Genomic DNA, 143553 nt, shown 5'->3' with positions numbered 1-143553 from the left:
AGAGAGAGAGAGAGAGAGAGAGAGGAGAGAGAGAGAGAGAGAGAGAGAGAGAGAGAGAGAGAGAGAATGGTGGGACTGGAAGTTACAGAAGAAAGAGAGAGAATAAGAAGAGGTAGGGCGAGTGTACATATGTCTGTGTGTGTGTGTGGGAGGGGGTTGTGGAAGTGTGTGTACAGTATGTGTGTGCAGTGTTAATTCAAGTGTTCATTTAACTCTGACAGTGTGAAAGTGTGTGTGCGTGCGTGCGTGCGTGCGTGCGTGCGTGCGTGCGTGCGGTTGCGTGCGTTGCGTGCGTGCGTGACATGTACATTTGTGTCTTTGCTACTTTATTGTGCGCTGGTGGGTCTGCTCTGGTGAGCGGTGACTGTGAGGCCCTACTAGGAGCTGAGGCAGGGGGGCTGGATTAGCGCCGTGTGCCAGGGCTGGGGGGCAGGATTAGCGGCGCCGGCCTGCCGCCTGATGCCGCTGCGCCAACACTAATGGCATTATTAATAGGCAGCTAAAAAATTCATTAAAAAATCCATTAAAAATAAATGTGTTTTACATAAGACTTTGCCCCAGGTAGAGAGAGGAGAAGGAGGGAGAGGAGGAGACAAGGGGAGCGTAGAGAGGAGAGGAGAGGAGAGGAGAGGAGAGGAGAGGAGAGGAGAGGAGAGAGAGGAGAGGAGAGGAGAGGAAAAGGTTGTTGATTGTTGCGGGTGAACAGAATACCACAGATCAATCAACAGAGGAAGGGACTAAGGGAGGGTGAAACACTTTCTCTGTACTAGGGTGCCATTTGTAAACAAAAACAGAGGGGGAGACATTTTCTCAACCACTTAAGCCCTATATACAGACAATAGCTAAAATAGCTAATCTACAAGCTCAAACACATCACGATGTGGCGCTTTGTGAGCTTGTAGATCTATTTTAGCTATTTGCAATTCATCTATAAATGCATGAAATCCGTGTGTGTGTGTGTGTGTGTGTGTGTGTGTGTGTGTGTGTGTGTGTGTGTGTGTGTGTGTGTGTGTGTGTGTGTGTGTGTGTGTGTGTGTGTGTGTGTGTGTTGTGTGTGTGTTGTGTGTGTGTGTGTGTGTGTGTGTGTGTGTGTGTGTGTGTGCGCTGCGCGTGTGTGTGTGTGTGTGTGTGTGCGCGCTGCGGTGAGTGTGTGTGCGTGAGTGCATTCGACAAAATCAACTGTAGATTTAGTCGACTAAAGTCTTATGATATTTAGTCTAAAACTAGACTAAAACTACAACTTTTCAGATGACTAAAATATGACTAAAATTAAATTGTATTCAAAAGACTATGACTAAACTAAATCAAAATTTGCTGTCAAAATTAACACTGCTCTGGATAGAAAGTAATATCTAATAACACAAATCATTCATTCATCAAATCAGTCATCATTCAAAAGATCAGGGTGTCAATTACACAATGAACGATTTGAGTAGTCAAGTCAACCAGTGTTGCCATGTCTGCTTATTATATGCAACATTAGGCTTTATTTTTCTGTAAAGTCGCTTGTAAATATTGGTAGTTGCGGGTTGCGTTTTTTTTGGGCTTGTTTCTAAAGTGTAGTTGCTTATTTGGGCTTGCTTCGCTTCCTAATGTTGCTTAAACCAGTGGTTCCCAATTATTTTCATGTCAAGGACCCCCAGATTACTATGTACTTGTCTACGGACCTCCGTCTGAAAATATTTTGTGCCAGGGACCCCCATACAAGATTTGAGTTGTTAAAATGTTTCAAAAATATTCACAATATAGCAGATCTACAACCTCACAACGTGTCGCGATGCGACGCGTAGGTAGCTTGTAGATGTAAAGTGGTCAAACTTAGCCTAGTCGCTTCTTTTGGGCTTGTTTTCATAGACCTGGCCGCTTGGTTCTCATGCAAAATCTGGCAACAGCAGTTGACCCAAAGTGCTTTCCAGTCGAGGCAGAATGATTAAACTTTGCGTACGTTCGACAATGTATAAATCAAGATAATAGGAAGTGAATAGAATCAACAACAGATTTGAAAGCAGTAAGAGGACATTCAAAATACTGTAAGTGAACCACTTGAACCCCACCATCCATATTCTGGGGGGAAAATTTGCCTAACATTATAGTGAGCTTGCATAATGGTTATTTTTTTGGCAAAGAGAGGGACAAAGGCGGCCCAAGTAGGCCTACAGAGCCAACTCAGGTCCGTTTTTACTAAGTCTAGAGGGTTTTAAGTGGTTAAGGAGTGGACTTGACAAACAAAAACCATGGGGCAACATCAGACGTGACTAAAAGCAAGAGAAAAAAGGTGGGTCTTTAAATCTGATTTAAAATAATGGTGGGACGTCGATGGTGGGGACAGGATTTAATGTGGGAAAGGGAGACTATTCCATGAGCCTGGAGGTGGCAACAGAAAAAGTGAATGAAGTCATGAGGGAAGGTAGGGCAACACATCAATATTAAGACAAAAATGTTGCCCGAAACAATATTCACATAACTGTTGAAAATTATATACAGTTAGATTTGTGCTATTGTACTGCAATTCAGTGCAGTGTGTAGTCTATAGTCATTGTACAATATAAGCACAATGTGTACATATAATGTGTAGCAAATGTTTCTGATGGATCAGGATTGGTTCCCAGAGCAGTTTATAATTAAAGAAATCATTGGCTCATTGTTAATATGAAGACTGTCATGCCTACTAACAGTTTGCCATGTAATGGGATCAATTTAAGGTAGAGATGCAAAGCATGCACGTACGCCTTTGTACTGGTGCAGCAAAATTACGTACGCTTAAGTACTCTAAAACAAACCAGATTAAGCAATCAACAAAGGATACATCATGGTGGATGCATTTGATTCTGATTGATGGCATAGACTGCAGTCACTGATGCACTGAGGTGTTTTAGTCACTACACTATAATATAATTTAACCCACCCCCCCCCCCCCGCCCCCCCCCCCATTGTAATTCTGTACAATCTGCAAATTGTAAATCTGCTATTTTCATTGCAAGACACAATGTGCAATCATGTATAAATCAGGCTTCAGAGTTTTTTTTACTGTGTATATGTAGTATCATTGATGGGTATTGGGTAACTTATTTGACAGTTGAACTGGGCAATAGCACCAAGACTGGGCATTATACTGTAGCATGTAAAAAGAAGATGAATGCAGCTAATTGAAACGTAGCGTGGTTACAATGAAAATAAGTGTTGAGCAAACAACAATTACCAGTTTGGCATGAGTGTTTGGAAAAAATGTTCCAAGCACACTTGACTAAATTAGATTCTGTACCATGGAAGTTAAATTGATTAGCCTTTTCAAATGAATCAAAATGGTTGGGGATTATACACACTTCACTTAGTGTCTATAGGTTGTGAATCCATTTACCATCAGAGAGAGAGAGAGAGAGAGAGAGATAGAGAGAGAGAGAGAGAGAGAGAGAGAGAGAGAGAGAGAGAGAGAGGAGGATGGGTTAAGAGTGAGGGCATTATGCGTTGTAATCTGCCCTGGGGACATTTAACCAAATCAGATTAACAGCAATAGCTGCCTCTACCCTTAAAAATATCACACACACACACACACACACACACACACACACACACACACACACACACAAAGCTGTGTAACCGTAAAGTTACACAACCTCATAAAGTGTCCACACAGGGCTGCCGTATAGCCTGAGGTGTAGGAGTCAGATGGGACTCTGGTAATTGTTAGCATACTAACTCAATGACATCTATCAACTCTCCCTCTCTCTCACACACACACACACACACACACACACACACACACACACACACACACACACACACACACACACACACACACACACACACACACACACACACACACACACACACACACACACACACACACACACCACACATAGGCAAACATACAAATGTATACTCGCCAATAATGGAATTTGAATGAACAGCCGATATGAAATGGATTTCATAGTCATCACATTCATACATTCCTTTCCAATCTCTGTCCTCTCAAACCATCCCGCTCAGAGAAACACCGCCGTGATACTTATCAGGAAGCGTCATGCATTCACAAATCATATCAATGGATGTAACAGTGCCTGTCATTTAAATGACATACATCAGCTGAAACCCTTGTCTTTGTAGGCAGGTCTACTGTAGGCTGTGTCTTGTTTTATCAGTTTTGCTGACAGTGTCAGCCATTGGTAAAAAAAAAAAAAGCCATATACTATTATTATACAGAGATGACTACCGTACTTCCATGTACTCATTAAACAATTAATGAAACTCTACATATAACAACTTAAGCTAGTAGCACACTGCAAAATAAGTCTTTTTTTTTTCTGCTTGCCAAAACCGGACAAGTTCTCATGGGGACGGAGTTGTGCTTAACGTTATAGACTTCGGCCACTGCATACAGTGCTGGAACCGTGATTTTGCCATCTGGATGTGATTTGCGGAAATAAAACAAGATCAATCTTGAGTACCTTGAACTTCTGATCAATCACTGATGATGTATCATGAGATGTGTGTGTAAAAGTAACGATAAAACAGATGTATGAATATGAAGAGCTGGAGTATCCACAGGGTGTGGCATGGTGAGATGGAGCAGTTGTTCTCAAAGTTTTTCATGTCAAGGTAGGACCCCTTAATTACTATGTATGGGGCGGATCCCCATCTGAAAATGATTTGTGCCAGGGACTCCCCATACAGCTTTTTTTAATAGCCTATAGATCTGCTATTTTCAAATAGGCAATGTATATGTTACAGGGTGAATGGAGAACCAGGTAGATTGAAGAAGGCGCGTTCGTTTTTACCACCCACCCAGCAATTCTGTAGAAGCAACACTAGAGGGAGCCACAAGCCAGGCTTGTGCACAAACATATATGGCTGCGACCACACACACACAGTCACACACACACACACACACACACACAAGCGCACGCACACAGCGCACGCGCTCATGCTTTTTTTGGTTTATTGAAAGCAGGACTGTTAAGATACTTTTATTGTGTTCTGGCTTTTGTTTTTACTTTCTCCCTGACACACACACACACACACACACACACACACACACACACACACACACACACACACACACACACACACACACACACACACACACACACACACACACACACACACACACACACACACACACACCACACACACACACACACACACAGTGATCCATGAAAAGAACTATTCTGTCCCTATCGGTTTACAACTCAAACGGCGCTGAGTCGACTAGTAGAGCATCGGGCCGGTCAGCGCGGGCACTCGCGCCTGGAGGCGCGAGGGCGCGCTTCCTCGGCCTCAAGCTCCACTAAGTCGGCGCGCCTCCGTCGTGGACAAGCGTGTGCGTGTGCACGCGTGTTCAGCGTTCCCCTAGCGTAGCTTGCTGGTTGCTATGTGGGGGGGGGAACAACAAAAGACAGGTCCGCGTCGGAACATCAAAGCCCCGCCTCTCCGCGTTTTCCTTCTCTCTCCTCCTCGCGAGGAGGAGCTCCTCCTCGCGAAATAAAACCGTCCTCCTTCCCCGAGGAGAAGGAGGACGGTTTATTTCGCGAGGAGCTCCTCCTCGCGAGCCTCACGTAATAAACCCCCGCCTCGCAGCGTCGCGTCCTCCTTCTCCTCCTCCTCCTCGCGAGCCTCGCTAATAAACCCTATCTCGAAAAGCCCCGCCTCGCCCGAAGCCCCGTGCCTAAAAACAAGCGCTCTGTCTTCAATCTACCTGGTTCTCCATTCACCCTGTGACATATATATACAGTACGTAGGGTTAAACTGGTTAAAGTCATTTTTTATGCTATATTAACTAATTTAGCTGGGGACCCCCTTGGGGAACCCCCCCCAAGGACCCCTGGGTGTCCCCGGAGCCCACTTTGAGAACCACTGAGATAGAGAGATAAACACCTCTCCTCATATACACACAGATGAGCCAGGCTTTACAGGTGTGTCTCCTCTGACAACCGTGGAACACAGGACAAAATCAGACACCAACACATAGGACTACTGTCCCCCAGGGTTGTCACAGTATTATTCTGCAGTGATGTTTGGCTCGTTAGAAAAGCATGGAGGTGCAAGAAACAAACAAGGGCAAGGGAGTGCTTTTGTTAGTTTTCTCCACAATTACATACATTTTGTTTTTTCTGATCTTGCTGAACTTTGTTTCCACAAGCTGCAGCCTTCACTCTACAGACCCATAGGGTTGCACAGGCAAGGTTCAATGCACATTTATTCATTAACTTATTTTAAATTTCTCCCCAGGAGAGGTTGCGAAGTTGCGGCTACCACATGCCTCCCTGAATGTGTGTGTTAGGCCTACTGTACGAGTGTGAGGCAGAGTTGACCCATGATGAGTTCAGCCCAGTTGAATGCTGATTAAAATGTTGAAGATGCAACTGACAGGCAGGCCACACCAACATCTCTTGTTCTACGTCTCTCCATTCTTGAGATATGATGCTAATGTTGACTTTTACCATGACTGTGACCTTGACCTTTTGACCGCTTTCGACCCAAATGTTAATGATCTCTTCAGGGTAACCTACTGATCATTTATGCCAAGTCTCATTAAATCCCGGCCGTCTGTTCTCGAGTTATTTTGCTCAGACTCTCGTTCAGACACTCAGACAGAGGAGCGAAATCTGCCACGCACTACATGAGGGCAGGGTTAAAAACTACCAATAAAAGCAGCTGAAGCGTCACTACGTATAACAGATTAGGAATGGAATATGTTAAGAGAGTGATATGAAAGAGTCAAAATAGTGGGAATAGTTGGTTTAGAGTGAAAATCCAAGTTGTTTTTGCTTTTAACACCTATTCGTTGTCAATTTTGATGAGGAGAGAAAAGAAAGCTCGATGGGATAGGAGTTGTAAGAGTGAGAGAAAGTGATAGTTCAGAGAGGAAGACGAAGTCGAGCGGGGTAAGAGGGCTGAGGAGGGCGAGGAAAGCAAGTGCAGGGTAGAGCGGCCCCCGCTGCGTGCTGGAAGAGACAGCAGTAAGTCAGCAACATTCATACTCAAAGCAAACATCAAACATCATCGAGACACTTTGATCTCGCCGGCGCCACAGGAAGCCTGCATCTTTGGAAAATCCTCCAAATGTAAATTAATTTACTACTGAACGAGCCCCTGTGGCGGTGGCGTGCGCACCCGAACAACACACCCAGACATCTGAGGGTTTAAACCCCCCCCCCCCCCCCCCCCCACACACACACACACACACACACACAAATTCCGCTTCTCAGCAGCCCTTAGAGAGTTCTGCCTGATTTATACGTGGTTGCGCCCCTGTGTCGTGTGCCAAAAATAGCCGATTTATAAGCTCACAGCGTGCTGCAGCGTGATGCGTTGTGAGCCTGTAGGTCGGATATTTTCAGTGCTCGGCACTGGCGTGTGGCTAAGTATAGATCATCCTTTCACTGTTGCTGAGTGAGTCTTCAATTCAAGACCCCTAATATGCATGACCGAATCACACAGTCTTCCCCAGCAGATTACTGAAGGTGACAGGAATCTATTTGTGTAAAGCACCCAGGATTCCCATTACCAGCGTCAAAGAAGAGATTGTTTTAAAACAGAGGCACCTATTATAGCTTGCCAACACATTTCCCTAATGGTCAGCAAATCTTGTGACAATAGAAACGTTTTCCATTTAGGAAGCAAGGGTTTGTACTTGGGTTCAAAGCTGCTGACTTCTAAAGAATAAAATATATGCATATTTATCATAAAATGACAGATGAATGTATTTTTTACTCATATTTATATTTTCCCCGGTTAGAATGAATGAGCAACCTGGCTTTTTAAGCAACAACGCCCTGCATGTAGATTCAAGATTTTTATTGTTACATCGCAACAGTATACACAAGCAACAGTTTTACTGCTTTGGTTTTGGCTCCTCAACATTGTAGCAGCAATAACAACAACAACAAAGAAATGATAATTTAAAAATTGCAAACTAACCCTAACCCTAACCCTAACCCTAAGCCATAAACATTTCTCACAAAGTTCACTGGCAATTTTATTTTATAGTTTGTAAACATGCGTAAAAACCTAAACCTTAAAGAAAGAAAATGGTTAACCCTAATTGGGAATCCTTCCCCTTCTTTTAAAAGCTCTAGGAAAGGTGAAACAGCCAAAAATAACTTAGGGCAAAGATTTAGAATTTAGATTAAAGACTTTGATAAGATAATTAAAGAGTAACAGGATCCCAAAAATACTTTCTTTCAAAAACAAGATGGCGAGAGCAAAAATTCCTTGCTCTGCCTTTTTCTGAAAGGATGCCCTTTCTAAAAGGCTTAGCACTTGAATAAATAAAAGTGTGTGTATAAATGGTAAATTTAGATAGCGGCTTTACTTTCACACACCAAGAGGAAACCATGGTTTTAGGGGTTCAGTGTCGTGTTCAAGGACACCTCGACAGTAACTCTGGGGGAGCCCGGGATCGAGCCTTGGGACCTTCCGGCTCCCAAGCGGCCGCTCTACCTCCTGAGCCACTGTGTGTGTGTGTGTGTGTGTGTGTGTGTGTGTGTGTGTGTGTGTGTGTGTGTGTGTATTTGTGCATACACGCATGCATGCATGTACATGTACACAGTGTGTATATGTTTGTATGCGCTGTCTTGATATGCAAAGTGTGTGTGTGTGGTTGGGGGGGGGGGGGTGTATGCGTAACAAAAACAAAAGAGAAAGAAATCACCAAACCTTCCAAAGTATCTATCTTACATATTAGGCCCACAAGTCCTTGACTTCGGGAATGTTAGAGTAGCAGAGTACCGTCCGCCTGAAGCCCAGAGGCCTAATATCTGCCTTGGCCACAGGGTGGGGGGCTGGGGGTGTGTAGGGGGATTCCCCTTTGGATAAGCGGTAGATGTTTGGCTTCCCACGTGGGAAACCTGGGTTCGAAGGCCGCCTAAGGAGCACTGAGTAAACATGTGTCCTTTAGGTTGCGGTCAGGTGTGAGGTTATGCTTGGCTGACTGACACGGTTTGCTTTGCCCTGTCAGTGTACAATAGCTGGGCTATGAGCCTCTCTCTCTCTCTTTCTCTCTCCTATACGTCTCCTTCAGAAAACACACACACATAGACACACACACATACGCGTGGAGTGGCCCTCCCGTGTCCCTCAAACCTGCCTGCAGGTCCTATAATCTTTTTACAATGTGTTGAAACAGAGCAATAAATCTGTTAGCTTACAATCTAATTTCCCTGGCCTTTTCCAGAAATCCTCATAAACTTTTGGCGCCCCCATTAACGGCCCTATCGAATCAGAGCGCTTAATCTGCTTCCAGGTGAGGGGTCAGAAAATGAATGCTTTGAGATCCATCACGCTGACGGGAGCAGAGAAAACTGGGCGAGGGAGCGCGCCGGGGAAAAGGGCAGCGTCTCTCCCTCATAGGTCAATAGCAGCCAAGAGAGTCAGTCATTCACTTTTCCCTCACCGCCACTCTCATTTTCCATTTAATATGGACATCCAATTAATGTGAGCATGTCTGGGACGGCACGAAGCCTTGTGAATTATGGGCCATCATCCCCCCAGTTATGGCTCTGGCAGTGAGGAGAGGAGAGGAGAGGAGAGGAGAGGAGAGGAGAGGAGAGGAGAGGAGAGGAGAGGAGAGGAGAGGAGAGTCAGAAGTGTGATGAGTTGACAGGAATGGAAAGCAGGAATAAGAGAAGAGGAAAGGGGAACAGCAATGGGGAGGGAAAGAAAGAAGATTGCAAGAGTGGGGTGAAGACAGGAGGGATGAGGGGGGAGAATGAAGAGAAGCGGAGAGGAGAGGAGAGGAGAGGAGAGGAGAGGAGAGGAGAGGAGAGGAGAGGAGAGGAGAGGAGAGGAGAGGAGAGGAGAGCGATGCATCACAGCCCTTCTGGAATTAGGGCTAATTGATTGGTTGTTGGGGCAATGATGGGCAACTCACAGACTGTCTCTTATTGGCTGCTGGGAGGAAAAAACAGATTAGATTGCACGGCCACAGACACCTGGGCTGTGTGTGTGTGTGTGTGTGTGTGTGTGTGTGTGTGTGTGTGTGTGTGTGTGTGTGTGTGTGTGTGTGTGTGTGTGTGTGTGTGTGTGTGTGTGTGTGTGTGTGTGTGTGTGTGTGTGTGTGTGTGTGTGTTTTCCAAACAGCATTACAGCACGGCCTGTGATATTAAACCAGGACACCAGCACCTTATTGTGGCGGAAACAGGGATTTGTCATTGTACCTCATTATCCAATTAACACCTAGTGGGCCCCAGGGCCAAGCACACACACACACACACACACACACACACACACACACACACACACGCGCGCGTGGGCGGGGGGTCTTCTGAGTGTCTACAGTGTGTGTCAATGTGTATTTTTGAGAAAGAAAATGTTTTAAGAAACTTTGAGCTTTGCTTCAAGCAGTTGCTATGATGTGGAATTTTTGTGGAATTTTCTTTTTTTCACACACACCTGACTTGTAATGCGGAAGCAGACGTTACATTTTTGAAAGCCGGCACTATGAAAGGAGAAGGTACAGGAGTCAAGTGAGGAAACAGAAACAGCGATAGTTTAAAAAAAATTGAATGGAAGTCACAGACTCCATAAATATGAGCCATATGTGGTCATTTCCTGTGTCTGCTCCTTTAACATCACACGAACAGTGTAAGACGAACTGTTGCTGACCTTTCTCTCTCTCTCTCTCTCTCTCTCTCTCTCTCTCTCTCTCTCTCTCTCTCTCTCTCTCTCTCTCTCTCTCTCTCTCTCTCTGCTCTCAAAATGCATACCCATACACACTCATGCACACAAAGAAATGTTGACTTCCATTCATTTAACACTTGATCCAGACCAACAACAGACGCAGCTAAACTCTTCATGCACGCTATGATCTTCTCTCACACAACATACTGTTTCACAACAACCTGGTCAAAGACAAATCTTTTTTTTTAAGATTTATTTTTGGGCTTTTATGCCTTTAATGATAGGACAGTAGGCTGACAAGAAATGGGGAGAGAGATAGGAAGTGACACGCAGCAAAGGCCGTCGGGATCGGGAGTCGAACCCGCGACACGCTGTCAGGCTGAATTACCAGCCTAGGTGCCCAGACGGTTACACCAACCATTGTCGTTGTTCTGTCTCCTGTTTACTTGTCTAATATTGTATCGATATGTCTGTTTTGTATTGATAGTTACAGTATATCACAATGAAAATTAGCTCTTGGCTAATTCTGGCTCATTTACATGCATGTGAAAACTGAGATGTTGATTAATGTGCACTGTCCCTGGTAAATAAAGAAAGAAAGAAAGAAAGAATCATGTTTAATGTTCATCGCTGCCATAACATATCCCTAACTCCTACCTTAACCTTAGGAGGGGCTTGGGATATATTTCAATTAAGCTGGGAGTCCCAAAACCTTTGGGAAAATGTTAGAAAATCTGTCCCAGCAAATATCTCCTGACATACTATAAATTTGGTCCACATAAAGATGAATGTAAACGCACACACACACACACACACACACACACACACACACACACACACACACACACACACACACACACACACACACACACACACACACACACACACACACACAGACACACAGAGAGTGCCCTGTGGCAATGCGAGGCATCTATGTGAGTAAATAAAGTTGACAGCCAACATTATAACAGTTACTAATAACTCTTTGCCAACGTCCATATATTGTGGCGCACTGTACAGTATATGTCTATGGTTGCCAATAACGCAGTGTGTCAGGAGATGACAGTTGTTAATAATGCAGCATGTGTGGCTGTCTGTAATGTTTATGCTCTGGTGATAAATCGCATGCACGGTGAACACACGCGCATGCAGCCACACCACATCACTACAGTACTGGTTCATACTAGCTCACTCTGATCTCGCTTCATAACGCAAAAGATGCATCAATGTTTTACAACATTTTACTTTAAATTATCTTAAGCTATCTTATCTTACCTTGTTTATATATTTTTTGTTATCAATAGTTTTTATTATCATATCAGCAATACAATTATGTTTGAATGGATACATTTTTCAACAAAAACAAGATACAAACACATACACAACTTAAAAACAACACAGAAGGTTAATAAAAATAACAATACAAATAATAATAATAATAAACGCACCCACCCCTCCCCGGACCAACAATGTCACTAAATGCAAGGGCCAAACACCATGCCTACCTGTGCAAGGTCACAACACTGTGTACAACACTTAAACCAAGCCTTTAAGCTTATCTGCAACGTTAGACCACATATCAATGTTCCTCTCACTTGCTCCATGTAACCTCGCCGTTGACAGTTCTAAATAAACAATATCTAAAAACGTTAAAGCTACGAGGTTTCCACCTCGTAGCTACCATTTTTTTTGCTGCTGTTAAGCCAGCAAAGAAGATGCGCTTGTGTGTGCAGTTCAGGTGTAGCCGGGACACATCATTTAAGATAAATACAGATTTACCTTGTTTATCTTGTTGGCATTATGTGGACATTTTTGCCATGTTAATGCTGCGTTGAAATATATATAATATTATGTTTCAAATCTATAACCACTGTGTGTGTGTGTGTGTGTGTGTGTGTGTGTGTGTGTGTGTGTGTGTGTGTGTGTGTGTGTGTGTGTGTGTGTGTGTGTGTGTGTGTGTGTGTGTGTGTGTGTGTGTGTGTGTGTGTGTGTGTGTGTCTCAAAAGTGCACAGGTTTGTTTTGATGTCACATGTATGCCAATATAGCAAACATAGATTCACAAGTGCACGCACACACATAGTACACATGCGCACAACAAAACTATCCCATCAGTCAGCAGCTTGGCACGCAGGGCTCAAAGCAGACGGCTTGAAAACAGAAGATTGGAAACAGAAAGAATGAAAAGAAAACAAACTAATAAAGCGCATATCAAAACATTGCCCATCCCTGTATTCCTCAGATTTGGAAGCGCTCCAAAATAAATGGAGAAAATGTGCATTTCATTAAATGCTAATATCTGAGGGGGCTTCAAGGACTCTCTCCCTCTGATTGTCCGCCTGCGTACGAGCGGATTGCACCGTGAATTTGAAGCCAAATACTGGAGTTATTGCCGGGATGTGAGGAATATCCCAGCACGGAGCCCTCTAAATCCTAAAGTCAGATGTTTTCTTATTAAAATTCTGTGAAACGTTCCGTCCACTTACTCACCATTCTCACAGCCACTAACACTGAGAGAGAGAGGAAAGAGATGGAAGGGAGGGAAGAGAGGGAGAGAGAGAGAAATAGAAGAAAAAAGAAAAGAGGGATAATGAGAGGAAGGAATATAAGAGAGAGGGAGGGGAGAGACGAGATTGAGAGGAGAGACTTCAGATGGACAAATGGAAAGGGAGAAAGAAAGAAAAAGAAAGGGGAAGAGCGCTAAGACAGGAAAGAGAAGGGAAAGGTTAGTAGAAGGGAGGGAAGAGGAAAGTGAGAAGAGAGATACAGTGTACAGAGAAATAGAGAGAAGAGAGACAGGCTGGAGACAGTTGTAATACTCCATGTAGCACAAACACAACATAGTCAATCCTTTAACACCCATAGCTAGTCTGAACTAACATCTTTGATACAGCATATACCAACATATTGTCTGACTAGACAGCTCTCCCCATTGGCCCTAGTCTCAAAGCACGCAAGATGTTTCACAAATATGTCTAACAATGGACCATAACTGCCACACTATAATATATATATAAATATGTGTGAAAACCTCCAGTTTGAGTGATTGTCCCATCTCAGTAGAATGACAGCACATGTTCCTTTATATGGAAAAAAACGTCCATCTGTAAAGTCCATAGGATATAGAAGTATACATGCAAGACATGAAAGTATTCTGGACTAAAAGGCAATGGGATGGGACTAGCGCAGGCTATAACCACCAGTGCCACTGGAGTTTGTGTGTGTGTGTGTGTGTGTGTGTGTGTGTGTGTGTGTGTGTGTGTGTGTGTGTGTGTGTGTGTGTGTGTGTGTGTGTGTGTGTGTGTGTGTGTGTGTGTGTGTGTGTGTGTGTGTGTGTGTGTGTGTGTGTGTGTGTGTTGTCAGGATGCGTCTGCACTCAGTGCACTACATCTAAGTTGTGTTTTTAAAGGCCTAATGTTTCCTGACATCCCACAGTTAAAGTATCATAGAGGCAGAATGATCGCCCCTGGCTAGCGGAGAACAGACTGCCTGGGGCCTTTCGCTCTGGGCAAGAGTGTGTGTGTGTGTGTGTGTGTGTGTGTGTGTGTGTGTGTGTGTGTGTGTGTGTGTGTGTGTGTGTGTGTGTGTGTGTGTGTGTGTGTGTGTGCGTGTGTGCGTGTGCGTGTGTGTGTGTGTGTGCGTACACTCGCTAGCCAGAGTGATGAAGCAGCCTTTAAACATGCAATATTCTTTGTGTCATCAGCTTAAACAGCTAAACAGGGCACTGGAGAGGCGAGGCGAGGAGAGGCGAGGCGAGGAGAGGAGAGGAGAGGAGAGGAGAGGAGAGGAGAGGAGAGGCTTCTCGCTTTAACTTCTCTGCTCATGATATCTGAAAGACAGAATTCTCTTCCTCTCTAACGCTCACCCTTTCATTCTTCATTCCATTTCAGTTGTGTGTGCGCGTGTGTGTGTGTGTGTGTGTGTGTGTGTGTGTGTGTGTGTGTGTGTGTGTGTGTGTGTGTGTGTGTGTGTGTGTGTGTGTGTGTGTGTGTGTGTGTGTGTGTGTGTGTGTGTGTGTGTGAGATCCGCCATTAAGAGCAGAGCCGTGCCATTAAACCCTAGTGCGTTGTTGTTCCTGAGATAATCAAGGGGGGGGGCTGCTGCTCATAATATTTAGCGTTAAATTATTCAAGTGTTAAAGGCTTAGAAGTTTGAGCAAATTGCTGCTTTCTTCCTTTCCGCATGTTTTCAGAAGTGCACTGCATACTTGTAATGACGTGCACCAGGGGGCTTTCCGCACCGACACCCTAACTAGCAAGGTCCTGTGCTGAGGTCTGAACTCTCATTAACTACTCTTCATTCCTCCTAGTATTTAACATGGGGACTGAAGCCCCAACTCCTGTAAACACGCAATTGACACTGGATCTCAGCACACAGATGTTATTTCAACAGTTAGTCACAAGACACCAAATTCATAACAGCTGTAATGTCAATATAGGTAAAAGATATCAGCGGCATTGATTAATGTGTAAATCGTGCTACCTTACAGACATTGGCCAGGTTTCCCAAACGAATTTGAGCTCATGCGCAGCCTAGAAGCTGCGTAAGAGCCTCCACGCACCTGCGCAGTAGCAACCCCGCCACGCACTATCTTCATTAGTAGCAGCTGTGTGTGCTCTACGTGCCATCTAAACTGGCTTCAGGAGGCACCATCGTCGTAGGTGCTCAAGCGCACGGCATTACGTGTGTGCTAAAACTACATTCGCGAGACAGCATAGACGTAAAGACCTCCTGGACGAAGTCTACGTAAAGCCTACGTAAACTACGTAGGGCTGTCCTACGCTACACTGCAGTTTAAACACCCTTTGCGAAAGTGAAATGGATCATAAAAATACCAGAGCCAACTGTCAGATGTCCTGAAGCAGTCCACTCCAAATACAACTTTTGAATAATATATTTATGAATTAAATTACAGCGGTGAGGTGACATCTGCAAGGTAAATAAAACACTAAAGTGTCCCCATTATGCAAGTAAATTAAATATACTTAAAATACCAAAAGTAAAGGAATGCAGAATGTCCCATTTCCCAAATTTAATATGTATTAAAATCTTTTGAAAATAGCAAATCTACAAGCTTGTGAGGCGTTGTGAGCTTGTAGATCTGCTATTTTCAAAAGTTTTTTTAACCGTTCATAAACATGGCAAGCGCAAGAGCTGTCACTTTGTGAGAGGAACTGGGGACTTTAATCATAACGTTTAACTATAAAACTTCGAAATTAAGGAAACATGTTTAGCTCAGCATCATTTATATACCTTTAGTTAACTTGGCATATGCTTAATATTTTTATCAGACGATCGGATCATCCGTGAGAGTACAATTTGTAAACTTCGGGTTCATGCATAGAGCGTTAGTGAACTCTCTGGGTACAGTCACACATGTCCGTAAAGCGTCCGTCAAGTTGCCGTACGGACGCCAGAAGTCCCATCCACTCCCATGTTAAAAAAAAAAAAACGGAACGGTACTTCCGGTTTTAAACTTAACATGGGAGTGGATGGGACTTCCGGCGTCCGTACGGCAACTTGACGGACGCTTTACGGACATGTGTGGCTGTACCCACTAACGCTCTGAACCAGGGCTAGAAGCAGCGGAGCCGCCCGCCCGCCCTGTGTGTGTGTGTGTGTGTGTGTGTGTGTGTGTGTGTGTGTGTGTGTGTGTGTGTGTGTGTGTGTGTGTGTGTGTGTGGTCGGTCGGTCGGTCTTTTCATAGATCTATTTCGCTACGATGGGTGTTACTACCGCCCCAGGGCGCTAGTAACAAACTGCTTCGTAGGACAGCACTGCAGGGCTACGCCTCTCGCAGAAGTAGGAGGAGAGTAGGATACGCCATTCTGTCTCCCAAATGTAGTTTTAGCAGACACGTAACGCCGTGGACGTGGGAACCGATTGCCCGTCGTAGAACCTGCGCAGATGCTCAACACAGCATCTCTACGAATCTCTTTGGGAAACGCGGCCATTGGCTATTATCAGGACAGGGCTGTCTACACATGGCCTGTAAGCTGGCTTGCCGGCGGAGTTGAGGAGGACAGAAAAAAGAGAGGGGGGGAGTGGGCTGGGGGTACAGTAGTGTATAATGGTGTCTAGTGTGAGCCCATACAACAGATGAAGTCATTTCACACTCGTCTGTGAGAGAAATGAGAGGCTGTCGATAGCATCTCCCCTTGCGCCCGCTCTCCGCCAGCCGCGCTTTTGATCTTCCCGAGTGGCGCCGAAATGATCTTCTGTCCGAGTTTTACAGCGAATCAGTGCCGGACAATTCTCTCCCTCTGTCCCCATTTCTTCTGCCTCGCTCTGAAAGCCGCCGAGCCGAGTTCAAAGCCAAAGCCGAGATGAGATGTGCGGCACAGCACAGCACAGGAATTACATTAGCCGGCTGAGAGTCCTATCTGTCGTCGGCCATGCAATACATCAGAAATAAGAGAATATTTTGAGTTGTGTCAATGACCACACTACTGTAAGAATACAACAGCACTTACATAGCGGACATACTAGGACACAGGGAAGGGGGGGGGGGGGGGTGTAAGAATATGCTAATGTAGCCTATAGCCTACAGTCTTATCCATGAACTTAGAGGTTCTCAGAATAACTGCAAATGATGTGACTGTATTCACCTCAACTGTCTGAGGACTACAGATGAAAATGGGTGATGTGCTAAACAGGTTTTCTTTTCTGTTTAACAACTTGCCTATTTTTGGCATGTCATTATAGATGAAAATGTTCAAATAATGTTCAAGAACTTACAAAATAACTATGCGCTGTGAGCTTGTATTTTCGCCGTGCGACACCAGCGATAAAATAGGGCTTAATTGGTTATGTTCAAATTTAATTGCCCATTTAAAAAAAAAAACAATCACAAGCTTGTCTGTGGTGTGCTGGTTAGTTAGAGATCCACATGCTAGCTAGCCGAGGATTGAATCCCACCAGCACCTCCCCTATCTATGCTGTCTCCCTCTCAGCTTTCCTAAATTAAAAAAAGTGTTGCATGAGGTGAGGAGCATTTGGTGCCAAGTTATACACGTACAAGTGTATCTGACAAGTATTGGACAGCTTGTAAACTTACTAGTCCTTTCTTAGATCGTGTATGCAACTTGGAATTGCTCAGCTTGTGTGCTTCCTTTGTCTGTGTCGCTGTTTCACACACACACACACACACACACACACACACACACACACACACACACACACACACACACACACACACACACACACACACACACACACACACACACACACACACACACACACACACACACACACACACACACGTATCCTCTCTTTTCATGTTAAGCAAAGCAACATGCAGGGAGGCAGAGTGGAGCCATGAATCATGACCGTTATCATTAGGTTAAGCGCCAACGACCCCCAAAGGCACCAAGTCTCTGTGGAGAACGACCCTCTAAATGAGCCTGATTATTATTATTGTCCTCCAAATGAGAGTGATTAGTATTGATGTCTAAATGAGCGTTGGGGTTATTACTGCTCTGATTATTATTCTTATTATTATTGTGGCAGCGTTATGAGGAGGCCGCCTCGCTTGTCTACGCTTCATTCACTTTTAATTCCACAGGCAGGCTGCCTCCTCCGCAGACAGGCATCCACACATGGTTACTCTGACATGCACACGGGCACGTACCACTGTCGCCTCATCTTGCAAGAGAAACAACCGGCCAGGTTACAAAAACAATCCCAAAAGTAGCTACTAGGCCACATGAGCACAAACACAGACGGCTATTTGAAAATAGCCGATCTACAAGCTCAGAGCTTGTAAATCTGCAATAAATAAAAAAACTATCTTGGAAAAATGTGTTATATTTTCAGATGGGGGTCTGGGGGCCCTTGACATTAAATGATTCAGAATGACCGGTTTACACAACATTACACAGCAAGCCCAAATAAGCAACAACACTTTAGAAACTTGCCGAAAAAAACACACGTACACAATGCACACAATGCACGCACACACACACACACACACACACACACACACACACACACACACACACACACACACACACACACACACACACACACACACACACACACACACACACACACACACACACACACACACACACACACACACACACACACACACACACACACACACACACATATTGACACAGTATGCGCAATCAAATATGCACGTGCACCCTCACACATAAATCAACTACAACACAAACACACAATACCACCTACAGACTCAAGCGCAAAAAAATTGCACATACACTCACTGGTGTGTCTGCACGGATACTCACAAATTCCCGCACAAATACAGACGCACAGGGACACATATATATTGCTTTACACCCATCTAACTCAAGGAATGGAGCGAGCCAACGTGTGCTGCACATGGAGACAAGTCCTCCTGTTGCCGCGGAGAGAATAAATAAATGATCGTTACATCTGTCCAGATAACACATCTGAGGACCTGAATGAAAAGCCAGCCTGCATACGTTAATTCAGCTAACATAATCAACCTGATGGGCCTGTCATGCTGCCATGTTGTTCCTACAGCTTATCACAGCTGCTAATCATTGAACAAACAGAGCTGTTTTACTTGGTTCCTGGCTCTGTGCATGAGTGTGTTCATGTGTGTGCATGCGTGTGCGTGCATATGTGTGTGTTATGTCTACTGTATGTGCTTATGTGTCAGTCTGCATCGATGTCTGTCCACTAATACGCGCGTGTGCATGCATGTGTATGTGTGTGTGTGTCACAATGGCTGTCAGATCAGTTCGCTGATTGGCCAATATGACAGGCATCAAAGATCGCCTTGGGAGGGGAAAGGAGGGGGCGGTCTGCCCAGTTGTCAATCATTGCCAGACGTGAGGCCAGCTCAGCCAACAAAACGTCACTCGGGCCCACACACACACACACACACACACACACACACACACACACATACACACACATACACACACATACACACACATACACACACATACACACACACATACACACACACATACACACACACATACACACACACATACACACACACACACACACACACACACACACACACACACACACACACACACACACACACGCACGCACGCACACACACACACACACACGCATGCACACACACGCACACACACACACACACACACAGAGTATACTGTACATATAGAGTATACTTATATACCCCAGACATGGCTACACACACACACACACACACGCACATAAACACATACCTGTACAAATAATGTACATCCACAAAATATATGAAACTGCAAACACACACAAAAACTCAAATACATATACTGTACACATTCCACATGGATGTACAGTCCATAAAAACACACAATATACGCACAAACAAAATCCACCTTCACACACATCTCAGATGGACTGAAACAGAAACACTCACAAACACACACGCACACGCACACGCACGCACACACACACACACACACACACACACACACACACACACACACACACACACACACACACACACACACACACACACACACACACACACACACACACACACACACACAGTCGTCAGTCTTTGCAGAGACAGGCATTCAGTTTGACAGAGTAATTATGACGTGCTGCTCTGGGGGGGCCCTGGGCTGAAAGGTGAGATTTATCGATCCCACGCAGGAGGAAATTTATCAATGTCCACCGCTCTGCGCTGACATGAACCCAATCCACTTAGAGCGCCATGTTCAAAGGGGCTCAAGACTCCTTCCCAAAACGCCACTCTTTCTGAGGCAGGGCCAGAGAGAGAGGGAGAGAGAGAGGTGGGCAGGCAGGCAGCCACGGTCAGGGGGTTGGAGAGGTACAGTTAATAGGCTGGTATGTACTGTGTGAGCCTTGTCTGCTGGTCAACCAGGGACAAACATGATGTATGGTCTCTGTTGTTAGCACAGAGTCAGAATCCAGAGTGTTCATTTAACATGACAAAGTTATCGTCAAGGGTAAATTTTTACGCTTTCAGAGTCAAATTAAAGGTGGGGTAAGTGATATTCCTTTGTTAAAATAAGTGTTAAATAATTATATATTCTGATAGTAATCATTGCTATAGATTGTGTTTGTTCAGTAACAGGGCTCTCTGTGTCTCTCCAGCTCTTTAATAAACCGAAAGAGAACTCACACAGGATACAGGATATACACAAGTGAAATTGGAAGTGATGACACAAAGAAATGAGCAGACAAAATTGGAACTGGAACAATATAAAATTTAAGCTGGTAAATGGGTACTCACTCCTGATTGGTTGAACATTTGCAACCCATGTGAAAATGTATTTTCTGTTTATTAAAGAGCTGGAAAGACGGGGGTGGGGGGCTGTTCTTGAACCAACACTCTATAGCAATGAGTACTATCAGAATATAGTGCTTTAACCTGTTAACAAAACCTTTTGTTTTGACCAAAGAATATCATTTACGATTTATTAAAACTCTCAGATTTTGCTGTTAATTGCAGGTCTTATACGATGCCCAATGTTTCCCTGTGGAATTCAATGGATACAGCAATGGTCCTCAGTGCTCATTGATTGATTGATGAACGAAACAATATCATTCATCTACATACTGTACATAAACAGAATGATATCATTCATCTACTGTACAGTAAGACACTTTGGATCTTTTCAAGTGGTTGCAGAAACAGAAGTTATTTATTTCTCAGTGATAATAATCTCTAATAACCCTCAACCATTCTTTGACACAATTACTTTACCTCCCAAAAAACTACTTTTTGTGGTTATGATTATGATCTAAATAAATGGCTTTAACATCTATGTCTTTTATTAAATTTTATGGAGTCTCAGTTTTATAAGGCAACCCCTTTATACTGTACATATGAAAGACCCCCGGTGCACTTTCTACACAATGAAACAATTAGGCACAAATAAGAGCAACCAAACTTAAGGATCTCGGTGTAAAATTCCGGTTTCCATAGTTAGACGCACTTTCTTTTATACAGCTTTTGTAAAACCTACCCAGTAAAATCTGGGGTGTTCATTTCACTTGAAATATAACAATGGAGCCATAAGGGTCATCTAGTGCAGTGGTTCTCAAAGTGGGGGTCCTGGGACCCCCAGGGATCCTTGAGGTGGTTCCAGAGGGTCCCCAGCAAACTATGTTAATCAAATTTAAATATTTTAACCCTATATATATTGGCTATTTGAAAATAGCTGATCTTCAAGCTTACAATGTGTCGCAATGCGACGCATTGTGAGCTTATAGATAGGCTATTTTAGGCTATTTTCAAACAAAATTTAAAACAAAATAGGCTATTTTCAAACAAATCTTGAAAAAAACTAAATCTTTTCAGTTGGGGACCCACTGCCAAACATATATTAAGTTGGGGATCCTTGACATGAATTAGTTTGAGAACCACTGATCTAGTGTATATATGCCTTCTAGAGAAGTGCTGTAAATAAGTGTACAATATTTCACCCATTCAGTCAATTTCACAGAAAGAGCAAGTTGCCATATTAAATGAATAATTTCCCTGAAAACTGGCAACCATTGCAAAGATCCTCTGCAGTCTTCTATAAGTACTGTGGTGGAAAGATCTTATTTGATTGTTGCACAAGAGAACATAAAGTAGCATATTTTTTAAACACAATCTGTGTCTCTCAAACAGTTTAACAGACATTGCCTCATGGCAGCCAACAAAACAATAAGAATGTATTGAGCGTTCGCCACCCAGAATCTCTGGGGAGCGTAACAACGTGCTGCCGTTTTACACTTAGCAAGACCTCTACAAACAATCTGCCTCTGACTTGCTGCCAGTTCACTTTAAACACAATCAATTTCAGGAGATGGATTTTCTTCAAAGTTCAAAGATTGGAAATCATTTCTTGTCAAAAGGCTATTACCTGAAATCTTTAAAGAATAGATTGAGCATAAAGGTTATGTTTTTTATGTGAACTACAGTTTCAGAGTTAAACTGTGAATTTAATGAATTACAAGTTGTTTGATCCCAACCACAATCTGTAAGGGTTGATTTATACTTGGTTTGCGCACCGTGTCACACACCAAAAATAGCCAATCTACAAGCGCACAATGTGTCGCAGCACGATGTGTTTCATATGTCTCCCCACAGCCTGGGGAATGGATCATGGCAACCTCCAAGTCAGGAAATTCAACTGTTTTCTCGCTTGTTACAATATGTTTTGCAAACAGCTCGTGTCAAAATATTTAGAATAGTTTCAGACGTGTCGTGCACTATGGTTGGAGTCAGTAGCGTTTATCTTTGATTGGCAGATCAATGCGCGGGAATGTGACTAACCGCACGCTGTGGGTGATGGCAGCTTGGGATGTGTGGGTTTTCATATCAAAACATAACTGTCAGATCAATCTACTAGGAGCCACACTTTTCTATCCTCTAATGAATAGACTTATGTAAAATCATAGAGGGATAGACTATACAGTCAAAACACAGCCTGGGCATTTTTCTGTCACAAATTGTGCAGTAATAGGTATTATATTTGCATGTTTCTTTAGAATAGTCGATATCATTAGAATCATCATTAAAGCACTGTAGTCAGCAGTTCCATGTTAGCTCCTTGTGCCCCTTAGTTGAACGCCAATTTGCCCCATGTGTATAGTCCCTGTCACTGCCGACCTCTACTGTTGCTCTGTGGAGGGTGTGTAGTCAGGCATGTCTCCTATGATAATGTAGTCACCAGTTGCTTTTCACCTGACAGTGAGGAGTTTCACCGGGAGGCCGTAACGCATCTGGAGGAACACATTATCCCTCCCAATTCTGCTCCCTGCTGAACAGGTGCCTGGACCAACCTGTAGGAGTCTCTAATGCATAGACAGAGAACGCCCTCCTCTGCCAGCTTGCCACCCAAAAACAAGGCCAATTGCATGTTTTGCAGTGCCTGGCTCAGCCGACAATCGAACACCCAATTTAAGGGCAACCTGAGGACAATATTGCCACTTCTTCTTTCTATTGGTGGCACCTGCAAGCAGCTATTAAATTAATACTAATTAATTTAATTTCATCATTACAGAAAATAACTGTTAAATAAATTGCTATGTTCCGAGTTTTAACACTAATGCAAGAATGCAATGATTTTTTTGCATTTGGTTTGTAGGTCTTAGGACAAAGAACCTTTGTCACATCAATTCTGTGGTTTTCATCATTTTTCCGAGTCAAACTATAATAAATGGTACACAGATAATGTGTGTGCGAGAACTATATGAATTTTAAGCTTCAGGGGTTCATCCCCTCCACCAAGCACAAAGGAGTAGTGCTATGTAACATGTTACTATCCATTCCATTCATCTTCAAGACCACCACACGACACCAGGACCCGTGGACATCTGCCTCCACCCCGAGGCTGTGTCCACACCTTCATTTTTCTCAGACAATGAGTAGAATCATTTCCCCTCACCATGGACCTCTCAATCATTATTGACCTGGCATTATTGATCAGGTACATGCCTGGTAAATTAAAACCTATTAGTCCTCTACTCTTTGCCTTGTTTTGAGACCTCTGAAGATTGGAAACTATGCAATCTGCAATGCGACATTTCCGACTAGTCGCACATGTCGCTGGACATTCCGTTGTCCTGTCTGTTGAACTGGGGATTTATTTGGCTAATGCAGATGAAAGCGCAGACAAACCGATCCCCTTTCACAGCCTGTACGTCTGAGGTGCTGCCACTGAATCAACATTAGTTCAAGAGAGCGAAGGTTCCAGGTGAGATCTACAACGCCGAAGTTAGAAGCACCAACAGCTGCTTCACTTCATTTTTTTTTCTCTCGCTGTTTGCCCTAGGCCTATCCTACTAAAGAGAAGTAATTTGGCTTATCTTATCCCAGAGACCTAGCAGCTGCTTTTTTTATTCTTTTTTTGTGAGGTCTTTTTTCTCATTTAGTCCAACAAAGATTGTCCTCATAGATTGACCTTCTCCGTGCCTGCAGGCCGTTGCCCTCATGCCAGTAACTAGATAACACACTCTATCAGAGATTTGAGAAAATCATTGGGAAAGCAGTGGGGCTGATAGTGGCATCAATCGTACCCTGACACCAGCCTGGGTCAACCATTTATCTCCCCACACCGCCTCTGGTCACAACGGCGGCCATCTTGCACTGCTACATCCTTCTTTAATAACCTTGGCCACGTCTCTTTGCAGTGTGAGAGGATAAAGCCTGATGTATACTTCGTTGTGCACCGGTGTCACGCACTGAAAATAACCGATCTACAAGCTCACAACACGTCACGTCGCTGGAAGATCGGCTATTTTCGGAGCGTGACACCATCATACGACGGAGTATAAAGATAAAGCGCCACAGCACTTCTCATCTAGTGCACGCTATAATTGGGATAGGTGCATGGTTATACGGTGTTCTCTGTGTGTGTGTTTTAAATTGACAAAGATTCTGAATCACAAATCTGTCTTGCACTCCCTCGCTCATCTAATGAATGTACACATTCACATACAGACAATTACCCCCCTACACATACATACACACACTCACACACTCACACACACACATACATACACAATAGCTCTTGTCTAACGAGAGGTCCAAAGCTCATGAACTAGTTAGCGTGAGGCTTAATGTGACTCCGGTGTCATTAATTCCCCATGGTGTCTACTTAAATGCTTCTATATTGGCGGCGGGGAAAGACTCCCGAAGGCCTCATAGCACTGGGATCATTGTTTTTCACTTACCAACAATGAACTTATGATCAGAGTGCGCTCTAAGGCTTCCAGCGAATGCCCCGTAGGATCATTACAAACCTACTGCGTGTCTGTGTGCGTGGAGCGGGAGTGTTATGAATGTGTGTGTGTGTGTGTGTGTGTGTGTGTGGGGGGGGGGGGGGGGTTATGCACTTGTTCTTTCATGTGCATGCGTGTGCGCGCATACGCGTGTGTGTGTGTGTGTGTGTGTGTGTGTGTGTGTGTGTGTGTGTGTGTGTGTGTGTGTGTGTGTGTGTGTGTGTGTGTGTGTGTGTGTGTGTGTGTGTGTGTCTGTGCGCGTGCAGTGTGTGTGCGCATGTTGAGTGCATGTGCGTTTTAATGTAAGCTTGTGTGTTACAGGCACATGTGCATGCACTCATTTCTCTGTGTGTGTGTGTGTGTGTGTGTTCGTGTGTGCGTGTGTGTGCGTGTGTGTGTGTGTGTGTGTGTGTGTGTGTGTGTGTGTGTGTGTGTGTGTGTGTGTGTGTGTGTGTGTGTGTGTGTGTGTGTGTGTGTGTGTGTGTGTGTGCGCACGTGCGTGCATGTTGTGTGCGTGCATGTTCACGTCTGTGCATGTGTGCCTGTTTCCAATGAGGCCGGCAGAGCATCAGTGTGTCCGGTGCTCATCTCTGTGCTCTGTGGCACCGCTAGTGAGTGGGGAGGTTAAATGGGGCGTCATCAATCTCAATGAAGTGCAATTATTTTCTCACTTATTAATCATCGCAGGCTAATAGCTAGTGGCAACGCTGGGCCCACCATTTGTCAAACTTAGATTTCTGTAATTTTGTTTCCTCCCGTTTCCCTCTAATGTTTGTGTAGACTTTGGCAGATATCTATGAGGACTGCAACACGTCTGTGCCTGCAAGTATCTATCTCTTATATACCTCCATTGCAAAGCCAAGTGCACTTCTTGATCTTTATTTTCTGTATCTGGCACGAGTGAGTGATTCTCTCTATTTCATGGTCTGTGGCAGAGCAGAATGGAATGCCTTGTTTGGAGGCATAGATGCTTTATTGATGGTGAACCACCAAGCGATGTTCATTTAACCCAAACCTTTACTTATTACTCTATCGCTTGTATGCACTGAACTCTGTACTCTAATGCTAAACCAGGCTCTGTGTGTGTGTGTGTGTGTGTGTGTGTGTGTGTGTGTGTGTGTGTGTGTGTGTGTGTGTGTGTGTGTGTGTGTGTGTGTGTGTGTGTGTGTGTGTGTGTGTGTGTGTGTGTGTGTGTGTGTGTGTGTGTTTAAGAAAGACAGAGAGAGAAGTGGAGAGAGAGACGATAGATAGGTAGAGAGACAGAGGCGAGAGAGTATGAGAGTGTGGGAGGGGGGATTCCTTTCATCTGTGGTCAATGAGCGTTTATGGTTCATCTTACATTATAATCTCATGAAATTATCCCATGGCCAGAATGACTTCATCACATGAAAGTATCTATACCGATATCTACAGCTGCGTTTAAGCAGGTTCGCTGACACAATGTAAATGGTCTGCATTTCTTTAACACTTTTATAGAATGTGCATTACATTCACCCATTCACATAGATATTCACTCACCGACGGTGGAAGCTCAGGCAACCATGCACGGCACCGACCTACTCATTGGGAGCATTTAGGGGTTCAGTATCTTGCTGAAGTACACTTGAGCCGGGGATCAAACCGGGAATCTTTCGGTTCCTATAGGTGGCCTCTCTACCACCTGAGCCACTGCCACCCCATAACACCCCATAACAACACAGCACCATATCATATAGGCTATATATTGTATTCTGTCAGGGGGGAGGAGAATTCATTTTGTTTGCTGTACCTATCAGAATGCTGGTGGAGTGCCCACTCACCACTCTGTCAGTGTTGTGCTGCATGGTCCATGTGTGACATCTAGTGGCTGCAAAAAAACATTACATAAAAAGGATTAGAGGCTGTTTGGAATGTATTTGCATGAAGTTAACCTACGGGCACATGCATCTCTGGGGATTATGCTGCCAACCTGCCACTCAGGTTTTTTACACAGTTCACAATCATTTCTCAATAATTCCATGAAATAAATACATAAACAGACAAATTGAGAAATTCAGAAAAACGAATAATTATATAATTTGTATCCTCAGCTGTGATGTATAATTAGGTGAGGGGGTGAGGGAGATTCTGAAGAGGCAAGTTGGCATTCCACAGTGTGGGACCTTTCTTAGATGGGGGGTCTATAGGGGGGGTTCCATATTTTAGTTTGTATTCATGTCATTTTCTTTTGACCTATTCGATGGTATGACTATTGATAGTGGGGACTTGGCAGTCATGCAAGCCAAAATGACTTCAGTAATCTCCCAACTTTATATTAGGGTAAATACTGGGTATATGGGTAACCTACTGGCGACTTTGGCCTCAATGCCCTCAATACCAGCATATCTGACTAAATACCTAAAAGAAAGTGAGCGACAGTTACAGCCACAATACTAGAGGGAGCGACAACAACGATCTGGTACTACCCAACTATAGAACAAACATGGGTAAATTCTCCTTCACCTTCAACGACACGCCACACAAGTGTGGAATGCCCTGACCCCATCTCTTAAAAAATGTGGATCACTGGCTTCCTTTCAAACAGGCCTGAAAATCCACCTTTCAGGAGGCCAAAGGGGGAGGTAAATATCAGTTCTCCCTTAGAAAGGTGATCAAAAGATATTTGGAAAATGGTGTGAAGTAATGTAAACCTACACATGATTTGAACATGATATACAGTTTTGGGCACAAACAATAAGTTGAAGGGTAGATTTAGGTCTGATAAGGATGTTGTAGGCTACCTTGCATGCTAAAATAATATATAGCCTACTTTACATTAGGCAAACTTCAGACCAAATGCTTTATTTTTCTACATTTTGGAAAACAAAAATAGCCAATTTAACATTGAGGTGCCCTGTCCAAAATGTTTAGGTCGGGCCCACGCTTCCTGTATCCAAATAGCCTACTGTAGCCTAAGTGTAGGCTTTATAGACAGATTTTCACGTCAATGAAAGTGAAACTAAACAAGAAATGTGTGGCTAGGTTATTGAAATGGCGCCAAGATAACTAACCTCTTGCACTATCAACCTCCTGTGTCCCAAGTCCTGACTCCTGACCTGACTGAGGACAGGGCTTGGCTGCCGGGGCTTTCTGTCATTTTAATGACAGAGAATATCAAATTGAATTACATATTTTGCATAAATATATAATTATAACCTGTGAGAGCGGTGATAAAAACGTGCCATATCCACCTCGTCTCCTTGACTGTTACTGATTGATACTGCTGTCACAAGTCACATGATGTCACGACTAGCAAACCAGGCTAAAAAAAAACTAACTATCAGAATTAGCACACATGTGAGAAATGGTCTGTAGCCTACACACTTAACCTACATCCCTCATGCGTAACAGTTGTGTGCGTGGCTGCGTGCCGTGCGTAATAGGCCTACCTGCTTATGGTGTGGCTCTGCTTTTTAGGACAGTGGTTCTCAACCTGTGGGTTGAGTACCCAGGGGGGTCCCCATTCCCCACACGATTTTTTTGGGGGGGGGAGGTGCCTTTTTAATACCTAAAAATACAAATAAAAAGAAAGAAATGAAATGAAAAAAGACCATTACTGCATCAACAAACTATACTATAAAAACTACTAAATAAAAACTCTTACTTCAAAAATAATTGAAGTAAGAGGCAAACATTTTGAAAATAGTCACACACACACACACACACACACACACTGTGACACACACACTGTGACACACACACACACACACACACACACACACACACACACACACACACACACACACACACACTGTGTGACACACACACACACACACACACACACACACACACACACACACACACACACACACACACACACACACACACACACACACACACACACACACACACACACACACACACACACACACACACACACACACACACACACACACACACACACACTGTATAAATACCCCGAAAAAGTTAGTGACACCCATGGCCACGAAACTAGAGGGAGCGTAAACAACAATCTGGTACCACCCACCCATAAAACAAACATGGGCAAATTCTCCTTCTATAGCACAGCCACCAAGGAATGGAATAGTCTAACCCCATCCCTCAAAAAATGCAGTTCGCTGGGCTCATTCAAAACAGCCCTAAAAACCCATCTTTCTGGAGGCCGAAAGAGGAGCTAGTACCAGTTTCCCTGTAGACAGACGACCCCCCCCCCTCCTCTTTTTTGTACATATTTTGTATTTCCTCATGCTTTTTTTTGTATATAATTTTTATTTTTCCATGCCCCCCCCCTTTTTTTGTACATATATTTTTTAAATGCTTTTTTTTGTACATAGTGGTATTTTTTCTGTATTATCTGTATTTTCATGTTGATTTTTGAACTGTTTGGTTGCTACTATATATGTCTATGAAATTAACTCAAGGACCCCAACGGAAACAAGTCCGCAAGGACTTTTTTGGCCGGGCCTTTTAGACAAAAGCATTATTAATGTAACTGTGTTGTTTTACATTCTTTTGCCTAATAAAAATTTCAATCAATCAAAAAACACACACACACACACACACACACACACACACACACACACACACACACACACACACACACACACACACACACACACACACACACACACACACACACACACACACTGTTCTCTGGTTTCATGGAGTCTGAGTCTGTAATATCACAGTATTACCACAAGATGGCGTTCTTATTACATAGAATGGCCATTATTAGGCTACCTCTATGCTTTACTGCCATAGAGTTATACTTATGATATAGTTTACTGCAGTCATATGTTGATGTGTCTTCAGTTCACTTTGAAAGTGGTGCTGTATGGCTGTAGCAACTCATTGGACTTGGGTCATAGAAATGGGTTTAAAATGTGTAAACGGGTAATAATGGGCCAATAAGTTGTAAGAAAATCCAATAGTTGTTGCGCCTGTGAATGAATATGGTTATTGAGATGAGTGTTTGAATTTAGGGTTCTAATTTGCTATTCTGGCATCGCACCTACGTAATGGTTTTTGCTAGTAATATCAATAGCCTAAAGTAGTTGTAAATTGTCTCAGAGTAAAAAAAAAAAAAAAAAAAAATCATCAGGATGGGAACTTTATTAAACTGAATGATGATGAATGACGCTTTTGTTCAGGTTACTTTGAGTGAAATGCCCCTTTATAAGGCCATAGTGATACTGTGCTACGCTGTTCCATACATGCTCCGCCCATGTAAACAAAGCTCACAGTCAGTCTCTCCGCCCTGTGTCAGTGTTGCCATGTCCGCTTATTATAAGCGACTTTGGGCTTATTTTTCGGTAGGGTTGCTTGCTGGTGATGCGAGGCTAGTAAATTGGTAGTTGCGGGTTTTGGTCTTGCTTCCTAATGTTGTTTAAACAAGTGTTTCTTAAACATTTTCAAGTCAAGAACCCCCAAATTAAATTACCAACATCTGAAAATATTTTATGCCAGGGACCCCACCCCATACAAGATTTGTGTTGTTAAAAAGTTTTTTTTTTAAAAAAATTTAAATGTTTCAAATTTTCAAGATTTTTTGGAAAATAGCAGATCTACAAGCTCACAACGCATTGCATCGTGACGCGTTGTGAGCATGTAGATAACCTATACTTTTGTGCTTGTTTTCATAGACATGGTTGCTTGTTTCTCTCGCACAATCTGGCAACTCTGGTGTGTGTGCGTGAGACTGAGCAGGAAAGATAACAGAGGAAACAGGGCAGGGTTTTACGGTCTGTGCATGAAATCAATCCCCACTCGGACTCTCTGACATGCATGCACTAGATGTCTGTTTAATTGCACGCTGCCTGGGAGACAGAGGACGATCGGGGCAGAGGTTTGGACTTTTATCGTGATTCTGTTTTTGTGGTGCATGTGTCTCCAGTGACAATAATCTTTCAACGATGGAGGCTGTTGGATTGACAGCGGTCTTGCTCAACTTTGGGAAGTAACGTAACGTTACATGTCTATTCGTTGGAATGCAATCGTTTACTGACTCCTTCAACTGCGTGCTTTCTCTTCAGAACCGCCACTAGCCGAGTCGTTTCTGCAGGATAAACCATACATAGGCTCCAGGCCAGGGACCAGGCTGCAATAATATCCATGCGATTACTCTGTTTGATTGTAACGTCAGCTACTACTCGATTGCAACCGAAACCAGACATGCATCGACGGGGAGTTGCTGCACCGTTCACACCAACGTAGACCTTGTTTACCTGTGTGTTGAAGTGAAGTAGGCGGAGGACAGAGACTGTGCAACATCGTGCACGTTCTGTCACGGATCTACACGGAATCCCCTGCATGGGTAACCATGCCCAGTGCTGGCTTTGGATGCACTGTCTGTCAGAACAACAACCAAACACAACGAGTGTCACTTTAAACTGAAACCATGAGCCAAGACGTTGACGGGATCTCCCTGTCGGTTCCTTCTTTCAGTCCTTGCCTTGATCCGGGGAACAGAAGCTCTGCCGCCGGTTGTGGTTCTGCTGCTCAGGAGAGCTTCAGCTGCAGCGGCGGGGGAGCCGCTGGCATCATCCCGGCGGCCGGGGCGTTCTGGCAGGACTCGGTCATGATCAGCGGGAGCATCAGCCCCAGTGCCATCATAAACTGTCCGGTGGAAGGTGGCGGCCTGCTGATGTCTATGGGGAAGTCTTCTAAAAGCAGGTCGGTCACCGTGGCCTATGTCATCAACAGTGAACACAATCCCAACAATACGAACAATGCGGAGAACATGGCCCTGCAGTGTCTGAAGGATGCATGTGACGCCGTGGGGAGCAAACTGGAGACCGTGCATTTTGGGAAACTGGACTTTGGAGAAACCGTGGTACTTGATCAGTTTTACAATGCAGGTGAGTGATGATGGCTCAGTACAGCTGAGCCTATGGTACAAATGACACACACACACACACACACACACACACACACACACACACACACACGATTATTACAGCTGTAACATAACATGTGAACCGTGACCTGCAGGGTTCAAATGGCAAACATCATCATCAGCCAGTGGTGCAGGGTCAAGGGTCACAACCCTACTGCATTTCTCAAAACATATTGACCTGTAGTTGCTACTTGCTATGGCTACTGTGCAGTGTTGATGCACAGAGATTGCATGACATGGCATGTAGGCATGCGTCTTCCTTTCATGAGTATTTTCCAGCACATACCCACTCAATTTGCCTGAAACTTACTAAGCAACTGAGTCTCAATGGGGGGGTGTTTTATTATGCTCCGCAATTGTGGGGTAATTGTTATATTTTCCCCTACACATACTTTCCCCTTCCATTGTGTGCGTCTGTTTTGAAAAGTGTGCCGAAGCGTCATGGACTGAGATTTAGGCATGAGGCTGGACTTTCCACTGGAATCTGCACAGCAGAGAAATGAACTCGAACCTTTTGACTGAAAGCACTTTCCCCTCTTACCCATATGTGTCTTATTTGGCCCTTAATCCTGCTGGAAATGTTCTGTTGCTGCCTGGTTGACTTCGAAAACTCATTCTGGAAAGTAGAATCTTCAGGGATTATGATCAAACACTGTAAATAGCAGCTGCCTACAAAGTGGCCTGAGCGATCCATCTGTGTATTGATATCTGCCGAAATGAGAACACCAATGCACGTATCGGCATCAGCATGCATTTCAGCAGAATGGCATTGCTTTTGACTATCATAAGTGCCAATCACTATACTTTTTGTCTTTTGTGTAGCATATTCAAAATCACAACAACTCCAGAATATATGGATGTTTCTGCAGTAGTATACCACAAAAAAAAACAAGCAGATCACTTAACAAAACAATGATCATAATCAGACTGAAATTAAATGGTTGAACTCTTGTTCAGCTTGTTGTCATGATGCACATTTCTGAGTTTTGCAAGAAACTGACAAAGGGAAGGTCATAAAATAGACAAACAGTCAACATGTATATGAAAGCCATCGACTGAAATGTTGAACAAACATGCTTTCATTCTCAGCATGGCATATTGTCATGCAATTCATACACACCCACTTTGTTTCCCCCACATCAAACAATGCATTTTGGTATGAGGTCCACAATAAAGTCAGGAACATTACAAATGAAACCAGATGCTTGTTGTGTGTCATAACATTACACTATTGTTTTGGTCAAATCTCTGTTTTGTATCTGCTGTCTTACTATTGAGCTACTGTGGAATTCAAAGCATTTTGCCCCCAGTAATGCGTTAACAACAGCCACTCTATTGTTTTCCTGCACAGGCACACAGAAATGGAGACCAGACAACAAACGTTTCTCTAAACATTAACAATGAGCTGCTTGCCCAGACAGTGTTGTCCTCCTTATTTGGAAAGGTGGAATTGTCAGTACCACATACTTTGAATACCTATGTTTCCTGCCTTATAAAGGGTCACAGAACAGCAGTTGTAAAACATTTGGATATTCGATAGGCTGCCTGATCATACCTTGTTATAAGCCAGTGTAGTAAAGCGCACCAGAGAGACAAATGTCTAAATTCTAAATGTAACAACGCATAAACAACTTTTAGAGGAAATGAAGGTCAGAGGTCATTGTAGATGTGCAGCTGCCAGCGGGGGACTCTACCCCATCAATCTAGAACAAAATGATCTCTATTCTCTTAATGCAACAATACATTTAGATTACTTATCTGAAGCAGCAAAGTATAGTGAAAAATAAAATATGCTTGGTTACACCTGCTGACAAAATAATGCCAATGGTATCCTTGTGTCATCATAGCGTGTGTCATTCATTTCAGCGTGTTGTCTGGTGGTGCGTTCGATCGTAGCTGGCGTACGCAGTTTTTCACCAAAGTTGATCTTCTTGAATCTTTACTGTACTTATGTATAATTGAGCGAGCACGATGAGTTTTTAGTCCTGGTCAACTTAATGTTTGCTTAGCTCTTCTTCAGAGTTGCTCTGATGAGAACATTGAACTGTCTCCAGTTTGGAATAAGGCAGTCCAAATCCACAAGCATTTATTTTTTCTTTTTATATAAGACCTACCTGAGAGAGACATGAGAAGGGAGACACAGGAGAGATTGCTCTGGTGCACAACTGTGAAATCCTGATCGTTGATTTACTGTAACTCAGAGGTGTAATCAGATTTTGCAGTGTGGGTCAATGTCCAGTCTGCAGGATGCATGGAACATGCCCTATACCCCAAATCAGTCACTGATAACATGTTTCATGTTACAGTATGTGCACCGTTGAAAAGTTGTCATTTTCTTTCAAACCAGTCCAACATTATTTTTGAATGTCACCAAACTGTCACCAAATCTTAGAGAAACGGCTTCAAAGTGTATGACGCAAAACAGCTCAGGATGTTTGTGATTAGCAGGCTTGTTTCTTTCTCCTTCTCATCGAGATATGTTGATTTGTCTTTGCCACAAGCTTACAAGCCTATCCATAGTTTTGTCTTCTAAAGCATGTGAGTGCTGTTGACAAATCTTAGCTTGTTGCTTTATTTCTTTCTTTGTCTTTTTTGTTGTTGTTGTTGTTATGCCAATTCCCAGTTTTTCCCCTCACATGTATTCCCTGTCACCCTGCAGTTGGTCATAGACAACCATTGGTCTTCTTCAAATTCACATGAAATCGCCAGCCACTTATTTTCACCTGACTGTGAGGAGTTTCTACCGGGAGGGCGTAACGCATGCAGAGGAACACGTTATTCCTCTCGGTTACGGTTTGTTTTATGTTTTAGTGACATCTGAATAGTAATATTTTTTATATAAAAAATCATATTGGTAGTGGTATCTATGATAGTTGTAGTCTAGATAATATAGTATTAGCCGCTGCACCATTTGCTGAGCCATTTGCCTAACGTGGGAGATGCTGTCAGTCGAAATATCAAGTGGAGATACTAGATTTCTCAGGGACATGGGCGCAGTGTTTCTGCGCTTTACGAGGTCCTTCTGTGCACAGTGTCAACACTGCCGTGTATCAGCTGACAGCATATTGTTTTGAACGGCTGGGGATTCTCCAGTGGAAGATCCCACTCCTTTTCCTGGGAGGCCCCTGCTTTAAGCCCCTATTGGCCGGCCCTCTGCTAAGTTGTTTATCCTTCTTCTTGTTTACTCTGCCCGGCTGGATGCTCATCTGAGGTTAGAGAGCACAGTGTCAGCAGGAATTAGACCACAGGTCACACTCTTTAACTGTGGAAACCTGCCTTTGCAAGAAAGTTAGAGTCAAAAGCATGAAGTATACACACAGCCACACAGAGCAACATTATTTATCGCAGAGAACAGTAGAGACTTCCTTTCCAAACCTGCCTTTATGTTGTTTTTCTTGATAACAATCTTAATCCACATTGTGCTGTAGACGGTACCAAAGACCAACTTTAGGTTACTGACAAAGTAATTAACCTTAATTGAATTCCAGACAAATTGAACTGAAGCATTTTAACAGCAAAGTGAGTTTACTCAAAAAACACGGTGGTCCCCGCCCTCTATAGTAAATACACCTTCATCTACTCATGGCTGCACCCATTGGATGAATCTATTTAGTGTTGCTCAGAATGGCAGCTTTATCAGGTGTTTTATTCCTGGTTCATGGGAGGTCAGTGGTGCCTGGGGGCTGGGCTGTCAGCCAGCATCCACTATCACAGAGATCTGCCCTGCCCTGTGGGAGAGCTGGTGGAGGGTGAAATGATTAGTTCAGCTCAGTGATGGGATGATAGGAGCAGTCACAATCAGTGAATCCCTCTGTCTTCCCCAGAGGTCAATAGATTACCCTCTTGAAGATAGGGCAGACCTACCGTCTACAATGCATTGCACCAGACCAGAATTCAAAGGCTGACAGTCTTTTTCTGTGCCGACAGCATTTATTTTGCTTCCAGGCCAACTGTTTGCGCGAGGCTATCATGTGAAGTAATTGGGCTTAATCTCAAGCATTGTTTACTCTGCAAAGAAAAGAAAAAATCCCTCTTGTTTGCAATCACTCTTGTTTTACAGCAAAACCAAGCAGGAAGTAAATAAAACAGGCAAGTTGGGGCAACTTGCACGACCGTGCTAGTTTCTCCCTGTGCGCTTGTCAGCTCTGGATGAATTCGCATTCTGTTCTCAGCACTTTTCCCCTCTGGGCCATGTCACTGAGGTTTGCGAAATACCTCAGTGTGTGTGAACTGCAACAAAGCCGAACAGGCGTAAAGGGCTGGGCTGCCAGAGACTGGTGCTACTGGGCTGGGCTCATTTCCTGAATGATGGTGTGTTCATGCAGGGATCTAGGTTTTGTCTCTTTCCTGCACATTGAGCTCATGTCTAAAAATAAAGGAGCCTTTAGTCTCACTGCTGGGCAGGGCATCTTAGCCACTGAATAACCATTGTTTTGTGTTTCCCATACCATCCTCTGGGAGGGCGGTGTTGGTATTTCTAGGTTAGAACGCTCGACTGAATGACGTATGTGGTGTCTTTCATTTCCAGGATGATGTTTCTGTAAATAAACTAAACGGGTGCTTAAATCTCCTTAGAGGTTTTGTCTTCACATGCAGCTAAAACTGAGTTGAATTTAACAATGCTCTTTTGACTACTTTTTGGACTGAATTCCCTGAAGCAGAGGGTTATCTGATTTCTCTGAACTGTGAGTAACTCCCATGGCACCACTCTGCCACTGTAGTTTAATAAAATACTTAGGAATAAAAGTTAGTACAGTATTGCATCAAGAGGATTTCTTTGGATCAAGACCCCATAATAACTCATTTTTGTTTACATCTGTGTTCACTAGCTTACCATGCCTACTGTTACAGCAGGTGTGGTTTCATAAAGCAGCAGCAGGTGTGGTTCACGAGCAAATATAAGGGAAACTAAAGCAAGCCATGTTTGAATCCCAATAACTTGTTATACAGCAAGTCAATTCCAACCGACAGGAGTGAAGTATCATTCATGGCACGACTCCAACAGCTGGGTCACCCCGACACACAGCAGCTACGCAGAAAATTCAACAAACTTGGTAGTTCTTGGAAATTTGGCAGCGGATCTGTGTGTTATTCTTTGTACGTTGTCTCTCTCTTTTTCTTTTTTGTTCGGGGGAAAGACTGAACTGTGGGAAACATTGATTTCCCGTGGACATGGGGACATGGGAGACAGTCTTCCAGAGTTTCATTCTATCCACACAGTGCAGGCAGAGCTCCAGGGTAATCCAGTTCATTCTCTCCCTTCTCCCCTGATGATAAGAGGGGGAAAACCACAGCAGCTTCCCGGTGATGACTTCACCTGCATTTATATACTGTTTCACTCCCAGAGTGCAAAGCAAAAAAAATCTCCATGGTTACACCTTACTGTGCATGTCATCGCTATTAAATCATATGTTGCAAGTGTATTTTTAACCTTTAGGTACCAAGGGTAGGTGAGCATAGTTTTTTGATAATGTCCAACCCAGGGCTTGTTTACTTGCTAGTACGCTACACTGTAAAAACCTGTGTTCATTTAACTCTGAGAGAGTGCAAAAAGAAAAACGTAACCAAGTGGGCCTGAAAGGCTCAATTTTGGTTACTTTTGTGTACTCTCTGAGTTAATGAACACTCAGTATATGCAGTGAGTATAGGCTGACATGTTCACATCTGGAAGCCTCAGTGTGTGCAACCAACAGTCTTATCTAAGTTGGCAACCAGTATAAACAATGACGTGAAAGAAGTTATTCGAATAATGTAGTGTAATTACAGATTAGCTGTACAATATGTCATTTTCAAAAATGCAACTTTTGGGCAAGGTCTATTTTCAGAAAACAAAACGTCTCCTCCTCCCCTGCATCAATCTAGATTTGCATATATGTATATTTATGGGGTTTCTGGCTTCGCAAGAAATGCTGCACATTGTCTCAAACGTGTTTTTATACATGAAAAGTGATTGTGTGCGACTGCCAACATTCCCTGACAAGCCACCACCATTAAAATCGTGATGAGTTTATTGTGAACCTCACAGCTTCAGCTTACCTGCTTTAGAGAGAGAGAGAGAGAGATATTTAATAATCCATAGCTCTTCTACTCTGCTGCTTTTGATCCTGCTATAATTATTCTGTTGAATAATCGCCACCCCCCCTTCCTCAGTGGAGTGCATGTGGACGGTGCAAATGAATGAGTGAGATGGATCTATAAAGGCAGGCCAGGATACAGGCGCTCCAATAACATCCCTGGTGGGTTAAGGCAGCTCTCGACTCTGCACACTACCCAGATCCCAACCCCCGTCCCCGAGCCACGGGTGGGCTTGCTTGGGGGACCGTTAAAAGCCAAACAGTGTGAGAGAATATTGAATTTCTCGTTGAGCAGTAGAAGGCAAGAGAATCAATCGAGTTTTGGTCAGCAGCGGCGGTTCAGTAATCACCACATGTTTTTGTCTTGCCACCCCTGTGGAGGTGAGCTTTGACTATGACCCTGTTTAAAGGTGAGTGCCCTGGCTGAGGGCTTGCTCTTCTAGGTCAGTACCTCTGACACAGTGTCAGGACCTTTATGGTAGGATGACTGACTGCCTGGCAGGGTTAAATCTGATTTATACTTACTTACACCAGTGTGTACAAGCAGATCTCCAAGCTCACAGCGCGTCTCAGCAAGATGCATTGTGAGCTTATAGATAGCTATTTCTATTTCTGTGTTATATGTCCCCCTATAATATAGGGAGACAGAGGACTACTGGCTTCATGTAGCCCTCTGTCAACACTAAAGTCAGCAGATCAGCTGACATTTTGGCATTTTGGCATGCTATCAGTCCTCCCTCCAAAAGCATTCTGGCTCTGCACATGTGCTAAGTGCAGTTATGTCTCAGGAGAGATCATTAGCACGGCAAACTTTACAAATGTTTTGACAGGAATATGGAGCAAAAGCCAATATGTCACCTACCTACTGTATTGCTGAACTTAATTTGCTGCCACCTTGTCTAAACTTAAAGGAGCCTTTAGTCTCACTGCTGGGCAGGGAGACATGTTTGGTGCTCTTTTGTGCTACCCAGATTGTCAGTGTTCAGACCTTGTTTGCTGTGTTCCTTGTTTGTGAAGGGCAGAGGTAACAGACAAAGACATTATTTCTAATGTTGTGATCACGTCAGAAGGTTATAGATTATGCATCAACAATTGACATTCACAAACTTGCCAATAGAAGATGTTGCAAGCAATGATGACTCCAATGATCTCCAAATGTTGTTGACATTTCACAAATTGCACCCTGCGTTGCAAAGGGCGACTAAAGCAATCAACCTAAAACGCCTATAACGACATTCCCAAAATATGGACGATGAGTTATTATTATCTGTATCAGTCCGTCCCTGACTGCTGTGTGCTAGAACGAGGTGTGCTAGAATGGCATTTCTAGGCATTTCACACCACCAGCATGAAGAAACTGTTCTCTCTTTCAATTTCATTCTGTTTACTTCTGAGCGATGGGTCACGTGTTGCCTGCCATGTTAAAGATGACTCACAGGTAAGAACATGTCCAGGAGTAACGCTGTGAAGCTCAGCTTGCCTTTGAGCCCTCTCCTTAAGGAACTGGAGAAGGCCCGGAAGCGTTGAGCAAACATTAAAACGCTTCTGCAGCGGTATTTGATGATGACACACTTCATTGCTTAGTCTGAACTCTGAAAATCTTCCTTACCTAAGCCTCTCATGAAAGCAGGAAAATCTTGCACTACTAATGCAGCAGGATAGATGCTGTATGATTTCTTTGACAGCTACAGCACTGCTGTATGCAATATAATGTTATTCACTTAGCTGTTAGACACTGTGAGTATATGGAACCACTGTTCCGTGCGTCGTGCAGTACATACTCTTCCACCCACACGCAACACACAATGCACAGAGAATGTCATGCATCACTTGCGAAAGTGTCGGCTCCCAGAAGCTTTGTTCTGGCTGAGTACTTAGCATTCCCCCGACTCCTCCAGCAGGACAAGAATCTCTTGTGCCTTGGATCATTTTTTTTGACAATGTTTTCCATGTCTGCTCCTCACCTATATACTGGTTTATAGTACACTGGTGTCACATGACAAAAATAGCAGCTCAGTACAAGCTCACAACATGTCGCATCATTAGCCCTGCTGCTATGATAGTAAACATTTTGCTTGGCTCAGACCTGTTCCTACAAGACGTTTCCCCGTGCCATCACCTCATGCCATCATCATCATCATCGGTGCGTTCCTGAAGCGTGACTGCAACCTCTCTGCTAACACAAGTGAGCCCTGTCGCAGGGCCGGGTTGTGTTAACCCTTTGCTTTTCTTAATGGCCTGTTTGCAGTAAGGGCTCCCTCTGATGTAATATTGATGGGGCCACCCAGCCAGCAGTGAAATGAGACAAATGTTTTATTCATCTGCAGCCTGTGCTGTCTAGGAGAAGCGATATTGGCATTGATGTTGGCAACCCACCCCCACAGTGTTCCACCTCAGTGTTGCTCTATATAGCAAGAGAACTGAGTAGGCCGATCAACCCTTTATTCCCTGCACATTTCATATTGTTTACATTTGGAGCGTATATAAAGTGGACTGTACCAACTACTTTCGTTGGTTTGTCATTACGAGGTGCCATGGAGACAACTCGGGGTGTCTCCTCGTCATTTTGCGCAAGTGAAGAACAAACAAGCTGCCAAATGTAAATAACGAAGGTTCACACGTTCAATGTTCTAACCCAGGTTGTGTTAAGCACACATAGATTAGCTAAAACAGCTTAAATAAATACATTTGTGACATAGATACTTTTTCCACTCTGATGAAATATGCCTCATAGATCCTTATATTCTGCTATATGTTTGCATGATGATGCAAGGTCGTCGGAAACATCGGGGGCTTTTGATCTCAGCCGAGTGTGCTCTTCCGAACAGTGATGGAGATACGTCATAGATGGGAATGGGTAGCTCTATAGCAAAGGTCAGTCTAAGCGAGGATTAAGGTGTGACACCAGCTTTCAGCGCAGTGAGCCCACATACGTCAAATAATGTAATCTAGCCTGCACTTGATCAGACGTCATGATGGAATGACTCTGGCCTCTCATGAAGGGAAAATACCCTTCACCCTGCACCACGCCACTGAGGCATGTGGGCTCCACGTCTTGGCTGTAATGAAAGTGTGAGGGTGCGGACACAGACACATAATTACTTGCAATGGGGGTGTGCGGGGGGTTGATGATGAAGATCTCCATGCCCACTAACAGCGACCCACTTCCTGGATGCATTTGAATATTATATACTCATGTTGAGTTGGGAGGGGGTGGCCCCTTGCCTCCTGCGGGGACTGGCCCCTCACATTATGAGCAACAGCAAAGTGCTGCCGTTCGTGACATTTTATCTCCACAATCTTGGCACGCATGCACAACAGCAAGCCTATTGAAATAGAGAGTCTGTTTGGGTTTAGATGATCCCATTGACTCTGGATGTCTGGCTGAACGTTGTGGTGCCCTCAGCCAGTTATACTCTACCACCAAATCTGTCTGAGATGCAGGGGTCTGGAATTAGGGAGAGAGATTTCGCTGCTCGGATCAGAGCCTCTTAAGCGCAATGTAATATGATCTGTTGAAATGGAGAGCAGTAGATATTGGAAAACGGATGAAAAAGCAGGCTGCAGTATTATCTCTTGTGTCTTGCTGGCTTACTGTCATTACTGAAGGCGAACCACAGGGCTGCTGTGTTTGTGCTCTTATCAGCGGCTTGATCCAGCTGCAGAGGAGTGTTTAGGGCCCAACCCTCACAAGTTTATCCCGAGTTTAAGTTGCGGTCTTACATAATGCTCGGCTTATCCTATGGGCAGGGTTTTGGATACAGCATATCCAGATTTGGATACCCATCAAATCCCCCCAAAGATTCCAGGGGATGTCAGATGTCATATTGTTTACATAATGGGTTATGGCACAGTATGCTGTGGTTATGGTCTATGATGCATGTAGATTTTGATACCCCTTAAGATGTCCTCTAAAATGAAGTATTAAGGAAGTGAGTACTAATGTACAGTTAATTACTCAACACGTAACCTAAGCCAGCTTTTATTACAACCAGCCATAGGCATTAACCCATTAAGACCTGAGGCCCATTCTACAAATGCCTTTTAAATCAGTAGTTCTCACACTTTCAAGATTTTTCAAAACGGTTAAAAAATAGCAGATGTACAAGTCCGCAGCGCAGCACGAAGCGACACGCTGTGAGCTTGTATATCTGCTATTTTTTAATAACCAACGCAAAAATTGTAATTACAGTGACACAGATGCTTTCCTGGTTTTAATGGGTTGAAATATAGACACCACATACTGTGTTACCGCTAGTTTGTCAAAGTCCATCCCAGGCTGAGTTACACGGACTGTGTGTTTGGGCACGCATCCAGTTTGTGACCTTTGCCATGCATCATCACCTCTCGCCTCACCCTGTACTTCTTGTCTCTCTCTGTGCTGTACATGATGTGATAGAGCAGGTATCGCATCGTTAACCCATTCAATCCGGGAACGCATCTGTGTCATTTTAGATTTCTTTGGCTGTTAAAAAATAGCAGATCTACAAGCTCATAGCGTGGCTATGAGCTTGTAGATCTGCTATTTTTTTTTAAATCTTGACAATCTGAGCAAATCTTTGAATATATACAGTGTATATTTTAAAGTGATTTTATTTACTCCAATATTTGCTTCTGGGGGTTCCTGGAACTGAATATTTTGAGATGGGGGTCCACTGCCAAATACATAATTTTGGGGGTCCTTGACATGAAAAAGTTGGAGCACCATTGATATAGCGGCCAAACAACTAAAATTATATGCATTTGGCTGCCGACCCCCATCAAAAGATTTATAAAAAATAGCAGATCTACAAGCTTGTAGACGCTATGAGCTTGTATATCTGCTATTTTTGAATAGCCAAAGTATAAAATATGACTAAAATCTAAAATGACACAATGGGTTAATACAGAAGCTCAAGTGAAGTGCCTCTGGCTAGCAGTTGAGCACAGGTCTAGTGGGTTGGAGGCAAACGTAATGACATTTTACACTGTTTCTCACTGCCTCCTCTTCCTCCTCCTCCTTTTTCTTCTTCTTCTTCTTCTAGCCCTGGGTGATGCAGAGTAAACATGCTACTCATGCCTTGTGCTATGTGAATTAGAGACTAATTATATATAATATTTTTAATTCATGAAGTTTTCAGATTTTCTTCTTTTTGTGGTTTGCCAGAATATCTCTCTCTCTGCTAGATCACTGATGATCACAAAGACAAGCAACATTTCATTTACTAGATACCTTTTTCACAGCAGCCATATTGGCATGAAATAGTAGATGTTACCAATGATACTAATTAAGGTTGTGTTCCACTCAGGTCAAACAGAGTCAGAGTGCTGCTGTTGTGCATGTTGGAAAGACTCGGCTACACTAAATGGAACAGAGCCTTAAATAGTATCATTGGTAACACCTGTGTTTACCCTACTATTTAATGTCAACATGGCTCCTGTGAAAAAGGTTTATAGTTGATGCCAACTGAGGAGGATGCAGAGGAGTTTTATATTGTGGTATACAGTATAATGGACTTGGGAAATGACTAATAACTGGCCAATGACTAACTTAATAGAATTTTACAATAAGATTGGTAGCACTTCTTTTCATTTCACCTTTATTCAGGGAACGCCAATTGAGAGCTAGCTCTCTTTTCCAATGACACCCTGATTACAGCAAATATATAACATAAAATTAACAGATACAAATTACAAAAGATAACAAACATTACAGATTTCATAAGGTACAAGTACAACAGATTTCAAAGTAAAGCTGTTTAAAACGAAGAGTGAAATTAAATTATCCAATTTTAAAACAGATTGTTGACAGTTCCACATGTGTGTGTGTGTGTGTGTGTGTGTGGCATAGATACGATATACAATACGATACGATAATACTTTATTGTCAGTTTACACTGAAATTTGTCTTGCGACCCAGCAGCCATGTATGCAACACATAAACAGTACACACATAGTAAAGAAAATAGGTCTTACCCAGATCAGATTTAACAGTGGGAATGTTTAAAACCAAGTAATCTTGTGAACGGGCATGGTGATTACAAACTCTAAATATTAATAAGCTTTTAAGATTATCAGGCTACTTCCACCTGTATGTGCTTGCAGTGTGATACACTTTGATATTGACCTGATCTCCACAGCAGTAAAGCTAACATCCATTCCTCCCGCTTGACCCTCAGACATAGCCGTGGTGGAGATGACCGACGCGTTCCGCCAGCCCTCCCTGTTTTACCACCTGGGTGTGAGGGAGAGCTTCAGCATGGCCAACAACATCATCCTGTACTGCGACAGCAACTCAGACTCCATTCAGTCTCTGCAGGTAAGCCGTTAAAGCCTCCAAACGTTAATCAAACCAACATTTTGCCCATCGCTTTCTGCCCACTGAAATGAATCAAACCCAATGTTCTGGCTGCGGTTGGTGATTAAATTCTGCATTTAGAGGCGATCTGTACGGAACATTAAATTAATGCAGCCCTGATTTGGTGCTTGAAGACACATTAACAGAACATATTGAGGTGTGAGGTGAGTGGAGTGTTTGATGCCTACAGGGAGGCAGGAAAAAATGGTGTTAAAGTGAAAATTGCATTTTAATGAGGTGCAGTGATCAACAAACATTTTCTTTTAGTCAAATTGCACTGTTCTCAAGCACTCTTAGTCTCGTACTGTATGACTCATATGAAAGCGTTTTCTTTCACAGACATTAATTGGCTCATTTATTTAACCACTTTCAACCTGGAGTCCCTTTTTTATGCATGTGAAAATCTTCTCAGGCTCACAACGTGTCACGAATCACGATGCAATGTTTTGTGAGCTTGTAGCTATTTTCACTACTTTTGCGGGACACTGTCATACTACGAATAATAAAAACGGGTTTAGGTGATTAAAGAGGGTGTAAGTGATAGTATCTCAGTATCTCGAGTATCTTAAACTCTTTTAGTCACACTATCGTGGGTCAGAACATTGGCTCGAGTCCGACTATAGCTCGCCGCTATCAACTGCACCATCTCCTCAGGAACACCATTGGTCTGGAGAATGTTCATGAGTTTCCCCCGGTGTATGGTGTCAAAAGCTATTTATAAGTCAATGAAGGTGATCACTGTTGTGCGCTCATGGTGAAAGCCATTCTGTGAGTTTCTCAGCAGAGGGTCTAAAGACGGTTGAGGACCATCTGGTTAGCTGTCTTGGCGACAAGTAAGCTCAAGCTGATGCCCCGGTAGTTGTCCGCGTTGGCGAGGTCCCCTGACTTTGGTACCGGAACAATGATCATTGTATGCCACATCTCGGGTAGTTTGCCAGATGTGCATCGATTGGTTGATGAAGTCCAGCATAGAATATATAGAGCTTTGACCTTTTTATAAAAAACTAAAACGTATCACTTACACCCCCTTTAAGTGAATCTGTCAACGCTTGTGACAACATTGTGAGGTCAGAACCCCAAATGAATCTCAGACCTGTATGTGTTAGTGTGCCTGGGATGCTTCATTGAGTCCTAGAAAGCAGTCCCTCAGTTTAAGAGCTGAGATGAAAAAGGTTTCAAAGTCTCTGCTGCAGGCGTCTTGCAGTAAGAGAACAGGGAGCCTTTTCTTCAAAGTGTTTTGCTTAGTGAGAGGAGCCTCCTGGCGACATGGAAATCCCCCAGGTGGTGACCACACTGGATACGGCTACATACACTGCAAAATCACGAGTTTGAAAAGGGTACATTTTTACATTCTCAAAGTTAAATGAACACTCAGGATTTTACAGTGTACCGTAATGCACAGCCATGCATACAATTATACAGGCATGTGCACAGGAGCAGCGAGTACCAATGCAGATTATATACAGAAAACCTTAAATAAAAATTATTCTTTGCTAATTTGTAATTTTTTTGCAAACTGTAAAAGAAATAACACCTTTGAAAAGTTTGGAAAGACATTAAAGAATTTCACCTATAATGGCATGTCCAAAATAGGGACGCCAGGGTGTATGTGGTTAAAGATGCAATTCTTTGCAGCTATAATGCAAAATGGGCCCCTAACCATGACGCTATCCCCATGCTGTGTGGTGGGATTGTGTGCCTGGGTGGGATGGCTGGCCGTCGGGGAGCTCCCCACCCTGTCTTAATATAAGACCACTTTTCTCCGGTGGTTTCCTCACTTGTGGATCAGCCGGCTGCTACTCAATTATTTAACTGCATGGTGTTTCAATCTTCTTTTTACGGCGTGGCTCTGAAAGATGTAGCCATATATAAGAGGGTCCTGTCTGTGTGTCTGTCAGGAGTCTGGCAAACTGCTGCACCGATCAAAGCCAGCCTTTCTTGTGCCTAATGTAGAATCACACTAAGTTTTATTCACATCATGTTCTACATTTTTTTAAATATTTAACTTAATCACTTTATATCATGGAAGTCAATGGGGCTTGGAATGTCCACATTTGTTTGCTAAATACTTTGAGAGACAAGCCGTCTATAAGGAAGTGAATGTGTGTTGAGGAATTCATTGAAACAACTCAATAAGAAAACAGCCAGAACTCAATAAATGTCCTTTTCACATTATATTTATCTCTCCCAGACAGAGCAACGGACTTGTTTCAACCGAACAGGTCTTCCTCAGCTTTCAAACACTTTTATTGAGTGCTGGCTGTTCTCAGTTTCATGATATTCTTGGGCCGTGCACCTTGAGACTTTTGTCTAATCTGGAGTGTTGCGGGCATTCTGCTTTGCAGTGCTTTCTCTTAAATACATTACTGTAAAGACTAAATTGGGAGAAAAATGGACTAAATAATAATTGACTACTAAGTCTGAGATCCACATGAAGCCGCACTGTTATTGGACCCAGTCAAGTTTCTAATGATGTCCTTTACAGTAATATTATAATCATGGCATTTGCTTTGCATCATCATGCTCTCCAGCGGCTGATTTTGGTGACTCCTATAGTCTTTACTCTAGCGCCACCCTTAAGCCACAATGTCCTATGTCATACAAGCTGTCTCTAAATCTAATTTGGATTACAGTTAACTCATTCACTGCCAGAACTTTTTTTTTTGCGTTTGCCCACTGCCAGAGATTTTTAATTTAAAAAAAAAAGTACTCAGGAGCCGATATACAAAATGTTTAAGTTTTAAGTTAACAAGGAAGTGGATGGGAGTCTAGATCTTCAACAAATCATATCTCCTTGGTCTTTGGGTTAAAAAATAAATAAATAAATAAGAAAAAAAAAAAAATTTAAAAGTCGTTTTAGTCGTTCTTGGCAGAGGGGGCTTAAAGGACAAAAGTCGTTTTAGTCGTTCTAGGCAGGGAATGAGTTAAACTTTCTCGAGTGTATTTATTTTTTAGTGGCCCCATTGTTTTGCTTTAGGTACGCACTCAAGCACCACCCTCAATTCAAAATGTAAACTTTAGATTACACAATTCCATAACTATTAGTAATGTAAATATGCTTAGTTATGTAAAAAAAAAAAAAAACACTTGCCGTACCACATTGGAAACAAGTGTTTCATTATGCTTTTATGTGTTTATCCTGGGTTTAAAGGAGTAGTTCACCCAAAACATTACTTATTTTCTATCAATTACACAGCCCATGAAGCCTTGAATTCATGGAGATGTTTTAGTTTTTTCTCTGCCTGTCATCAAATTATTGGCTTAGGAATGCGACAAAAACAAAATGCAATCGATGAGGCTGCCAAATGAAGTATTATAAATTGCATTATATTATTGTTAGCATTGCAGTACTGGGTAAAATCAAAGGGAAAATGTGAAGTCTTGAAGCCTCTCTAATAGCCTGTTTCTCTTTGCTTCTTCCAGGAGATCGTTTGCCAGAAAAACACTGTAAGTATTGAATGCAATCTTCAGTTCTAGTTGTCCTTGTCTGTGCCTTCACACTCACAAATCCTGTTCCCACATTATGTGGTGCAAAGAAGGAATGTTCTCACAGCCACACAAATAACTGACACCGTTAACCACTTAAACCCTACCCACTTAGTTGACCGGGGTCCCCCATGGCTCTATACTAGGGCCGCTCCTTTTCCCCCCATAACACCAAATCTCTTCGTCGAAAATAGCCGATATACAAGCTAAGACGTATTGTGAGGTTGTACATCTGCCCCAGAATAGGGACGCTAAAGTTCATGTAGTTAGAGTTGTAATTCTTCTGAATGAATGCCACTGTTGTTTGGTGGTTGGGGTAACTTTGTGGTGTGTGCCTTTTTTTTGTTTTTTATTGTTTCCCCTTTCTCTCCCGATTATGGCAATTCCCCACACATGTTTGTGTAAGGGGGTGAATTATTTTGAATAGACAAAGTAGTCTAAAGTACTACCCCCAAACCCCCTACATCTTCCAAGCAGATTTCTTACCTGAAAGTCACCCATACCGCCCCTTGGAAACCAGGCGGGAATGCACATTCAGCAGACACCAATTCCTGACTGCACTCCTCTCCGTTCCACTTTTATGCACTGTTGGGCCAAAACCACACATACCCACGTGTGCATCCTGTTCATGCGTGCTACTACTGTTTTCACTTCTATAATATCAATCGGTGTCAGCGATTCTCAATGAGTTTTCATTCTGATTAATTGGAACTTAAAGTACAGTATATATCCAAGCTGGAACACAATCGATTGATTTATCATTAAAATCACATGCTCTGAAAATGCATGCGGCGGCCCACACATCTGACCACTTGCCGTGTTATGTGGTCGGATGGGTGGGCCACGAACGCTGTTGAGATTTTGTTAGAAGTGGGCGATGATCCAGAACAGGTTGAGAACTATGTGTTCTCTGTGATTCTGTAATATCCAACTTGAGTGAAATACTTTGCCTCCATTTACAAACATCCAACACTTTCCTTGAGCTGGTTTGTCTGCATTAAAGGTCTCTGATCAACTTCACATTGCCTAAACACAAGATTGGTGACATTTCCACCTGTGTATTCACCAGTGGTATGAAGAAGTACTCAATTTAATTTTTTGGAAAATTTGAGATTTCACAATATAAATTTACAAGTAAAAATCTTGTATTAAAATTCTTACAGTAAAAATACAAATGCATTGGCATTGAAATAAAGATTTACCAAAGTAAAAGTACTAAACGTTTTTGAAAATAGAACAACAAGCTCACAACGTGCCGCATCGTGACGCGTGCCACATCGTGAGCTTGTAGATCTGCTATTTTCAAATAGCCGAGGTATAAGATGGGGCTTAAGTGGTTAATGCATATTCTTTTTTTATTAATAATCAGAATCTGCAAAGTAACTACTAGTAACTAAAGCTGACAAATAACTGTGGTGGAGTAAAATGTACAATATTTGCCCCTGAGATGTAGTGGAGTAGAAGTTTAAAGTATCAAAAAAAAATGTGTAATCAAGTAAAGTAAATGTACCTACAATTATACTTAAGTACAGTACTTGAGTAAATGTACTTAGTTACTTTCCAGCACTGGTATTCACTACTTCACCACAGAGAGACGATGAGATGTTGCTCAGCCAGCTCACAGCATGCACACCGTAGCTTTTTGCATTCCCCATTGTAAACTACTGTAAATACTGTATACAGATAGAGTGATATTACTACCAGTCTTCTCGTGCAATACTGAACAAGGAAGTTATTTGCCAAATCATCTCTTTAAACTACAACCTGTGTTTTGAAATCCTCTTCCTGTATGGCAACTATGTGGTCCAATCACAGCATAGGTTACTTTATGTAACTATATGGTCCAATCAATGCATAGGTTAATGATGTATCCTTCAGAATGTTCAGACATGGCAGCATCGGCAGAGAAGTGTGACTCAAATCTATTGTTCTATCTCTAAATCTATCTGTTCTATTTTTCAGCATATATATGTTTATGTGTTCAGGCATAATCTTTCATTCATACTATACTCTACTGGGGGTATAGTATAGTATGAATGACATATACAATGTATTATTAACTCAGATTCCACCACAGCAAACTGAAGATGATGGGCAATGTTGAAAAACTAAACAACAGAAGTGTGAGTGGCTTCCCCTGTGCGAGACGGTTACAGAGAGTAACATAAAGCTTAATTCATACACCGTTGTATGATGAAGTATAAATCAGGATTAGGCTGACTATGTGCTCTCTCTCTGCACAGACAATGGTCTCTCTATCAGTTCACACCTCACTCCGAGGTTGTACACAGTGAAAAACGAAACAATCTGAAAATATTGCATTGTATCGTTATTGTGAGTCCAGTATCGTGTACCGTATCGTGAAATGAGTTCATTGTGACACCCCTAATATACTGTAGGCTAGGTATCGTATAAATAAAATGCCTGGATTAATTCTTTATCTATTTTAGAACACAGTTCTTATATTAAGTGATTGAAAAAAATAATTTTGGAATAGGAAAAAAAATCTTTATGACCCAGGCCAGTGGGTGTGACTTAGACGTCAGGACTTCAGTGATCCTCACAGAGCAAACCCTGCACTCATACCCTGCTTTTCTCTCTCTCTCTCTAAGAGAGAGAACTTTCTCTCCTTGCCTCGGACTACTTCTCTCCCTTCCTGTGTTTGGTTTGTACGCCGTCGGGCAGAAACCTTGTATCTCCATATTTCAATTCATGTTTTCCTAAATGAATCATCCACATGCTCTGGTCATAGGGCATTCACAGAATAGTCGAATATTCGAATATTCGAATATCAAACCGACTATTCGACTATCAAACCACTATTCGACTATTCGAAAAAAATAAAAAATAAATAAAAAGCATTTTTTTTTTTTTTTTTTTAGATTTTCTTTTTTTTAGTGGCTTTTCTAGAGCAGACACGCAGCTGTGAGCTCTGGTGTGACGTCAACTCGCATTCCTTGAGTCGAGTCATCAATGTAATTGAAAAAAACTTTTTTAATTTTTTTTAATTTTTTTATTTTTTATAATCAAACCGAATAATCGACTATTCGAATACTTTTGGGTCGAATAATTCGAATACCATAAATCACTATTCGTTAATGCCCTATCTGGTCATGCAGTGTCGTATCATCATGTTGGCACTCGGTTGTAAATGCAATCTCATCTTGCTTGGGGGTTTCTGTTCCCCATTCCTCTCGCCTACAGTATGCCTTTTTGGCACTGGCAAGGGGGATGATTGGAAGTGGAACATACACCAAAAGCAATACATTGACCTAGCTTTTCTAGCAGCAAAGAAATGTATTACAATACATTGTAAGTCTTCTATCCCTCCTACTGTTTCACATTGGCTAAATTAACTATCCAGCTACACCCTTCTACCGTAGATACAATTCATTACAACATTAAGAATAGACAGCAGGACTTTTGGAAAGTCTGGCAACCCCACATAGATTATTTGCACCTACACCTATACCTGTGTAGGTGTAAACATCATTACTTTACATACAATAAAAATTGTAGTTAATTAATACCCTACTTCTTCATAATAGTACAACACAAAAGTAGAATTAATTTGCTATTTTTGAAACATTTTGAAAGAAAAAGTGAAAGTGGTTAAGTGTGTCGGTGGGTTTCATTTCCTGAAAAGTAGCGGTTTTGGACATACAAGTTTTCCGCCGGACAACGACGATATGCAGTTGGTGCAGTGACCCTCTGTGGTAATACAATGCTCAGAGTGGTCTCTGGTTAACCTCTTAAACCCTCTAGGCTTAGTGAAACGGACTTGAGTTACAACTGTACTTGGACTGCTGTTTTCTGTCTACACCAAATATTTTCGCCCCAAAAATAGCCAATCTACAAGCTCACAACACGTCGCTCGTTCACAACATGTTACGAGCTGGAGGTGGATCGACTATTTTTGGCTAATGTTCCCCCCAGAATATGGATGCTGGGGTTCAGTTGGTTAAAGCACTGCAGCACCAGATGTGTTGCAGCAGGGCACAAAGGCACACTCTTTCTCCAAGCTACAGTACGGGTGAATTATTAGACCACGGCTAACAAAGTCATCAGGATGACTTCCTTCCTCCACGGCTTAATGACCACTGGAGCTGTTGTAAAAATTAACTGCTAATCATTAACATCATAACCGTTGGAGCTCAGCTTATCCTATCCTGTGCAGCCGTTCAGCTCTTAAATACTTTTTTGGTAACACTTTACTTAATGATTACTTATGATAATGCATCATAAATGCCATTATAATGCATTATAGACCCAGCCTTTAATTAAAGTGTTACCATACTTTTTACTGCAAATACAAGCGCGCACAAACATGCAGCCTTTAGGCCCAACTGACTGAATCATGGACTCATTCTCACATTCTCTCACTGTCTCGCACCTTTGTTTGCAAGTCACTTCTGTCACATGTACCTCTGTTTTTGATCAGGGACGTAGTAAAAGTATACCACAATGTAGAAATACTCTGTAAGTAAAAGTTCTGTATTCAAAATTTGTACAGGTTTTTACATATTATCAAAATCGTATAATACAAATATGCAAAGTAACTAGTAACTGAAACTGTCAAATAATTGTAGTGGAGTGAAAAGTTCAATAGTTTCCTCTGAGATATAGTGGAGTTATCGAAAGTATCGAAAAATAGGAATACTCAAGCAAAGTAAAAGTAACTAAACATTGTACTTAAGTACAGTACTTGAGTAAGTGTACTTGGTTACTTTCCACTGCCGCCAATACCTAGAAGTAGAACTAGCCAGAGGGACTGGTGACGGAGTCATTTGGGATCTCATCGGAGTGGAATGACGTGCAGTCATGTGATCCAAACGGCGGCATGAATCACGCAGAGTGGATCTAAATATAGCTGCCGTCGGGTCTTGCAACATGTGTCTGCTCTGTCTGCACCCAACTGTCACCTGGTTGTATGGATGAAAACCTGTGCTCCATGCAGCCTGCAAAGGTTGTCGCTGGTGATGTCATTAACCCATAACCCAAGACAGCAGCTGTGTAATTTCTTTATTTCTGTGGCTATTCAAGATATATATATCTACAAGCTCATAGCGCGGCACCGAGTGCCGCGCTATGAGCTTGTAGATCTAATTTTTTTATTAAACGTGAAAATGTGTGCACATTTTTGAATATATATATATTTTTAAAGCAAACATTTGTAACTCAAATCTTTGCTTCTGGGGGATTCTACAAATGTCTTCTAAATCCTACAGTTTAAAAAAAAAACGTACGCTATGTTTCTATATTAGTGGTTCGGAGAACTTTTCATGTCAAGGACCCCCAAAATGATATGGGGATCTCAAAATATTTTGTAATAGGGACCCCCAGAAGCAAAGATTGTTCCAAAAATGTCAAAAATGTTCCCTTTAAAAATATATATATTCAAATATTTGCAAAAAAATATCACGATTTGTCAAAAATAGCAGATCTACAAGCTCATAGCGCTATTAGCTTGTATATCTGCTATTTTTTAATAGCCAAAGAAATCTTAAAATGACACAGATGCGTTTCCCGGTCTTAATGGGTTAAAAACACAGTTGCACAGATGGCGGAAGGAAGGTGTTTTCTGCACAAGTCTCCAATTGCTTCATCTCCATGGTGCCTTAATCCTTTCACATCCTCTTTCTGTTGCCAGAGTGAGCAGAGGTGTGATTTCATTCGAAAAAGTGATCACTTAAGCCCGTTTGCAAAAAGAGCAGATTTTTGCAATCGCGTTGTGAGCTTGTAGATCTGCTATTTTTGCTGTTTTAGAAAAAAATACAATAGACCAATTATTTGTTTACCAACATTGAGACTGAACACACAGGTGATTGTTTCATGCAATCAATTCCCAACATAGGGTGCATTCGGAAATACAGCAATGAGCGCACTGGCCAATACAAACTAATAGGCGAGAAGACGTACAGGCTTGTTACACCTATGGACATCAATGGTATCATGTCGCAATAGAAGAGCAGGGAGACACAATACAACCACCCCACTTGTATAAGTTATATTCTATAACATACTCTTCCATATAGATTGGACAAAATGATTTTATTCATTAAATAGTGAGGCTTTAAGTCTGGACACTTGGATACTGAAGCCTGCGTAGCGATGTGATTTTTGCCGAGCAACACTGCCATACAACAGATTATATAGGTAAGCATTAGTCACACCCATGTCGTTACGTCGTTAACACAGCAACCAGTGCAGATATTTCGAAATACACATACTGTATCGTTGCTGTTGGGCACAAACCTTGTATCTCCACATTTAAAATTGTAGTGTTTTTTTTGTGCAAATAGTGCGCAAGTAGACAAATAGCCATAGCTTATTAGATCTGCAATTTTTGGTTATTCTAGATTTTGTTTTAAGTGAAAGGGGTTAAGTCTCTCTGTGGGTTTTATGAATACCTAATCAATGAAAAGTATAAACGAGACGTTATGACTAAATAATAACTACAATGGAGCCATTGTAAGACAGGTTCAGGTTTTTCATTTCCTGAAAAGTAACAGTTTTAAACATCCATCCGACAGCGACGGTATGCTTTGACGGATGTGGCCATTTTATCAGGACACCAACAGTAGATTTTCCTGCTCCTCTCCCAGTTTCAGTACAAATGCCACAAGTGTTTCCTCAAGCTTTTCCCAAGCAGTGGCAGGCCCCTGCCTGCAGCAACCAATACCTTCCAAATTCCTGACCGAAACAAAAATGGAAGGTTTTTAGAATGGGTGCCTTTTCCTACCACGTCCACATGTACCCAAAACAACAACAAAAGTGTCCCTCAAGCACAAACTGGAGCCAAAACAGAGACAGACGTGGAGCCAAAACCAAAATGAGATAGGATGTACTGTACTTACATTATAATACCCCTTCTGTAAATAATAAGACAAGGACGGCTGTGTGAGCTGATTTCCATAAGCAGTTATCACTTATCAGCATGAATGAATAGAATTTGAACGTTAGTTTTCTCCCTGAGGTTGTGGGGTGAAACGGGACAGGAGCAGCTCAGGTGAAGTGTTCATTAATGCACCTGTTGCCGATGATGTGGCTGATGTGTCCTTTAGGCCAGTGCTTCTCCAACTTTATCATGTCAAGGATCCCCAAATTAATACGTATTAGAATCTGAAAGAATTGTGTCCCAGGGACCCCCATACAAGATTTGTGTGTTGTTAAAATGTTTAAGAGCTTTTGAAAACGGCAGATCTACAAGCTCAAGACGCGTCACATCGTGACCGGTGGTGAGCTTATAGATCGTCTATTTTCAAATAGCCGATGTATTTACTGTAGGGTTAAATGGATTTTGTTGCTATATTAGCACATTTAGCTGGGGACTCCATGGAAACCCCTCAAGGACCCCACTCTGAGGACCACTGCTTTAGGCCTCTGCCAGCTGTTTAGGCTGGCTCACTGCATTGTGAAATCTTGAGTGTTCATTTATCAATGAGAGCGTACAAATGGACATTATTTCGTTACATTCGTACACTCTCTGTGTGAGGATATAACTGTGTACAGACAGAGAGACCATTGTCTCTGCAGAGAGAGCCTATTAAGCCTGATTTATACTTCATCATAGGTCGGTGTATAAATGAAGGGTTATGTCACCCCTCGGTCTTGCACAGGGGAAGCAACAGACTTCCTCCTGACAATATGAGTTCCCATCATGTACACTGTATTGTTGTCGGTGTGTTAGCGTTTATCCACATGAACACTATAGCGTCCCTATTGTGGGTTGACATTCGGCGAAAATAACTGTGAACGTGTAGATCAGCTATTCCCAGTGAAGATATTTGATGTAGAGGGAAAAAAGGAGGGGGCTTAGTATAGACCCATGGGCTTAACCAATTGACCAGGGTTGACCCCTCCGATCAACAAAGTATATAGGGTTTAAGTGTTTAGGTCATCTAGACACGGTAAAGACTGGAGATACTGCAGTATATGGTGGTAGATTACTGAAGAAAGATAATGTGCTTAATGTATTATATACATAGATTGAATTTATAGAATTATTTTATTTGCCAGGTATGGTTGAACATAAGAGCAATAATTCTTGGTGAGGTTGATAAGGTTGGTGCCTCAATGCCTTGAGGGTATTTCTTGACATTTGGCAAGAGCATCCACTTGGACTCAAGGATTAACTGATTAGAAGTACTGTAGGTGGTCAATGGTCACTGTGACCTGACCTCACAATGCATGTTCATTAACCACTTAAACAACCCTCTAGATTTAGTAAACAGGACCTTAGTTGGCTGTGTACTACTTGGACCAAATCCAGAGTGTCAATGTAACACTGTTAATGTTACACTCTGAGAATGTAAAAATGGACCTGTGAGAGTTAAATGAATGCCCCTGATTTGACTGTGGTGGTGTTCTCTTCCTCGCAGACATGCTCAGCCAACTACACCTTCATCCCGTACATGGTGACACCACACAACAAGGTCTACAGCTGCGAGAGCAGCTTGATGAAGGGCCTTACGGAGCTGATGCAGCCCAGCTTTGAGATGCTACTGGGGCCCATCTGCATGCCCCTGCTGGACCGCTTCATAAAGCTGCTAAAGGTGCCTCCGGCCAACTCCTGGTGAGTACCAGGAGAGAGGAAGTTGGGCTGGCGATGGGGTTTGGGGTTTAACACTGGATTAGCCATGCTGAATCAGTTAAACCAAGATGTGTTGCTTCCAGCTACACAGTAAAATCCTCGAGTGTTCTGTTCATTTGACTCTGAGAGTGTACAAATGGAACCTCAGTGTTTAATGAACACTGGATTTTACAGTGTAGTGACACCCATTCATTTCAGTTAGAATGGATAACTATGCAAACAAAACACTCTCTTGGCCGTAGGCCAAAACGCACAGAACAGGGTGTGTGTGTGTGTGTGTGTGTGTGTGTGTGTGTGTTGTGAATTTAGTATTCCTCTATTAAAGGTGGTGAGTGATGATTCCGTTGAAGTATTCCTCTGTAAGCAAGCAGCGAGCTTCAAATTCTAAAGTTAATTAAATACATTGAGAATATACAGACATTACGTGACCTGACCAGGAGATATTAGTTATAACAGATACAGAAAGTAACAGAGTAATGTATGAATAAGTACAGAGAAAACATGATGTCATGATGATGTTGTTGTACCTCTCGTATCAGTGGGCATACAGTGTCCTGATAAAGGTCACAGAAAATGTATATCCGTTTTTTCTTTTGTTGTTTTTGGTGAAGTATTTGTAAAGATTGATGCTTCCATTTGGCCAATAGAATGTCCGCACACTACACCACGCCAGTATAGTGTGGCTTCCTCACTGAACACGCGTTTGGTGTAGCTTTGTTCACAAACTGCACAAATACTGTAGTAAATTACTGATAGCTAAAGATTGGACACGGAGGCCCTGCCATTATTGTCTTTTGTGTTTAACTTTAGTGTCAATACAGAAACCACAAGTGGTTTGTTCATTAGCCCAGTGTTCTCCCTAGAGTTTCGTTTGGTATGTTGGCTCAGTGGTTCCCAAACGGTGTGCTGTGAGTCAAGGTATGCCTTAACAATGCATGAGCTTGTGTTAAATTGTTAAATTGGGACATTATCAACCATATCAGACAGTCTTTCCCAAAAGGAAATGCATGCATTTAATTCAGTCGGACCAGAAGCAGGAATAAAACATATCCCCACCACTGATAAAAATGAATGACCAGAGGGGGGATTTTATAAGCAGAGGCTGGCATGGATCCCCCCCCCCCCCCCAGCAAAACCAACCGTGGTTATTTTCATCCATTATCTTCTGTGCAAGTGTGATCACAGTATTAAAATATGCACATGGCCTTGACGTCGTTGTAATATTTTAGGCCTTTCCTGCCGACATTCAGCATCTCAGCATTCTCAGTTCCAGGAATAGTGAGTCATTTTCTAGAAGCGGAGGAGCATGTGCTGTTGTTAACAAATCTTTTTGGCACAGTTCAGTCCACTGCACTACTGCTGGAGATACAGTAGAGAGCTGAATGCAGTCATGGGATCTGGATCCAGCCTAACCGAGGTCATCACATACCGTACTGTACTGTACACTGTGAGGGGGGAGATGACAGACTATTTATGATAGGCCAGTAGAGAGTCAGTGGAGATGTCAACCTGTATAGTGCCATGGTCTATATAATGAACTGAAAAACATGTTCACACACACAGGGACTCACTGGTGGTTCAGTACAGTATGTACACCGTACCACACAATCGTGATGATGTGGGAATGTATGCAGCTCATGACCTGACCTCTCTGTACCATCTCTCCCCACTGTGCTTTCTAAAGAAAACGCAGAAGTGCTTTAACCGCATGAAGCCCAGAAGCCTGTTTGTGTGTCTTATTTGTTTTCCAGCAAGATAACTTGAGAATGGATGCACAGTTTTGTAGTAAACGTGGAGGGAATGATCAGTAGGCTGCCTGAAGAGATGATTACGTTTTGGGTCAAAAGGTTTAAAAGCTCAAGGCCACAATGGAGAGACATAGAACAAGAGATGTTGGTTTGCACCCCAGGTGCATTTGATTAATCTAAATGTGGTACTGTGGGTTGTGGCTGCTGTGGCTAGACTGTGTGACAATTTAAAAAGGGTGGGCCAGCCTAGTACCATAATAGCAAGTATTAAAAAAACGCGTGTGTGTGTGTGTGTTCCCTCTTCTCCACAGCCAGTACTTCCGTGAGACCATCCTGAATGAGATCCGAAAAGCTCGGGAGTTGTACACGGGCCCTGAGCTGGCTGCTGAGCTGGGTCGCATCCAGCAGCGTCTGGACAATGTGGAGTGCCTTTCTGCCGACATCGTCATCAACCTGCTGCTGTCCTACAGGGATATTCAGGTGCACACTAGGGAGAAACTTTGTTTAGTTTATTGCACAATTTTTTAAAGAACACTTTTTTCATATGAGAATGCCAATCCCCTTTGTATTTTGTTCGATTTTACCACTTAAAAAGTTTTAAACTAGCAGTTGTAGATGTGAAATGAATCAAGATTGAGCATGGCCTATTTATTACCTAAAATGTATAGATAATTTACAACCAGGCTGTCGGTGATGAGCATCACGTGTTTGTACTTCTCCTCTCTCTGGAGCAGTGGAGCTCTCGCTGGATCACAACTTACTTACAGTATTACAAAGGTGTCACTTATAACTCTGACATGCCCATTTTGCGTTAAAACAAAGCAGTAGAAATCGTGTCCAATGCTGGTGTGTATGACGGTGTTGCACATCAAAAATAGCTGATCTATAAGCTGACAATGCGTTGGATGGCGGCACTTTGTGAGCTTGTAGATCTGTTGTTTTCAGTATTTTAGAAATGTGTGGAAAACCTATAATGACATGCCCAAATAGGGGGTTAGCAGTGAACAGATGCACAGCGGCAGCTCAGAAGGAAAACGCTTGTAGCCTGCTAATTTTATATACGCTTGGCCAGTGCATCAGCGGTTTATTTCCATTGTGGTCTACAGTTTTAAACAAAAAAACGTATCCATCTTGTTCGCTTGTTTGTACAAATTGCTGTATAGAATGCATCTTCCCCGCTAATTCCAAATGAATGAGTTTTAATGAAACAGAGTTTTGCTGTATAATCGCAGAGAGTGTCCCATTATTGGAAGGGACACACAATAGTCTACATTCATACTGCATTCATAAACATTGCCTGTAGGCTGAAATGCTACTGCTGTGCACTTTAATGTTTGTGAGTGTGGACTGTTGTTTGTATCTGCAGATTAGCAAATTTGCACTACACAACATAAGACTTTTGAGTTTGGTGCATCGCGGTGCATTGCTTAACTGGAAGGTTCCAGGTTTGACTGCCTGTGACTGCAAGTGTCCACCTTGAGAAAGTGTCCTGGAACAAGCAGCACAGGCAGGTTTCTGGGTCTGTACAGTAACTCACCCTGAGCAATGACCTCCCTGTAGAATAAGGAAGAATAATTTCCCCTTTAACAGTGTATCACACAAAAAAAGTTTCCCTGTATAAAAGAAGAAAACATGCCATCAATCCTGTGTAGCTGTAGTCTGACGTCTCTGACCTTGGTGAGGTGAAGTTTTTGTACAAAATGAGCTCAAACTGAAACGGACAGAGTTCACAGCAACAGTAGCAGCTCTTTCAGGCACTGCTGTTTGCTAGCGGTGTTTTCCTCAAAACGGGGCCGGCGCGTACCGCCTGTGGAGTGCTGTAGGCTAAACTTTCAGTCCGCTTCGTCTTAAGTTAGCTCTCCGGTCTCTGCATTGTGATGCCAGTCACTGTACACATCTGCCCACTCACTCAAAAGCAGCTCTCTACCCCATGAATTATTGATGAGAAGAACAAGTGTGGAGGAGACACTAAATTATTCACTGTCCTTCGGCCATGGTGACTAACGTATTTGGAACCGCAAAAAGCGTGATGTGACAAAGGGGGACCTTAAATTATTCAAGTGGCAAGCACAACAGTTGACTCGACTTCTGACAACGTGCCCTCGGGCTGCAGAGCAGTCACTCCCCGTATTGCTTCATGCCAAGTCAGAAGAACCAGAATGACTTCATGTGTGCTCTGTCTGAACCCATTTTTTATAAGAAAATTCCTCCAATGTGTAGTAAGAGGAAAAAAAGTCAGAACACAAAATAGATTCTCTTCAAAGTGTTAACTGAAAATGGTTCAGTATAAATGGAACTGTTGCCAATTGAGAAATCTGTCTTAACAAGAATTCAAAGCTGCTTTGTGGAACAGAGACTTTTTATAGCGCTTTAAACAAATGGTCTGCTGTGTGTGTGTGTGTGTGTGTGTGTGTGTGTGTGTGTGTGTGTGTGTGTGTGTGTGTGTGTGTGTGTGTGTGTGTGTGTGTGTGTGTGTGTGTGTGTGTGTGTGTGTGTGTGTGTGTGTGTGTGTGTGTGTGTGTGTGTGTGTGTTGGAGTGCATATTAGCATGTGAGTGTATACGTACTGTATTTAGTGTCCCTTTTACTACAGTGTGTGTCATTAGAATGCAGGGAGGGGGATTCACTGACCCAGGGCTCTGTCAACAGAACGAGCTGAGATAAAAGGACAGTTTAATAACCCCCCCTATACAGTCACAGCAAAGGGCCACTATTAGAATACGTTGTATGAGAAAATTTGAACCTATGTACAGTATCATACAATACGTTAGATGAAATCTACCAAACCTCTTTCATTGTTCCAAGTGCAATAGATTGACATAAATGATTGATTTAAAACCACTTATTTTGGTGACATAAATCCGTAGTATGGACAGAGTGTTCTCATCAGTCTGTTTCCTGCGCTGTCATTCAGGACTACGAGTCCATCGTGAAGCTGGTGGAGACCCTGGAGAAGCTGCCGACCTTTGACCCCATCGCCCACCCTCATGTGAAGTTTCATTATGCCTTTGCACTGAATCGGTAAGACGGCTAGCCTACATGCATATGGAGACACATGTACACTTGCAGTCGTGTTCTGCACCACACACACACACACACACACACACATCTGTGACGACCTTTCATGGATTTCATTCCCTCCCCATCCCCTAACGCTAACATTAACTCTCACTAATGTTGAACTTCAAAATGTCCCTAAACCTAAAACCTTATAATAGCCCCTTTGTGCTAGTGAGGCGTCACTTTCTATTCTTTGGTCCAGTCATCGAGGCACGCTCAGACACTTATTCACACACACATAAAGTGGCTAATTTCAGGGGAAAAAAGTGACCACTTAAGCCCTATTTCAAAAATAGCAAGCTCATAACGTTACGCTACATATCACGACGCATTGTGATATCTGCTACTTTTTTAATTTTTTTAATACAAATTAAATTTCCTATAATGACATGGCCAAAATAGGGACACCAGGTTGAATGTGGTTAATGAATGTATGGTTGCAGACAAGAAAACATGAAAAAAATCAGATGAATAATCTAAAAAAAACGATCTGAGTGAGCAGTAGAGAAAATATGCAAAAAATAATTGATTTTGATGTTAAACGCGACGGGGGTGGAAATTGCCATCCCCTGGAACCCCAAATGACACCCCATGCACAAACACACGTACTGTACAAGACCATATGCAGAACATGTGTTTAGGAAGGCAGACGGATGCAGAAGCCAGGAGGTTTTACTGCCTGCCTCTCTCACCAGCTGCCTCTCGTGAACTTCCTGTGGTTCTCACGGTGCGACAGTCTCCAAAGGCAATAAAAGGCGTGCTGTTCTTCAATTTGGCACCGATTGGGGGAAAAAACCTCTGCGGGGCGTCAGGCTGCTCAAATATTCTGCAGCTCTCTAACCCGTCACCCGGATGCGACAGCGCATTACAAAAGATTAAAATAAAATAAGCCCCAGGAGAGCTATAAGAAAAGCTGAAGAAAATATTTGTGGCATGGCACTATCACAAGTTTGATATTGAATACATTTCGTAGCTGTCGGGCAGAAATCTTGTATCTCCATGCTTCAACTTTTTTGGTAAATTAATGCCCTACTTCGTCATACAAGAGCATCACACAAAAGTAGCGTAAATCGGCTATTTTCCACTATTTAAAGAATGTTTTTAAAATAATAATAAAAAAGGAGTTGTTTTGGACATACAAGGTTTCCACCCGACAGCAGCTATTTGTTTGTTGCATGCGGAGCTGTCCAAATACCTTGCCTTAAGTCTTTCTTTCTGTCAGAGGCTGAGTCATTGGTGTGGGTCCCACGCCGAGCCTGCTGATTAGCCATATGCATCAAATAATGAACAGTGATCTTGAACGCAGAGCACCTTGTCCTAATAAACCAGCCACGGCTCGTGTGTTGAGTTGTAATTGGCTTTTGAGCGTAACGATGGAGAAGCAGCATTGTTGCGGGGTAGAGAACTTGAATGGTTGATGGGTCTCTCAAGGCCGTGTTGTGCACGCGGACTCGCCTTGTGAAGAGGACTGAGTCATCGGCGCTCGTTTGAGAGGAGACGGCACCTGAGAGCGGTGGAGCTGTATGAAAAGAGAGAGAGATGTACAAAAGCACGCAGGGGCTGGGAGGGTCCTTATCGCCATGTCCCTCAGCAAGGATACCTTGCTCAGTCTCGATGGTCTCCATGGCAATAGATGGCAGCTCTTTTGCTTTGTTTAACCTCCATGCACACGGTTTCTGATCTTAAACAGTGGCAAATATCTGATAAAATGGCCTTTGGTTAGGCCAGTTTTAAATTGAATCTGTTCCAACGTTAAGTGGAAATACACATCATTTACGAATGATAGAACACTCATTCCCAATTATTCCTGAATAGGGTTTTTGATTGGTTGCTAAACACAGGTTTGTTCTCAGCTGTTTTTGATTGGGGTTCACAAAAGAACTGTCCTTAGCCAGTAGCTCCTTGTCTACTTGCAAAATTAACTCTATTTAGGAGTGAATGGAATGCACACCAGAATCAATAACACTCTGATAAAAGAAGCAAACTCGCTGTAATTTAAGCTGGAGGCTTCTAATGGGCTCTCCTCTGCCAAGAATCACTGTCCCACAACAATAGCAGTGTGGTGTTCAGAAGAGTTAACACACATACAGTATAAACACACTTGTGTGTGCGTGCGTGCACACACACATGCACATAGCATGTGCACATGCGCACACATACACAAGTACTTGCAGTATTCTCAATACTCAAACACATACAGTACGGTATACAAATACAAGCTAGAAGGAATGCGAGCACACAACTACAATCAAACATAAACGATAAGACAAACTTGACAGGTGCACGGCTCCAGAAATCCAATAATGAAGAGATTGATGCCAGCACTCACGATGTGTCCCTCTGGTACTTTTTTTTGTTTTACTTGTAGAGTAAAGAGGCACGAAGGCAATCAGGATGCGTTTCGCCTCTATGCTTTCATCAGCTAATGATGAAGGCATAGAGCTGAAACGCATCCTGATTGCCTTGTTGCCTCTTTACTTTTCAAGTAAAATAAAATAAGTACCTGAGGGACACATCGTGAGTGCTGGCATCAATCTCTTCATTAACGGTATACAAATCCAGACACAGAATAGCTGGTCTATTTAAAAAAATATATATATATTATACAATTTTCATATGCTTCTAAAATGAAGTTCCAATGTGTTATCCTTCACACCAACATTGTATGAGTCATAGCAGCACATCATGCTCACACACACACACACACACACACACACACACACACACACACACACACACACACACACACACACACACACACACACACACACACACACACACACACACACACACACAGATCTGCTATCTGCTTGTATTTGCACACACGGACACACACCGATGCTTTCACAAATGGTGGAACCAAACCAAGATTAGTTTGTGATATTGCATTTACATTTTTCATACACACATGTATCTATATGTACATTTGTACAAACTTATTTTTTGGTTAATTGGAACCACAAATTTGTCGCAGGACACAAACAAAGCATAGTCTGGCTCGTGTAGTCGCCAGTCTAACCTCATGTTCACATGGATTAAAGCTCTCAGTCGTCACAACATTTGGAAGCATGGTGCGCACTGAAAATAGACGATCTACAAGCTAGTATTGTGAGCTTGTAAATCAGCTATTTTCAGTTATTAGTTATTTTAAGATTAAAGAGTGGTCAAACTAACAATAGAATACAGTACATGTTCAGACGCATCTTCGTGCCGTGCTGCAAGCTTGTACATCTGCTATTTTTGAACATTTAAAAAAAAAATTGTAGACTGGGCCTCAGGTCATTGTGTGTGTGTGTGTGTGTGTGTGTGTGTGTGTCCATGCAGGAGGAACCTGCCAGGGGACAGGCAGAAGGCGCTGGACATCATGCTTCCCCTGGTAGAGTCTGAGGAGCAGGTGGCCTCAGACATCTACTGTCTGGTGGGACGCATTTACAAGGACATGTTCCTGGAGTCCCACTTCGCCGACACGCAGAGCCGAGACAGCGGCACGCTCTGGTGAGACCATTTACAATTTAGGCATTTAGCACACTGGTTCCCAAACTTTTTAGCTCGAGACCCAAAAGAGAAATTTGATGTCTCTCTAGGACCCAAGCTAGTGAAAATAGCAGATCTACAAGCTCACAAGTAGATCGGCTATGTTTCTGGTCTGTTCATTTCTCTCTCTCTCCAAACGCGCATGCACTTTTACTTTCGCTTCAGCTGGTAACCCTTTAGCTGGTCCCCATATGCCGGCGTATGCTGCCGAAAAATATCTGTTCACAACGTATCACATTGTGAACTTGGGAGATCAGATATTTTTGGAGAAGCTCTAGCAGATAGGAAATAGAAACAAGTAGGACATGAAGAACCCTTGCACATTTTGGAGATGTCTTACCAAATAGGCACCGTGAGGAAATTGAGAGAGGAAGAATCATTTTCATACAGCTGATGAAAAATTATAATACAACTTAAGGCAATCAAGTGTTATAGCTCTGAATAGAAATGTTGGACCTTTCCGTGGGGAAAGAAGGGAAGATAACACTGCCTGCCTGTTGCGCACAGCTCACCTTTATCTTAAAGGGAATGGCAGCCGATACTCTGATTGGTTTCATTAATGTAACGCCCAAACCACACCTACGGTATGACTAATTCGGGGCCGTTTAGCGCGTACCGCCTTGGTACAATGCACATTTTACCGTCCTCAAAATAGTAAACCATCGTTGACCACGCCTCCAAGACCTGCCAGTAATTAAGACGTGCGAAATAGGGCCCCTAGTCTTCATGGTGATGGGCCGGAACTTTACCCCTGCATGACCCAGATGCCCCCATATTCACACAACTTGTTTTGTCCTTCATAATATATGACTGAAATAAACCATTCATTCTTTATCCTTTTTTTTAAATTGATAAATGCTTAAAATGACGCTATTAATATAAAGGCACGGGTGGAGGCGGGACGTGCATTTGCATGTGCGCTGAAGTTTGTGGCTGGCTGCAATCAGCACAAAACGAACAGAGATTGTGTGAGACGGTGGCTACTAGCTTCTTCACTTTCCTCTCACCCCATCAGCATCGTTAACAAGCGTGCCTGTCATCCGGGCACAGTGAGGCACTCGGGAAGCTGTCAGAAGCTGACTCATAACATAAACCCACTAATTGCCTTCCTCCACTCAGTTCTTTTAAGGTTTCATATCTTTGTCAATTACACGTGACGTCTGTTTAGGAGAGGCTCCCATCTGGCTGTCGTTTTGAGTAATATTCACACCACCGCCCTCAGTGGAGCAGACTGCCCATTAAAATAAATTAAATGTCATGTTTTGCGAGTTTGCCTTGCCAGTGGCAAATCAATATGGCTGTAATTGTTATGACACTAAAACTGTTATTAAAGGACAGTGAGGGCCCCTTGAAGGGGTCCATTATTAGTTGAGGAGGCATGTGTTGGGGGGGTCTCAGAATGACGCATTTTCTGTTGATAACACAAGCGTTTTGCCCCTCTCTTTTCTAAGGTTTAAGAAAGGCTTTGAGTCAGAGCCGACACTGCACTCCGGCATAAACTACGCCGTGCTGCTCCTGGCAGCAGGACACCAATTCGACGCCTCTTTCGAGCTCCGCAAAGTGGGTAAGTGAGCAGCTGGTTTCCATGATTTCTATCATCCTTGAAGTCTTTGAGGTGTCTTTGTCGCCACTGCACAGAAGACGAGCTGTTCATTTCATTCATTCTTTTAACGTCTACTTGATGCTCTGTCCTACAACAGCATTATGGGCCTAAAATAGGCAATTATCGATTGCCTTTTTTCGTCATGAAGTATAAGTCTTGCTGAGAGACCTCCTCAATCAGTAATATCTACTCAGGTGATGAATATAGGTGGTAACTATGCAGGAACAAACCCTGCTCGTTATGACTCATATTCTTGCCAGGATGCCGGTGTGTGTGGCTGCTGTGCCGTGGAAGTTAACCCATTCAATCCGAGAACGCATCTGTGTCACTTTAGATTTCTTTGGCTATTCAAAAATAGCAGATATACAAGCTCATAGCGTGGCACTCGCCGCGCTATGAGCTTGTATATCTGCTATTTTTTAAAAGAAAATCGTGAAAATGTGTGCACATTTTTGAATATATATTGAATATATAATTCTTTGAATGAACATTTGTAACTCAAATCTTTGCTTCTGGGGATTCTACAAAATGTCTTCTAAATCCTAACAATAAAAAAAAAAGACTTACTGTATGTTGCTATTATCAGTGGTTCTCAAACTTTTTCATGTCAAGGGCCCCCAAAATGATATGTATTTGGCCGCTGACCCCCATCTCAAAATATGTTGTTCCAATTTGTGAAAATGTCATGATTTTATTTAAAAAATCGCTGATCTACAAGCTATGAGCTTGTATATCAGCTATTTTTAATAGCCAAAGTATAAAATAATGGTTAAAGTGGTTACACAGATGCGTTCCCGGTTTTAAATGGTTATTGTTGTTGTTTCAGGAGTGAAGCTGAGCAGTCTGCTTGGTAAAAAGGGTAGCCTGGACAAGCTGCAGAGCTACTGGGATGTGGGCTTCTTCTTGGGGGCCAGCATACTGGCCTGTGACAACACCAGGGTCATCCACGCCTCAGAGAAACTCTTCAAACTCAAAGCCCCCATTTGGTGAGGACGCACATTAGAGAACATTCGGTGTAATGCCCGACTGTAATGTGTCTGTGTACATTAATTTGTGTAATAACACTGATCTAAAGTGTGCTTGGTTTTTCCCCGGATGTCCCCGGTTTCTTCTTTGGCTAAGGTCTTGTGGTCCCCATGTTCCATTCTTCTGCACTGTTAAATCCTGAGTGTCACGTTAACTCTGAGACCGAACAAATGGAAAAATCAAGTATTTGTAAAAAAACAAACATTTCACTTTCACTTGTTTGTATGACTAATAGTGAAAATAACTGATCAAAAGCTGAGCAACATGTCGCTTGGCAACACGTGGTGACTTGTAGATGATCTATTGGTGAATACATTTGGTGTAGAGAGAAAAAAGGAGCGGACCAACAAGTATAGCGCTGGGGGACCCCGGTCCACCACTGACATGCTTGCATGTTTTTCATTGTGCCTATCTGAACTGGAAGCAGAAGTTCTGTTGTGCTAGGCACCTTATGTGTCACTGTTATTTACAGAGACAGTCAGCTAAATTGACAATACATTTAATATATCTACCTCTCCAGTCTCTGTTGAATGTCTCTTTTCAATGAGAATGCACCCAGCAGGCCAACTTTGTTTCATTCCCAGACCCAAAAAATCTTCACGTGCGTGAGTGTAGCGCCCGTGCACCGCCAGTGAGAACAACTGCATTCATTAACATGGAGCGGAAAAAAAAACGTCTGTGCGCTTGGTGGGTTTCAAGCGTTATTCCCCCCTGCCCTCTCTCTGTCACTCTCACTCTCTCCCTCTCTCTGTGATCGGCTGCCTCCAGGTACCTGCGTTCTTTGGTGGAAACCATCTTGATCTACCAGCACTTCAAGAAGCCCGGCACGGAGCAGCCGGCCCCCAAGCAGGAGCTTGTGGACTTCTGGATGGACTTCCTGGTAGAAGCCACCAAGAAGGATGTCTCATCTGTCCGCTTCCCTGTAAGTGAGCCAGGACAATGACACTTAACTTAGAGCACAGCCGGGGCGCCCGCTGGCCTAGTGGTCCAGGCGCTTACCACATATACAGACATGCAAAAGTGTCACTTTTCAGCTACAGTCACCTTTTTGAACCCAAATAGGGCAATTGTGTGACACCTGACCCGAAAGAAAACAACATGTTGTCACCTTTTTCACCTCGGGGCTGTTTGCATGCCTGCATATAGGGCCCTATCTTGGGCGCCGCCTTACCCATTATCCCTGAACTTATTAGCCATTTTTTACTATTTTTTAAAACATTAAAAAATAGTTCAACTAGCCGATCTACACCGTCACGTTGTGAGATTGTAGATTGGCTATTTGAACTATTTGAAAATGTTTTTAAAGAATGGCAAAGAAGTTTAGGGATAATGGGTAAGGCGGCGCCAGAGATAGGGCCCACAGGCTCCAATCGAATCCCGATCCCGACAACCTTTACTGCGTGTCACTCCCCGTCTCTCTCTCCCTGTTTCCTGTCAATCTCCACTGGTAGAATAAAGGCAGAAAAAGCCCCCAAAATATGTATAAAAAAGAAAAGAAACTTAGAGCACAGCCGGTCCTGCAGCAGCGACCAGTCTCTAAAGACTGGCTGTACTAGGCCACCTCCCAGGTGGGGAAATGTGTTATTTGTGTGGCGAGGACGAAGCAGAATGGTACTGAAAAAGCCTACCTACCATTTATGTATAAATAAAGGTAAAATAATTATACAAATTGTCTGATGTTTTTCTCTCCCCAGGTGTTGATACTGGAGCCCACTAAAGTGTACCAGCCTTCATATTTGTCCATAAATAAGGATGTGGATGATAACATCGTGTCCATTTGGCACGTGGCTCCTGATGACAAGGTGGGTGTCTGGCTCATGAGATTAACATGATGCAAGAATTGAGAAAACATCCAAAGGGTTGCGAGTCTTGCGACTTACACAGACACTGACAAGATGACACAGCAGCACTGTTGTTTTTGTAACATGTCAGACTCTGTGAGTTCCTTGGTTGACCGGCTGTCAGTCTATTGCAGTGTTTTTCAACCTTTTTAATATCAAGGTCCATTATTTATTTGGCATTTGAGCCACGGACCACCATTTGATGAGATTTAGACTCTCAGACCTACTGTAAAACTTTGAATATTTTGTTATCGTTGGATAAGTATTCTGTCCACAATTCCATGCTATATTGATGTTGGTACCATAGGAGAGATTAACAGGCAAACGTTGATCAAAAGAACAATTCTTCTATATTCTGTAATTGTGTAGACTTCTTGTAAATTAAGTAATGCAGATGTTTAACATTAATTTAACTCTTGAGCGTAAAATGAAACCAAATGGAGCCTTTCATTTTACGCTCTCAAGAGTTAAAGATCTATAGGGGTCCATTACTGTAGATTACTCTCCATCATTTAGCTGGGGACCAGCTGGAACCTCCTCAAGGACCACTGGTGGTCCCCGGACCACTGGTTGAGAACCACTGGTCTATTGGAACATTACTTCTGTCTATGTGTGGATGTCCGTGATCAGTGCCTGAGTTTGGAGTAGCTGTCATTCTCAGTTCATGTTGTGTGGTCTGATCTCTCCTGCAGAGCAAGGGCATCCATGAGTGGAACTTCAGCGCAACATCCGTGCGAGGTGTCAGGTCAGTGGCATCCATCTTCACGTGCACACTCATACAATGCAACAGCTCACAGCTCGTCGCTTCGTGCCGCGCTGTGAGCTTGTAGATCTGCAAAATTTTTTTAAATCTCGAGAATGTTTGGAAGATTTTTTTATATTTTTGAATTATTTAACATAAATCTTCTCTTCTGGGGGGTCCCTGTCACAAAACATTTTCAGATGGGGGTCCGCGGCCAAATGCATTTCAATTTAGGGGTCCTTGACTTGAAAAAGTTTGAGAACCACTGCTGTAATGTGCCTGGAAAGTATGAAGCCTGAATGATTATATGAGCTTTCCTGATGATTCTCTCACAATACAAGGAGTCAATAGAAGAGAGCTCTAATATTGTGTGCTGTCTTAACTTAAAAAGAATGTGAGAACATTTTCAGTCATAGTGAGAGATTCCAAAAGCCTTCTTTATGCAGTTGTTAATGATCTCAGTGGGTGTCCCTGTAGGGTGATATGTCCACATTTACATGGGTGGGAGTGTGGGGTTGTGGCGTCTGTGTACACACCACAATCCTCAATAGGCTCTGCGTTCCGTGCGGTGTTACCGAATGACAGCATCGCAAATTGCGTTGGTTGTCGGAATCATATTAAGACAAGTCAATATTGTAGCCTAACCCGCTCCTGCCCCCTCCCCTCCCTTTCCCTCCCCTCTCTTCCCCTCCTACTCCTCTGTCCTCAGAGGAATTCAGTGGCAGAGAGCGTGGGGCCTCGCAGATCCGAAAGGGCCCCCGCGCAGACGTTGCTAGGGAACGTTTCGTTCTTGGTGCCTACTCGTCCCACAGTCAGTCAGTGGTGACACAATAGCGGCTCTAAAAGCAGCAGGCGAGAACACAGGAAACACTCTGTGCCTCAGCCGGCAAAGGCAGCCAACCAAGGCTGGCTGGCTGTGAAAGTCCTAGCAATCAATATGTTTACTTGCACACAAGAAACCAGGATGCTGCGAGTACCTGGTTTCTTGATGAATCACTTAAGCCCTATGTTATGCTTTGTCGTACGATGGTGTCAAAAATAGTTGGCTCCATTTGCAAACATTTTGTGCCAGGGACCCCTATAAGGACAGTGAGCAGAAGAATTAGAACTTGGGTGGGCAACGTTTTCAGGCACAAGATCACTTAGCCGTTTTCCAAGGCTGGCGTGATCATCCAGTGCTGGGCAGGGAAAACTACCACTGTTTTTATGTCGTATTATAGGCTGCTAATTAGAATAATACAAGCATGGAATAAGTCAATAATTTTGTAATAAACCCTAACAAAGAATGAGTCAATAATTTAATAGGAATAATTGAGGTAAGATCAATTGTGACTATCTGAGGAGAAAAGTGTTATGCACAATAATGGTTAATAATGGTTGTTTTTGATCAACTCAATTGATCACTTCAATAGACCAATCTGATCAGCTGATTGCGAATGCGGAAGGAGGCGTGGCGAAGCCGCGCCTCCGACCAAGTGGAGCTTACTATGTAAACGTGCTCGGGTTGTGTCTCTGCGTCTCTGTGTGCATGCACTGTGCACTCTGGCCCCCAGAGGGCGGCAGAGTGCAGGAATGAAAATGCACAACAGCACACACACACACACACACACACACACACACACACACACACACACACACACACACTTCTCTCCCCATCACGGTGACATAACACGGATTACAAGTCCGTAAATACACAATATTTCCGAGCTGCGTTCGCTTCCAGCGTTCGCGCGTCTTACTTGTAGATCAAAAAGAGGTGGTAGCCCGCCCCACTGTCTATTTATTAGACAGTGGTTTCAACATGAACTGGCAGACTTACTTGAAATATCGGAATGACTGTAATTTCCATGTCATATAAGCTCTTGTCCTCCAACGCCTGACTGTGTCCACTCATGCTCTGCAGCATCTCCAAGTTCGACGAGCGCAGTGCGTTCCTCTATGTGCTTCACAACTCTGAGGACTTCCAGATCTACTTCTGCACGGAGATGCACTGCAAAAGGTTTGTCTGTGTTTCTGTCTGTCTGTCTGTCTCGGCTGGCTGCCTCTGCACCTTGGCACCAACAGTGAATTTAGGACAGCATGGATCTGGGACATTTCCAAACTCCAATATGCAATTATGCTAGAAGCATAGCAGACGGCATTGTCGCCAGTGTAATAAATTGTGTGTGTGTGTGTGTGTGTGTGTTCCCCGCTACACCTGCCTGATCCGTCCCATCAGCCCTTTCTTTGTGTGATAACATTGTCCTCCTCGTCCACATGTTTGAAATTCACCAGCTCTTTCCGGTTGTTGTCCTGTAAGTGCCTCGCACATCAATCAGAGAAAGTGTGCCTGTGTTTGTTTGTTTCTGGGGCTGCCCGGCCACGCAGGGCAGGACTGAACGTTCAGGTTGGCGTACGTACAGTATGTTTTGGGCTCACATCAAAGGCTCTCGATATACCAAGCAATCTTCGTTTCTACTCTCACCTATGGTCATGAAGTGTAGGTCACGACCGAAAGAATAAGATTGCGGATACAAGCGGCCAAAATGAGTTTTCTCAGGGTGGTCACCCTATCCCCTTGGGGATAGGGGGATAGGGTGAGAAGTTCAGTCATCCGTGAGAGACTCATCCGTAGAACCGCTGCTCCTTGACTTGGAAAGGAGCCAGCTTAAATGGTTCAGGCATCTAGTACGGATGCCTCCCGAGCGTCTCCCTAGAGAGGTCCTCGCTGCACGTCCCACTGGGAGGAAACCCCATGGCAGACCAAGGACCAGATGGGGGGATTATATCTCCACACTGGCCTTGGAACGCCTCGGGATCCCCCAGGAGGAAGTTGCCAATGTTGCTCTGGAAAGGGAAGTCTGGAGCTCTCTGTTGGAACGTGACCCGATTCCGGATAAGCGGTTGAAGATGGATGGATGGATCAAAGGAACAGTACTTCCAGTGTGAATGAATACTGTCTGAGAGAGTCAAGTGAGGCACGCAATTTGGGATCCTTTAGGATTTTAACGATTTCGGTTCTTTAACCGTTCCTTCTTAACGGTCCGATTCCTTAACGATGACCTTCAACGATACATTTTATTTATTTATTTTAATATATTTGGCCTTCATTATCATTTTTGATAAACACAAATTCAATCATACTTACAGTATTGCATACATATTATTGTAGTGGTTCTCAAAGTGAAGTCCAGAGACCCTCTAGGTTACTTGAGGTGGTTCCAAATGGATCCTTACAGGTCTATAACTCTGAGAGTGTACAAATAGGGCCATTTGGTTCCATTTGTACACTCTCAGAGTTATGGTGGTCCTTGAAATTAAAACGTTTGAGAACCACTGGTATTGTAATTGTATAGCAGACGTGAAGTCCACATACCAGCTCTGACAGTGTGATAAAACCGGATCCAGATCCGGATCCCAGCCTTAGTTGTGATGTTGGCTGTTGTAGCTCCCCCAAAACCTGAGAGTGAGAGACGTAGAGAAACGGAAATTAAGGGACAGGGTTTTGACAGCTTGTGTAGACCTATTGAACCACTCAAGCGGCTAAGCCCTATACAATATACGTCCTATGATGCACTGAGAAAATTGCCGATCTAAAAGCTCACAAGACATCGCATTGCAGCACCTGTGAACTGCTATTTTTTTCAGCTATTTTCACTATGTGGGGGAGAAAGAAATTAATTCTGGCTATGATGAGTTAATGACGAGCCCGAAATAGGGACGGCAGATTGAAAGTGAACAACTCTTCGGTATAAGAGCGTCAGCCAAACAGTTAAACTGTAGGTATTGTAATAATGAAGACTGAGAGGTTCAATTTGGATCACACTTGTTTACCCAGCACTGTTCTGTGACATGGAAGTAGCCTAGAGGCACAGGCACTTAAGTTACACCTATTACTGTCACGCACTCCTCAACCGATGGAGGCCCTGTCATCTTGGCTTACTAGAAAGATGCTCTGGATAGGAGCCCCCCACTACAGTGGAATGGTGGAATCTAGGGGTGCAGTGGTTAATCAAACTAATCTATTTAATCGATGAAAACTAAATAATCGATTTAGAATAAAATAATAAATTTTAGGAGAAAATATAGAAATTTAGTTCTTCTTTTCAAAACTTTCAAGAAATTGTAAAAATACAGAACATGGCAGATAAGCTCTACGCTATAAGCTCACAACAAGTTGCAATGCGGCGCGTTGTGAGCTTGTAGATCTGGTAAGTAAGGTTCGATGAAGTAAGTTTCGATGTTTCGTGTTCATTCGCTATTCGCTGTTATATACTCTCTCTCTCTCTCTCTCTCTCTCTCTCTCTCTCTCTCTCTATATATATATATATATATATATATATATATATATATATATATATATATATATATATATATATATATATATATATGTATACATATATATATAATATATATATACACACAATATCGCTAATTGCAGCCCTAGTGAAATGCAATGTATGGTAGTTGGCAACATAGTGGCTTTGTGCAGGCTTATGTTTATGTTGCATGGGATTAACAACTGTTTATTTACTGACTGTCACCGTGGCTGTGCTCCATTAGGTTCTGTGACCTGGTCAACAGCATAACGGAGGAGTCCTGGAAAGGCCCGGAAGAGGGGGAGTGTGACACAGACGCCTTAGAGGTATGGAGGGGGGGGGGGGTATGATTCATTGTCTCTTCATTTCCTCTACAGAACTGATTTGGCTATATAAAGTTATAGAGGGTTGGGCAACCTTTTCAGTCACGTGATCACGTAGCTGTTTTCCAAAGCTGTCGTGATCACCCAGTGCAGGACAGTGGAAACCACCATTGTGTTTATGTCTTATTTTAAGCTGCTAAATAGATTAATATAAGCATGTAGAATAAGTCAATAATTTTATATTAAAACCTAACAAAGAATGAGTCAATAACTGAATATGAATATTCCCCAGAACTGTCTTGGGAGAAACATTTTATGCATACAATAAACAATAATGGCACCTCAATAGCCCAATCTGATCAAAAAGAGGTGGTTGTCCACCCCTCTTATAGATTATTAAAGGCTTTTTCCGTCAATTGACATTGAGAAATTAACTCATTGTTCATTATCTTAAAAGGAGGCCATTTATACTGTACTGTACTGTGTGAATAATTACAGCCTAACACATCATACCCTTCATGTTTGGTTGTCCCTTTGCAGAGTACAGCTGGTCCTTTTGTTCGTGTATCACATTTCAGTGTGTGCTGCTGTGTTACTACACGTGTTGTCTCTAATGTAATCGTCATCATCGCCACCAGTTCACTGCACAAGAACTGTACTTTGGTGAACATAGCAATTATTTATCCCACTCTACTGAAGGGAAGGACACGCACTGTCAACTAATGTAGTAAAAACGAAGGCCTTTTTTTTACTAAGAAAAAGAAAAACAAACATACACAGTTGTAGCGGAACAGAGTTTAAGCATCAGTTGTAATAATAACGCATAACAATAACGCATTCCTTAACCACTTAAACCCTAATGACCGGAGTCTCTCAGGGCTCTATACTAGTGTCTTTTCTGTTTCCTGTTATTGTGGGGAAAGCTTTCGCAGAAAATAGCAGATCGACAAGGTCACAGCGTCGCAGCACAATACAGATGATGGGGTTTAAGTGGTTAAACAGTGTTGTCAAGGTACTGGAATAAAAACCACCTGAGGTGGTGTTTTTTTCCTTTTCTTTCTTTTTTTTCTTTGTCCCATTTGTCCTCCTGGCACGGCAGTCACACAGACGCACATGTGAGCTCACAAGTAGACTCAGCCGGAGTGGAGCCTGGCTGCACGTTCCTCATTGTCTTCTCTGAGGTGCCACAGAGAAGAACAGGGGCAGGTGGAAACACCTGCTGGGGCATTCACCTGGCCTCCGCCGCAGTGCCGCGAGGGGAAAAGAAAAAGAGCGGCTAATTATGCAAAACAATGACACACCCTGTTCCCGTTGAGAGTGTGCGGTGCAGATCAAATGTCCCCCAATGGATTATTTTCTCCCCTTATGGAGCCATTAGAAATGTTGCCGTGTTTGATCTGTGGGCGAGCCGTGTCGAGCTAAAACCTGGCCGTCCAATCAGATGATTGTCTCTAATCTCTGGTCTCCCATTATGTGCGAGTCCCCTCCCGCCCCCGTCGTCCACTGTCCCCAAACCATGTGTGCTAGCCACTATGGTCTCTGTCAACATTAGTCATACGCTCTCCGATAGGAAATGGACTGTTGTCACTGGAGCCGTGCCAGCGTTGAGGACGAATCAAGTAGCTGTAATGGGTTTACAGTAATCTCCTTGACAGTAATCTGATTACAAAGTGATTACTTGTCATTATGTATGTTGTAAAACACTACATTTTTTTTATTTTTTATTTTATTTTTTCCCCCCCACTTTCAACCTGGCAACCCGTCACGATGCAACGAGTTGTGAGCTTGTGGATTGTCTATTTTCGCTATTGTCATGACAAAGTACAGCATAGGACTTAAGTGGTTAATTGGGTGATTACTCAGAAACATGTTTGAAGGAAAAACATTTACAGTGTGATATTATTGACATCAAAATAGCTTTATATGAAATAATGAGCTGATTGAAATCATTGTCCATGATATGCAGTCTGTAAAATGTAGAAAAGTGCTGCATTACTCTGTACTAGATTACGCATAGATTAGGGACAAACTACATGAAGTTACATGTAACAGGAGATTGTGTTGCTGATTGTCAATTGAATGAAGCAGGTAAATGTTGCATTGTGAAAGTAACCTTCCCTTCTACCATTTTTATTAAACATCTACCCAGTTGCAAGGACATAATTTTTTTTTTTAGTTTTAAGAATAACCTGGATTTAAACTGGAATGATCTCTCCTCTATCATTGCAACTATACAAATTGCTGCCCTGTGCTTGCTTGTTGTCTCAGCAGTATGACTATGAGTACGATGAGCATGGAGAGAGGGTGGTGCTGGGAAAAGGCACTTTTGGAGTTGTGTACGCGGGGCGAGACCTCAGCAACCAGGTGCGACTGGCCATCAAAGAGATACCAGAGAGAGACAGTCGGTGAGTATCCTCGCTGGGCCTTTGTCTCCAAATGAAGCTCCCTGCATTTAGTTTAACTTCTCACGCTGTAATTTCCTCAGTGTAATTTAACTATCAACTGAACCGAAGGACTTTGTAAATGCTATGTGGGAGAGTGTTGACGTAGGCATTTGATGTTTTATTTTTGTTCTTTCCCCATACAAACAGCAAATTGCAGGTTCAATAACAGGTTTCTGAGCTGCTGCTGAATGTTAATGTGCCCAGTTAGTCAGTGCTAAAGCTACGTAAATGGAATTGAAGCAAGCTGCTGCCTTCTTCACTGAAAGATGATTGACAGCAGGCTTTCGTCTCTGTGAGACAGTGATTGACAGCGGAGCCCTGTGGTCTCTCACTCTTGTTTTTTTTTGGGGGCGCTCACATGGCATGTGTGCGTTCCCCTGACTCTCGACAGCCACACATCCAGCTGAGCGAGTGACTTGGCAGTGAAGAAAAAAGCACCAAAAAAAATATGGGTCGCCTAGCAACTACCACAAGCTGGTAGCCTTGTGCTCCCTCCGCTGTTCCTCCTCGAGATACTTGTCTCCTCATTGTTCCGCCCACTCGTCTCTAATTACGAGACACCTTCACAGACGACACGATTCTAACACCTCGCATTGTTCCACTAATCACATCAAAGAAAGTCATGTTGTTGTTGTTTTTGTGCGTGTTCAGGGTACTGTGACTTCGACATGCACAATACATAAGTGGCACTCCAAATCTCACAATAGAGTGTCTGATTCAATTGAAGGACAAACACACCATGTCTGTGAAATTCATAGACGCACACTCTATCTGCCACGTGCGCTGGCAGTGCACATGGCCTCTATGTAATGAAGTTTCACCCCCCTTCCTTATGTAATGAAGTTTTCCCCCTTCCTTTTTCAATCAGAGTCTTGAAGGGTACTGTGGACTCAACAATTGATGTTGTTAGCAGCCATTAGGGGTGCAACAGTTAATCTAGCTAATCGATCATTTCTTTTTCTCTTTTTTAAATACATTAGCAAACACAGCGAAAATAGCAGATCTACAAGCTTGCAATGCATTGCGATGTGTCACGTTGTGAGCTTGTAGATTGCGTGGCTATTTTTGCGTGACACCATTTATTTTCCCTTCCTCAGGTATTCTCAGCCCCTTCACGAGGAGATTGCGCTTCACAAGCATCTGAAACACAAGAACATTGTGCAGTACCTGGGCTCCATCAGCGAGAACGGATTCATTAAGATCTTCATGGAGCAGGTGCCTGGAGGTGAGGGATCCCGTTGGTCTTCATTCATATCTCCATTGGTCTTTGTTAGCCACTTTCAACCTGGGGTTCCCATTTTGGGCATTATAGCCGTTTCAATGGATTAGTCACCCCATGGAGACTTGAATTCTAACAAAAAACAGTGCATCCCTACTAAGACTGAGGCCCAAGGTTGCATGGCTCCCAAAAGATTGATACATATTTTAATAAATGATATTTAAAAAATGTAGTAGTGAGGAATCAAAAACAATCTCGTTTTCAGTTGAATCCTTCTAACCTACAGTATGCCATTCACAAGGTGTAAATCATGGCGGAACCTTGTAGAACAGCGTTATTAAATATGTATACACCCAGTAAACTGTCTACCGTTTACTGGGCAGTTCTGTTTTCTCAGCTCCATGAAGGTGATGATTAAAGTGCATTTCACAGCTTTCAACAATCAACACTGTATGTAGACCTTTTTTACAGGCAGTACTGTGAACATCACCGCCTCCACTGATGCCACATTATGTACTTCAAAATTGTTCACATTATAAACCTTTTACAAACACCTTTTCATATCACTGATATTGTCATCGCTATGCAATGTGCATCGCTATGCAATGTGTTGTGATCTTATATTTTTGAGGAGTTTTGAAAAGGGCTTAAAGGAGAATTCCGGAAAAATTAAGTGTTATCTTTGATGTCTCGTTACTCACCTACCGATGTGAAAAGTAGCGTTCTTTTTTTTCATATATTCCCCTGTCGTCATTTTTTAAACCCCCTCCGTTGTCATAATGGGAGCGCGTGGCTAAGGGAAATTCGTCTATTATAACCGACGCAAAGTTGTTTTTTTCACTACTAGTATTCATAGTAGAGTCTCATGATAGTCAAACATGCGTTGAAACTATCTGCGAGGCTGCCGTCAATGGCGAACGATTTAACACTGGTTGCTTGTTTCCAGATTCTGGCAACACGAGTTGCCAGGTTCTGGAAGAAACAAGCAACCAGTGTTAAATCGTTCGCCATTGACGGCAGCCTCGCAGATAGTTTCAACGCATGTTTGACTATCATGAGACTCTACTATGAATACTAGTAGTGAAAAAAACAACTTTGCGTCGGTTATAATAGACGAATTTCCCTTAGCCACGCGCTCCCATTATGACAACGGAGGGGGTTTAAAAAATGACGACAGGGGAATATATGAAAAAAAAGAATGCTACTTTTCACATCGGTAGGTGAGTAACGAGACATCAAAGATAACACTTAATTTGTCCGGAATTCTCCTTTAAGACTGAACATGCAGCAACGGATCCGTCAATCTCAGCGCTGTACAGAGAGTTTTAACGTTATACACGGAGCCTGTGTCACAGTGAGGGAGGAATTAAATAAGCTGTGAATATACATGTAAGGACACTTTGAACTGTCTAGTGCAGTGTTACCCAAACATACAGTAGGGCTGCGACACATTTCGGGTGACGGACCTTGTTTTATGAGTCATTATTAAATATCCTGTTTTTTTTCCCCATGATTTTGTGAGAAATAAAACAAAAAACATTTCAAAAAATTACGAACGTAGCGATTTTTTTTTCGTTTGCATCTCAAGCTGAAAAAGTTTGGGAAACCCTGGTCTAGTGAATACTGTCAGTGGCCCTAAATTGCTGCTACATCACGAGAAAGGGCAAAATGTATCGTCCATCCCACTGATCGTCACTGTACATGCAATGTCCTGCTTTTGTCCAGGGAGTCTGTCGGCGCTGCTCAGATCGAAGTGGGGTCCTCTGAAGAACAACGAATCCACCATCGGCTTCTACACCAGGCAGATCCTGGAGGGTCTCAAATACCTGCATGACAACCAGATCGCACACAGGGACATCAAGGTGATCTTAAGAGCAATGTTTGTTCTGTTTCAGTGGCCTCCACTCTCCTCCCTGTGTGGTCAAGGAGAAGGTGTGCGTTACTGCACAAGATGAGGAGCCCTGGGTGTTCTGTAAGGACAACTGTGTCCCAATAGCTGATGCAGCTGCATATTACAGCTGAACATTGCAGCTGTATGGCAACATTCATGAGTTTGACTTGCATCCCAGACAGCCGTCATGGCTTCCCCTTATTGTTAGCAGTGCTTCCTCTGTGACCTTATGAAGCTTGGGGGCTCATTTAACTAATTTCAGGTGTGGTTCCACATCTGTTCCTGTTTCATTCCACGTTATGGTTCTAGTACACATTTGCAGTGGTAAAAAAAACAATATTGCACTTTGGATACTTGATCATAATAAAAACAGTAGTCACTCCTCCCTACTCACAAAGACTGCATCTCCTATGTTTCCCGGGTCTAAATATTGGCAAAATTATACCGTATTTTGAAAAATGTGTGCTGTAGCGCAGCACCACAATGTATTGTGGGGAAACACTATTGCTTAGTTAGCCACATGAACCCTAGCGGTCCTATTCTGGGGGTGAACATTCACCAAAAATAGCCGCGGATTGGCTATTTTCGGCAAAGAGGGGGAAAAATTAGGGTGCCTAGTATAGACCCCTGGGGTACTCCGGTCAGTGAAGTACTGTTTATAGGGTTTAAGTGGCTAGTTAGGTAAGATGTAAGAGCCATAATAAACCTCACTGATTACATTCCCATCACAGCCAGTCATTAGGGTCAATAGACTCTTTATGCGGCCACCGCACGGCTCCAACTTCTGCCTGATTTAACAACGCTGTCATATAAATGACTGCAGTGCCTATTCACGTAAATGTTAATCACTTTGTTTTGGTTGAGAGGCTGTCATCCCACTGAGGGATGTGTTACAACAACCTGCTATCTGCATCTGTTGATTTACAGCCTTCCAGAATATGCAGTACCTCATAATCCTTGGATTTAGATAAGGAAATGATGGAAGCTTTTGTATCTTCATATTTTATATATTTAAACAGATATTTTAACCACTTAAATGTGATATACTTAATTGACCAGAGGTCCCCTAGTGGTCTATACTTGGTTCCCTCTTATTTTCTCTGTACACCAAATCTCTTTGCTGAAATTGCCAATCTACGAGTTGTGAGCTTGTAGATCTGCTATGGTCATCTATTATGACATGCTCATGGATGCGAGGGTTCATTTGGTTAATATATTTTAATAGAATACTGTATATTATATTTGTATTTCTTTCATTATTTGTTTTTTTAGACCTCAACTGAGTTTGGTAAATGTGTGCAGTGATTCTTACTGCTCTGCGTGCCGTGAATAGATCCTGAATGATCCGTTCTCATGAACCCCTTTTGTTATTCACAGGGTGACAATGTTCTCATCAACACTTACAGCGGTGTCCTGAAGATTTCTGATTTTGGCACATCCAAGAGGCTGGCGGGGATCAACCCCTGCACTGAGACCTTTACTGGTAAGAAGGGCTGTCATCATCCTGTCATTTTAGTTGCTGATTCATTATCAAACAAATAATTGTGATTAATAATGTAATTGTGTTTTTGGCATTGAACATACAAATTACATTTCTGCTTGCCTTTTAAGCTTTGTGAACAGAAATTGCACAAATAACTCAAATACGCAAGCCTTTTACTGAAATATAAGAAGTTTACCGGCAAAAATAGTACATATACTAATCTTTTACTTCAACCAATTTTCCCCAAATCAGGGAAATAGCTGATCTACAAGCTCACAATGCTTCGTGATGTTGTGAGCTTGTAGATCTGCTATTTCTACTATTTCTGAAAACATTAGAAGGTCAATGATGTGGAAATAATGATCGAAATATGACATTTCTATTTATTTCATCCAGCATTTCTAACAATTCTAGCAATTATTCAAAATAATTGCGATGAGCTCAAATTGTGTTCATGACAATGATGTAATAATTGTGACAAGCACTGTTTGACTGACAGACTCAACTACAGACTTACTGGCTGACTTGACTGACTGACTCATCTCATTTCTATTCTTAGCCTTCCTCTTTCCTTGCATGCAAATTGTTGTTGTGCGTGAGACTCTTGAGATGTCCATGGTTGGAATGTTTCATATTGGTGTTGATGAACAAGAGATTACTTCACACTGTAGTCCCGAAACATTCTTTCTGCTGATGCAGAGGTCGTTCCCATAGAAACCCTTAACGCCTGATTTATACTTAGTTACGCGCCGGTGTCTTGCACTGAAAATAGTTGACCTACAAGCTCACAAACGCATCGCAGCGTGACTCGTTGTGAGCTTGTACATCGGCTATATTCAGGGCCAGACACAATGCACAGCCTAGTATAAATCGGGCTTCACGTGTGTTTGTGGCCGTCACTATTTTGGAGGAGCAAAATCCAGGCTCGGCTCACTAGCCTGTGAGCGATACATCTGAGAATAGCCCGCCGCTGCTATTCAGAGCGCCACCTGGCACGGTGTGAGCTTGCGCTGAGCTCAGGAGGACCAGTTTAAGCCTTTGTGTGATGTTGGCACGGCAGCGGCCAATCACAGCTGAGGACGACCCGTTGCTTGGGACCACCTGATTGGAACAGACAGGTAGTCATCCTGAACCCTGGAGCCCTGTCAGGAAACGTGCCTGCTTCCACCTCGTCTTTTAATAGCGCAGGCCTGCCTACACTACAGTGCGTTTGTGTCACAGGGAGTTTGAACACAGTCTCGCTTCTGAAATACCGCATTTTCTGCATGCTATTATTAGAACAAAGGACCCCTTTCAAGACAGCTAGCTCCTACAAATGTTGCTATGTACTATATTGTGATTACCCAACCTCACAGAGAGAGTCTCTGCAGCATTGCTCCACCAAAACCGGGGGCCAAGTTAAACCTCTTATAACCCGATCGGTCATTTATGAGAAGTGTGTCATCACCTCACAGAAACTGGAGCAACTTGGAATTTGCAGTAATGTTTTTTTTTTGTGGTGCACCTAACCTCAATGCCTTACTCCTATATAAAGATGATGACATTGTTACTGAACCTGGCCACTGTTATTGTTTGTACAATGCTGGTATTTTATTTCTGCGTCCAATTTGTTTTGTCCTTTTGTCTGTTTTTTCCTCTCTCAGGCACACTGCAGTACATGGCCCCTGAGATTATAGACAAGGGCCCCCGGGGCTATGGCAAACCAGCAGACATCTGGTCTCTTGGCTGCACCATCATAGAGATGGCTACTGGGAAACCGCCTTTCTATGAGCTAGGAGAACCACAGGCAGCTATGTTCAAGGTCAGTGGACAGACGCCATCTACTGTATGCTATAAGCTGTATTTTATTAGGTTATGCTATTGTGATTGTAAAGCACTTTGGGTCAACTTCTGTTGTTTTTAAACGTGCTATATAAATAAAGGTGACTTGACTTGACTAAAGCAGTGATTCTCAACTTTTTTTATTTCAAGGAGCTCCAATTTGATGTGCATTAGGCATTTGTGTTAGAATATATATATGTATCTGTTATTTGCAAGAGGAGGGACTATAAAGATCTGTGCTATACAGGTTGTGGTGGGGGCAGAATCCTTTTCCATCCCCCCCTTCCAACGGTCTAATGTTTACCCCGAAACATCACAGCACTAAGATACATTTCTCTGTAGCTTGCATGAAGCACTTAGGTTTGGCTGTGGGTCTGACATGCCAAGCTACCCAATTATTAATACACCCACACAGTTAGCTCCTTCACCCTCCATACAGTACACTACATTGTCCATACTTTTCCTTTTTCCCTGTCTGCTTAACCACACGAACCCTAGCGTCCCTATTCTGGGCATGTCACGATAGGCAAACAATCAGCCTAAATAGCTGCAATGCGTTTTGAGCTTATAGATCGGCTATTTTCACCAATTTGGTGTAGAGGGAAAAAAGGAGGGGAACAAGTATAGACCCCTCGGGGACAAAGTATATAGGGTTTAAGTGGTTAGTATAGGCTGCCACATGTGTAATACGCAGTGCCCTTGGGTCTGTGCAGATCACACTGCATGCACCTGTAAGCACATGCTGTTGTTGTCCCCGCCTGCATGGATGTCATCTGTTTGAACACAAAACAGGCAGGCTTATGGACCACCACAAAGAGTTGTTGATCATACACAGAGACATACATCATACAGACACACATATACGCTTGGAACCCACCAAAAAGCGATACAGTATACACACTCTGTTGTCTTTTCCCACAGTTACTATGTGCACGTGACTGTTTCCTTTGAAATTTTGACACACCCGTTTTTCCACACAGAAATGTAATACATTGTTGTTAGCCATGTGCAGCCCATTAAAAAACGTTAAGAATTCTTAGGAGTGGTTTGTGGAGAGTTACAACGCTCATGTCAAAAAGCCCCCGGACTATGGAATTTTCCGTACACTGAATCAAATGGCGTGTGATTTCAGATGCCTAGGCGGCTCCTGTTACCAAAAGGCCGTTCCCTATGGAAAACCACCCGCCCTGAAATTCTCAGCCGGCTTTTTGCTCCGGGTCCTTGACGTATGCATCAGGACCCAAATAGTATATTGGGAAATACAATATTCCTTTCATGTGGTGGCTGTTTATGGCGAGTGGTGTCGGAGTAGCTTGTGTCCTACTTTTAGGCTGTTAGTTGAGAAACATTGTCTTAGACTGGGGCAGAGCTAGGAGTCTTGTGAGGACAGTCACGTGGGGTACTGCTGTTTCATACACCAGTGGTTCTCAACGTGAGGTCCGGGGACCCCCCAAGGGTCATTGAGGATTTTCCAGGCGGTCCCCATTTACGGTAAATGGTTGGTGGTATAAGGCATATCAAGTCAACATATCAACTAATGCATAACTTGGGGTCCTTGAAATTGAAAAGGTTGAGAATCAATACTATACACCATAGAGATGCATTGAGATTTACCAAACGGATAAAACAAAATCCGCACCTAAAGTCTCCCCTGGACCATCCTCTCCCTGAGACGTACAGCCTTATTACCACCGGTCTCAGTGCCGTTTGAGTTATGTACCGATAGGGACAGAGTAGTGAATTATCACCCCCCACTAGGCAATGCCAGCGCAGAGCACTATTTTCCACCACAGAGGACAGCCGGCCAGTGAAGTGCTGTCCTCCTGGAATGTGAAGCATGACTAGGGGCGAAGCAGTTTCGTGTGCGTCACAGAAGGTGGCGTAACACAGAAGTTACTGAGACGGGGGGGTGATAATGCCGGTTGCTTCCCTGAGGAATGGCTGAAGGGAGGGTCATCTCATTCCTAACCTTAAGTCAACATTCCTCAGCAGCAATGGCAGGAATTCCTCTGTTCTTACAGTCAGACAAAAGGGGTCACACTTGGGGAGTTTGTACTCTATCGGTGTATTCAAAGTAAATATCCCTTTTAGTTAATCACATAATTTGCTGTGTGTGTGTGTGTGTGTGTGTGTGTGTGTGTGTGTGTGTGTGTGTGTGGCTAGGGAAGACGAGTCAAATCCCATTTGCTTCCCTTGTTTTCTGGTCCATATCCATGTCTTTATTCATGGCTGCTCAAGGTTCCTGACTCTGTGTGCCCGTGCTGCTTTGCTAGGTGGGCATGTTTAAGATCCACCCAGAGATCCCAGAGTCCATGTCTTTCGAGGCCAAGGCCTTCATCCTGCGATGCTTCGAACCTGACCCGGACAGACGCGCCACCGCCACGGACCTGCTCACAGACGAGTTCCTCACCGTCACCAGCCGCAAGAAGAAGGGCAAGAACAGCTTCACTGGTAAAGGAGCATTTAGACTTTGTTGTGTGATGTGATGTCCCAGACTGAAAAATGGTGGAAATCTTGTATGTCCAAAACCGTTCCTGCTTTATTAAAAAATATATATAAACAGTGAAAATAGATGATCGCACTACTTTTGTGCAACACTCTTACTGAGTACTGACTGAGTAGGGCTTTAAGTAAAAGAATAAATACAATTAAAACATGGAGATATAAAAGCTTTATGCCCGACAGCAATGATAATATACTTTGTCGTATGATGAATAGCAGCAGTTCAGAACTCATCTTTCTGAAAATGTCTGATAGTAATGACCAAAATGTCCAAAAACAATTACACCAGGTTGAGAAAGGTTAAAATCTCCTACAATACTGGAATGACGAATTAGACTTTATTACAAACATATTGTTTACATCAGGCTCTGTAGCAAAATGTTGCTGTGCTGACTGAGATTTAACAGATATACTGTATGTGTGTGTTCTTTCCCCAGCACTGACACCTGGCTCAGGTGAGTTGGACTTGCAGAGTTTCTACCTCATAACTCACCACTAGAGGGAGCCCTCCATATATATGTCATCTCCAAGTAACAACAGTCTGCTGTGATGAGACAGTATCTAGGCTACAATATTTCTTTTTCTTTTTTTGTCTTGTATGCGGCCACCTGCCAAGCACGACTCTGCCCTTTCCAAGAACCTGAAATAGACACTGTACTGTACCCCATGACTTTCTGAATACTTGAATATGTTTTTCCCAGGCCCGTTTGACTCTTTATACAATGTATTTACACTTAAGACAACGACATTCTTTTAGTTTCTTTTAACTACAATCGTTTATTGTGGGGCAGCTGTTTATACTTCATCAAGATAGTTTTTCTTTTCATGTTTTTTTCATTTAGTTTTTTGCTTTGACAGTGTAGTCAGTGTGTTGGTGCCACGGCTAACTAGTCTCACGAAGCCTGACTTTCAGAGATCTCCGCCTACTGATAAGTCTGGTGACGTTCTAATTCTGTGGGCTAGAGGTGGGTGGTACCAATTCAGAGATTTAAATAAAACCTCTGCATTGCAGAACCACTGCGAAGGACAGAGGGTGGTCCTTCCTAATCTGGGTGGAGTCATTCAGTCGGTGTGGTAAAGGCGGTAAAGGCAAGCCTAAAAAAAATCAAAAATCAAACAGCGGGCGTAGCTTTGTCAGGGTTGCTTTCGCCGGCCGGCCAAGCCCATACAATGAATTTAAATATATCCAGACAATTTGGTCAGAGATATCTGATCGTCTGGCTACAGTATGCGACACTAGTATCTACATACCAACACAGTGGTTCTCAACCTGTGGGTCGGGACCCCCAGGGGGGTCCCCACATGATTTTGGGGGGGTCTCCAGACAGATTTGTTTTATACCTAAAAGAAAAAGGCCATTATTGCATCAAAAGTATTGCATCAACAAACTATACCATGAAAACTGGTCAACCATTGGCCAAATTGTCAGTATATAAGAAAGAGGCAAAAATAGCGAAAATAGCCGATCTTCAAACTCACAACGCCTTTTATCTGTGGAACAGAGTCAAACATAATTGAATGCCTCAACTCCTACATTCATAGTGTTTGTCAGGGTGGGGGGTCCCCAGTTCAAATATGATTCTTTTTGGGGGTCGCGGCCTGAAAAGGTTGAGAACCACTGATCTAACAAGCCTCCTGCTGTGTGTGGTCTTGTAGAATACCTGCGCAGCATCTCTCTGCCGGTCCCTGTGGTGGTGGAGGACACCAGCAGCAGCAGTGAGTACGGCTCTGTCTCCCCCGACAATGAGCTCAACACCAACCCTTTCGTCTTCAAGCCCAGCACCAAGTGCTACAGCGAGAGAGACGTCAAGGGACCACGCTCGCTCTTCCTCAGGTATGTATGACCAAAGGGTTTTGTGTATATTTTGTATAATTGGATTGAGCACATTTTCCCACTTCTTGAATCAGAGGACTGCCAATTTATTTACATTTGAAATCTCTACCCAGCATTCCAGTGGAGAACTTCGAGGACCACAGTGCCCCTCCGTCTCCTGATGAGAAGGACAATGGCTTCTTCATGCTGAGGAAGGACAGCGAGAGGAGAGCCACTCTGCACCACATTTTGACTGTGGACAGAGACAAAGTGGTGGCCAACCTTTTGGAGGCTCTCACGCAGGTGAGACTATTTCATATACTGTGCCCTACATCAGTGGTTCTCAAACCGGACCCCCATAACTCGGAGAGAGTACAAATGGAACCAAACCAAACCATTTGTACACTCTCCGAGTTACACACCAGTAAGGGTCCATTTCGTTCCTAACTGTCAATCATATGGGGACCCCCTGGAAACCCCTCAAGGACCCCACATAGATAGATGGATGGATGGATGGATAACACACTTCTGTATCATGGAATCTCAAACCTTCATGCATTATGTATAACATCTCTCATGTAATAATGACCTCTACCCCCTCCTTTCCTCCTCGTCTCCCTTTCCACCATCCATCACTCTCCTCCACCCTACTGTTCCTCTGTCTGTCCGTCCGGCCGTCTGTTCGTCCGTCCTGCCCCCAGGGCTCTGAGGAGACCAGACTGCGGCATCAGCACATCTCAACCCTGGTGGTGAGCCTGGCGGACTTTGTGCGCATGGCTGACAGGAAGATCATCGCCAGCACACTGTCTCAGCTCAAACTGGAGCTGGACTTCGACAGCACGGCCATCAGCCAGATCCAAGTGGTGCTGTTCAGCTTCCAGGACGCCGTGAGTTACTACCCACGTGCCACATTATACATCGAGAACCTGGACACAGGACAAGTTCATTTAACTCTGAGCCTGTACATAATGTAAATTGTTGTACATTATATTTTAATTGTATTGCTTTTGCCTATTCCCGTATTCCCAAATTGATTCTACTATATTAAGATTATTTTTACTTTATTGGTTTTAAAATGATTGTGGTATGAATGTGCAAACCATTTCTTTATTTATACATAGAGGTTGAATTGTAATAGTTATTTCCTTACGCAATGCCCTGTAAGGTACAATGTTTGTGAATTCCTGCAGGCCACTTAACCGCTGTTTGATGCTGCATGATTCATGGGCCCCGCATTGCAAAATTCTGAGTTGTAATTGAATTTGTATACTCTCAGAGTTCAATTACCAGTTACCACTCTTTTGCAGTGCAAGGACTTCCAAGAATCATTGAAGTCATACTGTATGCTATGATCTGTCAACCAGAACCACAGCAGGCTTCCCTGCGGCTTTAAGTACAAATAAAAGAGAAATCCATCAGGGGTAATTGCACATTGCATAAACAGGTCATAAAGCTATGCACATGAAATGACACTGGAGCAAGTGGCTGTTGTTGTTTCCTGGGAGAGGTATTGCATAACCATCTTCAAAGGGTGGCAAACAATGCCTCCTGCTGGAATTACATGAGATGAAATCAAAGAGGAAGAGAATCAGCCTCTTTGAGCGTTGGGAATATGTGTAGTTCAGAGTGATGGTATCCCACATACATGTTGCATGAAAAAATGTAAATGACATCTGCTTCATGCATGGGATCATCTATTCTCGCATTATTACACTGTTGGCTCACTTGGAGCAGCCATTAGTTACGCCTATTTCATACTTGGTTGTGTATCGTGTCGCGCGCCAAAAATAGACAATCTACAAGTATAAATCAGGCTTGAGGTGCCTGGTTCAGGGTGTTTATTGAAACATTCAAATACAGTACATACATATATACAGTGTTATCCTTTTAGCCTTAGTGTCTGACTGTACCTCGTGCTGTTTACATTTCTGACTAATAATGTGTTCAATCACATTATTATTCTTCAAGCCTCTCAACAGTGTGCATAACGATAAAATAAAATGAAAGGGTCAGATAGTTGTGCAACATAAATATCAAACATATCAGTCTACAGTCTGAAGCCGAGATTAAACATATCCGCACCAGCCATAAAAATGATTGACCAGAGGGGGGGATATGAATATCAAAAGTATAGGCATGTATTCCTCCCCATCCCCCCTCAGCAAATGCAGCCCTGTGTGTGTATAAGTGTGAGTAATAGTAAACAGTGTACCACACATACTGTACATGTGCTCTCGTTCATAAGCCCTTCATCAACAGTGCTCTGTCTCTCTCTTTGTGTTTACTACGTGCACCCCCCCCCCCCTCCCTCTCACGTCTCCAGGTGAACAAAGTCCTGAGGAACCACAACATCAAGCCTCACTGGATGTTCGCCCTGGATAACATCATCCGTAAGGCCGTGCAGACGGCCATCACCATCCTGGTGCCAGGTACCTGTCCTAATGATTTACACACAATCCACTGGGCCTGGGGTTCCCAAACCTTTCCATGCCAAGGACCCGCAAATAGCCATAGCCAAAATAGAAGATCTGCAAGCTCACAACATGATACATTGTCAGCTGTATTTTTAGCTAATGTTGTTTGCCTATTTTTGCCAAATGTTCACCTATTAGAACTATGCCCAAAATAGGGACGCTAGGGTTCATGTGATTAAACAGCTTGGACTTACTGTACAAAAACATGGTTCAACCCAATAAGACCTCAGGCCGATTCTACAAATGCCTTCTAAATCAGTGGTTCTCGAACTTTTTTGTGCCAAGGACGCCCAAAATTATATATATTTGGCTGTGCGGACCTCCTTCTGAAAATGTTTCGTGCCAGGGACCCCCTAGAAGAGAAGATTTGTGTTAAAATATTCCAAGTTATTCAACATTTTTCAAACACTTTCAAGATTTTTCTAAAATCTTTCAAAAATAGCAGACGTACAATCTCGACGCGCTGTGAGCTTGTATATCTGCTATTTTTGATAACCACTGTTCTAAATCCACTATTCTAAAGTAGTTTTCCTAGTTTTCTGAAAAACCTATGTTGCTATATATATATTTAGCTAAAATCTAAAATGACACAGATGCTTTCCCGGTTTTAATGAGTTAATCATAACATGATTTCTACGTGTGCGTGTGTGCGTGTGTGTGTGTGTGTGTGTGTGTGTGTGTGTGCGTGCGTGTCCGTGTCCGTGTGCGTGTGTTCAGAACTGAGGCCCCATTTCAGCCTGGCCTCCGAGAGCGACCCTGCCGAGCAGGAGGACGTCGACGACGATGACGACAGTGGTGATCTGCGGGGGAACTGCGCCCTCCAGAGCCGAGCCTTGCCCGCCGCCGTCCACGACGACACCGTGGTGACCTCCGGCGTGAGCACGCTCAGCTCCACTGTCTCGCACGAATCGCATGCGGCGCAGCGCTCCGTCAGTATGGAGCTGGGCCGAATGAAGCTGGAGACCAATAGGTGACCTTGCTTATTGTAATTAGCCAGTGGTGTTTAATTTTCTAACTGCTCACCATCTTCATTAGCAAGCATTAACTCAACTTAACTTAACAACTGAACTTAATGGTGAAAGAATTCATTTGTAATGCACCAGGAATTACTGCAGTGATAAGGTCTAAGATGAATGAAGCATATCCTCTTTTTACCCCGCTATCTCCTCAACTTTTTGTGTTCTTGTGTGTCCCATGTTTCCTTGGGTGTCCAGACTGCTGGAACAGTTGCTGGAGCGGGAGAGAGAATATCAGGCCATCTTACGGCAGGTCCTAGTGGAGAGAGAACAGGAGATTAAACTACTGAGGCTACGCTCGGAGCCCATAGGTCTGTCCTCTTATCTCACTTGATTTTGACAAAGAAATTGCCTGTATTTTTTAAAATAGGGCCTAAGTGGTTAACTCATTGACTGTCATTAAGAGACTATGATAGTTTACGGGTAGGTTGTACCAGAGCTCCTTCAAATTATGTTCTGGCAACTTCGCTCTTAAAGAAATGACAAGGAGACTTCCGGAAAAAACAAATGTGATTATTCACTAAGAAATTTCAATTAATTGAATAACTGAGAAACGCAGTTTTAAAACAAATCAATGAATCAGCATGAAATAATTTTTGTTTTATAATCGACTTGTCTGATTAGCCACTTAAGCACTATTATACTTCATCGTACAGCAGTGGCACACAAAAATTACACGCTCACACGCTTTTTTGTCAAAAAGAAAAGTATATATATTTAAAATGTCCCCCCGCCCACAAATCCATTATTTGATTGATTTTTTTTTATTTTTTTTTATTAAATCAATTAGTTAGATTAACTGTTCCAGCCCTTCAGCAAATCACACAGAACAAGTACAGTAGCTAATAAGCTTGATTTATTGTGCTGAAATCCACCCCACTTTGCTGTTGTTCTTTGCCAGGCCTCAGTTTTCCATGCAGTTAGCCTTCAATTGACTTATATTTCACAAAACAGTCCAAGGGCTGAGCTTCTGCATATTAGTGTTGGCGAACACTTTTCAAAAATGAAAATAAATGTCAAGCTTTCATGCAATACAAAACGTATCAGTGGATTCAGTGTGCTTGTGTTCTGGCAGACACACCGACCTCATCCACCTCATCACTCCATCCAGCTGGTCAGAGGAGCCAAGCCGCAGAGACACAGGAGGACCCAGAACTGACCAGATGGCTGAGGCTCCATGGGGCCGACCAGGACTCTATAGACAGAGTAGGTTCCTTCTCTCGCGTTCTCTGGACAGTTTTAGCCATCATACTAGTCTTCCAATGATCCGTAACTCCATGGACCCCTGCCGCAGTGGCCTCTTAATAGGAATTGTCAATACATACGACACAAAACGCATTTCTCCCATATCCTTGGTTGCCAGGAGGTACATTTCCTCCCACATTCTGGCAGCTGAAAAGAGAGTGATTTTTCCAGTCATAGTGGTTAATAAAGCATGCCAGGCTTCCTATGATGCCTCCATCTGCACGTTTGCTAAATGTTATTTGCTATGTCAACAAGCCCACACCCCAGTAATCTTCTGCCCTTTAACTCCCAAAAACAACAAAACCAACAAAAACAACAAATGATGGTAAAGACCCACAGAGTTCAGGTGATGTTTATTCAGCAAGCGTACAATATTGGTTATTTTCTGTGAAGCTGGTTATCTCAGCAGGCGCGGAGGGAATAAGTGTGCATTGCAACATATATGCTAATGTAGCACACAAGCATGTCCATTTCACAAAGAGAGAAGGTGGCCTTGGGTGCTGCGATTATAGGCCTGTTTGTAGTAGAGATGTGCTGGAGCAAACAGGATGTTTGCGCTGAACCCATAAGCTCCAGTGCTGCTTGCCAACAAACTTATTCTTTCTTGTTACTGTATGCATAATTAGTGTGGTTGTGTGATTAAGGAGAGCCATCATTATAATGTGACTGAGATTTTCTTTACGCATACATAGTATAGTATACATACATACAGTAGGCTACATACATGCATACACATGCCTAATGAATGCAAACCGAATAACTTACTTATTCTTGAACAGTGTATAGCTTCTCTGAACACCTTATTCAGGAATTATGAAAGAATGTGTTGCAAACTGCAAGACACTACTTGTAACCCTGTGGATTGTAATGTCTGTTGGATCTCAAGCTAGAGCGTCCTCTTTAGTCATGTCAAAATATGACTATAGCACCATCTACTGGCCACAATGAGTATTGTAACTTCTGAGTTCTCTTTCTTCCAATCCATATGTGTTTCTGTAGATAGTGATGGAGCAGTACACGTTGGATGACATCCTCCATTATGTGACCAGAGATGATCTGAAGACTTTAAGATTAAGGTATCCTTTTCTCATCAAAATAATCTGCCATCAAAATATTCAAAGCTGATTCATCTGCATCAGTAGCAAATTATATTTCGTTTTCTGTGTTGTTTATTTTTGTTTAACAGATGAAAGAAATGCCCTACTGCACTAATATACTGGACATATAGCAGATAAGGCTACTATTGTGCTTGTAACACAATGCTAAGCTAATCAATGAGCCTTTTTTAACAAGTCTGTGCAAATTCTGAAATTCAGCAAAATGTTGTGATGTTTAGAAAGTTTGTATTTACAGATATGCCTTTTTACATAATGCCGGGGTTGAAATTGTAGCATATTGTATAAAATGCATAACAATTCTCAGACTCGGCCAAAAATAGTAAAATTGTAAAATATCACCTGTCCATTGGTATTAGTAGTAAAGTCTTTCTGTCTGTCTGTCTGTCTCTCAGGGGTGGGATCTTGTGTAAGGTCTGGAAGGCCATTGCAGACTGCAGGCAGAAGCCGACCTGAGGCCTTTAAGTGGAGCCAACCACTCAACGCAAGCCGGGCCTTTATGCCGACAGCTCAGTATTTTCTCACCGCCGCACTTTTTACCTCAGTATTTATTAGACCAAGACTATGGAAGTGGGGGGTAATGGACCAATGATTGTCAAGCCTACACTGTAAAATCCTGAGTGTTCGATATAACTCAGAGAGTGTACGAATGTAACTAAATGGACCTTTAACCACTTAAACCCTCTATGCTTAGCAAAACAGACCCGAGTTACAACTCTACTTGGACTTCACCGTCTACACCAAGTCTCTTCGCCCAAAATTTCCGGCGAATGTTCCTCACGGAATAAGAATGGTGGGGTTATTAAGGGTCCATTTGGTTACATGTATATGTTACAGTATGATTGGAGAACCAGTACGATTGAAGAAAGCGCGCTCGTTTTTACCACCCACCCAGCACTAGAGGGAGCCACAAGCCAGGCTTGTGCACAAACATATATGGCCACACACACACACACACAGTCTCACACACACACACACACGCACACACGCGCACGCGCTCATGCTTTTTTTGGTTTATTGAAAGCAGGACTGTTTAGATACTTTTATTGTGTTCTGGCTTTTGTTTTACTTTCTCCCTGACACACACACACACACACACACACACACACACACACACACACACACACACACACACACACACACACACACACACACACACACAGTGATCCATGAAAAGAACTATTCTGTCCCTATCGGTTTACAAATCAAACGGCGCTGAGTCGACTAGTGGAGCGTCGGCCGGTCAGCGCGGGCACTCGCGCCTCGAGGCGCGAGGGCGCGCTTCCTCGGCCTCAAGCTCCACTAAATCGGCGCGCCTCCGTCATGGACAAGCGTGTGCGTGTGAACGCGTGTTCAGCGTTCCCCTCATAGATATTATGGTTCCCCTAGCGTAGCTTCCTGGTTGCTATGTGGGGGGGAACAACAAAAGACAGGTCCGCTCGGCGCATCAAAGCCCCGCCTCTCCGCGTTCTCCTTCTCCTCCTCCTCGGAGGAGGAGAAGGAGAGAAGGAGAGGACGGGACGGTTTATTACGCGAGGAGGAGGAGGAGGAGGAGGAGGAGGCTCCTCTTCCTCGCGAGCCTCGCGTAATAAACCCACGCCTCGCAGCGCCGCATCCTCCTTCTCCTCCTCGCGAGCCTCGCTAATAAACCCTGTCTCGAAAAGCCCCGCCTCGCCCCGAAGGAGCCCCGTGCCTAAAAACGAGCGCTCTGTCTTCAATCGTACTGGTTCTCCAAACGTACTGTGACATATACACTCTTTGAGTTACAAATGGATAAATTAACAGGATTTTACTGTGTAAAGCTGACTCCGCACGCGTTGTGAAACCCCAAGTCCGATCTTATCAGTGTCTTGTTGTTCTGAAAAGGACAACTTGATTGAAATGAGGTCATGTTGAAAGCAAAGATATATTATATAAGTGCCACTAATATTGCCATGCGTAATGAGCGTGGCACAGCAACAAAATGAGTAGGCCTACCAGAGGAACATTCAAGCCTATTAGTGTCAATAACTGAGATGTTTTGCAGATTAATGGTTGTTGAAATGTCTCTTGTGATGACGCGGCTTTATCATTATGTTTACAAAAGTGGAGACTGACCAATACAAGCCTGAGAGTCAAACTACTACAGTACGTTCCATGGATGTTTTTGAAAGATGTGTCCTTACAACGGCATTAACATTATTGTGTCAGCCGTTTCATAATCACTACTTTATTTAAATATGTTTTTTTATTTTATTTCCATGGTTATTCTATTCTAAAAGACATCACTGCATGCCGAACTATGTTATCTTGTTTTGTTGTTTGTGTTTTTTTTTGTTTTTGTTTTCATTTATTTGGCTTTCCATGTTTCTTTTGTTTTGTTTTTTTGCATTGGTTTCTTTTTTTTGTAATACTATAGACCTGATTATTTTTTATTATTTTTATCCATGACATGTATATAATTTGTGTTGTAATAAACAGTGACTGTTTTCAGTGATGTATTTTCCAAATAGAATATTAAACATCTCTGTGTAATTTAATTTAATTGGCCATTGTTGGAAACTGTAAGTAACCTAATTTGAAATAGGATTTGTATGGTATTGTATTTTTTAATGTCACAGTTCATAGCAGACGACTTAGTAAACTTGGCTATAAGTCATCTTAGTCTTATACAGATTTTGTACATAATGGTCCTTCCAGTGCAAATAATGTGATTGGGTGTAAATGTTTCATTGAAAAAAATGAACTGAAGATTAATTTCATATGAAACCAACTTGAGCTTTTTATTATTATTATTTAAGACAATTATGTAATAAAAAAGGTCAGTGTAGGGTATGTCTTTTTTTAGTCATATGTTGTCGATTGAATATATTTGTGCTTTATTGTGTAAAACAAACATTTTCATTTTTGAAACTGAAATTTTTAACAAGATAATTCTTGCATTTTTAAAGCTGCACAAAAAGCCAGCCCAACCATGTCCATTTAGCTAAGAAGCATGGTAATTGCACATCAATGAACCTGCTGCATCAATACTGTATATCTAGAACATGCTTATTAGCTTATTTACATTTTGGCCCATATATTTAAGAATATATAATGTATATATTACACACGTACACATGCAGTGGTGGAAAAAAGTACAGTAATTGTTTGTTTTTATGTTTATATTTTGTATGTGTGTTAAAAAAGCAATAAACATATTTTGCAAAAATAAATAAGTACAGTACTTGAGTAAATGTATTTACACCACTGGCATTTAGGCGTATTACATTAGTGAAATAAAATACCATAGTTAAGAATCTGACAGAAGAATATATAATGTGCCGTGGTTCTCAAAGTGGGGTCCAGGGACCCTCAGGGTTCCTTGAGGGGGTTTCAAATGGACCCTTACAGGTCTGTAACTCTGAGGATGTACAAATGGAACATCCATTTGTACACTCTCAGAGTTATGGGGGTCTTTGAAATTAAAAGGGTTGACCACTGATGTAGTGTAATATATTACACACATGTGGGGGGGTATCTACAGGTGTTTCTCTTCGTGACGTCAGTGGTTTCTACTGAGCAGCTGGTCGTCCGCCCCGATGCTGCTGAGAGCTCCACACAGCGCCACTAGCCTACTGTCTAGCCCTACTACATCATGATGGCGACACAGGACCTCGCATCCGCACAACGCAACGCTTAATCTCCATTTCAACATGATGTAATAGTACTATGACATATTGACGTATGAAGAGCGTATTGCGGCTGCTGCATCGGAGAACAACAGGAGGAGGAGGAAGCGGTGTAAACATGGCTGTGTCTCAGCATCATCACCACCACCACCACGGACTGATCATATCGATGCTGATCGTGACGGTGAGCCTCGTCAACGCCCGGTCCTCGCAGATATCCGATCTGAAATCCAAAATCTCGGGCGTGGAGGAGCTTCTGGAGGAGTTCCGCAAGCAGCTCCAGCAGGACCAGGCGTACGCCAGGGACGGAGGAGCCGATGTGCTGGACGTCTGCCTGGACGAGTTCAGCGCCGTGAGCGAGCGCATCATCCGGGCCCGGGCCTCCATCGAGCAGGGCGCCACCTTCCTGTCGGCCCCCGGCCGGGTGTACAGCTGGAAGGACTGCCTGCACGCCTGCTGCTCCGAGCCGCACTGCACCGTGGCGGTGGTCCAGGGGGTCCAAAAGGGGGGCCAGGACCACCAGGCCACCGCTGGCCTCAGGCAGACGGACGACGGCCTCAGCTGCTATCTGTTCAACTGTACTTACAGGTAGGGCCGTCAGTCACGATTATGACATTTTACTTACAAATAAGTGCGATTAACGATTTCATTGTGTGGCTTTTTAGGCTTTGTAAACAAAAAGTTGCACGGGGGAAGAAGATTATAACAAAAACTTAAATACACAAAGAAATGACGGTACCGATAATCAAATCAAAATACGCCATATTTAATATTTTCGACTCAAAATGTGTCACAACGCCTTGCATCGCCACACATCGTGAGCTTGTAGATCGGCTATTTCCACTATTTTTGAAAATGTTTCAAAATGTATGAATCTTTCGTAACATGGAAATGATTATTATGACGATTATCTCAATTAATATTTGCGATTAGATGATTATGTAATAATTGTGTGGCCTACTACTACTTTCAGGAACAAGAATGTCTGCTCGTTCGCTCCGCAGACTGGCTTCAGCACCTACAGCCGGACCTCCAACTCAACGGGACACATCGTCCCCATCATCATGTCCCCCTCCTCCTCCTCCAGGAGCAACACGGTCCACTCTGCCCGGAGACCATCTGACAACACCCTGGGGGAAGAAGATGAGACCGTCATGGAAGGTCAGTGACCGGCAGCCTGGGGCAGGCCTACCCCACCATGTAAATCACGTCTTTCACTGTAAGCTATCTAGTGCAGTGGTTCTCAAACCTTTTAATTTCAAGGACCCCCATAACTCTGAGAGTGTACAAATGGAACCAAATGGACCATTGGTTTCATTTGTACTGTACACTCTCAGAGTTACAGACCTGTACGGATCTATTTGGAACCCCTCAAGAAGGAACCCAGATGGTCCCTGGACCCCACTTTGAGAACCACTGATCTAGTGGATTAGCCTATCTTGATGACTGTACCATTGAGCCCCAACACATTAAAAGAAGGCTACAGTTATAACTTAGCAATAACATATAAGATATCCAAGATACTGCTGAATAATGAACTGAAAGATGACAAAAAAATATATGGGAAAAAGACATTCAACATGAATACACTTTGAGTGAATGGCTGTCGCTACTCCAGGATACTCAAACAACCCTAACAACAAATACCAAACACAGGTTAATTCAATTAAATATATTGCATATAATTCACTTTCAGACTATATCAATTTAGCCATGAGACATCACTCAAGTGTCTTAGATGCCAGCATAGAAAGGGAGATCTAATCCATGTGTTTTGGAATTGCCAGAAGCTAAATTACTTTTGTGAATTCATATTTCACCAACTATCCAAAATGCTTGGAAAACATTTGACTCCTGATACCCACATAGCTATCTTGGGTGATGTCACAATGTTACATCACTGTTAACTAATTTGGAAATCTGAAACCCCTCCCCCAACTAAACAATGGTGGGCAGAGATCCTATCTTATTGTACCCCGGAAAAAAAGATGTATCATGTGAAGGGAAAACCATTATATTTCCAAAAGATCTGGGTTGGGCATTAGATATAGGAAGTGAATTGGAGAGGATTGGTTGAATATCAGTACCTGTACTCTCATTTTTCTTCTGTTCTGTATGTGGTCATGTGTCAAAAAAAATAGAAATAACATAGAAGAAATGTATTTGACCAGCTGGTTAAGCATAATAGATGGATCATGGACTGTGGATGATTCATGATTCATCCTTCTGTGAAACTGCTGATGAAACTGAACATGTTGTTCTTTTTAAGCATCTCTCTCTCTCTCTCTCTCTCTCTCTCTCTCTCTCTCTCTCTCTCTCTCTCTCCTCTCTCTCTCTCTCTCTCTGTCTGTCTGTCTGTCTGTCTGTCTGTCTGTCTGTCTGTCTGTCTGTCTGTCTGTCTGTCTGTCTGTCTGTCTGTCTGTCTGTCTGTCTGTCTGTGTCTCTCTCTCTCTCTCTCTCTCTCTCTCTCTCTCTCTCTCTCTCTCTCTCTCTCTCTCTCTCTCTCTCTCTCTCTCTCTCTCTCTCTCTCTCTCTCTCTGTATGCCGAAGTCATGCTCTTTCCTTTCTCACATTTTCTGAGATGATCTATCTATCATGACAAGGTTTCATTGTTATTCTGTAAATGTGATGTGTTTTGACTGGTCAAGCTGGTAGGATCATTAGAATGGGTTAATGATCTGCCTCTCAGACACAATTAGATTAGTTCACTGAGAGGAGTGGCAGCTGTGGGCTTTATCTGTTTGTTTTTTAAACCCAGCCACTATAAACTCTTTATCCTCAGGGAACAGCAAACTAGGAAGGAACACTGTAGTGTTTCCTTTTAATGGACACCCAGGAGTCACCACAGCAGCAGAATCATTCATCAATCCTGCAAAAGCAAATCTTTATTGAATGTCTAAAGGTCCTTACACACCGGGGCGATTTTTTTCATGCGAATAATACGTTTTTTTTTAAAACCTTCTAAAGTCAATGCAAGCTTCCACGTCAGTTTCGCGGAGCGAAAAAAGCGTCTTTTAATTATTCGGAACGAGTCCGAATTTTGCGTATATTCGCATATTCGCCGGTGTGTAACCGCCTTAAGTGTGGAATCACCTGCGATGGAAAGAACAATAGGAATAATGCAGAAATAAAAAATTCACCATAACCTCCCCGCCACTACCACTTCTTATGGGGGAAAAAGAGGATACAATGTATTATACTGTACATCAATTATATACATTGAGCACTCTGTGACTGTAGGCGCGTTTGACATAATATGTGGCTGTTTGTCACAGATCTGGACGAGCCTCCTCGCAGTGACGCTGGGCAGGATGTGGTGATCCAGCTGCCCACGGACTGGGCCGTCCTGGACGGGCGAGACAGCGTGGATGACCATGGGATCAGCCGCTACGAATGGGCTCTCCTCAAGGGAGACTCAGACGTCAGCATGAAGGTAATATATAGTATCATTATTAAAGCAGCAGGGGTGGGGCAGTCTTTTCAGGTATCTGATCTATTTGGCCTTTTCCAAGGCTGGTAGTCTCCCGTAGCTAGCGCGGTATCATAGATCTCTGCCCACCAGTACGTCGTGTGACATCTAAATTCAACTGTAACATGTAAAATCCTGAGTGTTAATTTAGTAATCAAATGGTTTAGTAACCAAATGGTTTAGTAACCAAATGGTTACATTTGTACCATGTCAGAGATGGTACAAATGTAACCATTTGGTTACATGAGTACTGTACACTCGCAGAGTTACAAATGGATAAATTAACACTGAGGATTTTACTTTGTAGTATGTCTGGTGGATCCCCATGTTAGTTATAGTAGCCCACACAAGTTGCAATATGATCACACAGATCATATGATCTTGTGAGCCCTGGTTCGAATATGACTCTCATCGTGTCTTGCATGTCACCAGCACATCAGAGCAAATTGATTATTAGCCAATGGTATGAACTGTTTGCTATCATCCCATTAGTACAGCAGTCTCTGAGGTTTGAGGCATAATAAGGCATTTACTGCTGGCCTTGCTGGGCTATTGTTCTGATGAAATGTGCTGATTTATAGATGGAAAGATAGTATAATCATAAAGTCCACAGGGGCTCAGTGGTGAATGGGGCTTGTATTTGTTTGCAGTTGTTAAGTCAACATGGTGGCATGAGGCCAGAGAGCCTAAGGACGTGCTGCACACAGAGATAAGAAAGAGCTTGTCATAAGCCGCCCTGCCTCAAGGACAATAGCACTCAACTCACTCCCTATGAAAGTTGTGACTCTGGGATTTTAACAGATTTGACAGTAAATTCTATTTTTTATGTATTTATTTTTCATATTTGTTGTTTAATTATCCGTTTTAACCACATAGACCCTATAGCATTCCTATTAAGGGGTGAACATACTGTGAAAATAGCCCATATCCAAGCTCACAACACATCACATTTTCTGCAAAGAGATTTGGTGTAGAGTGAAAAAAGGAGGGGGCCAAGTATAAAGCCCTGGGCATTCTGGTCAATGACGTTTGTAGGGTTTAAGTGGTTAAATATCACACAGGAAAGCACAAATATGGCAGAGAGTTGAAAATGTTGACCTTCACCCACCTGTGTGGATTCCCACAGCCCCTACTCCTCCAAAATGCTTTCCCTACTATATAAAAGGTTCAATGGAATCATTGTTGAACAAGAGAAGCCATAAATTGGCTCCCTCGCCTCCCTGCTAAAAGTAGACATGACCAAAAGTTACTTGATCAAAAAGTTACAAATGAAAAAGAAAACGATACAAAATGTATAATTGTTGTTCACTCCATGCTGAATTTCAGCATACAATATAAAATATTATATGAATAATAATCACTATTATTATATTATTATTATCCCCCTAATTCAGAATTTCTTTCATTGCGGGTGACTGGTGGTGCAGCCAATTACTTACTTACTTGCTTACTTACTTACTTACTTATGCCTGTAGCCCAACTTTGGGCATAGGCTGGGAACAAGGACCCCCCAGGGACCCTGGGCCAGTTTCTGCAGATGTCCCCATGTATGACCAGACCTCTTCACATCTGCATCCAGGTCACGGTGCCAGGTGTTTCTTGGTCTGCCTCGTTTCCTTTTTACTTTTGGGAAGAAGAGGGCATATGTCTTGTGATATTAGATGCAGGCTTGCGAAGCGTGAACAATCCATTTCCGGCATCTTTGGAGGATTTCTTCCATTACAGGCTGCTGTCTGGTTCTTTGCCAGGGGGATGGAGGGACAGTGGTTGTTTATAGATCTGGCCAGTGTATTCGGAGGATTCTTCTGAAGCAGGTGTTGAGAAAGGGAGCCAATTAGTGCAATGATTGTGTTCCCATGTATTGTCATACTTCATATGTCTCTTCTCTCTCTCTGTGTCCTCTGTTTCCTTTCTCTCTACACTCTTATATTTTTTGGTAACTTCCCTCTCATAAACAATCATATACACTTGGTCCTAACAAAACTACTGGTTGAAATGCTCACGAGCTGTCAGTGTCTTGATCTTGAAATGTTGTCCCCTTTCTTGTCGAAGGTGACCCATCCAGGCCTTCTGAAGATAAGCGATCTCCAGCAAGGCGTCTACACCTTCCAGATGACTGTCACCGACACCACGGGACAGAAGAGCTCAGACAACGTCTCCGTCACCGTGCTTGCACCAGAAAACCAGCCTGAAGGTACTGAACCACAAACCTCCTATTCTGTACCTCTTGCATCGGTCATTTTACTGGGGGCAAATTTAGTATGTTTCTAGGTTTCACAGTAGAAAATCTGCATGAATGGGGAAATATTTTTAAATGTCAATTAAATATCTTAGATCACAAAAAAATAAATTATTTGCATGGTAGATGCTATTTCCCAATAGAGATAATGGAGGTAGCCCACGGTGTAGATAAGCTATTTTCGCTGTTTGTCTCTATACTTAATGAACAAATACTTAGTTGACCGGTGTCGGCTCCGTACTCGGACCACTCTGTTTTTCTCCTCTCTTCTACACCAAATCTCTTTGCCGAAAATACGACTTTTTAAGAAATTTTCAGCTAGCTGGCTACAGCCCTGCCTCCACATGTAGTCATTTTTCATGACCATGTGACTAACCTGAAGTGCATAGTATCGTGTCAACAATGTATGGTTATTATCTAGCCGTTTGTTTTGTTCATGTTCTATCTTTCATAGTTCTATGTTCTTGTTTTCCCCAGCTGTATCTCATTTGTAATCACCACTTGTGTACATTAGTTTTGTTCCCCACTAAGTCCTTGTCGTCATTGTTTGGTGTCGCATCTTGTCAGTTTGTTTGTGATGTCTGTTCTGTTATTAAAACATGTATCATATCTTTGACAATCACTTAAGCCCTATTGCGCAAATAGCGCATCTACAAGCTCACAATGCGTTGCATCAGGACACATTGTGTGACTGCTGTCTCTTGTGTTGTACAGTGTGTACAGGCCAGTGCTCGCGCTACCAGTTCCTGTGTGACGATGGCTGCTGTATCGACATCACCTACGCCTGCGATGGGAAGCAGCAGTGTACAGACCGCTCTGATGAGGCCTTCTGCCAGCACTGTGCGTATGAGTCATCTCATATACACATTTCACCTGCACCTAATATTGCCTCTATAGATTATGGTGAATTGCATGTCTTTCCACAAACATTTGATTTCTTGTCAAACCTATTGAAAACACTGTCTTTAAATGGGTTGCCTTTATTTACTAACACAGGCTTTTGTCACTTGTGGAAACTGGAAATTCATTCTAAAGCCTATTCTTAATCTAATTCTAAGTTAAAGCTTAGAGATGATGAATGCGTATTTTTAGGAGGTGCAGTTCTAATCCAATTTGTTGTTAGCATTTAGCTATTGTTTCTTCTGTGCTTTATCCAGTAGATGGCAACAGGAAGTCTGTGACCCATGCGGCCAATCCCAGCAGGCCTTTGTCTGCCCAGACAGAGGAGGTTGAGGATGGCTCCAAGCAGCTACAGAAGGGGCCCAGGAAGACCGTGGAGAGCATTGTACCCCCGAATATTCCCTTTGTCCCTCAAGACAGGACCAGGGTCCCTCCCCCACCACCTGCCCACCCACAAAGCCCCGGTCCACAGGAGGACACAGTCAGTCAAGGTACTGTTGTTTGTTGCATCGCTGAAACCTTTGGGGTGAAGCTATTGGGCAAGCTTAGTTTTTCTACCTGCAATTGCACCGGAGCTATTAATAATTTGAACCACGCAGCATCACTGCATCTATTTGCAAAGCCCACTCCATCAGCACCCTGCTGTCATTAAAGACATCTGGTATTTTCAGTGGTGGGGGTGGGGGGGGGTAAGGGAAGGAAGAAACGAATACAATGAGGCTGGAGAGAATGAAATAAGGGAGGCATCATAACAAATATGCACCAGCACTTACGCACACAAACAGACTCTTATTCTGTCCTACGGCAAAAACACATTATCTTATCACTTTAGCCCACCTCCCCTTGTTCCATTCATGCTCGAGAGGTAGAAAGAGATTGAGAGAGCAAATGGAATGAGGGTCTACCATACACACACACACACACACACAGACATTGAGCTATTGCACTTGACTTGGCAAGCTGCTCCCGTTCCACCATAGATAGAGGCATGTTGCGCCATGTTTGTATACAGTATCACACCAGACACCACATGCACGTAGCCAATGCTACTACTGTCAGCTGTACTCACCTCCTCACCAAATCTGAGATTTATTTTGTCCCTGCTTTTTTGCCAACCACTACTTTTCTCTATACGGTCCTCTGTCACTGGGGTTCAACGGGTGCAGTTTTCTGATGTTAGAAAGCAGTCTTTTTTCGTGTTTTAGCAGTGGGGCAGATGGAGGCCCTGCAGGCAGCCAGCGAGTCACAGCGCAACACAGTGCAAGGCAAGGTGTGTGCCAGAGGGCCACTGTCCCAGGCCAGCACACAGAACTGCCATGGGAATGCAGCTCTATCCCCACATACCCCCTGAGCATGGAGACAAAGCGCCTCTGTCCCCCTGCCACCCGATCCCTGCATTAGGCTAAGACGGAATGCCACCCACACCACTGTCCCTCCATCCCCATCGTCACTCTACCACAGGGCTTACTCAGCCAAGGTGTGCTCCCATAAGTCTCCTTTTTCTCGCTTGGTGAATTCTAATGTCTCCGGCTCTCCAAAGGCATGGGAAGTCGAGATCCGTAACATAGGGTTGTGACATCATTTTGTACTTTCCCTTAACCCATTTAGACCGAGAACCCATTAACCCTATGCGTAACTATACTGTACCTTTCAATCCGGGAATCCCCGTAGTTGTTGCTAGTTGTGCAGAAAACTTAGGTCAGGATTTAGAAGGCCTAAATGGGTTATCTAGATTGGGATGTTGGTGAGAGTTGGAAGGAATCACAGAAATGCAGTCTTACAAAAGATTGAGTTTGAGAGTTTCAGTCACAGACACATCTAGGAACACTGACATACTAGTACGACAGTGTATGAATCAGGCTTTGTAACAGAGAGGACCTCTGTTACTGATGTTTGGCACTTTATAGCAGTTTGCACAGTTGCATTTTGCACATGATTTTATTATTGAATGATTATCATGAGGGCCAAGTGCAATGTGAAATGTATGGGTGCAATAGAGAGGGTAATGCTAAGTCATGATTGAAAAGCTTAACATGTACCAAGTGTTTCTGTGGCCAGTGTAATTGGGCTGGACTAAGTCAGAATGGCAGAGGGGGGTTGTGATATACATTTGTAGTTGCTAAGGATATTGTGGTTGTGTAATGTTGTAGTAGTGTGAAGAATTTATATTTATTTGTTGTTCATTGAAGTTTTAAGATAATTGATGTGGGTTATGTATTTATTGTATGGTTATTTATGTATATATGCCAGATGGAAAACACCTCTTGACATGGTGCAGTCCAAGCTCATTTGCTCAGCTGGCTATAAACTGCTGCCAGTTGAGATCAGTGGAGAGCTGTGAGTGGAGAGACAAACACCACCATGTCAAGGGTGCTGTACAGTTTATCCATATATGTCATTGGTGATGAATAAATACACCTTCGGGTTAAACCCTACTCCAGGCCTCTACTGTTTCCAGCCCAAGTCGGGCGTTCTCACAGGCTTTTAAACCACTTGAATCCTAGCATCCCTATTCCGGAGGTCAGTTTACAGAGAATAGCCAATCTACAAGTTCACAACGCGACATGTGAGCTTGTAGATCTGCTATTTTCGGCAAAGAGATTTGGTGTAGAGAAAAAAAGGGCAGTCCAAGTACAGAGCTGACTCAGCGGCTTCGAATGCTATCAATGCATTGAATGGGAGATAATCACGTTTTATCAGACCTTTGAATGGGCGAGTAGGCGACGGAGTAGGCTCGATTTAGACCTACCCGCGATTTGTCAGACCATTCATGGGGCGTAATGAGGAGCTACTGACCTACTTGGAGGCGGAGCAGTCCCCACAACAATATTTACAATTCTGTGCCTATCGGTACATAACTCGAACGGCGCTGAGTAGGCACAGGCGAACGTCACACCGTTCAGGACGGCAACTCGGTCGCCTTAGCTCCCTCGGTGGTCCTGTTAACTTATTAATCAAAGTTACGACAGACAACGACGAATATAATCACATATTAGTTTATTCAAATAGTCAGCCATACATAAGCCAATAACACAAGCTGAAGCAGACCGCTGCAGGTCTACCTACCCTTTGACAGGATTCGGGGTGTCTTTATACATGAGATGAATGTCGTCACAGTGTAATCCAAGTACATTCATTAAAGGGTCTACACCATGAAAATCACTTTTTTCTTGTTTTTTTGTATTTTTTGGGGTCCCCAGTGTCTCTTGTACCCAAAAAAATGATTTTTTTTTTTATTCAGTCATTCCTTCTCATTTCATGGATTTCCAGAATGGGCGTGTCTGAACAGGCGATCTCAGAATGGAAATGTTTATGATGTCACAAACATTAATGATGGCAAACCCAATGTTAAATGAAAAGTGCCCGAATCGCTCCGAAACTTTTTCTACCTCCCCTAAGTGGGGGTCTACGAACAAATACTTCGGGCTCGGATTTTGGCTCCGCCCCCCGGAAGTGGGTGAAACAGGCACCTCAAACACTTGGTGGAATTGTTCAAAAATGTTCAAAAGTGTTTTTTTTTCGATTTTGTATTTTTCTTAGATGCTTCTTTTTATGCAGAATTTTTCCTTTTTTTTTTTAATATATTTTTTTTAAATATTTTTTTTTATTAACAGACAGAATTGCTCAGTAGCCAGAGGACGTTTTGGTATTGCAGCTGAAAGTGCTGTATAAGCCAGAGACAATTGACTTGGGATGAGTATATCTGAGTGATGATTTAGGCTCAAACCTTTTGAAAAAGGTTTGAGGGACGTACACCATATGATATTAAATATCAAAAAAAAAATTTAAATTCATGGTGTAGCTCCTTTAACGTTATTCGTAGAACAATTTACCCATCTGAGAGCTTTGACCTTTCCAAGTCCATGTCACATTGACTGGTCAAACCGGGCACCCCTGTCTTACATTTGCCAGTTCTTGTCTATAAGTAACCTGTTGACTTTAGGCTGGGATATCCTAATGTCCTAATCTATGTTGTGCTGTGTCACAAGTCATGCATCTTAACTCGTGTGTCTAGGTTCTTATTACTGTGGTGGTCCGTGTATTTTGCAATGAATCTTTCACAACTCCAGGTATGACATTACGTTACTGAGCGGACTGGGTGAGAGTTTAGAGTGTCAGTTTGCAGCAGGCTGCAAACTTTCCCGCCTCTGACTCTGTCCTTCTGTCACCCTGTATCTGACAAGGCCTCTTACCCAGCTCTCTACTAATACATTCACAAAGTGGTAAACTTCATATATAACACTAAAAGATTACAACAGTCCTTCACGGGGTGACAGTTCGCCTGTGACTGCGCGCCTCCGTCATGGTCCGAAACCAAAACCAAAACCGAAACTGAACTATTTAAGTCATCTCCGTTGGTAGGTCAGTATGTCTTGATAACACCCAATGAATGGTCTGATAAATCGCGGGTAGGTCAGTATGTCGCCTATTTCGCCCATTCAAAGGTCTAATAAGAGGTGATAATGTCCCATTCAATGCATTGATAGCATCCGAATCGGGTGGCCGACTCCGGTCAACTAAGTATTTGTTGACCAAGTGTAGAGAGTTTAAGTGGTTAATGGTTCCATGGTACACACGGTGTCATATCCGTCTGTTCACTGTGGCTATGACCCTTTCACTGCTGTCCAGTTGGTCGCTTGTAATGATGGTGGTTTGAATTGAAGCTTGGTTGCTGTGTCATTGTAGGTCAATGTAATGTGTATTGTGTATAATGTAAGTAGATTATATCTTCCCTGTCTAAAAGCCAGTGCTGTCTCCCTTCACTTTGTCCCCATAGACCCCTGTGCCGCACCCCCTGTGGTAGGGGCCTGTAAAGGGACGTTTCCACGCTGGTACTACGATCAGGACGCCGGAGAATGCAAACACTTCCTGTTTGGCGGTTGCCAGGGTAACCATAACAACTTCCTACAAGAAGCAGACTGTGTCAGTGAATGTGTTGAAAATAGTAAGTATCTTCTTCATCTCCTCCTCCCAACGTAGTGTTTTTCCATCACAGTCAAAATGACACCAGGGTTTAACAGGAGTGATGTTTCTGTTTAGGTCCTGCTTTAAACCCAGCAACCGTGGCCCCTACCACTACCAAACAGACTGACACAGGTAAATAACAGACCGACACAGGTAAATAACAGACCGACACAGATGTGTAAATAGCAGACCAACACAGGTGTGTAGATAACAGACCGACGGGTAATTAACAGACTGACACAGGTAAATGGCAGGTAAATAACAGACAGACACAGGTAAATAGCAGGTAAATAACAGACTGACACAGGTAAATAGCAGGTAAATAACAGACTGACACAAGTAAATAACAGACAGACACAAGTAAATTCCAGGTAAATAACAGACTGACACAAGCAATACAACTGCATAGACCGAAGCTACATAGCTTCAATTAAATGCTAGACCACACATGGGCAACATACGGCCCGGGGGCCGGACCCGGCCCTTTGACCATCTCAATCCGGCCCGCCAAGTCCAAAAGGAAAATAAAATGACCCCCCCAAAAAGTGCACATTCTAAAAGGCTGCCGTATGTTAATGGTTTTGGGAAAAATATATTTAAAGGTAGGGTAAGTGATATTTTTGGGTTAAAACAAAAAGTATTTTGTTAAAAGGTTAAAGCACTATATTCTGATAGTAATCATTGCTATAGAGTGTTTGTTCAGTAACAGGAGTCTCCATGTCTCTCCAGCTCTTAATAAACAGTAAATAAATGTTCCGGTATGGTGTCAAAATCTCAGCCAATCAGGAGAAAGTACACATTTTAAGCTTCATTTTTATAGTGTTCCAGTTCCAATGTTGCCTGCTCATTTCTTGGTGTCATCACTTCCAATTTCACTTGTTTAATCTATATCCTGATTGAGTTCTCTATCCTGATTGGATACAATTGGAAATGAAACTGAAACGAAAATGCATTTTCTGTTTTATAAAGAGCTGGAGAGACATGGAGACTCCTTTTACTGAACAAACACTCTATAGCAATGAATACTATCAGAATATAGAGCTATTTAACACTTATTTTAACAAAAGGAAATCACTTACCCTACCTTTAACTCGACTCCAATTAATAGTAATTAATATTTACCATTTGAGTACTATACCTACCTGCATTCCTCCATCCATATGCACTCAAATGTTTTATGTTTATAATGTAACAGTGAAACAATCAACCTTGAGTCCATATTTATAACATAATGCAATGTGTTTTATGAGTGACCTTTGGAGTGGTGCATCAGTTAAGATAAGATACTGTATAAATGTATCAGGCTCATTCAAAAGTTGATACTGCATTGACATGGATTGTTTTATGCAAGTCATATTTTTATTGTAAGGCCAGAGTACACCAGAGTGATAGAGTACAGTACAGCTGTAAAAACAAATATGTTTTAACTGAACTATTTTCAGTTACATTTTGTAACTGAAAAGTGTTGTTGTGAAAGCAAGGACCTTATTGTAAAGTAGACTGGCATGTCTACCAAATTCATGCAGTTTTAACATAATGCAGCGCTGTGTTTCAAGTTGTGTGGCCCTTCACTCACTTTATCTAAGTCAGTATGGCCCCTTGGAAATAAACCTTGCCCACCCCTATGCTAGACTATAACCACGGTTTTGTTTGTCTATCTTTATAGTGGCTGCACCTAAAGGAGCCATCTCACATAGCCAATCTGAGAGCGACCTCCCAATCTCTGAGCCATATCCAGTAAAGGGGGGGCACCCTGGGCCCGAGTCAGGTGAGTTTGAATGTGAAAAATGTGAAGTGCTCCTACTTAATAATAATTAATAATTTACTGATATTTATTTTACAGTAGCCAACATGTTTGGCACCAAACAGTTGCTGTTGCCATGGATTTGCTGTTGTTTTTTTGTTTTATGTTCTTGTCATCCTCGCCTGGTACCATGTTTTGTATATTAATTACCTGAACAGAATTCTGTTGTTGGAGAAACAATTAAGAATAATTCTCTTATGACTATTTCATTGGAAGTTACATTATCATTGCTGCCTCACTTTTTTCATGCAGGCGCAATCCTCCCATTGGCCTTTGGCCTGATCATCACGTCTCTGCTACTGCTCATGATTGGCTGCCGTATGAGGCTTGTTCGTCACAAGATGAAGAAGACCCGCCCCCTCACTACGGAGGAATCTGATTACCTCATCAATGGCATGTACCTGTAGCCACTCAGGCTGCGGCGTTCAAAGACACCTGGGAAGTGGGATGTTTCTGACCTTCAGACGGGAACAAAACGGAGAAGGGACAGTGCGATCACCAGAGGCTGAAGCAGGGCATTAAAGAAATTGAACTGTGCATTTGTTGGAACTCCCAGTTCAGTCTCTGACAGCAGTGTCCTCTCCCCAGGTCATGAACATCACCAATTCTCTGCTGTCATGAACGCACAGACAAAAGACCTTTACAGACTGTCAAAGAAGCTGTTGGCAGAGGCTGCCTCCAAACTCACTGATAAAGATTCAGATGTTTGTAAAATCCCCCTTTGTTACTGTTATAAAACATAACTGATAATGTATTTATGATTAAAGGTAGCCACAACTAAACCACTCTTTTTTTCCATTTTCTTTTTCTCCCAATTTAGTCTTTATTCCAATGATTTCTCCATGTATTGTATTCCCTTGTCACTGTTAACCCCTACAGTTAGTTCTAGGGAGAGCACACTAGCACAGACAACCACGTCTCCTCCAATACAGACACTAATAATGGACCTATTCTGTTGGATGTGGAACTGAGAAGAATAGCTTGACAAACTGTCGGGAGTCGCTAGTGCAGTGACAGATATTGCCCATCACCTTGCTTCTTCTCACCCATATGTTTGTAGGAGCGCCCGGCCAAATGGAGGATTTATTTTGAACCCCTAGTCTCCACAGGGGTGAGCAGGAACTTAAACCCATTTGACCACAACTCGGACGCCCCCAACCCGGACGCCCCCAACCACTTCAGTTTAGTATTAACCATCAATATGATTGAATATTGCGGTCAACAAAGAATGCAGCCCTGCCTCTTTCAAATACCAATGTGTTACCCACGTCCCTCTTATGTTGGTTATTTTGATATCAATTACCTTCAATCTTGTTTTCACTTGTGGATGTTTTAATTAAAATCTAGTGCTGCACAGTAATGTATCTGCCACTGGGTGGCACTGTTGATATATTTTTGCTGCAATGTTGTGCTAAGTCCAAGACACACTTGTCAACGTCAACCAAATCACAAACTGAAATGATGACAGCTTGGTAATGTATCGGACTGCTTGTGACGCAGTCTCAAGATTGCTACACAAGTTAACCAATTGCATAATTGTATTCAATCAGTTCAAAGCAGTTATATGTCCCAGAATCGTAGCAAGCCATAACCAGCTCAAATCTCTGGGTGTAGAATAAACAAATACCTTACTCCAGCCTAATTCTTCACTGCTTATAGTGCTTGTTTATTAAGCAAGCCTCTGTGAAGTTATGAATTGCCTACATTTAGATGTATTCCTCAACCTGCAATGTCTTTTATGTGAAAGATTAAAGTTTATTATTGATCAATATCATGCAGTTGGTGATATGCTGCGTTAAATTATTGTCACTGACGCGCAGAAACCTTAATTTCGTATTTATACTTTGTATGAGTGTCACACGAAAGTAGCAAAAATAGCCGATCTACAAGCTCACAACGCATCGTGATATGACACGTGAGTTTGTAGATCAGCAATTTTGTATTTTTGCTATTCATTTCTTTTTGCTTATGACATGCCCAAACTAGGGACATCAGGTTGAAAGTCTTTGTCCGTCTATGGGTTCTATAAATATTTAACCAATGAAAAGTATTAACAGCTTGTCTTATCTACATGGAATACAGGTTCTTTTTTTGGTTGCACTGGGGGGCCTAACTTTTCATTAACAGTAGGTGCACTAGCATATTATTTAGTTGCACCCACACACTTCAGACCTGTTAAATGTAAGGTGCACTTGTGTGACCAATGATTTATTTTGGGTCACTAGAAGCCCTGTTCCTGAAAAGCAACAACTATTATGGAGGTTTGCGTATGACAGCGATGTTGTGGACCTACATCTCATGTTAAACTTGCCTTTGCAATTCACAATTATATGTTTATTAATAACACAAAGGCAGGGTAAAACATAAGCATCCCTTTTTTTTTTTCATATGCCATTCCAGAAAGTGTGAAAGCCAAAAGATAATCCATGGACTTGCCCAACAAAAAATGTACTACTTTTAGATTCCATGTATGATTTCTTTTTCAAAGAAAACATCAGACATTCATTCGCTTTACATGGTTGTGTTTATTTTTGGCAAAGCAGGGATTTAGTTCTGTCACCAGATAAGCCAGCAGATGTTAAAGTGCAGTAACATCCTCAGTGTTAATTCATCCATTTGTAACTCTTGAGTATACAAATGTAACCAAATGGACCCTTGCAGGTCTATTAGGTTACATTTGTATACTGGCATAGTTTAATTAATTAGTTGATTTATTAGATTTTACTGTGTGGGAAACCAGGAGCAGCAAAGCATCATTGCCAGGCAGAAAGAACAGCCATGTACTATGTGAAATTAGTGCTCCACTCTGCATGGGAGTGAGATGCACACTCAAATGCATTGCTTAGTCGAAGTGTAAAATGGCCTAGAATACTGTAGATGCTGCAGTGTCCAACAAGAGTGTCACATCAAATGAAAACCACAAAAAAGAAAAGAAAATCCAGCAATCAAAAGGAATACACAGCCAAATATACAGGCCTGTAAAAACAAAACTTAACAGCGCCCCTCTCCACTTTTCTTTGCTCAAACTCAAGCAGTCTCTTTTAATCCCTGCCGCCCCATGGGGCTGCTTCACCAGCGTGATGCTCTAATCCCATGTTAGAGCTTTAAAGAAAGACAAAGACATGTGGTTTATGCTTTTGAGAGAATTCTGAAGGTATGCCGGAAAAACCCAGTCTGTCCTCCTCCGGGTTCGAACTGAAAACATGGAATATGTCGTCCTCCTCAGAGTTCGTCCCTGTGAAATACAGAAGTTGAGTGTTACAAGATGCAGAAAAACAACAACCTGTCAATCCTGTCAGTCCTGTCATGCACGCAGACAATCAAGAGTTAGAAAATGCTCCCATGCATACTTCTTACATGGATTATCACTTCAAAACATAACTATACAAGTAAGTTCGAGAATAAATACAAATCATATTGTAAATCAACAGTATTAACCACTTATGCCCCATTTCATACTTCGCCTATTTTCGAAGAATTTCAAAGTTTTCGAACATTTAGAAAAATAATCGACATGCCTAAAATAGGGATGCCGGGTTAAAATGGTTAATAACCATAGGCAAAACATTCTGTCAACCTCCTCGGGGTGTCACAACAGAAAAGAAGTGCATGCACTTGTTCCAGAGGGCATCCAGACCAAAGTATAACAGCCAAATGGAAACCACTACATAACATAATGCCATCACACTGCAACCAATTTAGTCCATACTTTTAACTTGTTACAAATCTAACGCATATTCACTTGCTTTAGTCGAGCAGTTAAAAAAAGGGCAATAGAAAAAAACGTGCAGCCAGTTGGCATGGTATGGGAGAAGCAAAAAAATGTCAACAAGCAGCAAACGCAGGCCCTTGTGATCCATTCGTCTGCTCCAAGCCACACCATTTCACCTTTGCCGCCGCAAGAAGGAAAGGGGAGAGGAGAGGGAGAAGGAAGTCACTTCCACCTGGACCACTGCTTGTCTTTGTCTGTTAAAGGCACATAAATCACCCCCATCAAGGGTTTCATTGTGGTGCTGCCGTCCTCCTGCTTGTCATACTGCTCCAGCATCTGGTTGCCCCCTGCCGGGCCCACGGGCAGGATCAGCCGGCCGCCTGGCTTCAGCTGGTCCAGGAGCTGCCAGAAGGGATGAGGAGAATTTACACACAGAATGTACACCAAACAAGGGCACACCTACTGCGGAACAGGTTAAAGGCGACAATTCACAGAACCACAAACTTGTTTATGGTTGATCCGCTCCGACTGGAATGCAAGGGCGGTTACCCTGCAACTCATGATTGCATAATATGATCTCCTATAATAATAGGTTTACAATCTGTTAGGTAGGATAACCATATCTTTATAAATAACCAGATTGGTGACCACCGGAGAGACGGGTGACAGCCGGAATGTAGACGGCATCCGGGAGCAGTTTGGGTTGGCGCCCCAGTCTGTATCTTCCGTGAGGAAGAGGCCCAACAAATCCACGGTGAGGCCTTTAGGAGGGCCATTCAAGCAAGCCGCAAAGGGAGCCTGCAGTACCACCACGGGCCAAGACACCATCACACCAGAATGAAATGTTTGGATCGGGGGAGTCTGGTACAACGCTCAGGTCCTGGACCTGGTGAGACGGAGGAGCCCGGCCAGGAGGCCACCCACAGAGCCTAGTCCCTCCACGTACCAGAGCCTTCCTCTCCCCCCATTCCTGGCGGAGTAGTTTCGGACAAGCGTATTGAGTGGCCCTGTCTTTCCCTATTTAGGACTGACCGTGGGTAGCTACCTGGGACGTAAGTCGAGGCTTGATCAACCTTGGCTGGGTCACCTGGGGGAGGGTGTATGTTGCGAGACCCGAAACATCCTATGACCCCAGGCTACAACACTGATGATACGTCCCTGGTGCATCCATGTGATGTTTTTCGTTATATCTCGAACAATACAAATGGAATTTGCTGTACACCTAATGCTCCCCAAAGGGTGCACCCTCCTGATTTTAGTGACCTCATGGCCATTCCTCTAGCGCCGTGCTTAGGCCAAATTGTCATCATCTTTTCTGTTTTAAAGCATTTGCTTTCACTTTAAATATTTTGTTGTTCAAAATATGCATTAATCCCTCAGTGGGTATACAATATAACCCCCCACCCCAAATTCTGGCACCAATAATAATAATAATACAAATTTAACCCCCCACTACCTAGAGCACAGAGCTCTATGGCATTGTCAGTTGGATCAATGTGCTTGACATTATCATTTATCACCGGTAAGACTACTCATAGTAGCAGTTAATAAATAGACAAACAAATTAATTAATATACTTTGACGTGCAGCTGTGATTCTGAATTTCTGTGTGATTTCTGTGTCAAAATATTAACAGCCTAAACTACACGTGTTTCTAAACATGCTTATAAATCTAATAATGGTTCAGGATACACCATGCCAAAGTAACCATCGGCGTCAACACTAACACATCACCATCAGATCATTGAGGATTTGTACATTTGTTTGTTTTATATGATTTGCACCTTTGTTACTATTACGGTGATTAGTATTATTGCCATCACCTGGGCGGGTGAGTCGTGCAACTTTCCCAACGTTAAGCTGTGTATGTGTTCAACGACACAGCGTCAGCCATGCAGCCTTGCCGTTTAAGTGCAGATTTCAGCTTGGGAAAAGGGGTGAAAAATGCACCCTCCAACCATTTTCTAGGTACTTGAAATCTGTTGCTGGTTCATAGTCACCATCGTGTTATCATGGTGGTTAATGAAGCAAACTATTGTGTGTGCGCGGGCAAAATAACATTGACAGCTATGACGGAAGAGTGCCAAACCATATGCCAGCTTAGCAACGGTTGCTAAGCTAGCATTGGACAATCGCTTTTGGGGTGGGATTTAGCGATGGGTCCATTGCAGATTGAGTAGAGACTCACCGCTTGGGGCACAGTGGGTGCCGCTGCACCTACATGGATGGCATCGAAAGGTGCCTCTTCTGGGTTTCCCAATCGCCCGTCTCCCACTGGAACACAGAACACATGACAGCTGTCACACAGATAGGGGCCATTCTGTGTTTATGCCATGGAAACACCAACCCCTAAAGACTATGCTCAGCTTATATTAGCAGGGCCGGCCAGAAATTGCTACTGCGAATTAATTGTGTGCCATCCCAGCTCCTCTGACCTCCTAAATTGATGCCACCCAGCTAAAGGTCAGACAAAAACAAGCTCCCACAAAAATTAAATACACATTGAGTGGTTCTATCTCAACATTCTATAAAACATGGCAGCCTTTTCTATCGCACGTTGACAATCTTGCACTTCAGCCCCCGACGGAACCCGAATGAGTCTGTAACCTGCGGCAGGTTACAGACCATATGGCAGTAGTCATTCGTTGTTGTGTAATAAGCCCTTGGTTTATACCTGCTTATCACCTCACTGACAAGCAAGACCATGCCTATCTTAACTCAATGTGCCGTTTATAGACTGTTTTATTTGTGTGTGTTGTTTGTTTGCTTTTGGCTGCTATTTTACTCTGTTTATACCTTATTGAATGTATCTTTTTTCTCACTCTTTATAATTATTTATCCTGTTACCCACTCATTTTCATGATTATTATTAGATACCTTGTTTATTTGCTTCAGTACATGCCTATATGACCTGGATGTAAAAAAAAACCAAAACTCAATAAACAGAACGTAAAATAAAATAAAAAAGTTCAGCTCCCCACAGGAGGAAGGGCTTCAAGGTCTAGCGAACATTACAATGTACTTCGTTTGGCAGGTACACTTGGTGTCGTTCTGCAGCTCTAATAGCCTGCATTCACGACACCCAGCACGTTGCGTTTCATGGCTTTGACCTTACCTATTAGCGTGATTCGGCCCGATGCTATCAAGTCTGGTTCGTCTTTGTTCACATTGGTTACAGAGTCGTCTACCAGCTCTTTGATGTGATCTATACCTATCACCTTCCCTTTGGGGCCTACCTGTGAATTACAAGAGAAGAGATGGCACTCAGTACCTCGTTCAGTAAAACATCTTTTGAATTTAGGGCGATTGGTTGAACAAAAATGATATCATCTGAATCAATCAATTTACTTGGAATTGCCTCTGAAGAAAAGCTGCGTTTGTTTACCAGTCATGTGTGGCTCACCATTCGTGCAAAGCACACAGAGAGGATTCCACTGCCGGAGCCCACGTCCAGAGCCTTCGCTCCCTCGTACAGCTGGTCGTGCAGAAGCTCCAGGGCGTAAGCATGCTAGGGGGCAGACCAACAAGAGGACTGCATGACCACCCCATTGCTCACCTTTCAAAACACGGACTAGCAACCTCTACCATACGTGCTTGTGACCCATCCGCAACGCTTTTCTTTATATTAGCAGTATGAAGCTAACAGTTCTAACCATTTTACAAGCTGTCAACAATAGTTGTAAGAACTAAATACCGTTGACAAAGCAAACATAATTAATGTTGTTTACCGACGGAAAAATACTGCACAACACATGTTTTGGTTTAGAATCTAGGAGCAGGTGAGATGTTTCTATCATGCCTCTCCTCATGTGTATATAGAAAATGCTTCAAAATTACTGATGATCACTGAGATTAATAAGGTGTAGGAATTCACGTTTGCTTTGGAGTCATACCATGTGTGGAGCGCTGATGGTTGCTTGATAGCCTTTTGGTTAAAAGAGAGAGGCATAGATTAGGTTTGTACATCTATGACATAACATTTGCACAGGAAAATGTGTGTGCATATCATATGGTGAGATGATCCCATACCTATTGACTGCGGGGAGTCCATATATGGATTACACTTGGAGAAGTGTCCTCGGTCAGTGGCCAGCATGACTTCGTAGACCTTGTCTGACTTAATGATCCCATTTTCTGAGGGGGGGGGGGGTGGGGGCGAAAGAGAGTGTATTTTTGTTACAGTTGGTTCGTCAAGACACAAAGTAGAGGATAGAGTACTTGTAGATTGCTATTTCTAATATTAATGTTTTTTTATTCCACTATTAATGTTGTTACTTTTTTATGTAAGTAATCAAAGTATAAAATTATTAAATATGTAAGTTATTTGTCGTATCTGCCCTGTGCAACTTTACGAAGCCTAAAAGCCAAACAGAAATGTAATTTCTATTCATAATGTTCAACAACATAAATCGTTAATCGCAATTATTTGAGTGACAATTAATCGTCAAGTAAAATGTCATAATCGTGACAGCCCTAAACACATGGCATGAATAGAAGACAAAGACATCTCTCTCACACACACACACACACACAGAATCATCAGTGTCTCTTCAGACAAGTCCTCCACTGGCAGTTGGTGCCAATAGCAGAAAGTGCCAAGGACAGCCGGTGCTGCTCTCATTACCGAATCCCCTCACCCTAAGTCATGTGCTGCTTAATGGTCATCAACAGGATCAATTGCAGATGGACACCTACAAGCAATTTCTAGAATCAGTGAAATATATTTTCTGGAGCTCCACAATTATTCAAAAATAAAATACATAAAAATATCAATTTTATATATGTATCACTATCACCTCAACCTAAATTTGCAGGCTTTTTGTGTAAGCACAAATCTGCATGATTTTGTTCAGCCTACCCACCCAACATTCCCTTTGAACAGAACCCTTCAAATAATTTGTGTGTAAGTGCAATTCATAGTAGATTGGGTAAGTGGGGGTAAGTGGGGGTATTCCCTTCAATCCATTTCAGGTCCTGAGCCATGGTTTGGAAAAGCACTGGCCTCAATAGCTCGCAAGGAGAATGACTGGTTTGGAAAGAGGTTCCACTCGAAAAACGATGTGTCTGAGACCTCAACAGCAGAATGTCCTGAACAAGGACTGAAACTGATGCAGCACAGAGTGCTGGTCAGAAGAATTAGCATGCGTCCGGAGTGTGACCTGCTTAAATGCAGCTTATCCTAACTTAGGGTCTGCCCTGTTAAAGAGTGGAAATGGGTCAAGCAGGAAGCTCAAGCACTGTCCTCCTTTAGAAGTAATTGCAGTGCATTGCAGATCACCACAAGGTTTTTTTTGTATGTATAGTCATGCCATGTGATATTATGATCATGTGAGTATTCAAGTATTAAACAATAGCACAAAAGCAGAGATGCCAAAATAAAATAACAAAAAGACAGCAGATGTAGTATGACACTCAAATGCTCCGTCATGCACAAGGTTCAGCTTTTAATATAAAGGATGTACAGCTTAGAATACGATATCAGATGTGTGTTGCCTTATAAACACAATGCTTTCTACCCAGGCAGAAAGCTGCAGTGAAGCGCATGCAAGCAGTCTGGCTACTTTTGCATTCTCTTGCAAGTGAGTTAACCAGAGCACAGCCCACAACCCAAAGGATGTTGGCACCATGCTCAGAGCTACCTTACGTCTGTTGAAATGCTTCTATGCTGGACTGAACAGAATATAAATAGATTGTTGCCTGCAAGGTAGTTGCTGTTTAATGTGTCACAAACTAGTCACAAAATAGCACCCTTGTGAGACTCAATAGCTGTGATTCTGCACAAATGTAACATGATATGGAGAAATATTTCAGCTATTAGTTCAGGTCATTGCTTTTTTATATATTATGCTCCTAGTTATACTACTGTACGGTATGCATGCTGGCTACTTGTAATTTAGATTAGACATACTGTTTGCATGACCTCAATGGTAAGAATGTTATTTAGATTTAGATGTTTATCTGGTATTCTACTGTAGTTACTTTGAAACACTAAATTCAAACGATCTTCTTTGCAGTCTACATGACCATTTACCCTGTCATTTAGGGCTCAAGCTATTTACTCTGAACTTGGTCTGGCAATGTAACTACATTGTAAATTGTAAAAGAGAGATTCAGACTGTACATAAACTGCTCCACCAAGACAGCATAGGCCAGGTGCTGTTGGTTTGCTGCCGAGTTAGTGTATTTGCTTGTAACCAGAAAACAAGCCAATTTTCATACATCATGGCCAGTCAGTGTTGTTTAGTCTCTATTGCACCTGACTGTGAAAATCAGGAGGTCAGCCACCGTTGCAAGCGCCTGGAACACAGCTATGGAACACAGTCACTGCCGTGCAAATATCTGATCTCACGTTGAATGCAACGACATGTTCACTTCATCCAACACTGCGACTTACTGCGGAGGTTGCTGACGAGCTCTGCGTGGGTGGCTCCCCCAGATTTCCACGCCCTTGCTAAACACACTTTGCGGAGCACTCTTAATAGCTGTGTTTCTGCACAAATTCAACATGTTATAGAGAAATGTTTTAGCTATTAGTTCTGGTCATTGCTTGCTTGATATATTATAGCTCACCAACAAAGAGCTTTTCAGAGGCAGACCATATGCTGTACATTCACACACTGCTCCACCAAGACAGACAGAATAGACCAGGTGCTGGTCGTTTACTGGCAAGTTAGTGGATTTGCTTGTAACAAGAAAACAAGTCCCATGTCATGTGTTGTGTCCAGTCAAGTGTTTAGTCTGTATTGCACCTGGCAGTGACCATCAAGAGATCAGCCTAGCCAACATGCAATCAGAGGATCAGCATAATAGCCTAAACCTCATCAAAACAGGAACCGATGAGCTACCCAATTCCCACGAGCCAGAATTAACTTCTTTACCCATGAATGAAAACATCATTAATAATATATGGAGATCAACACCACCATCAATGGATGTGTAAGGTGGCTGCAATTCGGAAATGGCCCCTGTAAAAAGCCAAAGCCTATCCCCAGAATGGCCCAGATATATTTTTTTGCAAAATGTTGGAAGTATTCATTCAATAAATCAATCAAGTGTGGGCAGGGCAGCTAGCAGCGTGGCTAACGACGGATCCAGGAAGGGTTGCAACTTGCAAATGACGCACATACAGTATAGACAAGCTGATGCTGTGTGTAATGTTATGGACTTTGATGTCAGGAACATTTCATTATCTCGGCTATTAATTCCCCAATTTGCTGCGACGTCTCGCGTGAATGCATCCGATTCTGGACGCCTATAAACGAGCTTTAGAAAACGGGTGTGGTGGAAGCGAAAGCAACGGCTAGGTCAGCAACACATACCAGGCTGACACTGTATTGCTAGCAACCTGCTAGCCTTGCCATGGATCACACACGACGGTCGTCTGTCACGACCGTCATGGATGAACCTCAACCTGGTGTTTGCACTTCCATTTACGGCCCGTACATATACATAAACAGATGTCAAATATAAAGTGCTTACCCCATGGCGGATGTTACAATTGTGTACGGGCCCTCAGAAGTACCCGTATCTTCCGTATTGTTCAATAAAACGCATTTTAATCCAATCGGTGGCCATTTTTTTAGAGTTATAATGTATCAAAGAGTGCAATACACCTCAAAACCGATAGGGTCACGTAGTTGAAAGCATATGGCGAAAATACGGAGAAAATGGCCACCTATCGGATTAAAATGCTTTTTAATTCAACAATACATAAGATACCGGTACTTCTGAGGGCCCGTACATAATTGTAACATCCGTGGCCATGTGGCAAGCACTTTATATTTGACATCTGAACGGTTTATGTAGATGGACTGGCCAAAAAGGGAGAACGTGCAAACACCATGTTTAAGTTCCCCCAATACTGTCGAATCAGGGCTACCTGCTAGCCTAGCATTAGCCTCTGCTGCACCACCACCACCGAGCTGCTCTGCGCTGCAAGAATACAGTCTTGCGAATTATAATCTGACCTCGCGTTGAATGCGGCGACGTGTTTCGCTTCATATTGCGACAGTATTTGTTGCGACTTACTGCGGAGGTTGTTGACGAGCTCTGCGTGGCTGGATCCTCCAGATTTCCACGCCATGGTTGAAAACACTCTGCTTAGCCAGTAAAGAGCAGCTGTCAATGCCGCGCCTGCGCCAACTGTTTTCGCTACGAACGTGAGCACCTCCACAACAGACGGAGCGGAGCTTGAGGGGGCGTAGCTGAGAGCAGACATCCACCCTTCAGCACAACATAATAATAAAACACATGATGATGGTCCTAGGGGTCACTTCTTTAGTGCATTGTTTCCTCATCAATGAATGTCAGTGTATATCATTCTCATTCATATCAGCCTTAAAGGTTTACCTTGCCACACCAGATTTGCTGGTGTTTCGGTCAAATCGGCGATCTATCGAATTTTCTGACTCCAGAGGTCGCTGTTGCGTAGGAGGTTCTCATAGAGCTGGAGACTAGTCCTGTACCTGGCATGTAGACCTGTTCACAATTTGGTGTTGAGGGAATTTCTCCCTTGAACTGAGTCGTGCACATGAAAAATCACAGAGGTGCTTGTCCGCCATAATGCCACGAATGGCGTTAGGCGTAATGGCCAAATTAAATGAAAATACAACTTTTTAGTTTTTGAGTGTATACACATTTAATGCCACCTCCATTTCGACTAATTGTGGTGTGTGGAATTCATTTACGATATTGTTATGACCATTTTGGCTGATTTTGACCTAGTAAGCCGAGCCTATGGTCACATAATTCGATAGGTCACTGATGTCTGTATATCACCGCCCTTGGAGAGTTGCCGCTAGGGGGCGTACGAGATCCGATTCCCGTTGTCGAAAGAGAGCAGGTTGTTATGGTAGACTTCTGACCTCTCTGGGCCACCGTACGGCGGGTTTCATTCGAGGAAATGCTCGTGAGATGCTAAGCTAGTTAACAGCTCAAAAACCAAACAAACACTCTTGTATTAAAAGTAAGCATCTGTGCGTCGGTCTCCATGGAGGGTACGTTTGCAAAGTACGTGTCGCAAAAAATCAGCAAAACGAGATGGAGTCCAGTATCAGCGTCTTCCTTACAACAACCAGACATCTTTGCCACAGGGTCGTGGGACAACGAGGTGGGCATTTTATCTGCACATTGCACAGTCTCAGAGTTACAAATGGATAGACTACACTGAGGATTTACTTTGTGTCAGTGGTGGAAAAAGTACTCGCATTACTACTCATATCAACTAGTAACTCAAGTTTTCAAATAATTGTAGTGGAGTTAGCTGTAGTATAAAACCCTCGTAGACGTATTTATGAAAACGTCAGAATCATAAATACGTCTACGAGGGTTGTATACTACAGTTATAGTGGAGTAAAAGCACAATATTTGTCTCTGAGACGTAGTGGAGTAGAAGTAAAACTATAGAAAATTGGAAATACTCCAGTAAAGTAAAAGTACCTCAAAATTGTACTTCAGTACAGTACTTGAGTACGTGTACTTAGTTACTTTCCATCACTGCTTTGTCTGGTTAACAGTAGAATAACAAGTAACATAGCCTTGGATTAAGACTGTCATAGATTTATTTGATCAATTCTGATGTCAGAATCGATAAGAGAAATCTATGACACTCTTGATTCTATGGTTGATTTTTAATTTCTCACTGTATTGCCTATTTTAATGTTGTTTTATGCTTTTGCTTTTATTTTATTTTATTTTTGTTTGCTTTATTGTTAAATTGGTTCTAACTGTAATTGTATTCTTGCTCTGTAAAGCACTTTGAGCTGCATTTCATGTCATGAAAGGTGCTATACAAATAAAGTTTATTATTATTATTATTGTTCCAAGGCTATGAATAACACTACTACTGATCCAATCTTGTCGAATCTCTTGCAGCACAACAAGATTTCAATATGGTCCATAGGAGATCATGACATGGAAGATGAATTTGAAGGAGACCCTCAGCTACTCTGCGAATACAAGCATGATGGAGATGTTCTTGATCTTCAAGTAAGATGGGTGACAGCAACTGCACATGAACACAGCTAAATAGCTAGATCACTTTGTTTCTTGATCTATGTTTTAGGTCACCATCTTGATAAGCATAAGCATCCTTCTGCTGTGTCCCTAGCCTGGTAAACCCTCCCTCCGGAAATCTCATTTGTAAAAATCAAATGGAAATGAGATTTTCCGGAGGGAGGGGCTTTACCAAACTACTGTGTCCCTGCATCATGGCAATGGCACCTGTCAAAGAAAGAAACAAGAGTCTATTTTGGTATAAATTACAGTGACGGTGCTGGAGATTGAAAAACATAGACTTTAGACAACTTTAAATCGGGAATGAAGAGGGATTTATTTGGCACGTACTCATACAGGTACAAGTAGTGAACTATTGGTGGGACATGTGCCGCAGAGACTGTGCTAAAACAACCATACAATATAACACAAAACATTATTACAAGGCTTCACAGTACACTTCACAGCTCATTGATAACATTCTAGAGCCATGCTCTGTCAAAGTTAGATTTGGCTAAATAAGTATGGACCGGGCTTTTATTGCTACATGTATGTGTATTGAATTGCCTGAATTCATGGTCTGTATTTCTTAATAGTTTCTGGACCAACACAGAATTGTCACAGCATCATCGACTGGGGCAGTGACCATCTTCCGGCATCATCACGACGTCCAGGTACTTAAACTTTGTTGCACAATGGTGTTGTGTGGTGAAAATAGCCAATCTACAAGCTTGTAGATATGCTATTTTTTATTATTTTTGCACATTGTGCAATTAAGTATAGAATAATGCTTAAAGGTTTAATGACATTCACTTTTACACCACATTCAAAGTCTTTGTCCTGGTCCTTCAAAAGTGTACAAAAAGTTTTAAGTGAAAATTCCATTCCAGTGATCCATGGCAGGTGTTTTTCTCTCACATTTCTAAAGCCTTTTCAACTGCAATGAAAAAAGAAATCTTTGCCTGCGGGTGTCGCTGGTGAGGGATTTTGCCTGTCAATCATCGCCTCTGCTCCGCCCCCCCCAAAGGAAAGGATAGGGGAGGGGAGGGGCGAGGAGGAGAGTGGGCGGGATTAATCGACTGTGACCTCACTGTCGAAGGGCCAAGCTCAGATTACTTTTCAGCCTAATTATTCAGAAAACCCCAGACCACAGAAAATCCACTGAATGTTCTAAGTTCAGGTTTTTTGGGTGTAATTGAGGTCATAAAACCCCAAATAAAACATTGAAAATAAAAAAAGTGAAAATTAATGTCATGATACCTTTAAGTCGTTAATCAATTTGTTGATATAAAATGAAAAGAATATATTTAAAAAAAACTTCTTGTTCTCGATTATTCGATTAATCGGAAAAATCTATATAATCGCTAAGAACGTACTTGATAGTGGCAGCCCTATTTACAACACTCTTGGTGTCTTTTTTTAGACGATATCCGTTTCTCACTGTTGGACGAGAGCACATAGTTATCCTTGCGACAATGCCCCATGTACTGGAGTGGTGTGCAGCAGTCCTGAGATTGTTTCAGTTGGGGAAGATGGCAGGATAATTGTCTACAGAGCTGACCAGGAAGCAGTGACTCGCATCATAGGTGAGAGAGATTGACCAGCTTTAGATGGCTCATCGAGGCATGTTGTTTAACCACTTAAACCCGGCTATATACCTTGTTGACCGAGGGTCTCCTTAAGGCTCTATCCGTGGCCCTACCCTTTTCCCTCTACTGCAATCTCTTGGCCGAAAATAGCCAATTTACAAGCTCACAGTGTCTGGTTGCGACGCGTTGTGAACTTGTCCATCGGATAATTTGGCCAAATTATCATTATCATAATTTGGCCCAGAAAAGGGACAGTAGGGTTCATGTGGTTAAAATGCATGAAGATATTTAGATGTGTGATACCCTTTAAGCACAATTATTTGTTTTAATCATATTCATAACTGTTTTTATTTATTTATGTACTTTGTTAGATAATGCTGACAGCAGCACGATCCATGCTGCCACGTACCTGAGAACAACAGAGATCCTAACGGTGAACTCCATTGGCCAGCTCAAACTGTGGGATTTCAGGCAACAGAGCAACGCGCCATCACAGATTCTCTCCCTGTAAAGAGCATCTTAATTCTCAAGATTCTTTCCCAGTATAGAGCATTCTTTCTTAACCACTTAAACCCTTATACTTCATTGACCAGTGTCCCCCAAGGGTCTATACTTCCTTTTTTCCCTCTACGTCAAATCTCTTTGCCAAAAGTAGTCAATCTACATGCCCACAACACACGCAATATGTCGTGAGCTTGTAGATTGGCTACTTTCAGTGAATGTTAGCCTATTATAACATTCCCAAAAAAGGGATGCTTGCCTAGGGTTCATGTGGTTAAAGAGAGGGTGGTTTTATTTGGATGTCGTATGGCTAATGGAGATTTAAATAATGTTGTCCTCTCTGCTTTCTAAGAACTGGCGATAGAGTCCCTCTGCATTGCGTGGCGAGACACCCCAACCAACAGCACATTGTGGCCACTGGAGGCCAAGATGGCATGCTGTGTATATGGGACGTAAGACAGGGCAACACACCATTTTCACTTATGGAGGCGCACTCCGCTGAGAGTAAGTTCACATTACATATTAAGAGGACTTATTTTTACATATAATTATACAATTGTGTATAGCCATTTGCTGGTTACTTTATGAAGTATTTGATATGGTTTGTTTGTATAGTGTGGGAGATCCACTTCCATCCGACCAACCCAGACCACCTGTTCTCGTGCTCCCAGGACGGATCACTGCTTCACTGGGAGACTGCCTCACATTCAGACATGCCCTCCTTCCTACAAGGCAAGTCATGTTATGTACAGTATATACAATAAAATGCAATTCAAAAAAGTGGTGACCAATTTTGGACCTTTCTTAGCAACCTAAAAATGTATCATACCCACCCATCACTAAAATGTTACCAACCTATCCCGAACCAGGGTCCATATCTAACGGGGGTAAACCCCAACCCCACTCCCTTCCCTTTGCTCTGACCGGGGTTTGTATCCTCCCCTTCTACCCTTACCCAACTCAAAAATTGACACAAGATGTTGATAATAATGTAGGCACACATCCTAACCAGAAGTGCTGTCATTGTTTTTACAGGTGGTCGAAACAACAGTGTCATGTCTCGTAGTGCCGTGGCCCCGGTTGGTGGGAACCAGTCCCTCATCAGTGCCTGGCTCACTGGAGACTCTAGTAAAGGGCGTCTGGAGACAACTCACATGCTTCCCAGCCAAACCTTGTCGGTCAACAGTCTGGATGTACTTGGACAATGTCTCGTCTGTGGGACAGACGGGGAAGCCATTTTTGTCAACAGGCAGGTCCCAGTTTAGAAATGACAAGCGTCCCTTAAAGCCTGATTATACTTTGTTGCGCACCAAAAAAAGCAGATCTACAAGCTCAGAGTTGTGCTTAGTTTAGGAGGCTAAGCTAATGCTCAAAAACCAAAACACTGAGTCGTGGGACAATAAGGTGGTATTGTCCATAATGTTAAAGTTAGGTTATCTGGCCTTCCCGCTTGACCGCCATTAAAGAACACAGCAGCAGGGTTGTCTCACCAAGCACAGCAAGTTAGTGCGTGGTATGATCCGTGAGGTGTGTGGTTTTGCTCTTTATGAGAGGCAAGTCATGGAGTTGCTTAAGGTGTCCAAGGATAAGAGAGCCCTCAAGTTCATCAAGAAGAACAGGATTGGAACTCACATCAGGGCCAAGAGAAAGAGGGAAGAGCTGAGCAATGTGCTGGCTGCTGCCAAGAAAGACTAATATGTCAGACTAATATGTCAGTCCAAATGTTATCTGCACAATATTGACTCAGAGAGTTAAAAAAAACCTTGTATATCTGCTATTTTCAGTGTATAACACCCAGGCGCAACTAAGTACAAATCAGGCTTTAGAAAGATATAAACGATCGTTGGAGGCACTCTTTTCAGCTGGAGACTTTGCTCAGGCTAGGGCCAGGGTTGAAGAACCTTAACCTAACACATAACAGGAACCCTGCAAAATATCCTGGTGACATTCATTTTCATTGCATAATTTAGTTTGTCGTGGAACTTTGCTTACATTTTTCACTGGAGTCATTTGAGGTGCTGAAGTACGGATCTTTAATTTTGCGCCACTCCCTCGGGTGGGGTGGAAGGAACTGAATCTGAATATTGCTAATGTCATAAGCCTGATCATTCCATTCTACTGTACTTGAGAAGGGCTATGTAATGATACATTTCAAACTTTTCCAAATAAAATACTTTTGCAGAAATGTGTAATTCATCTGGTGTGATATCCAGTGTTATCTGGGCAACAGCCGATGCTTTGTAAAGTTAGTTTAATAGTCCACATTGTTATTTCCGTTTTTGCCGTTAAACACTTAAACCTAATATGGGTAACTGGAGTCCCTCTGGGCTCTATACTAGTGTGTTTTCTGTTATTGTGGGGAAAGCTTTCGCTGGAAATAGCCGATCGACAAGCTCACAATGTGACGCATCGCGTTGTCGTTGTGAGATTGGATGCTGGGGTTCAAGTGGTTAAGGGCCATTCACAAGACTATAACTTGCATTTCCATTTAACGTTTCTTCGAATGCAATTTACTCTTTACAGCACTGGTTAGCACAACGCTCTATCAGCACAAATAAATATGAACACATTTAACGGACTAAAGTTTAATAGCTTGGGAAGCTGAATATTATTTTTAGATCAAGATCCAGTGGGTTATGAATGCAGACTGTATCTCTATGTTAGTATTATTTCAAGTCTGCAGACCTGATATAAATGTATCAACGTGATCTCAACAGTAATCACTGTTGAGATCACGCTATAAATGAAGAACCTTTATTGTGAAAGCAGAAATGGCACTTGACCGGAAGTGTGTTTTGTTACTATTGTATACCTCTATGGTTTTCTCGCTGCTGCTGTTGTCAGCGTTGCCATGTCCGCTTGTTATAAGCGACTTTGGGCTTGTTTTTCTGTAAAGTTGAGGGTTGTGGGGTTTTGGGCTTGTTTCTAAAGTGCAGTTGCTTATTTGGGCTCGTTTCCTAATGTTGTTTAAACCAGTGGTTCTCAAACATTTTCATGTCAAAGTCAAGGACCCCCAAAGTAATATGTATTTATCTGCAGACCCCCCCTCCCCCCGTCTGAAAATATTTTGTGCCAGAGACTCCCATACAAGATTTTGTGGATATGAAAATATTCCTACATTTAAAAAAAATCCACAATTTTTATTTGAAAATAGTAGATCCTGCACAACGCGTTATGAGCTTGTAGATCTGCTAATTTAAAATACCTATTAGTCGCTTTTTTGGGCCTTGTTTTCATAGACCTGCTTGCTTGTTTCTCTCACAACATTTGGCAACACTGGCTGTTGTACTTGTTACTAGACATCCTAGGAATTCAACACGGCTAGTAGTCAGTCACTCACTCACTAGCTAGCTCGAAACTGGGAGAAAACCAACACATCATTATCAAAAAAAGAAAACACGTAATTATTAGCCGACTAACGTGCGTTATTAAGTGTCCGTCGCTTTATAAGCGGAATAACAAGTGGAATGAAAAGGGCCAGCTGCTTCAGCTAACTGGTAAGTTGTTGATGTTTTGCGCTAACGAGCTAATTCGCAACCTGTTGTTGAATTAGCTCGTTAGCTATAGGCTCCCTGGGACTCCCTCTTTCTTTGGTGTTTCGCCCAGGTGGGCGTGGTTTTATGCCTTTTCCTAAACCCTAAATCCCAACCTTAACCTCATTAAAACTATGCCTAAACCTAACCTTAACCCTAAACTTGACCTCTCAAAAACGATGCCTAACCTTCACCTCACAGGAACTATGCCTAAACCTAACCCTAAAACCACGCCCACCTGGTCGAAACACCGTGAAAAGAGAGAGTCCGTAGGCTCCCTTGCTACCTCTACCTAGCAGCAAATGGTTGCCCTTTGATAGACACACAGGCCGCGGGGCCACTGCTGCACCACCTCAGTGTGCACAGTAACACTAAGGCAGTGGTGGGCGAAGTACTCGCATGTTTTACTTAAGTAAAAGTATCAATACTGCAATGTAGAAGAGAAGTGCTCTCCTCTGTTACAAGTAAAAGTCTGGTGTTCAAAATTTACTTGAGTAAAAGTACAAAAGTATTGGTATACAAATGTACTTAAAGTACCAAAACTAAAAGGACTCATTGTGCAGAATGTCCCATTTCACAAGTTCAAAATGTATACAAAATCCTTTGATATGGCCGAAGTATATATAGGGCTGAAGTGGTTAATGCATGTTTTCTAATAATCCAAACCTACAAAGTAACTAGTAGTAACTCAAGATTTCAAATAATTGTAATTGAGTAAAAGTACAATATTTTCCTGTGGGGTAGAAGTAAGAGTATTGACAATTGTAAATACTGAAGTAAGTAAAAGTAAAGTAAAAAATACCTCAAATTTGTACTTCTACAGTACTTGAGTCTTTAGTACTGTACTACTATGTACTTACTTAGTTACTTTACACCACTGATAACCACCACCTTGTATATGACTGTCTTCACAAACATGACGTTTACTCAGTTATGACAAACAACTTAATTTAATGTCATCATTTGCATGCATGATGAACCTATCTTATCACGTGGCATACCTAACAAACCTTGCAAGTATATGAGAGCTCTTGTTTTGTGACCCTGGTGGTCTCAATGTTATTATATTATTTTTTCCAACTTGTTTTACCTCAAAGGCATACAACATTTGAGTTACTAATTCTGTACAACCTGTCATTGTAGTAGTGATTCCATTATGGCTGTCTTAAAGTCAAATAGGCATTTACATCTTATCAGTTTAGGCTATCCATGTCTTGTTTGTGTAATTTAATTTGACATGACTTCTCTTATTTCAGTAGCATGCAGATGTGAAGTCAGATATTGGGGACGTTGAGACCACTCTCCAACCGTGGTACCCACGCAGAAAATCAGTACTGTGCACCACACTGTTCATCACTTTGGCTGTCTACATACATGTTCTTACATGAAGAGAGGGGAGAAACCCGAAGGATACAGACAGATGAGACCCAAGACATTCCCCGCCAGCAACTACAGTGGCAACAGCCAACAAATGCTGCAGGAAATCCGGGAGAGTCTCCGCAACCTGTCTCGACCCTCCGACCCCCCTAAAGTGGATATGGGTAGTGCCGGAAAAGCGCTGCCCGAAGATCTGAGGCAGCAGGGGCGCAGCAGTAACCCGAAGAACCCCTACCACAAGGCATTGCAGGAGATCCGCAAGTCCCTGATGCCTTTTGCCAATGAGCCCAGCACTTCAGGCCGGACGGCCGAGGTCAATAGACAGATGCTGTCGGAGCTCTTGTCTGCTGGATTTGAAGAGGTGAGACAGAAAGCATACATGCATGTTTTCAAAGAGCCAGTACTATTTTTCAGACTGTTTGTTTCCAGTAGAGACGAGTTAGTAGGATTGTCGGGGAATGTCATTCTGAGCAGTCTCAATTACAGACAAGATGCTTGCGATTGTCGAAGAGAATCATTTGAAATATGGAAAGTATGCAATGTGGAATGACCAGCTTGAACTGTTGACGGCAGTTTTCTCAGTTGGCTTTTTCATGGTGCTATGTACTTGCTTTAAACTCAAACACAACTTTATTGTCACATCACAAATATACAGTATAAAGGAGAGGGTGAAATAAATTATTTTGTGCTGGCTTCCTATGACTGCAGTTAAATTGTTAAGTAGAAATAAAAATAAGAGTAAATAAAATGTGCATAAAATGATTAAAGGTATATATTATGTATACGGCAACAAGAATGGTAATTACTGTATGTACAGTAGTCAAATGTACAGGTGGACGTTTTTCCTTGGCTACGCATCGCCTGGCATATTGTCCTGGAGGTGACAAAAAGGCCTTTAGTGTTTTAACTGATAAAGAATATGTATACAGACTTGTTAATACAAGTGTTGCCTTCACAAATTGTTTTGCTATTACGGCAATCAGGCCTACTGTATAACTTTTCATGAGGCAATTTAAAGCACACTATGATGGTAAATGTAATGTTGTGTGTTCAGGAAATGGTGATCCGTGCTCTTAAGCAGACCAACAGTCGCAGTATGGAGGCAGCTATAGAGTTCATCAGTAAGATGAGCTACCAGGACCCGGTGAGGGAACAGATGGCGGCTGCTGCGGCCCGCCCCGTCAATGCAGGCATGAAAGCCTCAGGTAGATATACCGTCCCCCTGGGGGCCAACTACAGGCTTCCCTGCCTGTCCACAGATGCCTGCAATTGTTGCAGGATTTAGGACATTTGTCGATGGAATAGCAATAAACATTGACAAAGGAAACAAGTATAGTACAAGTATATACAATGTATATAACTGAAATATGGAAGGGGGGGGGGGCATTCTAGTTGAGAGTTTTATAACAACCCTAAACTATGTGGTTGCTGTGCTCTTACCTGCAGGAGGAGCCTCTCACATCCAGCAGCCTGTGCTGAGGAGGCAGAGCTGGAAGGGCTCGAAAGAGTCTCTGAGCCAGAGACACGGCCCCCTCATGGTGGACGGAATGATGTATCGCTCTGACAGCCCTGGACCGCAGGGAGACCTGGCAGCACGACCGCCGCCAGCCTTCCCCCAGGGTCACCCTGGACACGGCCAGAGAGTCAACCCTCCCCTGCCACCGCAGGTACGCAGCGTGACTCCGCCACCAAACCGAGGCACCACCCCTTCCCCGCCCACCTGGGACAGCAACCCATCCACCAAGCGCTACTCCGGCAACATGGATTACCTAGTGCCCCGCATCTCTCCGGTGCCCCAAGGGGCATGGCCTGAGGTTTACCCAGCCCCGGCTCCGCAAAACCAGCGTGGGATCAGCCCAGTGCCTGTGGGCCGCCAACCCATCATAATGCAGAACTCTGCTGGGAACAAGTTCACTTTTTCCTCCAGCTGGTCTCAGAATGGCTCTCCTCAGTCGGAGTACATTGCAGGGAGTAACCGACAGCCCCCCCCACCATACCCAGTCAACCAGAGCAGTCGGCAGAGTCCCACTGACCAGCAGATTCAGGGCGGCGCCTCCTCTCCCTCGTACGTTAACGGCGGCAACCTTCCTCAGTCCATGATGGTGCCCAACCGAAACAGTCACAACCTTGACATGTACAACATTGGTTCTCCTCAGTCCTGGTCCCAAGCCCCGCTGGCCCCGGGCCAGCAACAGTCCTCTCCCGGCAACGCTGCCAACCAGGACCTGTCCCCCTCGTGGCAGCACAACATACCTGTCCGCTCGAACTCCTTCAACAGCCACCAGCTCAGTAACAGGCAGGCCCACGCAGCCAGCTCCCAGCCCTCAGCCACCACCGTCACGGCCATCACCCAGGCGCCCATCCTGCAGCCTGTGAAAAGCACACGCGTCCAGAAGCCAGAGCTGCACACAGCCGTTGCCCCCACGCACCCGCCATGGATGCAGCCGCCCCCGCCCGCAAATAACTACCCAGAGCCCCCGTCCCCTGTTCAGCAGATCCCTGTGGCAACGGAGGTGCCCAGCTACCAGGGTCCCCCTCCCCCTTATCCCAAACACCTGCTCCAGCAGCCCGCCGCCGCACCCTGTCCTCCAGCCTACGACCCGGGGGTCAACAAGCATGGCACCGGGCGCGAGGAACTGGCCGACCCAGAGGAGGAGGCCAGTACCGCCAGTGGGTCCTCTTCAAACGACAGGCCAACGGACGGCCCTGAGAGCGCGGTTGCGACAGAGAAGGAGAAGATCACCACCACGTCCCCCGTTCCCGTGCGGCGCAGCAAGAAAGACGAGGAGCGGCGAGGGGAGACGCCCCGGTTACCGCAGCTGTACTCCCCGCAGGCATTCAAGTTCTTCATGGAGCAGCATGTGGAGAACGTCCTGAAGAACCACCAGATGCGCATCTGCCGGAGGAAACAGCTGGAGAGCGAGATGCAGCGGGTGAGAGATTGCTAGTCACATCATGTAATTACATTTGTGGTCACATTTACCTGTGAAAGGGATACTTCACATTTTTATCCATGTCGGCTAACAAAAACATTTCCTACATTTATCTCTGTTTCTCTAGTATCACGTAACCAGATGATCAGAGATCGCTGCTTACTGATATGCCTGACATCTGCAGTACATTTGATCTAGGGGTAGAATTTGACACTGGGTGGAAACAATTCGGAAATGTAAAAAATAACAGCATCGCAGAACCAATGCAAACTACACTTTAGAGCAGTCCTTCATATTGTGACAGTGATATTTGTTTTCAATGCAGTAGCCGTAGGTTTTTCCCAGGCGTATCAGTAGGTGGAAATCTCTGATCCTCTAGCTACACGAGACCATTAGCCACGGTTTATGTTATATTATATATTTATTATTTTCATTGTTAGCTATTGTATTAATTGAAACCAGGAGGCACCTTTAGTTGTGCAATGTCTGGTAAAGAATTAGCCAACCAAAATTTAAATGTAATTTCATTCCTTCAACTATTTTGTATTGATCTAAAATAAATTGTGTCCTTTAAGCTTTCATTCTGTCTGCACTTCCTCCAGTTTTACTCTCTACTGAAGACATGTTATCTCTTTAATCTCTGATAGTACTTTTCACACTCTTCCATTTGTTCCTCTTAGCTGTTCCTTCTTTTTCTTTTTCTCTTGCTGTCACTAACAGCTGACATAGAAGGTAAAGGTATCTCTGCTTCCCTGTCCTCCTGAATACACAAACATGCACATGCACTGTATCATTGAGCCATATAAGATGTTGTTCTTGTGAAGTTGATTGGCATACATTAACCACATTAATAGAGAGCTAATTATTAAATAGCTCTATATTCTGATAGTCCTCATTGTTATAGAGTGTTTGTTCAGTAGCAGGAGTCTCCCTGTCTCTCCAGCTCTTTGGTAAACAGAAATGGCATTTTCAGGTCAGGATACCAATTTTATCCAATCAGGAGAGAGAGTGGTGACACAAAGAAATGATCAGACAAAATAGCAACTGGAACAGTTATAAAATCTAAGCTGATAAATGGGTACTCTCTCCTGATTGGCTGAAAAATTGCAACCTCCCTGAAAACGTATTTTCTGTTTATTAAAGAGGCGGAGGATCGTGGAGACCCCTATTACTGAACATACATTATAACAATGATTACTATCGGAATATAGTGTGTTTTCTTTTAACCAAAACGTATAACTTACCCTACCTTTTTAAATCCTATGAAAACAGCATGTTGACCACATGGGCCAGAGGAAATGCATGTCACCTCATGTTCATCCACCACATATTGTGTGTTTTTTGCTCTGTCAGAAATAATAACAAAAAGGGTTTGATGACAATTTAATACTTTTCGGTTGTTGGTCCCCAGGTTATCCTCACTGCATTTTGCACTAGTTGTCCTAGATGTGTACAATCAATCGATTCCTGTGATATGTTTTTTCTTTTTTCTAACCATGGTTTGTCATACTTTATCTATTGTGCCTGACAAAATCTGTGATCAACTCAAGAGAGAGAGAACTATTTTGGGTTAATTGAAGAATTTGTCACTGTCGGGCAGAAACCTTGTATGTCCAAAGCCATTACATTTCAGAAAATGGAAAAAAGAACCTGTGTTTCAATGGATCCAATGAAGCTATTATTTAGTCACAAGCTCTTGTTTATACTTTTCATTGGTTAAATATTCATAAAACCCACAGACAGACTTAACCACTTTTAACCTGACGTCCCTATTTTGAGCATGTTATTATAAGCTAAAATCATTTAATTTTTTAATCTACAAGTCCACAACGCGTTGTTATGCTGTGAGCTTGTAGATAGGGTATTTTTGCTGGTTTAAAACAACACTGCCATACGACAAAGTATAAAATGGGGCATTCATTTGAAAATGTCATAAAAAGATTACATATGGAGCTACAAGGTTTCTGTCTGGCAGCAACAATTTGTTCTTCCTGAAATCTGAATTTCTCTCCTGTACGTCCCCACAGGTGGGTTTGTCAGGGGACGCCCAGGAGCAGATGCGCATGATGCTGAGTCAGAAGGAGTCCAACTACATCCGGCTGAAGCGTGCCAAGATGGACAAGTCCATGTTCAAGCGGATCAAGACATTGGGCGTTGGGGCCTTCGGTGAGGTCTGCTTGGCCAGGAAGGAGGACACGGGCGCGCTGTACGCCATGAAAACGCTGCGGAAGAAGGACGTCCTGCTGAGAAACCAGGTGGCCCACGTCAAGGCGGAGAGGGACATCCTGGCGGAGGCGGACAACGAGTGGGTGGTGCGGCTCTACTATTCCTTCCAGGACAAGGACAACCTGTACTTTGTCATGGACTATATCCCTGGCGGGGACATGATGAGCCTGTTGATAAGGCTGGGCATCTTCAAAGAGGAGCTGGCCCAGTTCTACATCGCTGAGCTCTCTAGTGCCGTGGAGAGTGTCCACAAGATGGGTTTCATCCATCGGGACATCAAGCCAGACAACATCCTCATAGACCGAGACGGACACATCAAACTCACCGACTTTGGCCTCTGCACTGGCTTCCGCTGGACGCACGACTCTAAGTACTACCAGAGTGGTTAGTACTGACCTCTGTTCCAGTGCTTTAGCAATTCTTGACTGTTATATTGTATTGTATTTTATTTAAATGTTTACCATGTTCAACCAATGCTCCATATAATACCTCAATTGTAACTACAAGGGTTTCCCCAGAGGTGTTACGTGGTTGAACTAATTATTAGGCCGAAGTGGGAAGCATAATGCAAAGAATAATTAAACCTATTCAAATGCTATCCTAAGGGAATGGACAGAAAACGTATAGTACATTTCACACGCTTGTTGTCTTCGCAATTAGCTGGTTCACTTGATTTGCCTGTAAGTCTACACTACACCACTTAAGCCGAAGAACTATGTCTGTACTGCACTGTCTGCACACAGCTCAGAATCCATTTAATGCTATTTAATTCTGCAATGTAGTAATCTACAGATGGATCACAGCAGCACAGTAAAGTGCTGAATGTATTTGTGCAAGTTTATTTATGCTGAAATATGATATCCTGCACCAAATAAATGTCATCAAACAAATGAGCACGCAGCTGCTGTACATGGAAATTAAAGCAAACATAAATAAGGCTGATCTCTGTTCTGTGTGATGGTTCCCTGCAGGAGACCATGTCCGACAGGACAGCATGGACTTCAGCAAGGAGTGGGAAGGAGTGGAAGACCCAGCCAACTGTCGCTGTGCAGATAGCGCTAGACTCAAGCCTTTGGAGAGGAGAAAGGCCAGGCAGCACCAGCGCTGCTTGGCCCACTCACTGGTGGGGACACCCAACTACATAGCCCCAGAGGTGCTGCTTCGGACAGGTACAGCTGTTAGAGAAAATATACTGCCACCATTTCACATTTTAGTCGTTACTTTTTTTGTGCACAAACAAACAGTTAACCTTCAGATATACTGACATGGTTTGTACTGGCACTTGTAGCACTTGTTGACCCCTTGGTGTCTTGATTTTGGGCATGTCGTTATTGGCAAAATCTTTCAAAACGTTTTCACAAATAGCAGATCTTTTCTCCTGTAAATAATTGAATATGCAAGTCAAGATGTAAGAGTAAATTGCTTATTCATATTGTTGTGATGTATGCATATACTGTTTAGGTGGTCAACATTAATCATTTCAGATGAGAGTTCAAAACCTCACTCTCTCTGTTTTGCTATAGAACTGACCCAAACATTTAAATTCCAAATGCTGTGGTTTGATATAAATGTTAATTACGTTCCCTCTCTTCTCTAAAAGGAATTTAAAAAACACCTTATTTTCTTTTGTCTAGGATACACCCAGCTCTGTGACTGGTGGAGTGTTGGTGTCATCTTGTATGAGATGGTTGTCGGGCAGCCTCCGTTCTTAGCAACCACGCCCCTCGAAACCCAGCTGAAGGTGTGTTAAATACCAGTGCTTAAACCTGATTTAGCTTTCTACCCTTTTCTTTTTTAGATAAAACTTGTTTTATATGGGGTAGATTGCTGAGCATGCATGTTCTTTTACAGCATCGCCCTGTTTCAATAACCATACATTAAAGTTACAGTGAACAGTAGCATCAGTGCTTTTGAACCTACTTTGAATCCACACATGTTATATTCCATGACATGACGCTGTATACCGTTTCTCCCCACCAGGTGATAAATTGGCAGAGCACACTTCACGTCCCCCCGCAGGCCAAGCTGAGCCCGGAGGCGTCGGACCTCATCGTCAAGCTGTGCCGTGGCCCAGAGGACCGCTTGGGCAAGGAAGGTGCAGACGAGATCAAGGCCCAGCCTTTCTTCAGGTCCATTGACTTCTCCAACGACCTGCGGCAGCAGCCGGCGCCATACATCCCCACCATCGCCCACTGCACGGACACGTCCAACTTCGACCCCGTGGACCCGGACAAGCTGTGGACCAGCGACAGCGAGGGCAACCACAACGACACACTCGCCGGGTGGTTCCGCAACGGCGAGCACCCAGAGCATGCCTTCTATGAGTTCACTTTCCGCCGATTCTTCGACGACAACGGCCATCCATACAACAGCCCCAAGCCCATCGAGTACGAGGGCTACAATGCCGACGAGACTGATGACCCCTCAGAGGGCCCCGTGCAGGAGGATGACGAGGGAGAGCAGGAGGAGGATGATGAGGAGGAGGAGGAGGAAAGCGGCGGTAGTCCTGCAGGGGCCCAGGGCCGGGACCTGGTGTATGTCTAGCTACCCCATTTCTGTCGAGCTGCTGGTACGTGAAGATGGGGCCAACCAAGGAGATAACTGCCTGGTCTCTGTCAAGAGGGGCATGCACGTGTGTGTGAGTGAATGAGTGAGTTTGTGTGTGCAGCAGGGGCCGTTGTTTGCATAGGTACGGCATCGAAGGCATTCGTGACACATGAACAGACCGCTCTGAAACACTACAAGAACTGCTCTCTCTCCACTACAGGTCGTATTAGTGGGATGTACAGGGTATGCATTATTTTGTGCCGTCAGAAGAGGCGATGGGAAATCGAAAGATTATCAGGGTGCTCTCTCTTTGACGATGTCTCCTGCAACCCCCCTAAAGCCTTAATTTATTTAAGTTGTAACTGGTGATACTTAGTTTTAGACGCTGTCTGGGCATGGGGACTGGACTGTGCTTTTACCCAGAGATCGTCTCTAATTTATATTTTAAGAAGTCTATTGCAATGGGGATTTTTAGTGCAGTGACTTGTAGAATTTTGCAGGGACAAATAACTCGTATTCATTGCTGTGCCTTTTTGATCCTTTGCTGTCTTTCACCAAATATTAAAGGGGTTAATCATCTGAATGGCATTTAGAAGGGAGAATAGATGTAGTTGATTTGAGGTAGTTTTGCTTTTATTTTTCTTAATTTATACATAAAAATGTATTTATAAATTATGTTGTACACATTCCATGTAAATATTTTTGCTCTACCTTTTCAGCTAGTTGATTTTTCTCTTTAGGGCAGGCCCTCTTCTGTGTTGACTGCCTCTGTCGTCTTGTTCTTTCCACTCGGGTATGGGGAGGTGGGGGGGAATTATCATGTGCTTATAGGCACCTTACTCAAAATGCACTATTGTGCATCTACCTATGTACATAGGTATGTACAGCTGGAATCACAAGACATCTGGTGTTTCCTGAGTTAAAAGCACTCTTTGAAAATTCACATTGACATCCCTCATTCTAATCTAGTTGCTCAACCAAAGCACCAAATGGGTGGGTCTCAAGACTTTTTGTTTTCTCAAATCCGTTCATTGGCTACTAATTACTCTATTCAAGCACATGATATTTCCTTGTTTCCTTTATTGGCCACCACTCACTCCTGCATAGGTTTTTGTTGCGTTTGCCTTACACAACCAGGTTTTTAGGAACATATATGTTCCCTTAAACCTAGGTACTCCTAGGTTAATTGGGGGCATAACATAAGTTTGCATTTATATCTTTACACAAAGCAGCACTTGACCATGTTGTGATATGAGCTTAGCGATATATGGCAGGCTAACCAGCTCTTGAAGTTCTGCATGCCTCTGTATTGAAAAACGGGATTTCTGCAGAGGGCACACTTTTGATATCCCATGTCATGATGTATTGGATCCCCTTGTGCTTAGGAAAGAACTCTGAATGTAGTTGCAAAAATATGACCACTGGCATCTCTGCACTGTAATCATGTAAAGGTGAGAACTTTATTTTTTCTGTACACTTGTGTTTTGGGAGGTTGGTACAGGGAAGAGGGTGATGAATAAAGAATATAAAGAAAAGTGTTTGTATATCAACCTTGTTGTTGTAATTTTAAGGTAAAACATGGAAGACCTGTTGATTCACTGCAATTGGAGCACTGGGCCGGGGGTTTGTTGCACTGAGCAGACTTACACTCAGATTATATTCACTGTCGGACAACTGTTATTTTTAGGAAATGGAAGAAAGAATCTATGTTCCAATGTAGTTTATTTAACCACTGAAAAGTAAAAGCTTTTAAGATTTATAAAATCCAACACTGACTTAACCACTTTGTCCCTATGTTGGGCATGTCTAAGGCAAAATATAAAAAACTAGATCTACAAGCTCAACATGTGATGTTATTTTTGCAACTTTTACACAATACTGTCATGACGACGAGGCATTCATTTGTGAAAACAAGGTTAAATATGGAAAGGTTTCCACCTGACAGCGATATGTAGTTACAGCATTACACCCAATGGCGCCTTTCACACAAAGCTTAGAAATGCCTGTTTATCCTCTGTTGGAAGAAACCAGTTACTATGTGCAAAACAATAGCTGTATTGATATGAGAACTAAGTTATTACATTATATCAACTACTAAAGTACTAAAGCAAGTGGCTCCATGGAATACCAGCTTCTTGATATACTGTAGCATATTTACAATAGTGATACAATGGCATTACTACAAAGCCATGTAGTTACCTGGAATTTATCAACAGCCTCCTTTGAGTCACAATAAAGCTTGCACTCAGGCATTGGTATTCTATTTCACACTGCCTTAACAGAACACAAAGTGCTCTTCATAAAATGTTGACAGTTGCAGATAAGATACTCAAACAGAACCCACACTGCCATTCTACAAGCTGGGCTGGGTTTTAGACATGCACTCGTTTTAAAAAGTAAACTACTTAGAGGATTAATAAAATGAAATGTGATATTGTAATGTTAGCTATTGTACTGCAAACATAAGATAATCTACATACTTAAGCTTCAACTAAACTGTGCAGATTTTAAAAAGAAAAATCTGAATTCAGTTCCAATAAGTGTTTTCTATTAAGGTAGGGTAAGCGATATTTTCTCTTTGTTTTAAAAGGTTAAAGTACTATATTATGATAGTAATCATTGCTACAGAGCGTGTGTTCGGTCACAGGGGTCAGTACATTTTCAGGTAGGTGACAATTTAAGCCAATCAGGAGAGAGCACTGAAAATGCATTTTCTGTTTAAAGCGCTGGAGAGGCTGGGAGACTCCTTTTACTTTTACTGAACAAACACTCTATAGCAACGAGTACTATCAGAATATAGAGCTATTTAACACTTATTTAACCAAAGTCACTTACCCTACTTTTAACTTCACTTACATCACTGAGCTCAACACAAAACATCAAATCTATAAAATGTATCATAGCTTTTTAAAGTTAGAGGTTCTTTAAATGCCAGTTAACAATGAATAGGATTACTTGTACATCTTATTTTGTATTGAGTTGTCCTTTCCCAGCAGTAAACAACTCAAAAGGCTTGGCTTCTAAAATTATATGCAACATATCTACTTTCAAAGCTATAGTGGGAAAGGACTACACAACACCAAAACACTGAAACAAGGATTCCAGGATAACTGAGAACAACTTTATTTGTTCCATACAAATAGACATTTTAACATGAAAGAATTTAGCAGATATTTCACAGAGGGAAGAGGGATGGTCATCATGGTGGAATGATCAGTGAGCAGGTTCTGGAGAAGGAGAAAACACCTGATCAAAGACCTGCCATACAGATATGCAAGTAATAGAAAGAAAGAGAAATAGAAAGCATACTATAGAATCCTTTAAACTCAAGCAGGATCCCAGCAGAGAAACAAAAGCACTAAACTCAAAATGTGACTAGTAAGTTGCATTTTGTATCTGTATCACATGTGTGTATTAATGTCCTTATTTTTGCCATGTCATTAGGCTACATGTATTGATTCTTATATCAAATATCAGGCTACTTACTAGCGCCCACAGCTTTCTTTCCTGCAATTAAAGTGAAAGTAGAAATTATATTTGACATTACATAAAACAGCATAAACAAAAAGACAAGCATTGGGAAAAACATTAGACCATGAACTTGAAGTTCAGTAGTACACAAGGTATTGTATCGTCAAGACTGCTGATTAGAATATTCATCACATCTACAGTACTTAAAATAGAACCAAATATTCACTGCTAATCTTGCTCCATTGTTGATTTTGTGGCCAATAAATTACATTATCAATATACTGTATTTGATCATGTATATACTGTAATGTCAAACACCTTTTCCAGCGTAAATATTTGGATTTTAGAACGCGTTTTCCTGTATACTGTTAGCTTCGCTCATAAAATACACAAGTAGAATAGAGAAAATGCTAAAAGTATTTAGATCCAGTATCAATTGAATTAACCATCTGAACCCTAGCGTCCCTGTTCTGCGGTGAACATTCTGCAAAAACAGACTCTTATAGATCAGCTATTTTAGTCTTAAGTCAAGTCTAAAGGTAATTTTTGTGAGAAGTCCTGAAAATTCTTGCCAAAACAGTGAATTCTGAACTTACCCCCGTACGATACTTTGTAGTACAGGTATGTCATGATGATCATACCGGGCCACATCTCCTGGTATGCCCCTTTATAGTAAGGGCTCATCTTGCCCCACCAACTTGCAAACGCACGTCCAGCCATCTGTCAGTGAAAGATGCAATGGTATCAAAACAAAGTCAATATGTAGTATTG

General features: G+C 42.8%; 5 protein-coding genes across 7 annotated transcripts; 4 read left to right on the top strand and 1 right to left on the bottom strand.

The window, feature by feature from the left end:
- The first annotated feature begins 31003 nt into the window (after positions 1-31003).
- map3k5 (mitogen-activated protein kinase kinase kinase 5) lies at positions 31004-97042 on the top strand. Of its 2 annotated transcripts, none has more exons than XM_080453740.1 (30): positions 31004-32148; positions 44419-44558; positions 48021-48044; positions 56465-56658; positions 58736-58904; positions 61338-61444; positions 64808-64978; positions 66469-66581; positions 67447-67606; positions 68415-68568; positions 69341-69448; positions 70180-70232; positions 72133-72228; positions 74772-74853; positions 77122-77255; positions 78392-78519; positions 80239-80375; positions 81782-81887; positions 83531-83688; positions 85982-86159; positions 86648-86665; positions 87867-88044; positions 88158-88326; positions 88725-88910; positions 90347-90452; positions 91215-91467; positions 91712-91824; positions 92589-92719; positions 93758-93834; positions 94269-97042. In XM_080453740.1, the coding sequence occupies exons 1-30, from the start codon at positions 31689-31691 to the stop codon at positions 94327-94329; spliced, it is 4164 nt and encodes a 1387-aa protein (XP_080309866.1). In that variant the 5' UTR covers positions 31004-31688; the 3' UTR covers positions 94330-97042. The 2 variants fall into 2 exon arrangements, with proteins under 2 accessions (XP_080309866.1, XP_080309865.1); XM_080453739.1 differs by having other exon boundaries at positions 77119-77255.
- A 517-nt stretch (positions 97043-97559) lies between these two features.
- On the top strand, positions 97560-112000 carry lrp11 (low density lipoprotein receptor-related protein 11). The gene is made up of 10 exons (XM_080454169.1): positions 97560-98111; positions 98497-98684; positions 100799-100956; positions 103045-103186; positions 103946-104071; positions 104392-104622; positions 108909-109076; positions 109172-109228; positions 110763-110864; positions 111153-112000. The coding sequence occupies exons 1-10, from the start codon at positions 97579-97581 to the stop codon at positions 111305-111307; spliced, it is 1860 nt and encodes a 619-aa protein (XP_080310295.1). The 5' UTR covers positions 97560-97578; the 3' UTR covers positions 111308-112000.
- A 1257-nt stretch (positions 112001-113257) lies between these two features.
- Positions 113258-122873, bottom strand: pcmt (protein-L-isoaspartate (D-aspartate) O-methyltransferase). 2 transcript variants are annotated; one of them, XM_080452969.1, is made up of 8 exons: positions 122641-122873; positions 118642-118746; positions 118506-118537; positions 118016-118120; positions 117728-117848; positions 116801-116886; positions 114789-115014; positions 113258-114135 (listed from the first exon to the last, which is right to left on the bottom strand). In XM_080452969.1, exons 1-7 carry the CDS (start codon positions 122828-122830, stop codon positions 114835-114837), a joined length of 819 nt encoding a protein of 272 aa, XP_080309095.1. In that variant the 5' UTR covers positions 122831-122873; the 3' UTR covers positions 113258-114135; positions 114789-114834. The 2 variants fall into 2 exon arrangements, with proteins under 2 accessions (XP_080309095.1, XP_080309094.1); XM_080452968.1 differs by having other exon boundaries at positions 114845-115014; positions 122641-122862.
- Positions 122874-123494: 621 nt separating this feature from the next.
- Positions 123495-128870, top strand: nup43 (nucleoporin 43). The gene is made up of 8 exons (XM_080452630.1): positions 123495-123721; positions 124486-124599; positions 125202-125279; positions 126029-126191; positions 126566-126701; positions 127048-127199; positions 127311-127427; positions 127731-128870. The coding sequence occupies exons 1-8, from the start codon at positions 123602-123604 to the stop codon at positions 127958-127960; spliced, it is 1110 nt and encodes a 369-aa protein (XP_080308756.1). The 5' UTR covers positions 123495-123601; the 3' UTR covers positions 127961-128870.
- A 1137-nt stretch (positions 128871-130007) lies between these two features.
- Positions 130008-141121, top strand: lats1 (large tumor suppressor kinase 1). The gene is made up of 8 exons (XM_080453756.1): positions 130008-130192; positions 131485-131966; positions 132660-132810; positions 133052-134538; positions 136566-137148; positions 137736-137933; positions 138399-138505; positions 138745-141121. The coding sequence occupies exons 2-8, from the start codon at positions 131613-131615 to the stop codon at positions 139306-139308; spliced, it is 3444 nt and encodes a 1147-aa protein (XP_080309882.1). The 5' UTR covers positions 130008-130192; positions 131485-131612; the 3' UTR covers positions 139309-141121.
- Positions 141122-143553: the final 2432 nt, after the last annotated feature.

This window comes from Gymnoscopelus braueri, assembly GCF_963280865.1.
Source record: "Gymnoscopelus braueri genome assembly, chromosome: 16".
Taxonomy (NCBI): Eukaryota; Metazoa; Chordata; class Actinopteri; order Myctophiformes; family Myctophidae; genus Gymnoscopelus; species Gymnoscopelus braueri.
This window is presented reverse-complemented; position numbering and strand designations above follow the sequence as displayed.

What these genes read in the sequence shown, in the direction of transcription:
- lats1 (XM_080453756.1), top strand. Translation starts at nt 131,613, where the DNA reads ATGAAGAGAGGGGAGAAACCCGAAGGATACAGACAGATGAGACCCAAG. An exon ending in AGAGGTGCTGCTTCGGACAG is followed by an intron (nt 137,934 to 138,398) that starts GTACAGCTGTTA and finishes TCTTTTGTCTAG; the next exon opens with GATACACCCAGCTCTGTGAC. An exon ending in CCCTCGAAACCCAGCTGAAG is followed by an intron (nt 138,506 to 138,744) that starts GTGTGTTAAATA and finishes TCTCCCCACCAG; the next exon opens with GTGATAAATTGGCAGAGCAC.
- lrp11 (XM_080454169.1), top strand. Translation starts at nt 97,579, where the DNA reads ATGAAGAGCGTATTGCGGCTGCTGCATCGGAGAACAACAGGAGGAGGA. An exon ending in ACTCAGACGTCAGCATGAAG is followed by an intron (nt 100,957 to 103,044) that starts GTAATATATAGT and finishes TTCTTGTCGAAG; the next exon opens with GTGACCCATCCAGGCCTTCT. An exon ending in CAGTGAATGTGTTGAAAATA is followed by an intron (nt 109,077 to 109,171) that starts GTAAGTATCTTC and finishes GTTTCTGTTTAG; the next exon opens with GTCCTGCTTTAAACCCAGCA.
- pcmt (XM_080452968.1), bottom strand. Translation starts at nt 122,830, where the DNA reads ATGTCTGCTCTCAGCTACGCCCCCTCAAGCTCCGCTCCGTCTGTTGTG. An exon ending in GCTCGTCAACAACCTCCGCA is followed by an intron (nt 118,747 to 122,640) that starts GTAAGTCGCAAC and finishes CCCCCCCCTCAG; the next exon opens with AAAATGGGATCATTAAGTCA. An exon ending in GGACTCCCCGCAGTCAATAG is followed by an intron (nt 118,538 to 118,641) that starts GTATGGGATCAT and finishes TTTAACCAAAAG; the next exon opens with GCTATCAAGCAACCATCAGC.
- nup43 (XM_080452630.1), top strand. Translation starts at nt 123,602, where the DNA reads ATGGAGGGTACGTTTGCAAAGTACGTGTCGCAAAAAATCAGCAAAACG. An exon ending in CAGGGTCGTGGGACAACGAG is followed by an intron (nt 123,722 to 124,485) that starts GTGGGCATTTTA and finishes AATCTCTTGCAG; the next exon opens with CACAACAAGATTTCAATATG. An exon ending in GGAGGCGCACTCCGCTGAGA is followed by an intron (nt 127,200 to 127,310) that starts GTAAGTTCACAT and finishes TTGTTTGTATAG; the next exon opens with TGTGGGAGATCCACTTCCAT.
- map3k5 (XM_080453739.1), top strand. Translation starts at nt 31,689, where the DNA reads ATGAGCCAAGACGTTGACGGGATCTCCCTGTCGGTTCCTTCTTTCAGT. An exon ending in TGTCCTACAGGGATATTCAG is followed by an intron (nt 58,905 to 61,337) that starts GTGCACACTAGG and finishes GCTGTCATTCAG; the next exon opens with GACTACGAGTCCATCGTGAA. An exon ending in ACGTGGCTCCTGATGACAAG is followed by an intron (nt 69,449 to 70,179) that starts GTGGGTGTCTGG and finishes TCTCTCCTGCAG; the next exon opens with AGCAAGGGCATCCATGAGTG.